Raw genomic sequence first — 124096 nt, 5'->3', positions numbered from 1 at the left:
ATCACTCAGATCTTTGGTTCCTTTACCCTGATAACAGACAAAGAAAAGCAGGGCTGCAATCAACTGTCACATAAGCCAAAATCACCATTAGAGTTTACTGGACAAGGAAAGAAGAATTCAATAGAAGAAGCCTACTGTGGCCATTAGAGGATGGGCTCGGGTAACAAAGAAACCCAAGGTCAGGACCCAATTCTACCACTTTTTAAGTGAAGCCACCTGATGGGGAAGAGCATAAAAGATAATTCATGAACAGATTACAAGGCTGGACTCTATAGATTCAGTGATCTATCCAAAACCAAAGAACCAGTTAGAGAAGGAATCAAATCAACCAGATGTGTTTTCCAAAAGAGTCTTAGGGGCACCTGGGTGGCATCTGATCTCAGCTCAGGTCTTGATCTCAGGATTGTGAGTTCAAGCCCTGTATTGGGCTCCATATAAAACTAATCAATTAAGTAAGTAAGTAAGTAAGTAAGTAAGTAAAATAGACTGAGATCATCATCATTGGTTATTGAATCCTTAGTTATATGCCAGGCACTCTGCAACATGATACAGATGTATTATTTAATTCTCACAACCCTAAGAAATAGATAATATTTTTCCCATTTAACACAATGAAGAAACTGAGACTTAAGGGAGCTATATAAATGACATTGACAGCTAAGGTGTGAAACAGGACTCAAACCCAAGTCTCCCTGCTCCCAAAGTCCATGCCCCAAATCACTACACCCTCCTTTTACCTGTGATCCTTAGGGTAATACAGGCATGAGACCATCCACACCAGTGGCCAGCCAGATCCCACCCAGCCCCAGAGAGGGAATTTAAGGATGCACAAATGCTCTAGATTAAAAAAAAAAAAAAAAAAAAAAAAGACCTCATTTGATTGTAACCAGCCGAATGAGCCTCATACATTCAACATTGCTCACAATAAAAGTATTGGTGAAAATACAAATATTGGATGAGGCTCTGGACTCAGAGAAGCCAGAAAAATGGGGGGAAGGGATGAAAATAGAGGGACTCAGAGAAAAACCTCCCACTGAATACTCAGTGAACTGTGCAATCCTCTTCCTAGCGAACTGGGGTGTTGAATCTCTGGATGAACTGAATGGCCTTAAAAAAGCACTTACAGATATTGATATTTAGGTGTCCCACAACAATACAAACACAAGCGTCCTTCAATAAAGTCATCAGTGCATGAGCCTCAGTCATGTACGCAGCACTCCTAGTTTTTAGTGTGTCACTTTAAATATGAATAGACAACCAAGGATCTGAGACATGTGGGGTAAGTCTTCAATATGGAAAAGATGACAACATCCAAGATGACTTTTTCCACTCACGTTTATCAAATTGATAGGATGCCTAGAAGATCTAAGAGCTGAACGGGCAACCCTATCCCCCCACATGGCCTTTCCACAAGCCATCTTGGGCTTCCTTACAGTATGGCAGTCTCAGAGTAAATGAATTTCTACGTAGTATCTGGCTTTCTCAAAAATGAGCATTCCAACAGGCCCAGGAAGAACCTGTAAAGGTTATGACCTAAACCTGCATGTGATTCAAGATCATTTCTACTGCATTGTGTTGGCTAAAAAGTAAGTTATAAGACTATCCCAGATTCAAGTAGAGGAAACAATACAAGGGTGTGAATTCCAGGAAGTTTGCTGGACGGAAAGGGGAAGCATCTTTGCAGGCTGGTTACCACAATGAGCAAAGCAGGCTGGAGCAGAAGGTCAGAGGGATAAGGTTTGAGGTGGCAGTGGTAAGTGTAACTGGTAGATTGTCTCATGCATTTAGGTATTTTGAAAATAGATTCAATAGGTCTTTGACAGAAGAGGGTTGAATCATTTAGGATGAATTTTGATAAACATTTAGAAAATTAAGAAAAGGAAAACATGAGACACTGATTACAATCAGGAAAGCAAATATATTGTACAAGAAAGAATATGTAATTATAGTACATTTGCTCAATGTGAAAGATAGTTATATGGTCATGATAATGTAAACTCTGGCTACTAGTTTAACACAAAATTATTATATGAATACATTGGGAAGATGGGCAGAGAGGAAGTGGGGGGTGCAAGAAAGCCAAACCCTATTCACCTTTAGAGGAGGTCAATAGATGGTGATCAGAGTGGTCAATCAAACAATACCAGTACAAGCACATTATTTGTACTATAGCAGGGAAAGAAAAAAGAAGAAACAACTCAGAAGAGTTGGGAAGGAATAGGAAAGGCATTGAACTATTTTTTTAGTTATGCCTTTTAGAATAATTTTACTTTTAAAAATGTACCTATTGAGCACACCTAACACCCAGATATTAGTTTCTAAGTACCACTCTCCAGTAGAAGGAACCAGGGCTCTTTGGAGAAATGGCTGATCCTAGGACTAGGGCAGCAAATACTTCAAATAAATCTGGAGCATCTTGTACTAGAAAGTATGAAAGTGCTAGAAGGAAGGAAGGAAGGAAGGAAGGAAGGAAGGAAGGAAGGAAGGAAGGAAGGGAGGGAGGGAGGAAGGAAAGGAAGGAAGGAAGGAAGGAAGGAAGGAAGGAAGGAAGGAAGGGAGGAAGGGAGGAAGGGAGAAAGAAAGATGGAACCCACAATGGTGCAATTGTTAACGGAACCCAGGAAACAACTGAAAAAGCTCCCAATGACCAAAGATGGAACAACCTGAAAAATAAAATAAACTAGTACTGGTTTATAACCCAAAGTATAAAATAAATGTCTATATTGATATAGTGATTGAATCAATAAATAAGTGAAGGAGAAGAGACAAATCTTCTGTCCAAAAGAATTCCAAATAATTTAAGTAGAGACTTCCCCCTTAGAGGGAAGGTGCAGCATAACTCTCACTCCTTACGTGTGGGCTGGACATTGTGACTTTCTTCCAAAACATCCAGGAAAGATAATAAGAACAAAACTACCTTTAGAGTGGAGAGATCTGGCAAACACCACCTCAGGCATGCAACCAAGGTCAGCATCAATAGAGATAAGTCACACTGATGGTTTGCACCTTGATATGATGTGGTGTAAATGGCACTTTAACTCTGTGGTAAAGTCTTCCTCCCAAAAAATATAATCCTAGTATAATCATGAGAAAAACATCAAACAACCAAACTGAGACACATTCCACAGAATATTTGACAAATACTTCTCAAAACTGCCGAGATCATATAAAACAAAGTCTGAAAAAATATGAACAGCCCAGAGGAACCTAAGGGTATGTGACAACCAAACGTAACGTGGTATCTTAGATAGGCTCCTGGAAGGGAAAAAGGCCAGTAGGTGAAAATAAAGGAATTTTGGACTTTGGCTAATAATATTGTATTAATATTGGTTTATTAATTATTACAAATATACTATTACACAGTGTAAGATGTTAACAATAGGAGAAACTGGGTGTAGGGCGTATGGGAACTCTCTGTTCTATCTTCATCATTTTTCTGTAAATCCAAAGCTATTCTAAAACAAAGATTTTCTTAGTGCACATATTCTTTTATTTTAGAAATGCAAATGTTAATAATAATTTAGCATCTGGAAGGGGTCACACACTGGAAAGAAAAACTGAGAATAGGCTTGGTTATCTTCTCTTCCTAGGTTAGGGTCCCTGGACAGTCTTCAGGGAATTCACAAACATCCTAATACTGGATGTTCAATTTGTCTTACTGTATTAAAGCATATTATTCTTGAGAGAGGGCCATAGCAGTTTTTGGTAATTCAGGTCTTTGCCGCCTTCCTCTGCATGTGGAGGTTTGTGTCTGGACAGCCAGTTCTCCCTCATTCTCAGCCAGTACAATTTAGATGGCATTGATTTCATTCATGGCCATGGTGTTTGGATCAAGGATGAACAATTGTTCCAAATAAAGTCAAGGATACACAACCCTGACACATTTTCTGGAACTTTTGAGAGATAGGAACACTCCTTATTTTCCACAGATTTTTCAGCTGTGAGGATATGAGCCTGAATCCAAAGATATCCATTATGTCACCAATGGGTGAAGACTGTCTGATGAGAGAACCAATCAGGCAGAAGGCAAGTGGAGAAATAGAGAATCCTTGGTCCTTGACAAAGTTTGAACCCCTGAAACAAGACACATCAATGTGCCAATAAATTTTCTATTGAGCTTAAGCCAATTTGTGTGGCGTCTTCAGTCATGTGGAATCAAAAGACCCCGTGTTCTTAACCCTAGAAGGACTTCTATATAGTGGTAATTCAGCTGGATGACTAAAGTTTTTCCAATATTAAGAGTTTACACAATTATCTGGTCCAGCTACCTGGTTCACCAAACACCTGCTTCACCCTGACCTTTCAATTATTCAGCAAGTGGCTTGTCAACCTGTTATACTTTAGGTGTATGGGAATTCTGCTAGGCCCTGGGAATAAAGACAAATAAGGCATAGATCCTACTCTTAAAGACCTGACAGCTTCAAATTTTAAGCAAAGGAGGTATTATTTAAATTACTATTTAAAAACAAGGCTGTTGGGGCGCCTGGGTGGCGCAGTCGTTAAGCGTCTGCCTTCGGCTCAGGGCGTGATCCTGGTGTTCTGGGATTGAGCCCCACATCAGGCTCCTCCATTGGGAGCCTGCTTCTTCCTCTCCCACTCCCCCTGCCTGTGTTCCCTCTCTCTGCTGTCTCTGTCAAATAAATAAATAAAATCTTTAAAAAAAAAATAAAAAAATAAAAAAAAAATAAAAACAAGGCTGTTGGAGGCCAGAGAAGATAAAAGACAAGTAACATGAAGGAAATAGAATCCAGGTTTTCTAATAAAGAGTTCTTTATGATTTACCACTTTCTGGTAAATGAGGTTAAATGTAATCCCACTCATTCATTTTTACTCATTAATTTCTTCATCAGTTATAGCAGGGGTCAGCAAACTGGGGCCCATGGACAAGATCCAGCCCACTACCCATCTTTATTGCAACACAGCCATTCCCATAGGTTTACATATTGTCTATGGTTGCTTTCACACTCAATGGCAAAGTTGAGTAAATGCAACAGATACTGCATGGTCCACAAAGCCAAAGATACTTATCATCTGGTCTTAACAGAAAGAGTTCACCGACCTTTGAACTACATATTGAGTTCATGCTGTGTGCCATGCACTGTGCTGAACACTAAGACAGGAACATTAGACCAGTCATTCTTGTCCTCAATAAGCTCACAGGCTAGTGCCTCTTAGTGGAAACAAGCAAGCTAACAGACAACATTGCATGTTGTGATAGAGGAAGGACGGAACACTATGCGAGTGTTGAGAGAAGATTCCTAACCCAGTCTTGAAGATGGAAGAAGAGAATCAGCTACACTTTTTAAATATAGACCTCAAGGACATTGGAGAGGGTTGGGGTACCCTGGAAAGAATTTCAGGCAGAGTGAAAAGAATGTAAAAGCTCAGTGGTGATAACAGTGAGGTATTTTAGACTAACCAAAGAATTTCAGCTTCACAGGTCTTTATTATAGTATTTAAAAGCAGATATAGAACTGGGGCACCTGGGTCACTCAGTCAGTTAAGCATTGGACTCTAGATTTCAACTCAGATCACAATCTCAGGATTGTGAGACTGAGCCCCACAGTGGGCCCTGCACTGGGCATGGAGCCTGCTTAAGATTCTCTCTTTCCCTCCCCCCCCTGACTTTCCCCCTCCCTCTCTCCCTCTTGAAAAAAAAAAAAAAGGAAATCTAGAACTTAAATGTTCACACACACACAAAGAGCAAATGAAAAAAGAAAAACACAGGGCTATTGTAGAAAAACACTGAGACGATGTCGTGTTATGAGGATTATGATTAGTGTGTGTGTGTGTAAATTTCTCTATGACTGGATCTCAAATCAGGAAGGAAGAAATGAAAGTGCCAAGTGAGAAGGCTAGAACACAGGCTAGGGGCAGATCATGAAGGGCCTGAGAAGTCACATGAAGGAGGGCAGTGTCTGAGGCAAAGAGGAATCCATCTTTTATGGACAATTACTGAGCTTGAGAGTAAAACCCATAAAAGAAAGAATTCCACAACCGGGAGCATTTTCATCAAAATGTGTCTAGAACTAACGAATTGTAAGATCTCTAAATCTCCTCCAACTTTGGCAGGTAATGACTATGTATTCTCTTAGGTCAGGAAATGACTTCAACCTAGGAAGGGAGCTATTTTCTGAGTTCTTTTACTGGGGGTAGAGGGGTAGCCTCTCTTGCTTATTGTCAACCATGGGAGTCTATTCAGCAAACTTCCTGTCACTCTATACCCCTGCATCAGCTTCTTTATTTTTTGTGATTTCCTGTGGGATGAAAAATAACACCACCTGGGTTCCATCTTGACCACATACTAACTGTGAGGCTATAAGCAAATTACCCAATGTCTCTGGGCTTAATTACCCTTCTAAAATGGAGATAGTAGTACCTACATCTTGGATTGCTGTGAGCACTAAACGAGATGGTCTATGGAAAGCATTTAGCAGAGTGCCATGCAAATAGTGAATCCCCAACATATATTAGTTATTGTTAAGTAGCTACTATTCAAGGAGAGTTAGAAGAACACAAAAGACAGAATGACCTATTATAGTGGGCATATCTAGTCATTACCTGCTCTGCATCCCTTCCTCTGTGGAAGCAACCCTTTTTCAATCTATACGGATCCAGTCTGGCATATAGTAGGGTAGACATATGCCTTAGGTATAACCATTCATTTTAACCCATTCCCTTGTGGGGATGGATACAAGGCAAGGAAAATAGATGGGTTTACTTGGAGAAGTTGGTTCAGTCAGAGACATGGAGAGCCATGGAATCTTGGAATCTTAGGAGGGGAAATGGCAAGTAAATGATCACTAATTTACCCATCGATCCAAAGCTTGATATATGTGGTCACACTTCTGCTCGCATACTTCCTTCCAAGTAGTCCATTCTACTTCTCTATAGGCTAGTTGTTAGGGAAAATAGAAAGGAATTAATAGTCACGGAATTGTGGTTAGGTGCTAACCACTGTGCTAGGTGTTGTTCACATATAATCCCAGCACATCTTTTTTAAAAAATTATCTTTTGCACTACACATACAAGAAAGAGGGGTTAGAAGATGTTTAAAATGTAACTCAAAATATAGCTGTTATTCTCTAGTATGTTAGTTAGAGCTTATTTGAGGACAAGAACAGAGGTTTGCAAATATTGCCCCAAGGAAGAGCTGACTCATGGCCAGGGCACACACGGTCTGGAATCAGTACCCCATCAGGAATCCCCAAGGCATCACTTGCTCTACTCTTCTCTTGGGTGTCTCTGCCACTCTCCGAATCTCTCCCCATGACCAGCTTCCTCATGATTTCAACTCGTTCATGGTCTATATCATACACTCCATCCCCAAATCCTCTCTGTGACCCTCAACTCAGCTCTCCGAGCTCACTGACTCATTCCCTCCAATCTAAATTCCAGATTTTTGAATGAGAACTCCAGTCCCTCCAGTTCTCTTTTCATGACAGGCCCCAAGCTATAGTTCATTGGCAGATCTGTAGTCGGCTACCCTAGGATCAGCCTTTTCCATGGGGAGAAAGATCCTTTGAAGAACTCAATCATTCCATTTGCGATTTGGGAAATGGGAGCTATGGATGAGGCACAGTCCCTCGGAAGTGGCTGGGGTAGACAGGCAATAAATGAGAACTCTAATACAAATAAGAATAAGAGTGTGTGTATGAGCCGGTCACCAAAATAGTCCTTTGAATCACTTGGGAATCCATTCAACTATGAGTAACAAAATCCAATTCACAGAAGTCTAAGCATTTAAGGGTTTGTTTGTTTGTTTGTTTGTTTTCTCCTCTCATAACAAGAAGTCTGGATGTAGGTAACCCAGGGATTCAAAAATATCATCAAGGACTCAGACCCATGTTGGTTTGTCACAACATGATCACAGGAGGACTGATACACTTCCAAACATCAAATTCATCTTTGGGAAGGGGAAAGGACAGTCATAGTGGCTTTCGCATCATTATTCCTTGACTTTTATTTGGAAAGGGAAGTCCTTCTAAGCAAATTTCCCCTTATAACTTATTATCTAGAATGAAGCCAACAGCCAAATCTCAAATCCATCCTATGACATATTTATGACTGTTTTAAAACAATTAGGGCCATCTGCCGAGCTTGGGGTAGGGACCTGGCATCTCTGAGACCAAGAGATGGAATATGTTGGTTTCCTGAAAAAATTAAAGAAGGATATTAAGAGAAGGAAAGGCTGTTGGTTGAGCAACAGACAGTATCTTCTTTAAGAGAGCACTCTTCCAGAACAAGGGACCATGTATACACACACCCTGCAGCTGGCCCCATGCCAGGCAACCGACAGATAACTAGTTCTTGTTGAGTGAATGAATGAATGAATGAATTAATTAATATTTTGATTTATTAAGGAGATAAACTAATAACAAAGAATAAAGAAGACTAGGGTGGCTGTCAGGAGATGCAAATATTTCAGAAATCTCCATGAGACCTTGTCTCACCTCTCTGAACCTCAATTTCTTCATCTGTAAAATAGGATTGAATAATCTCTTTACCATAAAGTGGATTTGGGGATTAAATGAGACCACTTATGGGCAAGTACTTTGGAATCATAAAGAATTAGGAAGATATGGTTTTTATAAGCTGTGGAAACAACGATAGGAGGAAGCTGGCATGAGTCAATTGGCCTTTGAAGTCATCCTCACAAATAGAAAAGGAGAAATGGTGCCTGGGTGGATACATGTTCTGACTGGTTCAAAAAGTCACTATTACATGGATCTTACCCTCTAAAGATAAAAGAGAGTTTCCATCTGAATAAAATTGAAAGTGCTGAAATCTTGGAAACCCGACTCTTGTTTTTCTGGTTAACCCAAAACTTGGATTAAGAAATTGAAAGTGGAAGAACTAGATGTAAAAAATGAAAAAGGACATCATTCAACTTCCCTGGAGATATCCTAGTTGGCTCAAATATAAAGAAATCACTATTTTCAGGTCATATTATACTGTGGAAACTCAGATAAATATAACTGGCTGCTGTGGGCAGTTGAGTTCAATTTGATTTCATATGGCTTAGTGATGGTGATTGCTATAGATATCCCAGTTATCTTCCAGGATTATGGTGGAGTAGCATGCCCACCCTCGTGATGTTAGATATGGCCATGTGACTTGATTTGGCCAGTGCCTGTGGGCAGAAGTGTCATGGGTCATTTGTAGCTGGGTGTCTATATGAATTTGCATGCAACTCACTATTTTCCCTTCCCCCTGACAGAGCAACTGGCTCTAAATAGTGAAAGCTCCACAACCCTAGATCCCTGAGAGAGAATGACATCAAGCAGAAACCCGTCCCCCAATGACGTCCAGTGAAAGCCAACAAAAACAAAATTTTATTGTTCTAAACCACTAAATTGTTTGTTTAACTGCAACACCATGTAACATAACCTAATATCACCTGGGCCTTATGGAAACAGCAACGAGGAGTGGTTAAGAACATTCAAGTGAGACAGTCCACAGTCAGAGGCTCTGACACTTACTATGTGCATGGCTACCATTTAATCCTCTGTAGCCTTGCTCTTGCTCCTGTATCAGTCTAGATCTGTGGTTCTAGATTTAGTTGCACCTTAAAATCACAAGAGAAACTTTTCTTAAAAAAATATATATATATATATTTATATATTATATTATTATATAAATATATAACAATATATATTATATATTATTATATATTATATAAAATAATATAATTATATATAATATATATATATTATATGACATATATATATATGGTCAAGAGAATGGGTTATTTTTAGGATGGGCAAAAAGCAGGTTTTTTGTTTTGTTTTGTTTTGTTTTTATAATAATTTTTTATTATATTATGTTAGTCACCATACAGTACATCCCTAGATTTTGATATAAAGTTCCATGATTCATTACTTGCGTATAACACCCAGTGCACCATGCAATATGTGACCTCCTTAATACCCATCACCAGCCTATCCCATTCCCCCATGCTCCTCCCCTCTGAAGCCCTTTGTTTGTTTCCCAGAGTCCATAGTCTCTCATGGTTCATTCCCCCTTCTGTTTACCCCTCCTTTCTTCTTCCTTTTCTTCTCCTACTGATCTTCCTACTTCTTATGTTCCATAAGTGAGTAAAACCATATGATAATTGTCTTTCTCTGCTTGACTTATTTCACTTAGCATTATCTCCTTCAGTCCCGTCCATGTTGCTGCAAATGTTGTGAAATCATTCTTTTTGATGGCTGAGTAATATTCCATTGTATATATGGATCATGGGAGAAGATATTTGCAAATGACACTACAGATAAAAGACTAGTCTCCAAGATCTACAAAGAACTTCTCAAACTCAATACACAGGAAACAAATAATCAAATCAAAAAATGGGCAGAAGATATGAACAGACACTTTTCCAATGAAGACATACAAATGGCTAACAGACACATGAAAAAATGTTCAAAATCATTAGCCATCAGGGAAATTCAAATCAAAACCACATTGAGATACCACCTTATGCCAGTTAGAGTGGCAAAAATTGACAAGGCAGGAAACAACAAACGTTGGAGAGGATGTGGAGAAAGGGGATTGCTCTTACACTGTTGGTGGGAATGCAAGTTGGTACAGCCACTTTGGAAAACAGTGTGGAGATCCCTTTAAAAGTTAAAAATTGAGCTACCCTATGATCCAGCAATTGCACTACTATTTACCCCAAAGATATAGACATAGTGAAGGGAAGGGCCATATGCACCCCAATGTTCATAGCAGCATTGTCCACAATAGCTAAATCGTGGAAGGAACCGAGATGCCCTTCAACAGATGACTGGATTAAGAAGTTGTGGTCCTTATATAAAAAGCAGGTTTTATAGCATTGGGAAAGATATCATTCAAAGGGGGATATGTGTTTCTGCAGACAAGTATAATTTTTGTTAGTCAAAGATTCAGAAGGAGGTGGGGGAAAAAGTACTGGTGTACAAAATGTCAGGAGTGGTTATTTCTATATGCTGAGATCTGGGTGGCATGTTTTCTTTCATTCCCAGCAGGTGCTCAATAAGTATTTGTTCAATGAATAAATTCTCTTTGTGTGAGTGAACGTGTGCATTTCTTCACAGACGCAGAGTGGAGCTCACCATACAGTTTAAGACAAAACATCATCACGGTCTGTTACACCTCCTCCTATTTTCTCTGATATCTGCTTACCTATCCCAACTTTTCTTTAATGTATCGAATAAGTGTCACTGCCTATGTAAGTATCCTTGAAAGATGCATAGTATTGCCTTGTATGTTATTTTTCAATTTACAAAACATTTGGCTATAGCTCTCATTCTGCTTTTTTTTTTTTTTACTTAACCCTATGTTTGAGATCTGTGTTACTATATGTACATTAATCTTTTGGCTTCTAATATGTCCCTTGTAGGGACATATCCCCTATTATACTCATATATTCTCTTAATGATGAGAGCCTCCAACTCTTCACTAACACAAAAAAATATTTCAATGACCAATCTCTTACACATCCTTACATGGACTAGAGAAAGGATTTCTTAGGGGTAGATATCCAGGAAAGGGATTATTAAACCATAGGCTAGTCACACACTTAATTTTCATAAGTACTGCCAAATCCAAACACCAGATCACTTTTTTTTTCCACTCCAAGATTATTATCATATTTGCCTATAGCTTTTCCACTAATTTTATGGTTTGGTCTTGCAATGGGTCTCTAATTGGTCTCCCTCTGGAGCTCACCATTATATATGATAGGAGGTAGAAATCTAACATTTTTTTTTCTATAAATAAGTTAGTTTTCTCATTACTTTCTCCTAAAAATCTATCCTTTCTTCATTGGTTGGTGATGCTATCTCTGTTGTATGCTATGTAGCATATTAGACAGGTAGCTAAATGTATGTGGCCATGTGTGTGCTCTGTGTTATTTATTCTGTTGCATTTGGGCTTTTGTTGGTGTTCTTGTGACCGTATCACATTATTTAATATGATGGCTTGGTAACAGGCTCTAATATTAAGAAGAGTGGTTTTGAACACTCCCACTACCTTTGGTTTTATTTTTATTTATTATTATTATTATTATTATTATTATTATTATTATTATTATTTGCTATTTTATATTTTATACTTCCCTGAAGATTCTAGAATCAGTTGTTGAGTGCTTAAAAAGAACCTGTTAGAGGATGGCTTGGGCACGGTCAAGGTAGTTGGAAGGCACAAACTTCCAGTTATAAGATAAATAAGTTCTGGGATGTAATGTACAGTATGGTCACTGAAGCTAATAATACTATATTGTATATTTGAAAATTGCTGAAAGAGTAGATCTTAAAAGTTCTCATCAAAAGAAAAAAATTGTAACCGCATGAGATAATGGATGTTGACAAAACTTATTATGGTAATCATTTTGCAATATATACACATACCAAGTTATGTTCTAAACCTAAAACTAATACAGTTTTATACGTCAGTTATATCTCAATAAAACTGGGAAAAAAAGACCTTGTTGAATTTTTATTGGAATTAGCTTAAATGACCTGATTTATTAAAAAAGAATTGATATCTTTACAAACGTTAAATCATTCCATTCATTAGCTGGGCACATCCGGTTGTCTTGTGTTCCTTAATAGAGTCTTAATTTTTTTTCATATAGGTCTTGTGCATCTTTGATTCATTACTACATACTATATGCTTTTTCTTGCTAATGGGATTTATACCTTATTTTTATATTTTCCAAACAATTATTGCTGAGATAGAGATTGCTGTTGACAGCTACTTTCTACTTCAATTGACATGGATTGCTTTTCAAAAAAAAAAAAAAAGAATTGGGGGCGCCTGGGTGTCCTAGTCATTAAGCGTCTACCTTTGGCCCAGGGCGTAGTCCCAGGGTCCTGGGATCGAGCCCTGCATCGGGCTCCCTGCTCCACTGGGAGCCTGCTTCTTCCTCTCCCGCTCCTCTGCTTGTCTTTCCTCTCTTGCTGGCTGTGTCTTTCTCTGTCAAATAAATAAATAAAATCTTTAAAAAAAATTATGAAACAAAAAGAGGGAAAAAGAGTAAATGAAAAGTTTGCCTTTGTAGGAAAAAGGCTATTTCTTCCTGTAAAACAGGAAGGAAGGAAACAAGAAAGGTTAAAGATAGAGAAAAATGTAGTGGATTAAGTGAAGGAAGTTCAACAGATCATTTCTTGAATGAAATAGTCCTGAGAGGTCGAAACCACGACCCCGGAAGAAAGAAAATAATTTTCTGTTAGAAAATCCAGTCCAGTCATGGCAATCAAGGAGTTAGTAGGGAAAGAACTCTTTTCAAAAAGAGTTACATAAGCAGAATTGAAGAACTAGACCTTCAGAGGAAAAGAAAACAAGATCGAAATGAAATGTAAACATTATATTCTCCACCGACTTCCCCATCTATAAAATGAGGAGGCTGAACTAAATCATCTAAACTTCCTTCTACCTCAAGTCTTTGAAAATATTCTTTTTAGAAAATGAAGCAGCAGGAGTGGACAAATAATTTAAAGTGTGAATTAATCTCCTCTACTGCCTCTCCTCTTTTACTTTAATCTCTGGCAAAGAGAATTTTGAGAAGAGTTATTCTCCATGGGAACTCAAGGGGAGTAAGTTTAGTTCATGTGACTACACAGAGACAATTTGGGAATGGCCACTCTCAGAGAGGAACTGGATTATTTTTATCCCTGTCATTTTGGCGGGTTACTGAATTGGCTCTTCCCTGCCATCAGCGCTACCCCCACTCTAATATCGAAGTTCTTTTCAACTGGCTCCATGCATTTTAAAAGATTTTCTCACTTGGGCAGGGACGAGGAAGAGGGAGAAGTGAAACTTCTGGAGTTGCATTGTTAAAGGAAACTTGTTCTTCTCAGACTCTTCACTGCCAAATTTTTACTCCAAGTTCCTCTTTTGTGAGGTAGGAGGGATGTTTTTCATATCCAAAAAAAAAAAAAAAAATTGAGACAAAGTACAAAACCTACCACCTGAGTGTCTTATGTAACAGAGCTGTTTCTTCACTCGGACGTGTTCAGTTTCTCATTTCCACAGCGAGCCCAATCCCCTCACCAACACCGCTAAGGTAACTTGGAAAGAAATCAAAGCCATGCTTTTGAAGAATGATGAATCTGAAAATCAATTCATCTCAAAATGCACAAGTACATTTTGCAAATAGGCGGAGATACAAATAAATTGTTAAAAATGAATATAACATTATTACTAATAATAGCACAAAATTGAATATAACCAATTGCCATGTGCCATGAATATAAACGTTCATAATGCATCATCAATATAAACATTCAGCAACCCCTGAAAAGGATATTGTAGGTGTATATTTATTGTTGTGAAAAGATCTTCAGGGCGGGAGTGAGGAAAACGATCTTCACGATTGAATGTGGCAATCAAGACAGAAAAGATTACACACAATCTTAACTGTATTTGTAAGAGAAAACACACCCACACAGACACAAGCCTGCACAATGATACAAAAGTCATGAACAACGGTCCCCTCTGAGCAGAGGAAACAAACAATTTGGGGCTCCTTTTTCTTTATATGTCTATATTTTTCAATTTTGTATAACAATTAATTTACATTCTCACATTAAAACAAAAGATTGGAAGAGAAAGAAAACATAAAAAAATAAAAAGGCAATGGATGCCAGATATGTATGTCTTAGTCTTAGCAAGTCCAAAGTTTAAAGGCAGAAAAGTTTGAGTCAAGCAGCAAACTTTCCTCATGGGTGAGTTTCCTTCTCTGTGAAGTAGGAACAGCTGCCTTCCTCTGGTACAGAGGTTTTGTGACGAGTAAAGTATCTTCCCGCAAACAATCAGCGCCAAGTTAAACGTACACTTGCCAAAGACACAGTAATTTCACTCTGAGATATTCACCCAAGAGAAATAACAATATGTCCACCCAAGTACATAAATGCCTGTAATATTCCCAGTCATCAAGAACTGGAACATTCACACAACAAAATGCTAGGCGGCAATAAAAAAAGAGGAAACTACCGATACATACAACATCTCAAAAACATGAGGTCAGGTGAAAAATCTAGACACAAAAGACTATATACTACACTATGTCATCTCCATGAGGTCCTAAAACAAGGCAAAACTGTAGAGATAAGGAAACACATCAGGAGTTGCTCAGGGCCAGAGAGGAAGGGAGGGGGTCGCCTGCGAAGAGGTCCATGGGAACTCCCTGGCGTGATGGAAAGGTCTGTATCTTGAATGTGGTGGTGGTTACATAAACGTACATATTTGCCAATATGATATATGCTTAAAATGAGTGAATTTTATTGTATGTAAATTATACCTTAAAATAGCTGGTTTTAGCAGCAGAACTTAAGGGGGAAAATACGCTAGCCAGCAAAGTATATAAAAATACATTGTAAATAAAGCCCTATGGAAATGTAAGGAATTTTTCTTAAGTGCATTTCTTTTAAAACTAAACAAAGTACAAAGAAACAACCTTGGAATATATTCAGCTAATGACAATTTCCCTTTGATAAATGGGGGAGTGGGTGTAAGCAAAGAGAAAAAAGAATAATTGTTATCTGTTCCTCTGTCTTTTTAGCTGTGTTAAATTTTACATAAGAGTTCAGGGGAAAAAAATATATATATATATTTCCTTTCAATTATTTTAAGTCTTTTCTCTGCTAAATACTTAGTTGGAAAGTAGAGAGGAGAAAACAGAAGAGAAAAAACTTCCTCAGTTTCAACTCCAAAACCTGCCATTGGAAACCTGGCAAAACTGCCATTGGATGACAAATATTTGGAAAACCTTCAAGCTCACATTCTGTGTTTCCAATGACACTTTAGAGAAACCAACTCAGAGTTGTGAATTACTTGCTTGAAGCCTCATGCTAGCAAGTGGGAGAGCCAGACGCTTCCACGTGCCCAAAGCCTGGACACCCGGTCACCACCCTATTCCGCCTCAAAGAAAAGCTTTCTGCAGAATACATATACAGTAAGAACCAATGTGGGTCTGGGGAGAGGGCCTGGGAGGAGGAAGATGTCTGGAAATAAGAAGTGGGAAAGGTGGGGGGGGGGGGGGGCGCATACAAGGAGAAGGAGCCCAGAGAGGAAATGGTGAGGCCTCCAAAGTCAGGTCCTCCTTTCACAGCTGTGGCCTGGCTGGCCTCTGGTGCCCCTTACAGTGGGCATGGGGGGGGGGGAGGGGTACCCACATGACACAGCCTGGACTGTGCCTAAGGGTGACTGCCCAGTGTGTCTGCCATGGGGTGGGGCATTCATGTGCTGAGGGTTCCCTGAATCTCTGGGTTGAAAAGGAACAGCTAAAAACCCTCCTTGTTAAACTGGGGGACGCTTACATTTTGTTTCTAATTTGTCTTGTCTGCCTCCTTTCCCGGGTTCTGGGCTCTTGATGCAAGAGGAGCCCGAAACCAGGCATGTGTTGTCTGGCTTCACTCCGTATTCCCTCTTTATTTATTTATTTATTTATTATTTTTTTATTTTTTTAAAGATTTTATTTATTTATTCGACAGAGAGACAGCCAGTGACGCCCTGAGCCGAAGGCAGATGCTTAACCGCCGTGCCACCCAGGCGCCCCCGTATTCCCTCTTTAAAGAAGGGAGTTTGAAGTCATTGGGGGACCTGCAGGAAGCCACAGAGATTTACACCCTCTTTACAGCATTGTATTTCTGGGGTGTAAATTTAAATTATTTATTTAAGTTTTTAATTTTTAAAGTTTTATTATTTTTTAAAGTATTCATAAGATCGCTTCCATTGGTTTTATATTAGTATGATCACAAAGTAATGAATGATCATTATGTATCTCTCTTTATTTCCTACAAAGGAAAAACAGGCTAAATAGCTTATTGATCCCACCACTAATCAGTAGTGTTGTGATGTAGACCCTGCCATTCATAATCACTCAGGGCATATCTTAGCTTGGGTGATGAACTTTTTTCATTTCTTGCAATATGAACATGCTCTGTATTCTCACATTTTTATTTAAATGCTCTTTTTATTGCACATTTTTTAATGTCTTCAGTATTGATTGTCCACTATGGGCATGTCATAATTTATTTAAATAAGTCCTCTTTACTAAATAGTTAAGTTTTTCCCCTCAATGTTTTACTGTTAGAAACAGTACTTTAATAACACCTCCTATGAAGTATTTTTCACAAAAATATTGAAATTGGATCTAATCAGGCACTTAACTGTAACTTCTCATTTACAGGAAATGAAACAATTTGAGAAGTCCACAATGTGGGACATTTCAAAGAACAACTCATCTAGTTTTTCAACAAGTCAATGGCATGGACAAAAGGGAGGAGTCACTATTCGAGAGGAGAAGAAACTAAAAGACAAAAGAACAAAATGCTGTCTGCAGGTCTTGTTGGGTTACTAATTTGGATGAATCAATTATAAACAGACACTCAGGGGGAAATCAGGCAATTCAAATATGAACTGGTATTAAATAATGATCACCGGTTTTATAGGTACAATTATGGTGATGACATAAAAATTTTATTTCATATTTTAGAGAGGTATACTGAAGTATTTAAATAAATAGCCATTACTTTAAGACGTAGTTTGTTCCTAAAAATGTTGAGGACTGTGAACAAAGAAACAAAAGTTACAAAGATGAAGCAAATGGCAATCGTGGAACTGAAAAATACAATAAATAAAATAACTGAAATGAGAACTTGACAGATGGGCTCAATACTAGAGTGGAGATAATTGAGGAGAAAAGCAGAGAACTTGAGGACAGACTAATAGAATTACCCGATCTGAGTGACAGAAAGAAAAAAGACAAAAACAACAATGACAACAACAAAAAACAAACCCAGAGTCTTAGCAACCAGAACTACTAAAACAAAAGAGTTAGCACTCACATCACTGGAGTTCCAGAAGGAGAGGAAAGAGTAATGGGAACCAGTAATAATGGCTAGAAACTTTTCAACTAGGCAAGAAAGAAACATATATTCAAGGAGCTGAGAAAACCTCAAACGAGAGAAATCAAAAAAATCATTCCACACCAAGAAAAATCATAGTCACATTTCTGAAAGTTAAAGACAAAGAAAAAAATCTTAAAAGCAGAAGAGAGAAATGACTCATTGTTTGGGGGGGAAAACACTAATTTGAGTGACAGTGGATTTCTCATCTGACACCATAGAGGTCAAAGGAAGTGACACATTTTCAAGTCATAAAGAAAAGAACTGTCAAACATGAATTCTATATCTGGTAAAAATACCTTCCGGAACAAAGGGGAAATAAAGACATTCTCAGATGAAGGAAATTCTTAATTAATGTAGAGGAACTATTTAACACAATTATATTATGAGTGGGAGGAGGGGAAGGGAGATTAAGTTTCCATACTTCATCCAAACTGGTAAAATATTGACACTAGTAGACTGAGACAAGTTAGGCATGTATTACGCAATACACAGAGAAACCACTAAAAATCTATACAAGGAGACACACTCAAAAACATGACAGATCAATCAAAATGAAACTCTAAAAAACGTTCCAGTAACCCACAAGAAGTCAAGAAAAAGAAAATAGAAAGAAAAACAGAATAAATTTAAAAATGAAATATAAAATGGGAGACTTAGGTCTTAATGTATCAATAATTTCATTAAATGGAAATGGTCTGAAAACCTCAGTTAAAAAGGAGAGCTTGGGAGAGTGGATTAAAAAGCATTATCAGTTTGCATGCATGATCAGCTATCTACACTTCAAATATACACAGAGAAGCAGGTTGAGAATAAAAGGATAGAAATATACTATTACAGGCTGAACTGTATCGCCCCCAAATTCATGTTCATGTTTTAACTTTCAGTATCACAAAAGGTAACGGTATTTAGCATTAGGGCCTTTAAAGAGCTAATTTTAAAGGGTCATGGGGTTGATCCTAATCCAATATGACTCATGTCCCTATAAGAAGAGGGAATAGGACACAAAAAGAGGATGACAAAGTGAAGACACAGTAAGACTTAGCAGCCATCTGCAAGCCAGAGACCTCAGAAGAAACCAAACCTGCTGACACCTTGATCTTAGACTTCTATCTTCCAGAATTGTGAGAAAATATACAGGTATATATTTTTAAAGATTTTATTTATTTATTTATTTATTTATTTATTTGAGATGGAGAGAAAGAGCAAGAGCAGGGGGAGGGGCAGAGGAAGAGGGAGAAGCAGACTCCCCACTGAGTAGGGAACCCAATGCAGGGCTCAATCCCAGGACCCCGGAATCATGACCTGAGCCATGAAAGCAGATGCTTAACCAACTGAACCACCCGGGTGCCCCAAAAATATATTACTTATTTATTTATTTATTTATTTATTTATTTATTTATTTATTTATTTTTATTTTTTTAAAGATTTTATTTATTTGACAGAGAGACAGCCAGCGAGAGAGGGAACACAAGCAGGGGGAGTGGGAGAGGAAGAAGCAGGCTCATAGCGGAGGAGCCTGATGTGGGGCTCGATCCCATAACGCCGGGATCACGCCCCGAGCCGAAGGCAGACACTTAACCGCTGTGCCACCCAGGCGCCCCCCAAAAATATATTTTTTAAACCACCCAGTCTATGGTATTTTGTTATGGCAGTTCTAGCAAACTAATATGCCAGGAATGGCCAGCAATCCCTGTACCAAAGGAAAAAAGATGACTCCAGACTTTGCTGTGAAAGAGAGGAGAAGGCAAAGGAGTCAAGGCTCAGAGGCGAGGACCCTTCGCTCTTCTTTGCTCCCGCTCTTATTGGTACTTCAGGATCAGCACAAATCCTTATCCCTGTTTCTCCAGACAAGGGGACTTACTGAAACAGGAGGATCTGTTTACAGGAAAGATACAATAGGCTAAGCTGTGTTTTCTATGAGTTCTGCTAAACACAGCCTGAGGGACAATGCCTGCATCTCCTAGATCACAGGGTGGCTGTTTGGGCTAGGAAAGTTTCCGGAAGGCAACTCCCTGCGCAATGGCGGAGTGGTAACGCGGGCCTGGGCATTCCAAAGGCCTATGCCTTTCTCCAAAATCTTCCCTGCCCTGAGTGGCCTCCGTGTTACATTTTAGCAAGCCAGGTATTATGGCTGATTTCATGCTCTACATTCACCCCAACACTAATACAGATACAACCATGCAAACACTAATGTAAACATTAATCTCAGAAAGCATGAGTGGTTATAGTATCACCATATAGATTCTACTTCGGACCAAAAGATACTACCAGAGGCAGGAAAGGGCAATGACCCATCTACATATGTAGCAATCCTAAATGTATATGCAGGAAACAGAGCTGCAAAATATGTGAAGTAGGGGTGCCTGGGTGGCACAGCGGTTAAGCGTCTGCCTTCAGCTCAGGGCGTGATCCTGGCATTATGGGATCGAGCCCCACATCAGGCTCCTCCGCTATGAGCCTGCTTCTTCCTCTCCCACTCCCCCTGCTTGTGTTCCCTCTCTCGCTGGCTGTCTCTATCTCTGTCGAATAAATAAATAAATCTTAAAAAAAAATATGTGAAGTAAAAGCTGACAGAACTAAAAGAAGTAGAAAAATTCACAATTATAGTTGGAGACCTCAAGACTCCTCTCTCAATAACTGAAAGAATAACTGGACATACAATCAGGATATAGAAGGATATAGAAGGATATAGAAGAACTCCACAACACTACAGCTAGCAGGAGCTAACCAACCTTTATAAATGCCCATCAATAGCAGAATACACATTTTCTCCAAGTTATCACAGAACGTATACCGAAATAGACAATATCTTGGGTCATCAAACAAACTTTAACAAATGTTTAAAAATTGAAATCATCTAGAGTATGTTCTCTGCCTACAGTGAAATCAAACTAGAAATCAATAACAGAAAGCTACCAGGAAAATCTCCAAACACTTGGGAACTAAACAACATACTTCTAAATAGCCCAAGAATCAAAGAGGATCTCTCGAAGAAGTAGAAAGTACGCTGAGCTGAATAAAAATCATGCTGGATCGTGTGGGACACAGCTAAAGCAATGTGGAGAGGAAAATTTATAACACTAAAGCATACATTAGAAAAGGAGAAAAATTGCGATCAGTAATCTGAGCTCCTACCCCAGAAACCTGCAAAAAGATGAGAAAAGGAAACCTAAGCCAAAAGAAAGAAAAAAATAAGAAGAAAGGAGCAAAAATCTATGAAATTTACAACAGAAAAACAATAATGGAAACGAGCTTATTCTTTGAAAGAACAATAAAATTGACAAACCTCTAGCAAACTGACAAAAAAAAAAAAAGGAAAGAAAAGAAAAACAGAGGGGACACAGACTACCAGTATCACAAATGAAATGAGATACCACTGAATAAAATGGACCAATTCCTCAGGAAACATAAATTTCACAAGTCACCCAATATGAAATAGATAATTTGAATAGCTAAGTATTAAAGTAAACTGAATTCATAACTTAAAACTTTCCCCAAAAGAAATCTCAGGGCACCTGTGTGGCTCAGTCAGTTAAGTGTCTGACTCTTGGTTTCAGCTCAGGTCTTGATCTCAGGGTCCTGGGATTGAGCCCCGCATCGGGCTTCAAACTCAATGGGGAATCTGCTGGGGATTCTCTTTCCCTCTCACTCTGCCCCTTCCTCCTCTCTTTCTTTCTCTCTCAACCACTCTCTCTCTGTCTCTCTCAAATAGATAGGTAAATCTTTAAAAAAAAAAATCTAAAAAGAAAAAAGGAATCTCCAGGCCTGATGGTTTCATTGGAGAATTTCAAAAACATTTAAAGAAGAATTAATACCAATTCTACACAATATTCTCAAGAAAATGGAAGAGGAGAAAACTCCCAATTCATTTCATGAATCCAGTATGACTCTGATATCAAAATAAGCCAAAGACATACAAAAAATAAATAAATAAAAAATAAATAAAAACTATGTACCAATATCCCTCAAGAATATAGACACACGAATCTTTAACAAAATATTAGAAAACAGTATTTAGCAACATATAAATGGAATTACACACTATGACCAAATGGGGGTCTATTTCAAGGGTACAGGGCTGATTCAACAAAAAAAATTAACCAGTGTAATCCACTGAAAAATCATATGACCACATCAATTGATGGTGTGGGTCATAATACTGTTTTGCATACTTGAAAACTGCTAAAAGAACCTTGAAAATTTTATAACTATGTATGATGACAGATGTTAGCTAGATTTATTGCGATGATTATTTTGCAATATACGCATCTATCAAACCATTATGTTGTGTACCTGAAATTAAAATGTCATTATAATATAATATAATGCCAATTATACCTCAATACAAAAAGGAGAACCCAGAAATAAACCCACACAAATATGACCAAAAGATTTTTTGACAAAGGTACAAATGCAATTCAACGGGGAAAAGATACACTTTTCAACAAATGGTACTAGAACAACTGAGCATCCATAGGCAAAACAAAACAAAACAAAACAAAACAAAAAACCCAAAAAAACAAAAACAAAAACAACCTCGACCTAACTTTAAACCTTATACAAAAATTAATCACTAAAATGGATCATGAATTTAAATGTAAAACATACAACTATTAAGTATTTAGGAAAAATTATAGGAGAAAAATCTTCTGGATCTAGGACTTGGCAAAGTGTTTTCAGACTAGACACTAATATCATGCTTCTCATAAGGAAAAATTGATCAATTGGACTATATGAAAATTGTAAACATTTTCTCTGTGAAAGATCCTGTGAAGAGGAAATTAGATAAGTTACAGACTAGGAGAATATATTTGCAAACCATATATCCAACAAAAGACCAGTATCTAGAAAATACGAAAAATTCTCAAAACTCAACAGTAAACAAAACAAAAAATTCCAATCACAAGATAAACAAAAGACACAAATGGAAATTTCACTTAAGAGGATATACAGATGGCAAATAAGCACATGATAAGATGTTCAACATCATTCGTCAATAGTGGAATACAAATTAAAACCATAATGAGGTACCGCCATAACCTATCAGATTGGCTAAAATTTAGCAGTGACAACTCCAAATGCTGACAAGTATCCAGAGATACTGGATAACTCATTAACTGCTGGTGAGATTGTAAATGGCACGTCTGCTCTGGAAAATAATTTGGCAGTTTTGAAATATCTGATGTGGAAGTTGGTCTAAGATCAATTTTTAAGTAACAAAGCAAGTTACAGAACAATATGTATAATTTGATCCTGTTTTTAAAAACACACAGCACAGGGCGTGCCTGGATAGCGCAGTCGTTAAGCGTCTGCCTTCGGCTCAGGGCGTGATCCCGGCGTTCTGGGCTCGAGTCCCATATGGGGCTCCTCTGCAGGAGGAGTTCTCCTCCCAGCAGGCTGGGAGCCTGCTTCTTCCTCTCCCACTCCCCCTGCTGTGTTCCCTCTCTTGCTGGCTGTCTCTCTGTCACATAAATAAATAAAATCTTAAAAAAAAAAAAAAACAAAACCTCAGCACAGAACAAATGTGTATTATATGGGTATTTATATGTGCATTTGTTTAGAGAAAGTTGTGGAAGGCTACACAAGCAACTGTGAATAAGGATCACCTCTTCATTGCGGAATGAGAAGGAAGACGGAGGAAAGTACTTTTTCCAGATGTGATTAGAGGAAGTCTAGAGCAGCAATATTCAATAGAACATTCAGTGATGATGGAAATGTTTTATACTGTGCTTTCCAGTAGGGAAGCCACTAGCCACATGTGGCAATTGAGCAACTGAAATGCGGCTAGTGTGACTAAGAAACTGATTTTTTTTTTTTTTTAAGCAGGCTCTACGCCCAATGTGGGGCATGAACTCACAAGCCCAAGATCAAAAGTCACATACGCTTCTGACTGAGCCAGCCGGGCACTCTAAGAAACTGAATTTTTAATTTAATTTTAATTAATTTAAATTTTAAACTCCCATATATGGCTAGCAGCTAACTTATTGGACAGCACAATTCTAGAATCAAAGTGGATGGAATCACATCCTGTTTCTAGAACTTTCTAAGTGTCAGTCTCTGAATTTAATTTCTTCATCTGTGGTAAGGGATTTTTCTACAGTAAATTGTGTCGAATCTGCTCAACACTACACTTCGGAAAACACTGATAATGTAATTATCACAACTGGGTCTGAGCTAAAGAGCGATCTGACTGTAATAGAGATTTGGGGCTCTCCAGCAAATGGGGAATAGATGTCAATAAAGAACAAGTGGTAGATTGAGTCTTGGGGCACATTAACACTTAGGGCCATAGAAAAAGAGGATCCAGCCACAGATACTAAGAACAAACACAGAACAATAGGAAGAAAATCAGGATAAGTGGTATCACTCCCTGAGAGCGAAAGGAAGAGAAAGTCTTAAGAAGTATGGTTTAGTTAGTGGGGTCAAATGCTACAAAAAGGTCAAGTGTGATAAAGATTAAGAAATAACCACTGCACTTACATTGAACTTTTGCTTAATGGCTTCATTGGAGGAGCGGAGCGAGAAGCCAGATTGCATTAGTTTAAGGAGGAAATGGGAGGCAGGGAAATGGATATTTGGAACAGAAGAGTTTGGCTCAAAAGTAAAGGAAGGAGAAAGGAGAGTAGCCAGAAGTTGTTAAAGGGTCAAGGGAAAGTTGTTAGGGGCTTTTGTTTGTTATGCTCACAGGCAGAGGGGACGGTTCCAATAGAAAGCAAAAGACCAGAGATACAGATAAGAACGGAATGTACATATATCAAGACCTCTTTTAGAGTTCTCATAGTCATGGTCCTCGTTCAAAGCTCAAACTAGACACCCTTCCACTAAGATCAGGATCAAAGCAACGTATGCCCCCTCCTCTTCACCATCATACTGCAGTCTTAACCAATGCAAAGACAGGAAAAAGAAATAAAAGGTATATAGATGGGGAAGGAAGAAATAAATCTCTTTTGTTCACGTGTGACATAATTGTTTACATAGGAAATCCCACAGAAATGACCCTCCCCCCAAAACAATTCCTGGAATAAGCCATTACAGCAAGGTTGCAGGATACAAGGTTAATATCAAAAGTCTATTGCTTTCCTATATATCAGCAATGAAAAATTGGAACTTGAAATTAGAAACATAAAACCATCTATATTAGTACCAAAAAATGAAATATTTAGTATAAATCTAACAAAATTTGTATAAGATATATATGAGAAAAGCTACAAAATGATGAAAGAAAACAAAGAATTAAATAAATGGACAGATATTCCATGTTCATGAATCAGAAGACTTTGTATTGTTAAGAGTCAGTTCCTCCCAACTTGATCTATAGACTCAAAGTAATCCCATCAAAACCCCAGAAAGTCATTTTGTGGGTATTGACAAACTGATTCTAAAGTGTGTGGAGAGAGGCAAAAGACCCAGAATAGTCAACATAATACTGGAGAACAAAGTCAGAGGATTGACGCTACCCAATTTCAAGCTTTACTTTAAAGCTACACCAATCCAGACAGTGTTCTATTAACCAGACGATAGAAAAATAAATACATGGACAAAATAGAGAGCCAGGAAAGAGAAGCACGCAGATACAGTCATCTGCTCTTTGACAAAGGAGCGAAGGCAATCCAATGGAGAAAGGATTGTTTTTTCAACAAATGGTGCTGGAACAACTGGATATCCATGGGCAAAAAAAACAAACCTAGATGCAGACCTTACGCCCTTAGAAATATTAACTCAAAATGGATCATAGCCTGAAATATAAAGTGTCAAACTATAAAACTCCTAGAAGATAATGTAGGAAAAAATCCGGATGACCTTAGGTATGGCAATGACTTTTTAGATACAAGACCAAAGACATGATCCATGTAAGGAAAACAATGATAAACTGGACTACATTAAAATTAAAAAGTTCAGCTCTGCAAAGTCACTGTCAAGAGAATGGGAAAACAAGCCACGTATCGGGAGGAAATTTTTTGCCAAAGATATCTCATATGACCAAATGCAAAATGCAAAATATGCAAATTACACTTAAAACTCAACAGTAAGAAAATCAACAACCTGATTGAAAAATGGCCAAAATATCTGAATAGACACTTCACCAAAGAAGATACATAGATGGCAAATAAACAATAAGAACACGTTCAACCTCCCGTGTTATTAGAGAATGCTAACTAAAACAACGATGTTACTACATACTGACTAGAATCGTATGGCCCACCAGCTGCAGGCCTGGACGTGCAGCAGCAGGAACTCTCATTCACTGCTGATGGGGCTGCAAACTGGCCACTTTGGAAGCCAGTTTAATAGTTTCCTACAATACTAAACCTACTCTTACCATGCAAGCCATCAAATATGTTCCTTAACCTGCAAGCGAATGTTTATAGCAGCTTTATTCAGAGCTGCCCAAACTTGGAAGCAACCAAGATGTCCTTCAATAGGTCCATGAATAAACAAACTATGGTACATCAAAACAATGAACTATTATTCCACGATTAAAGGAAATTAGCTATGAAGCCACAAAAATAAATAGAGGGACCTTAAATGCATACTACTTAGTGAAAGAAGTGAATCTGAAAAGACCGTATACTATACAATTCCAACCTTATAACGTACTGGAAGAGGTGAGACCAAAAAAAAAAAAAAAAAGGTTAGTGGTTGTTCTGGGTTTGGGGGGAGTGAGGGTTGAAGAGGTGGCACAAAAGGGCTTTTTCGGGCAGCACAACTATTCTCTCTGATACTATGATGGTGGATACACGTCCTTTTGCCTTTTCCCAAACCCACAGAATGCACAATGCAAAGCATGAACCCTCAGGTAAACTATGGACTTCGGTTGATAATGATGTGTCAATGTTGGTCTACCAGTTACACCAAATGTCCCACACTGGGGAGAGCTGCTGATGGTGGAGGTGAATGTGTGTTCAGGAGAGAGGAGGGTGCTTAGACGGGAACTTTCTGTACTTTCCACTCAATTTTGCTGTGAGTCTAAAACTGCTCTTAAAAAAAAAAAAAAAGACTCTATTGAGAAATGTGTGAATCGGCCATCATCCAAGGTGCCGGAACTGCCAGATAGAACGAACCCCATCTCAGCAATCCACAGTACAAAACAAAGAAGGTTACCTTAGAGCATTTCCTCATAGGCCGAAGGGGATTTTCTTCTTTGCTTATTTTTACAACTTGTGGAAGAAAACATTCAGTTCTTAGGAGGCCCGGGGACAGTCAGCTAGACAGCCAAGGGCCAACTTCCTGAGAAGCTTTACAAAAGCGTGGCAGCGTCCAGACTTCTCCTTCCCAGGGCTGCCAATACAATGTCGTTGCCATGGAAGCCAGGTAGGACAGGTCTGCTGTTGAGCTGGAGACATGCCCATTCCTACATGGCTGTTCACCGCCCCAGCCCGTTGTTGATGTTTTCTCGTTTTAGTCTGTACTGTGTTATGTTTTCCAGAGCACTCGTCACGCACAACCAGAAAACTTGCTGTCATTTTCCCTCCCCCTCTCTCTAGGTCAGTGGTTTGCAAACCTTGGCTGTACATTGAAATCACCTGGGGAGATTGAAGAACTATAAACATCTGGGCCCCCTCCTCCTGAAATTCTGATTCAATTGGTCTGGGCACAGGTAGGTTGGCCAAGCTTCCCCGGTGATTGTAATTTCCAGCCAATGTTGCAAATTATTGGTCTCAGAGAGTCCTTGAGATTCACACAGACTCCTACACTCCAGCCACTCATATGAAAAGAGTTGTGCCTATCTCATAAAATGAATTTTAAAGACACTCTTCCCTTCCCCACTCCATCCCAGCACATACAGGAAGGTTCTAGGAAATGAACTTTCAGACAATCTATTCACTCCTGTTCACAGATATGTATTAAGCACCTACATGTGAGTGCTAGGCACTGAGAAGCTAGATACTTCCCTCAAAGAGTTCAGTATAAAAATCATTATCAACCAAACACCTTTATTACAAAGGACTGAGTTAGAGGGTCACTAGTTATGGTTGTAGTTTTGTACAGACTCTGTTTGACAGGTCTCTGCCCTGGCTCAGAGCTGCGCCAGCCAGGAGGAGGAGGGAGCCTGTTTCTAATTCACTCAAAGATGCCACACGTGCTAGGGAGGGTCCTGGCCTCACGTAGCGTAACCCGAGCTAGGCGTCAGTGGTGTGGTTGGCATAGGGGAGGTACTCCACTGTACTCCACTCTACTCCCCGAGGGAGCAAAAAGGGCTGGACGGAAGTATTCATAAAGCGCATTTAATGCTATCTAGGAGGAGGAGGTCCAAAAGGCTGAAGAGTTAACACTTGAGCTGAGCCATGAGGAATGACACAGCCAGTGGAGAGGGAGAAGGCAAGCATATCTGGAAGGGGAGTTGACCTGTGGAGGAGAGAGTGGGTATCCGAGGCATTTCTCTCCACCGGAGCACAGCAGAGAGGGGCTGCACGAGGCAGACAAGGAAGCTGTGAAGGGCTGATGACAAAGTGGAACCTTCACCCACTGGGGAACAGTGGGAGCTGTTCAGCTAACATGGTGCACGATCAGATCTCGGTGTTTTAGGTTATACTGATGGCCCTGGGGGGGGAAGGACTGGAGGGAGTGGGGAAAGACACTAATAGCAACCGAAGACTCTAAGTCAGAGCTGGACGGGCCCTCGAGAGACCCAAGGGAACTTTACAGTTAGATTCCTGGGAGTCTTAGCGATGAGACTCTCCCACAGCCCTGCGCACACCGGGCTCACACGCCACATCAAAGTGAGTCGTCGTCTGTCCGGCCTCTGCAGGGGGAGGAGTGCCGTCCTGTTGTACCTCCTCAGATAATCTGATGTCATCAGAACCCAAGTCTTGGGAGGATGTGTATCTAAGGGGGCCCGCAATCAACTGACAAGAGACCTTGATCAGAGGAAGAACAAAGAACAAATTGTTACTTCTTTCCTTCCAGAGAGCGCTGTGAACCCTGAAGAAACATATCTGCACAAACGAGGCTATGAAATGCGGTGTCTATGCCTCCCCTACATTTCTTAGGTTTTCCTGTATGTGGGGGACTCTGAGGGATTTTGTTTATCCTCCAAACTGGCATCAAAATACCCATCCACTCTAAATATAAAGTGGCTGCATTCATTTCCCGAGATTCACTTCTGAAATAAGTAGAAACGAAGGACAATTACATGCTCTTATGTCTACATACTCTTTCATGAAATCTGAGTATTTTGGTTGAAATGTAAAATAACTTGTCGTAGCTTGTCTTCTGTAATTTAAACAAACAATAAATAAATACTTAGGCGCATCTGGATGGCTGGAGGCTAAGCCTCCGACTCTTGATTTGGGCTCAGGTCATGATCTCAGGGTCCTGTGATCGAGCCCCACATCAGGCTCCCTGCTTGGTGGGGAGTCTGCTTGAGATTCTCCCTCCCTCTCCCTCTGCCCCTCCCCACCTTCTCTCAAATAAATCAATCTTTTAAAAATACATGCATACATACGTACATACTTAGGTCCCACCCGTCTTATGAATCAGAATCTCTAGGAGTCGGGCCCAGGACTCTGTATTTTAATAACCTCCCAGAAGCTCTAACCTGTTGCTTCCCTGACTTCATGCATCTACAGGACCTTTGCTATCCTCACATTGCCCTTTGGGTATTTCACTCGAGTTGTTTTAGATTAATTAACTTTAAAATTGTAGTCATCCTAAACAATATCCATTACATCACGGTTTTAATGCCTTGTTTTGCAAAAGTACACATCAACACCTAACTATGTTAAAAATCTATTTCGGGCCAGTGGAAGGCACCCCGGCACCACCCTACCACTGCGAGTGGCGAGTTTGGGAGACTGGATCCAGCTGTGCCGGGCACAGGGTGATAGGAGCCAAACTGGCATCCCGTCCCTTTCTTCCAGGACGCCTCTTGCTAGGCCTGGGTGCCCTCACGCAGCTCGGTGGGAAGCCTCTCACTGCCAGAATGCATCCCCCTTCCCCTCTCCTTCCCCTTCTTCTGTTACCCCGACCACACTAACTCCTAAGGTCTGATCTGAGAACAGTGTCCCTGAAGCACATTAAGGCACGTTACAATATAATTTGGTGACGGATAGCAGGTTTAATCCCAAATATGCAAACGTGCTTTGTTTTCCAAGAGTGGGACTCTTCTCCAACAGATGTGTTCTTAGAGCCCTTTCTACCCAGCACTTGCCAGTTACCAGCGCCATTTCTTGCCAGTCTTTGGGGGGGGGGGTGGTGTCACTGCTGCAGCCATACTGGTTTTCAGTGCTCAGAACACACCTTATTTTCTCTCGGTACGCAAGCTTCCTCCTGACATAGGGCCTTTGCATTTGGTGGACCCCCTGAAGAGGCTACTGCCTACACATCCATTTGGTTTCAACTTAAATGTCACCTCTTACTCAGAGGCAGCTCCTGACCAACCCAGCTGAAGTGACACCACTCCCCACAACACCCACATCCTCCAGGTATCTCTCTCACGGCGACTTTCAACCAGAGGTGATAATACGTCTCAGGAGACATCTGTAGTTGTCACAACTGGAGGGGCCCAACTGTCTCCTCCAGTGGGTAGAGCACAGGGGAGCTGCCAGATATCCTACGAGGCACAGGAGGGCCTCCATAACCAAGGGCTATCTGGCCCCAAATGCCACAGCTGAGAAGCCCAGGTACCACTCTATTCTTTTTCCCCTCCATATTAATTAGTACCAGAATTGATAGTTTGGGGGTTTCTTCCCTACTAAATTGGAGCTCCTGGGGGAACTGGAGTTAAATCTTCCCTACTTGCCCTTGTCCTGGGAGTCCACACCAAGTTAAAGATGCCAGGCTCCAACTAACAGATGAACCTGAGAAAGCAACAAGTCAATCTTCAAAATGAAAACAAAAATCTTTAATGAGCTTACCTACAAATGAAACTAGTCACAAAGAGTCCCTCATATTTTCATGTACTCACAAAATGATCTTAGTGATTAGTGATTAGCCATTAGTGAAAGATTGGTTCTGCTACTTCTTAAAGACGTGCAAAATTTCCCAAGTTTGAATATCTTAGTTATGCCAGTGTCCTCATATCCCAAGATAAATTATAGAAAATGGAACTTCAATTGTCTCGAAGGATTGAAAACAAAACTCAATACGTTCTACAACATGGATATAGTCACAGAAAGAATTAAGTATTAACTAATACCTTCCCTACCTCCCTTCTCACCTGTTCATCCACTATGGTACACATTTTTCTACAGTATGAAATTAGCCAAATTACCCAGTATCAGCTTTTCCAAAAAAGATACATTATTCCCGCCCCCCAGAAAGTACTGTATGGCAAAAGACATATGAATGCAACACCACTGAAATTATTTACTAAGCACTAAGGCTAAATCTGCTATTACTGCAAACTCAACCAAAAAAACAAAAAACTAAAACCAAAACCAAAAAGCTCTTTGCATTTCTGTAGTGTTTTCCACTTTCCAAAGACTTGAAGTAACATGTCATTGGAATTACTGCTACACACCGATATAATTATGGAAATAATTATGCCTGATCGATGAGAAAACGTAGGCAACAAGAAAGATTCATCTTAATGTCATCCAGTGTTTCTGTTAAGAGTTAAGACTAGAACTCAGGTCCTAGTCCTAATTCTGCGTACCACCTCCTTTCCCGTGTCTTTACATGTTGTTTCACAGAACGCTACTGGCTAGGCCAGTAGTCTCTGTGTTCATGGGTTTCAAGCAAGTTTTGGAAATGCTGGATTAACAAAGTTAACAATACTCCCAGAACTTTCAATGTGCCATCATAAATCTCCAGGAAGGGTATGAAAAATAGAGCTGTCATAAATCCAAAGTCCCAGTCACAAAGCAGGGAACAAATGTGTGTGCGCTGGAAAGGTGAGGACTAGGGGCAGGGGGCAGGGGATGTAGCACCATTTAAGGGGGCCCTGACTATGTAGGTATGCTGTCCAATGTTGCCAGGTCTTTCCAGAGAAGCTCCAAATCCAGGCTTTACTCTGAAATCTCCATGTTTATGCATGTTGTCTTGAATTTAAAAGAAAAACACTACAGTTTAAGCAAAATTTCCTGGGCCCGATCAGGTCTTGGCCCCATTTGGAAAACCCAGCATAGCATATTTAACAATCTTATTTGCCCATATAACCTTTATGCAGAGGTCCTGTCCATTTCCTAGAACGCCACAGAACACAATGTCAAAGATGCTGTCTTCAGAAATAAACAAGCATCCTGCCCTCCTAGTCCACTATGGTGTAACTCTGAACCCTAAGCAGGAGTTATTTCAGGGTCTACTCAGGTTGAAATTAATACCCAGCCTCCTTAACCTTTCATGTAGCAATGTTTCTGGTGACTAAAAATATCCTCACCATTAGCCTTTTCTTAACTCTGGAAAAACCAAAAATTTAATTGCACTGTAAAAAAAGGAATAGCATTGGAATTGCTTTGCTATTAAAAAACAAAACAAGACAACAACAACAACAAAAAAAACCTTCATCCTTCCAAAACAATTTTAAAAATTGCAGTGGTCTGAGGACAATTTAGAATTTTGATTGAAACTAGTAACACTCTCAAACAACACTATTATATTTGCAAAGTAACTTTTCTAAAGCAGGAAGCCTTTTAGCCTTCTCCCTTTTCTTTTCCTTCTATTTATTTCTTCCCTGCCTCATTCTAAAAATTAGTTCAAAGAGTGTGACAATTGTCTATACAAGTGCTTGGAACTGGAACAGGTGTAGCAGAAATACCATGCAATAAGTCATATGGCAACTGATTTTCTTTCCCTGGTATCTGCTTGGTCCACTTACTACCCTAGTTTCTTCTAACTGCTAAACCCTGGGTCCAGGGAAAGCCTTAATACCGTGTATTTCCAGAGCCATGCGAAATCAGATTGACCTATAATGGTGAAATCAGACTCACTTCTATTTCCCCATGGGGGAAATAAAAACCTGTGTATCCCCGTGATTTGAAAGCCCTGGGGAACCTACAAAATGTAACATTTGGAGTTACAAGGTAAAAAAACAAGAGATTATCATGAAATGCTTCCAAGTGAAGTCCTTTAAGTCCCAAATCAGATTTGCAGATTTTAACTCCTAGTCTGCTCTTCTTGACAGCTTTGGTAACCAAGGTGGTCGTTCTTCTCCTGTCTCACCAGTGAGAATTCTTGATGGATATAAGGTTCATATGATCCAAAGAGAATATGTAATTCTAAGTGTTCATGTTTGGGAGAAAGATTGAACGAGTTTTAGCATAAAAAATTAGGACCCTATGACCAATGAGGTTGACTGTACACAGAGGAACCAAAGTCTCTACCCAACCTAACTGGCATGTTGGAATATCATTTGAAATGGACAGAAAAATCATTCTAGAGCTTAAAGGAACTCTGACATGGTGATATCTTGTCACTGTCGTCTGCAGTCAAGGGCACAAATCCTTAGAGGGCCACTGGGTCTTAATCCATGACATAAAGATTGTCCTCGATAATGTAGATATTGTCTTCTGCTCGGACACCCACTTCAGCTGCACTTTGCAAAGCTCCAGTCCGAGGGTCGTTCAACGAAACCATGCTACAGAAAGAATAACATGAGTCTTTAAGGAAAAGCAGACCACTTCTAAAGCACGACGAGCACATTTATGTACCTGCAGGCAAGGCTGGGTATTTGCAACTCCCAGAGCCCTACGAAGTGAATAGGAGATCCATATTGAGTTGCAGGAGAGTCTGTTTAATAAGCAGGTAGAAAACCTAAGTATTCTCCTTGAGAAAACTTGTGTAATAGAATAAAAAAATCGAAAATCTAAGAAGACTGGTGTCAGACGTCGAATTGAAGTCCTAAACCAAGATGCGTGTTCTCAAGGGTAGCTAAGAAATGGTTTGGCTGCTGTTTTTCTAACCGTGGATTGTACTCTTCCGCAGAGGGTTATTAAATCTATTTAGCGGTCTACAACTTGCATTTAGGATAAACACAGATACAAACTGTATCAGAACATATTGGCTAGGGGCACCTGGGTGGCACAGCGGTTAAACGTCTGCCTTCAGCTCAGGGCGTGATCCCAGCGTTATGGGATCGAGCCCCACATCAGGCTCCTCCGCTATGAGCCTGCTTCTTCCTCTCCCGCTCCCCCTGCTTGTGTTCCCTCTCTCGCTGGCTGTCTCTATCCTGTCAAATAAATAAATAAAATCTTTAAAAAAAAAAAAAAGAACATATTGGCTACAGTAAAACAGTGTTGCTTCACATAAGTGTATACTGAATCATGGTGTCAGATATCTTACTGCGCCCACGATCTGAATTTGAAAGCCATGGGTTAGACAACTTGCATAACAACGTACACTCCTACGGTCCGTGTACAGAAAGGTCATGTGTGCAGTTTTGGTACAGCTGCTCTTTTATCATTGGTAGAAAGTGCCTATTTTTATTACTTAAGCCTGCCCACAAATGGTAATGGAACATACTGAGGCTTCACTCAGCTCTGATCTTTAAGTGACACTCATACATGTGTGAGAACAGGTTAGATGTCAGTGGCTTAAAATGAGTCAGTGTGATATAACTGCAAAGAAAGAAAGAAAGAAAAAAAAGTCATGAAGAAATACTCAAGGTTTTTTGTTCTTGTCTCTTTATATTTTATAAGATTTTCTACAATAAATACTTTCTTTTATGATTGGGTGATAAAAAGTCAGCCTTTAGAAAAAGTTAGCCGTGAAAGAACAGAGATTGGCTAAAAGGATGCTATGTTCCCTGCTTTTCTGCCTGTTAGGAGTAATTTCTTTCTTCCATTCTTGGAAGCAGTCAAAAACTCCATCTTAGGTCTTTTAGAGTCCCACACCCATAACTGAGTTTTTTACCGGCAGTGTGGTGTGACTTTGGATGTCACTTAACACTTCCAAACCTGTTCTCCAGTCTGTATGCTGAGAATAAGAGCACCTATGTCAGGCGTGCATTGCCGCAATACTAGAAAGCCAGCGTTCATGGAGCACTTACAGTGCGCTGGGCATTGTTCGAGGTGCACTCAGCGGACTGGCTCATGTAATTAACTCAGATCTAGGAAAGACTGTGTGCAAACATCCAATGAAAGAGAACTAGAGATAATGTGTGGCAATCTAAGAGGGATGGATTTTGAATCAAAGACCTTGCTGTAATGCCCAAGCTGTACCAATGAAGCAAGCTACTTGGATTTGGAAGTAAGCAGTGGCTTCCTACTGTTACAACTATTCTAGCAGATGACCACCGGCCATATGCAAGTAAAGGGGATTTAAGTTTTCATTGGGCAGTAGGATGGATTTACAAAAATTGTAAATTCCAATACCTAAGAGGCCAGATCGCCAATACAAATGAGCAGAGCAGGCTGGGAATGGAACAGCGGGGAACTGTGGAGAGCTGGAGGCACTTGCCCTACCATGGTGCCTTTGCACTTCTTCAGCCTGGAGGTGTCTTCTTCCAGATCTTTGCAGAGCTGCCTTCTGTTCCTTCGGGACTCCCTCAAATAGCCCATTACATTGCTCTGTTTTCCCCCATGGTATTTCTCTAGAAGCATTAAAAGGACTCTGTTCATTTGCTTATGTGTTTTCTGTCTGTTTTGTTCATCTCTTTGAAATATAGTAGACATTCAATAAACACTCAATAAACAAAGCACTGAATGAAATTAAAGAACAAACCAAACAACTCATTCAAATGTTCCATCAAACAAAATTTGTGATCTCTTGCTCTAAGAGGTTAAGACTGAGGTGCTCCTTCTGTAGTAATTAGGGCACAATTCCAGAGAAATACAGAAAACTAAAAGTATCACTAGAAGTTGTGGATAACAATAGAGGTGCTCATCGAGCTAGATTTTCAGGATCTAGGGTAAAAAATGAAGAGTTTAGGAGAAAAAGAGGAGAAAGACAGAGAAAAAAATTTTCCTTATTTTTAGTAGAGTAGAAATATCAAAAGGTATTGACACAAACCCTTTCAAACTTACTTTAGTTGTTCCGGCTTGTTTCTTATGCATAAATATTCTAAATTGGGGAAGAGTTGAAGAGAAAATTAAACACGTCAGCCAAAGAGTTTATGAGATCTTTTTTCAAACAAGTATATTATTTCTACTACTTTCCTATGAACAAAATCTATACAGAGCTAGAGCCTGAAAAAATAAATTTAGAAGAAAGCATGTTTAAAAAGGGGGGGGGGCAGACTGGACAATTTCTGAGTTACTCAGGTAACTCCTTTTGAGTCAGTAAGACCCAAAGAAATATCTTGGTATAAAGTATTTCATTTTCATTAATGGTTTAGTGTATTCACCCGCATGCCCAGGCTTACTTTAATGCAATTATTAATAATTAAATTTCATTTTAAAAAATGAATGATTGTGGCTCTTTCATAGGAGACGGACTACACACACACACACACCACACACACACACCATGCACACACCACGTGCACACACACACACATACACAAACACAACTGCTGGAGGGCCACCTTTTGAAGCCCTTCTTCTAGCCCTAGCCCTGAAATCAGTTTCCCTCCCAATGTTCCATTTGCCTCTCCTGTTAAATGGGTCTTATAAAACTCAACAATATCATCCCGCATGGGGACAAAAACTGGTTCCTGAGGGGAGTGGAAAAGGAGTGAACAAATCGTATATATTATAATGGTTTGTTGCCTTCCAAATCCCGAGTCTATCGAAAATATTCTCATTTCTTAATATTTAATTCCACCTCTGGAGAATTTATATTGCATCTTTCTCTTCATAGGCCAATAATTAAAAAAAAAAGAATAGTTTAAGAAACAGAAATGTATGTGAATTCTCAATCACAGGGCATGTGGAGCCACTTGAACTCAGACAGTTTGCCTCTAGAGCCCTTGCTCCGTTCCCTGCGGTAAATCCTGAAATGACTTACTTTTGGTAACCATGACAACCAACACGGTGAGCAACACCGCAGCAGTAACGCAGAGGCCGATGTAGAGTCCCTTACTGGTGGTCATCCACGGGTTCTGTGCCAGCGACGCGTGCTAAGGAAACATCGGTGGATCAGAAAAGCATCTTGTTAGAATTATGGATAGAAGACATTCCCTAAGGGGCGCCTGGGTGGCTCAGTCAGTTAAGCGTCTGACTCTTGATTTTGGCTCAGGTCATGATCTCGGGGTTGTGAGACTGAGCCCCACAGCGGGCTCTTTGCTGGGCATGGAGCCTGCTTAAGATTCTCTCTCGCACTCCCTCTCCCTCTGCCCCTTCACTTCCCCCCACCCCCACCCCATGCTCTCTCTCTCCCTCTCTAAAAACAGACATTGCCTAAAATAATGTACTTTGACCCATTTATCTTTATTGGCCTTTGGCTATTTTTGACTTAAGAGGGGTAAGACCAAGTGATCCGAGGCTGTAACCATATGGTGAAATTCGAACACCATTTAAAATTCAAAATGTATTTGGGGATGGTAGAAATGTTTTATATCTTGAGTGGGTGGTATTTACATAGGTGTATGCATTTGTCAAAACTCAGACTGTATGCTTCAAATGGGTGTACTTTATTATATGTAAATTATACATATTTTTAACAATCAATAAGCTATTTCCATAAGTATATCCTGATATTAAAAAAGAAAACATAATTTTTGTTCATTCAAGTTGACCTAGTGATGTTACCTGAATATACTTAGTTACTGAATTTGATCCTTGATTATAGTCCTTTTTTTTTTTAAGTTATAATTCAAGATTCTTTGTCTGCATAAATGGACTCGAAAGTAGGTGTTCACAGATGTGGCCCTCGTTAACAACCAACCTGAAATGCTGTCAGGTGGGTGGAGATGCAGAAATTTGTTTAAACAGCCTAGTGCAGTTTGTAAAGGATCACCACCTTCTGGAATAAGCCTGAAATATGCCAGGCATCATGCTCAGTGATTTTACATAGCTTAGCTCTAATCCTAAAGAGATCCCAGAGGGTAAGTATTTAGCAGAAAAGAAGATCAGAGAGAAGGCTCAAGTCTCTTCTTGTATAAAAGTTTAAGCTCTAGAGTCAGGATCCCATCTCTTCAATTTAGCTGCTGTGTGACCCTGGACAAGTTATTTAGCCTCTCTGAACCTCCGTGCTTGTGTCTATCAACTACAGATTAAACAGCGTTCTTGGGGAAGGCACTTTTAGGTACTCCCTGATAAATACTATGAGTAAGATGGGGGACAAGGGAAAGTACTTAGTGTTTGGGCTTAAAGGGGAAGTGGCCAGTGTCTGGGTAGTGTTGTCACTACCTTACCAATGGGGGGTAACGTGGTTTGATGTAACGTGGGGCTGCAGGAGGCAGGCTTTGCTTTCATTTTTAGAAATATTACATAAAAACTGCACATTCATTTTAGAATGTGCAGCTAAGCATGAAAAAAGGAAAACTAAAACCGACCATAATCCTAACATCCAGAACAAACACTATTACCATTTTTCATTATATACTCTTCTAGAATTTTATCCTCCTAGCGTTTCTCTTAACAGAAACAATTCCTATATTCAATAGATGCCCCCCCACACACACACACATTTTAACGGTTGCTCTTTCCCCTAAACGATCAGTAGTAACCGTCTTCCCAGGTCAGTAAATGGCATTGCAGTGACTACATGCTTAATGGCAGTGTGCGGGCACGCTTAGCTGACTAAGTAATTAATCCCTTACTATTGAACATTCAAGTTGTTTTTAACATTTTCATGATTACAAACAGCAACAATGAACATCTTTTCTCATACATCTTCATGTACTCGTTCCATTCTCTCCTTAAAATAGAGTCCAGAAAGCTGGCCTATTGGGTCAAAATGTATGCTGCATGATTTCAAGATACGTGGGAAACCTCGCAACATCCTGAGTCAAGATAAAAAAAGGCCCATGACTTCACTGCTGCCTGTTGCAAACTTGCTTCTAAATCGCTTCTACTTTCTGCTAAACATATCTGTCTATAGGTAACTAAGGTCCAGAACAATCTCACCACTCAGAATGTGGGTTTTTTTTTAAATCCAGCATAGGTCTAGCCGTATAGCAATAAAAGAATCATTCACATAGTGGCAGTTCCCACATTTCGTAAGTATATACAAATTCAACCCACATCCATCAGATCAATCAGTGCCCATGCCACATACGCTGTTCAAAATTTGTATATCACTCCTATGTAGTGTTCTTATTGTCACTGACGTACACAACATAAACCCATTTGACCCCATGTTAAATAATCCCACCGTGCCTGAGCTTGAATTTCTCTTATCATGGCTGTGTTGACATTTCTCACTACTTGAGACCAGAAAGACTATTCTCATACCTCAAACTCTTTTTGTTTGCTGTTTCTGAGAGTTATTTGCACATACTAAAAGGAAACTTACTTCTCCCAGAGGAACAGTCCTATTGATAAATTTGTCTAACTTATTCGCAAAGATGAGGCTTTGATGAGCGTCATGAGACTAGGGCCCTGTAGTTTCTCAAGCTCGCTGTGGAAAAAGTATAAGAACATCTTTCAAAGTCACAAAGTTTATGGGGCACTTGAGTGGCTCAGTCGTTAAGTGTCTGCCTTTGGCTCAGGTTATGGCCCCAGGGTCCTGAGATCGAGTCCTATCTAGGGCTCCCTGCTCAGTGGGGAGTCTGCTTCTCCCTCTGCCCCTCCCCCTTGCTCATGCTCTCTCTCTCTCTCATTCTCTCTCTCGAATAAATAAATAAAACCTTTTTAAAAAAAAATAAGTCACAAATTTATTTAAGATGTTAATACCTTAATACGTCATCATCTGGGGAGGTTTATGTATAAAAAAACTCAACAGTGGCCTCAAAGTTTCTATAAAGAATGGCAGTGGGGTTAGAAAAGAATATGACGGAGGCTCTGTTGAAGCAAACACACGTTTGCTGACATAGTATTTTTGTTCTGGGCGGCTTCTACTCCACTGATTCAAAGTGTGTTATTTTCCTGGGCGAGTTAAGATGGCGGAGGAGTAGGGGACCCCTTTTTCAGCCGGTCCCCTGAGTCGAGCTGGATAGGTACCAGACCAGCCTAAATAACCACGGAATCAGCCTGAGACGCAGGATGATGCATCTGGATCTCTACAAATGAACATCTCCAGCGCTGAGTATTGAGGTACCAAGAGGGGAGCTGTAAACCGTGCACGGATATCGGAAGATAAACGGAAGGGGGAGGGAGCCGCCGTGTTTGGGCGCCGGGAAGCGGCAGCCACCTGCACGGGGGAGCGGGAAGACACACAGAGGGTACCTGCGAGAGAGCGGACTGAGACCGGTGAGCCGTGAACGCGCGCGCCACCAGGCATCTCCCGGAACACCGGAATCCCGGTGTGCTCACGGGATCCAGACTGAGACCGGGAACTCCCGGAGCGCGCGCGGGGCGGCTGGCGGCTGGCGGGCCACCTGCACGGGGGAGCGGGCGGACTCGCGGTCGGCACCCGCGAAACAGCAGACTGAGACCCTGAACCGGGTGCGCGCGCCACCAGGCTTCTCACGAAACTCCGGAATCGAGGTGTGCTCACCGGGCATAGACTGAGACCGGGAGACCCGGGAGCGCGCGGGGCGGCCGGTGGCTGGCGGCATTAGAAACACAAAGGACAGAGACGGGGCGGCCGGTGGCTGGCGGCATTAGAAACACAAAGGACAGAGACGCGCCGGCCCTGGAAGTGAGGGCAGGGTCGCCGAGTTGGTGCGCACATCCCGGGACGCTGCAGGGTTGAGCAGCACCAACAGTAACAGAGTTAAAGTGGCCAGAACATCAGTGGAGAACGGGCCGCAATCCCTCTGTTCTGCGACAATGCAGCCTCTGCTGCTCTGACCCTCAGAAGAGGCATAGCCGGCCGCCAGGGAAAGCCGCCAGAGAACAAAAGCCTGGAAATACCGGCTCAGAGAGTGCCCATCCCCATCCTCCCTCGCAGGGGCACGGAGACTCTACCCAAACAGGGTTGCCTGAGTATCGGCGCGGCAGGCCCCTCCCCCAGAACACAGAAGGCAGGCTGAAAAATCAAGAAGCCCACAACCCAGGCGCCTGGGTGGCGCAGTCATTGAGCGCCTGCCTTCAGCTTAGGGCGTGATCCCAGCGTTCCGGAAAGGAGTCCCTCATCGGGCTCCTCCGCTGGGAGCCTGCTTCTTCCTCTCTCACTCCCCTGCTTCTGTTTCGTTCTTGCTGTCTGTCTCCCTCTCTCAGATAAGTAAATAAATAAAATCTTTAAAGAAGAAGCCCACATCTCTAAGATCCCTATAAAACAAGGGGCACGGCCTGGGACCCAGTCAATAATTTTGGGCTCTGGAAACCCCGCAACCTCTCTTCATCAGAATGACAAGAAGGAGAAGCCCCCCCCAGCAAAGAAAGGACAGTGAGTCAGGGGCCTCTGCCACAGAAGTAACGGATATGGATGTAACCAAATTATCAGAAATGGAATTCAGAGTAACAATGGTCAAGATAATGAGTAGACTTGAAAAAAGTATTCAGGAAAATATTACTGAGAATATACAATCCCTAAGGGCGGAAATGAGAGCGAATTTGACAGAAATTAAAAATTCTATGAGCCAAATGCAGGCAAAACTAGAGGCTCTGACGGCCAGGGTCACGGAAGCGGAGGAAAGGGTTAGTGAATTGGAGGATGGGTTAATAGAGGAAAAATTAAAAATAGAAGATGGTCTTAAAAAAATCCACGCCCACGAATGTTGGCTACGGGAGATTACTGACTCAACGAAACGATCCAATGTTAGAATCATCGGCATCCCCGAGGGGGTGGAGAAAAACAGAGGTCTAGAAGAGATATTTGAACAAATTGTAGCTGAAAACTTCCCTAATCTAGCAAGGGAAACAAAAATTCGTGTCCAAGAGGCAGAGAGGACCCCTCCCAAGCTCAACCATGACAGACCTACACCACGTCACGTCATAGTGCAACTCGCAAATATGAGATCCAAGGATACAGTATTGAAAGCGGCCAGGGCAAAGAAATTTCTCACGTACCAAGGCAAAGGCATCAGAATTACATCAGACCTGTCTACACAGACCTGGAATGAGAGAAAGGGTTGGGGGAGCATTTTTAAAGCTCTTTCAGAGAAAAACATGCAGCCAAGGATCCTTTATCCAGCAAGGCTGTCATTCAGAATTGATGGAGAAATAAAGACATTTCAGAATCGACAGTCACTAGCCAATTTCGTAACCACGAAACCAGCCCTACAGGAGGTATTACGGGGGGTTCTATAAAAGTAAAAAGGCCCCAAGAGTGATACAAAACAGAAAGTCACAGCCAATACAAACAAAGACTTTACTGACAACATGGCAGAATTAAAAGCATATCTCTCAGTACTCAGCCTGAACATTAATGGTTTAAATTCTGGTTTCAAACGCCACAGGGTTGCAGATTGGATAAAAAGAAATGACCCATCCATTTGCTGTCTACAAGAGACTCATTTCGAACCCAAAGATGCATTCAGACTGAGAGTAAGGGGATGGAGTACCATCTTTCACGCAAATGGACCTCAAAAGAAAGCTGGGGTAGCAATTCTCATATCAGATAAATTGGATTTTAAACTACAGACTATAGTTAGAGATGCAGAAGGGCACTATATTATTCTTAAAGGAAGTATTCAACAAGTGGATATGACAATTATAAATATATATGCCCCCAACAGGGGAGCAGCAAGATACACAAGGCAACTCTTAACCAGAATAAAGAGACATATAGATAAAAATACATTAATAGTAGGGGACCTCAACACTCCACTCTCAGAAATAGACAGAACACCCTGGCAAAAACTAAGCAAAGAATCAAAGGCTTTGAATGCCATACTCGACGAGTTGGACCTCTTAGATATATATAGAACACTACACCCCAGAACCAAAGAATACTCATTCTATTCTAATGCCCATGGAACATTTTCAAGAATAGACCATGTTCTGGGACACAAAACAGGTCTCAGCCGATACCAAAAGATTGAAATTATCCCCTGCATATTCTCAGACCACAACGCTCTGAAATTGGAACTCAACCACAAGGAAAAATTTGGAAGAAACTCAAACACTTGGAGACTAAGAACCATCCTGCTCAGGAATGACTCGATAAACCAGGAAATCAAAAATCAAATTAAACAATTTATGGAGACCAATGAGAATGAAAATACAACAGTCCAAAACCTATGGGATACTGCAAAGGCAGTCCTAAGGGGGAAATACATAGCCATCCAAGCCTCACTCAAAAGAATAGAAAAATCTAAAATGCAGTTTTTATATTCTCACCTCAAGAAGCTGGAACAGCAACAGAGGGACAGGCCTAATCCACGCACAAGGAAGCAGTTGACCAAAATTAAAGCTGAAATCAATCAAGCAGAAACCAGAAGTACAGTAGAGCAGATCAACAGGACTAGAAGCTGGTTCTTGGAGAGAATCAATAAAATTGACAGACCACTGGCAAGACTTATCCAAAAGAAAAGAGAAAGGACCCAGATTATTAAAATTATGAATGAAAAAGGAGAGGTCACGACGAACACCATTGAAATTGGAAGGATTATTAGAAATTTTTATCAACAGCTATATGCCAATAAACTAAGCAATCTGGAAGAGATGGAATCCTTCCTGGAAACCTATAAACTACCAAGATTGAAACCGGAAGAAATTGATTTCTTAAACAGGCCAATTAATTATGAAGAAATTGAGTCAGTGATAAACAACCTTCCAAATAACAAAACTCCAGGCCCGGACGGTTTTCCTGGGGAATTCTACCAAACATTCAAAGAAGAAATAATACCTATTCTCCTAAAGCTTTTTCAAAAAATAGAAACAGAAGGAAAGCTACCAAACTCATTCTATGAGGCCAATATTACATTGATCCCCAAACCAGGCAAAGACCCCCTCAAAAAGGAGAATTACAGACCGATTTCCCTAATGAATATGGACGCCAAAATCCTCAACAAGATACTTGCTAATAGAATCCAACAGTTCATTAAAAGGATTATCCACCACGATCAAGTGGGATTCATACCTGGGATGCAAGCGTGGTTCAATATTCGCAAATCAATCAGCGTGATACATCATATCAACAAGAAAAGACTCAAGAACCATATGATCCTCTCAATCGATGCCGAAAAAGCATTTGACAAAATACAGCATCCTTTCCTGATTAAAACCCTTCAGAGTGTAGGAATAGAAGGTACATTTCTCAATCTCATAAAAGCCATCTATGAAAAGCCTACTGCAAATATTATTCTCAATGGGGAAAAGCTGGAAGCCTTTCCCTTAAGATCAGGAACACGACAAGGATGCCCACTCTCGCCACTATTATTCAACATAGTACTAGAAGTCCTTGCAACAGCAATCAGACAACAAAAAGGGATCAAAGGTATTCAAATCGGCAAAGAAGAAGTCAAAATGTCTCTCTTCGCAGACGACATGATACTCTATATGGAAAACCCAAAAGAAGCCACTCCCAAACTATTAGAAGTTATAGAGCAATTCAGTAACGTGGCGGGATACAAAATAAATGCTCAGAAATCAGTTGCATTTCTGTACACGAATAACGAGAACGAAGAAAGAGAAATCAGGGAATCCATCCCATTTACAATAGCACCAAAAACCATACGTTACCTTGGAATTAACTTAACCAGAGATGTAAAGGACCTTTATTCTAGAAACTATAAATCACTCTTAAAAGACATTGAGGAAGACATAAAAAGATGGAAAGATATTCCATGCTCATGGATCGGAAGAATTAACATAGTTAAAATGTCCATGCTACCCAGAGCAATCTACACTTTCAATGCTATCCCGATCAAAATACCGAGAACGTTTTTCAAAGAACTGGAACAAATAGTCCTTAAATTTGTATGGAACCAGAAAAGACCCCGAATCTCCAAGGAACTGTTGAAAAGGAAAAACAAAGCTGGGGGCATCACAATGCCGGATTTCGAGCTGTACTACAAAGCTGTGATCACAAAGACAGCATGGTACTGGCACAAAAACAGACACATAGACCAATGGAACAGAATAGAGAGCCCAGAAATGGACCCTCAGCTCTTTGGGCAACTAATATTTGATAAAGCAGGAAAAAACATCCGGTGGGAAAAAGACAGTCTCTTCAATAAATGGTGCTGGGAAAATTGGACAGCTACGTGCAAAAGAATGAAACTTGACCACTATCTCACACCATACACAAAAATAAACTCCAAATGGATGAAAGACCTCGATGTGAGACAGGAATCCATCAAAATTCTAGAGGAGAACATAGGCAGCAACCTCTACGACATCAGCCTAAGCAACCTTTTTCATGACACATCCCCAAAGGCAAAAGAAACAAAAGATAAAATGAATTTATGGGACTTCATCAAGATTAAAAGTTTCTGCACATCCAAGGAAACAGTCAGAAAAACTAAGAGGCAGCCCACGGAATGGGAGAATATATTTGCAAATGACACTACAGATAAAGGACTGGTATCCAAGATCTACAAAGAACTTCTCAAACTCAATACACGAGAAACAAATAAACAAATCAAAAAATGGGCAGAAGATATGAACAGACACTTTTCCAATGAAGACATACAAATGGCTAACAGACACATGAAAAAATGTTCAAAATCATTAGCCATCAAGGAAATTCAAATCAAAACCACACTGAGATACCACCTTACGCCAGTTAGAATGGCAAAAATAGACAAGGCAAGAAACAACAATTGTTGGAGAGGATGTGGAGAAAGGGGATCCCTCCTACATTGTTGGTGGGAATGCAAGTTGGTACAGCCACTCTGGAAAACCGTGTGGAGGTCCCTTAAAAAGTTAAAAATTGAGCTACCCTATGATCCAGCCATTGCACTACTGGGTGTTTACCCCAAAGATACAGACGTAGTGAAGAGAAGGGCCATATGCACCCCAATGTTCATAGCAGCAATGTCCACAATAGCTAAATCGTGGAAGGAGCCGAGATGCCCTTCAACAGATGACTGGATTAAGAAGTTGTGGTCCATATATACAATGGAATATTACTCAGCAATCAGAAAGAATGAGTTCTCAACATTTGCTACAACATGGACGGCACTGGAGGAGATAATGCTTAGTGAAATAAGTCAAGCAGAGAAAGACAACTATCATATGATTTCTCTCATCTATGGAACATAAGAACTAGAATGATCAGTAGGGGAAGAAAGGGATAAAGAAAGGGGGGGTAATCAGAAGGGGGAATGAAACATGAGAGACTATGGACTATGAGAAACAAACTGAGGGCTACAGAGGGGAGGGGGGTGGGGGAATGGGATAGACCGGTGATGGGTAGTAAGGAGGGCACATATTGCATGGTGCACTGGGTGTTATACACAACTAATGAATCATCGAGCCTTACATCGAAAACCGGGGATGTACTGTATGGTGACTAACATAATATAATAAAAAATCATTATTAATAATAAAAAAAAAAAAAAAAAAAAGTGTGTTATTTTCCTAACGATAACTAAAGTCTTCCTTGGTCTATCATGTTAACTCATTCTCCTTGAATTAGCTCATTCTTTCTTCCTAATTTTCAGCCAGGAGAAAGTCTGTAGTATGTGTTTGTGTGTATATGTGTGTGTACACAGAATACAATATCATTTCTCAGGCAAACTCTAACAACACAGTCTACCTGTATGAACTTTTCAAATTAATTAAATTAATTAATTAAAGTATCCCTACTTGAGTCAAATTTCTTCTTTTTGAATTTTAACTGGAAAGAATCAATCTGTGGGCTAGCCTTACAGAAATATTCTCTAAATGTAACTCGCTTGCAGGGAGACATACAAGTGAATCTGAATAATAAAGTAGGAAGAAAAATGCTTACAGTTTGATTGCTATGCCAAAGGCCATCTGAAGACTGTGTCACAGTGCCATTCCCATCTGCTCGACAAGAAAGAAAATTAATTATAATTACAAAAAATATTGAATTTTCACTGTAGACACTAAATATATTCACATTGCCTTCTGGTGGTGAATAAAAAGTTGAGGAATGATATGGCCAAATGCTGCAGACATTGCAAAAGTCATACCAAGTTACTAAGCTGTATTAATTTATCCTGTAAGTTTAGGTTTCTTGACCATTTTGTCTTGGTCCCTTCAAAAATGGACAGTTTGTCTTCTTTATGGAAAAAAAATGCATGTATATACAGTTTTACCTACAGTGTTAGGGGAATCACAGAGGCCCATTCTTGGAACTGGGTTAAGGATGCCACTTAGTGGTAGGTAATCAATACTTTCACGCCAGCTAAGAACCTGTCCATGAGTGCCCAAAGGCCACATGCACATCCAAAGGTCAGTACCGCTCTATTCCGACTGGACATTACATTGGTTTTATTCAGAACGTGAGTAAAATGTACTAAGAGATCTAAAACAAGTGTCATATAATTCCTATGTTAGATGCCAATGTGCCCAGACTTTGATCCAGAAGTATTTTATAAAATATCTGTTATATCAGCTGTGAAACTAGTATATCTTATACTGCCAAAAATCCTAATATAAAAGGATATTCTGCCTTAAAGCTTTGATTGTTCAAGTTTTAACAATTTTGAAACATCGGATTTTGTAAATATAGCTAGAACTACAAGGGGCTCCTGGGTGGCTCAGGCATTGGGCGTCTGCTTTCGGCTCAGGTCGTGATCCCAGGGTCCTGGGATCGAGCCCCGCATTGGGCTCCCTGCTCTGCTGGGAGCCTGCTTCTTCCTCTCCCACTCCCCCTGCTTGTGTTCCCTCTCTCGCTGGCTGTCTCTCTCTCTGTCAAATAAATAAATAAAATCTTAAAAAAACAAACTATAAGCTATTAACAGTACCCCTCATAAAGTTGTTGAATTAGATGATGCACATAAAGGACTGAACACCATATTAAATAAATATTATTTAATAAATAATAAATAATAAATTTTATTTATTTATTATTAAAAATAATAAATAAACAAATATTAAATAAATAAATAAATAAAGCTGTTATTAATTATTACGTTACACTGGAAGGAGCAGCGGGGAGAGAGACACTGTGCAATGCCCCTCCCAACCTCATGTCCTTCTAGCATCATTAACATGGGGGGACGAATGCCACAGCTTGCCCGTGGGCATACAGCTAGTAGCTGGCAGCTGAACTGGGGGCTGCCCGTGTCTAAAGCAGAACTGTAGGGCCTCCCTAATCTAGAAATGGCAGTCAGTGAGACCTGCCTTCAAAGAATTAAGTGAGATAACGTGTGACAGTTTCCTGGCACATACATCTCTCCAATGTGGGTGGTGGGCCGTGTGAGCACCAAAGTCCCTTCCAGACAGAACTAACATTCTTTGCTCCTGTGAGCCTTCGGTTTGCTGGAGGCTGGCTCCGGCATGGTGAGGATTTGGCTCGAGACCCTCAGGTACACTGCCAAGGTGGCGACGATCGCGTAAGTCATAGGGGACACAGCTGCTCCCATGTCTGTTCCACTCTGGGAAGCTATACCTTGACCAGGTTTTAGTCCTATGACTCCCAACTCCGATGTTCTTCCCACTCAAACCCTAGAAGCGTGCGGTACGGCTGCTTCCTACTGCGGCTACCTTGTGTTTCTATTTATTGTCACTTTGTTTTTGTGCCCAGAAACAGTTCACACTAAGGATTCCACTTTCGAAACCAAATGTCACCATTATCTAATCCCAGCTGAACAGGCCCCCCTGTGAACCTCACTGCAGGTTCATTTTAAATTTACCAGCTTCCGGGGATGACTGGCAGAAGGTAAGCCATGCAGGGGCCCCTGCGGATTGGCAACTCCTGAGCACAGTGAGTCATAGACACTAAGGAGGAGTCTTGCAAGGCTGGACCTGTTTGGATTCAGCACAGACACAAGCACACATAAACCAGCTCCACGTTACAAAGGGGTTCAGCCTGTGGCACTCCCCAAAATAACCACTACGGATAACAGAATTATCTGGGGCAAATGAGAGGATTCAGCAGCACCTTTCTCTACCACAGGAAAGACAGGTGAATCTGGTTTCAGAAAAGCAAAGATTATACAAGACCTGCCCAGAACGGGGACAGTGGGGAAAAACTGGAGAAGGTGGTAGACAGGCTCAGGGGACATGCCTCTTAGTGCTGGTGCTGATGTCCTCAGCCCATCTCAAGGTGTCCATGTGCAAGCCTCACAGGGCAGCAGGGGAGCTTCCTAGAAGGACTTAGGGTCTGGGTCTTCCATGAAGCATGAGTATGGTTGACCCGTTTGGTCTGGATAACGGAGGGCTGCATTTAATGGTTTTATGGCTCTGGCCCAAGAGAGCAAGCCCACTAGTAAGTCTGGAGTCAAAAGCAGTTTGTTTGATTAAGAAAAATAGTGTTATGCATGTGGGTGTTCCCAAATTACACAAGCTCCCTGGGCCAGTCAGGCAGATGGATTCTAGACTTTCGAAGTTAAAGAGTCAGAGTTGCTATTGTATCTATTACTTAGCACCTTGTAACTTTTGTCTTAGGTTTTTCACGTTATTTAATCCTCAAAAGCATTCTACGGAGATCCTTGTTATTCCATCCATTTCACAAATGATAAACACAGATTCTAAATGAGTAAGACATTTGTTCAAGTCACATGGCTGATTGGAGTGGCCAGTATCAGCATTCATGTCAGACTTGCCCTAGTCAGAATGTGGTCTTTTAACAATGCGTCAACGATTATCAAAATGTGAGTACTCCCAGATGTCCAGGCAAGAAAATGAAGTTACCTGTCGGGCAAGAGTACAAGGGTGAATCGGTGGGCTGCCTCGTGCTGGTTTCCTGCAGCACAGTAGGCTGGGTTCCTGCAGTCTGCATTGCAGAAGTTGTAGCTACTGGAATAAAAAGAATAACTGTGCTCTCTTTGTAGAGGAAAATGCCCACCCCCAGCAAAAATAAAAAACAAAACTAAAACCAGGAATCACCGTCAACTTCCCGGAGTGCCCACACCCAGCCATCCCCTGAAGGCATGCCTCGCCCCCACCCACTTCCATTCCTTCCAACTTCCTCTTAGAAAAGTCTTCAAAGAGGGCCCTGAGGCACCACTCCGCCATCTGGGCATGCCATTATCATGAAGAAATCTGATCTAGAAAACAATCTGGAGAGTTTATCAGGATCTAGGTTCTACTCCTAGGATCCGTCCAAAGCCTACAACAGCACACCTTACCTAGGACATCCAATTAAACTTTTAACCGTATAAGTGACGTTTCACTTCCAAGGAATAGGGCCTGGGAAATTGTGCTAATTTGCCCATCCCCCTTCACAACAGCCCAATCTAGATTTCCTGGCTTTATTCAAGTTCCCCATTATCCATCCAAACATTACAGCACAGAACACAGACTCACCATATTTAATGCCTTGAGGGCTCTTCAAGGTGACAACATTGTCCAAAGTCTGAACCTTGGTGATAATTAACAACTCTCAAAGCCACGTTCTTGGTGGACCATGACCTGGCTCCTTCTGCACTGGCATTCTGTTCACTCCTTTTCTAAGACTGATTTCCTGTGTTATCTGACTCATCTTCGGTTTTGCACCTAAAAGCCTCACTAAGACTTTTCCAGTACAAGGCTAGATTTCCCTTTCCTTTCTAAAATCACTCCTTTATTTTTTGTCAAGTATCTCACCTTACGTGCAGCGCTGGTCACTTGCCTCTTTGTGTATTTTATTAACATTTTAAATATTTCACTTTTATGTATTTTCCTCTTAGAGCACCACAAATTTTAGAGCAAGTTAGTGGTGCTGGCTGGACAAGAATTCCCAAACCTGGGCTTTTCTTACCTTTCATTGGTCTTTCTGTTCTCCCTTCCCCACAGTGGCCTTCACATTTCAACATCGCCCTTTCTTGTGTTCTGAACTATTTTCCTGCTTCTCTCTAATGCTCAAATCTATATCAGGATGTAGCTCTGTTTAAGAACTAAGAACAGGACAATGCAATGAAGTCAGGTGATCAGAAACTTTGTTCAACTTGGATCTGTGCAAAAGACCTCTTGAGCTTAATTTTTTTTTTCCAAGTTTGGGTCTTAGCAGGCATCTTTCTTTTCTCCCTGTTTCTAAAACCTTACATCCAAACATTCCACAAATATTTTAGGCAACTAGCGTACACAAGAGGCATGGAGCACAGGAAGAGCGTGGGTGTAAAGATAAAATGTCCCCACATTGGATCTGCTCCAGCGGGCACCTCCTTCCTGTTCAACTCAACTCAAACTCATGAGAAAACCATCAAGACAAGGATAAGGCTCAATGAATACTATCCCTGAGGAGGTCACATGGACATATAAGCCGACACTTGTCTTCTGAATCTTTGCTTTAAATATGCATGCTCACCAAACCCAGCCCACTAATCCACCCCCATTTGCAGGCACAAACTAAGTATTACAAAGCTAAATCAATATTGAGAAAGTCAACAGATTCTCTAGTGTCTCCAGCTGCCTCGAACGAACAGACCTGTTTTTCTTACAAACTCTTAGAGCTCTAAAATCCCAGTTTTAACCTAAAGCCCTGTCTTCCAAACTCAGCTCAAGGCCCAATCCTTCAGATTCCTCCTGATTAAATATACATATGGTTCAATAGGAGTCAGGGAAAGTCAATGTTTCATCAGATTTTTCTGGCTAAGAGGTTGTGACGTCTCTGTTACTCCTCAGAATCCAGCACTACCCCAATGGGTCAAAGAGTTTTGGAGGCTTTAAGAATCTCCACTAAAAGTTATCTTTTTAATCCTAGAGATAGAAGGTTTGAACCTTAACTTGTCCTCAGAATGGCAAGCTATTTCTCTACCTTTAAGTCAAATTATTCTCCATTTGTATTAAATCTAAGCTCTTATTTATCAGAAGTTTGAAGTATGAACCATGTGGACTGAATGGAAAAAAAAAGACATGTAAGTTCTAAATCCCTGAAGCCTCCAAATCTGATGTTTACTTTTTCATCAGTATAAATAGCATCTTTTGCTATTTCCATGCTCCATAAATAAATTAAAGGATGCTGGAAGCAAAACTGTGTAAGTAGATTGACTGCCCAGAGAAGACAGGGTAATCATATAAGGATTGTTCAGTGAGGATGTCAGATCAAGACAAATTCATCCAAAAGTAAGCTCAGTGCTCATGGTAGAAGGTACAATCCAGTCGTTAAAAGCACATGCCCCAAAATTCAAATTAATGGAGAATGAATCCTGATTCGAGTAGTTTCTATCCATGTAACTTTCCACAATGAACTCAGACCCTGTGCCTTAGTTCTCACAACTATAAAATGAGATTGAATCACACCGATAGTGCACAGGGGTTGTCATAAGAATTAAGCAATATAATATCTGTAAAGCACTTAGCATGGCTCCTGTCACATAGCAAACAGAGTAAATGTTAACTTCACTGAAATCTCATCTCAAGTGGGGGTCTTCCTTCAGAACGGACTAGCTGATCTCTGCTCAGAGCTCCTTGCAAGGACAGAATTTCATTAACCTGACCCTTACTCTCTGGCATTCCCTACTTTTTCCTCAAACACCTGTGCTCAACTGGGCCAAATCCACGGCACCTTCATCAGATGTCGAAGATCAGTGGTCTGGTTTTTCGGGGATATTGCCAGCAATGAATGCCTTGGAGAATCTGACCAAAAGCTATGTGTCCCCTTCCTCTAAAAATGATTATATGTAAAAAGGTACATATAATTTAGGCCAGGTGTTCATGGACCCTGTGAAGCCCATGTTTGGAACCCAGGTAAGGACCCTTAGCTTACATTGTACTTCTGCCTTAACACAATGCCTTTGGATGGTCCACGTCCTCTCATTAGAAGACCCCTGGGCTCAAGAAACACATTTGTTTACCTGGCTTGACGTTCTGCGTGGGTGCTGGCGTTGAAGAAGTAGAGGTAAAGACCCTAGGTGACGTTGGAACATGGGTGACCTCAGCTGGAGTTGGAAACCAACATGAAAGCAAGGATTAATCAAGCAGCAAGAAACAAGAGCCTTGTGCTAGGCCTGTGTACTAATGCGACCAATGAGAGACTGTCCCCAGGCAGAATTAGGCACTAACCTTCCCTGAACTCGGAGTTCTTGGCCTTGGTCAACTAGAATCTGTGACAGAGGAGGGCTTGGAAGACAAATTTGCAAAAAGGAAGCAGCTGCATTAAAAGGTATATATTTGGGGAGATTCAGAGGTGAAAAATGTCACCTGGTATTTGCACTGAAGCACTTTGAGAAGACCAGTCATGCATATCAGATTTCTGTATCTTCATAAACATCTGTGAGGTAAGGAAAATGTCTAGAGCCTGGGGCTACCTTTATGCTCTCCAGGGTGAATGACTAAGACTTCACCAGTAGTTCCCAGACCTAGAAGTCTTACCAAATGAATAGCATTCAGTCCAGTCAGGCCTGCGGGTAGCATACTGACAGAGGAACCTGCGTCCTAAATGAGGACTAACTCACGCCCATTAGCATACGCTAGATAAATCACATAGCTGATTTATACTTTTGGTTAGAAGGTAAACTAGACCTTTTAACACGGTTCCTTCCCACCTAAGAGGTAACAACAGCTGATAACGCTGACTTTCCAGATTCGCCGTGGTATATATAGGATTCCAAATCACTTAGTCAGGGTGTCAGCCAGACGGAGCTAAAACCAGAAGTTAGCCCGAACACAGGGCCTGGCACAAAAACAAACCAGTGAAAGACTGAATCAAGAATGTATACTTTTGAACTCACTAGGCACCTTTTTCTCGGCCAGAAGTTTCCTTAAATTTCGACTTGACTAACTACAAAAGAAAATCTGTGTCACTTAAATAGGGTACAGTTGGTTTGAAAATTTTTCTTTCCAAAAGATCTGATTTAAGTTAGAATCTGAAGAGGAAAAATCTTTTTTCAACAAATATTTGTGAGTGTCTATTATATGCAGCATTAGTCCAAATGAGCAGAGATGAGCAACGTTTCTGGAAAGGGCCAGACAGGAAATACTTTAGGCTTAGGAAACTTGCTCCACTCCACCTCTGGGGAAGCCACCATAGACAATCTATGTATCAAACGGGTATGGCTGCTCAAATAAAAATTTATATAGCAGCAGGCCTGTTTTGTAATCTGATCTAGCCCTGGGGCTACAGTTTGCTGACCTGATCTAAGGTGTAGTTGGCGACTTTCGAAAAGAGTACAATCCAATCCCCTCCTTCCAGTTTAAAATCTGATGGGGGGGAGCACACATGCAAAAAATCTGATCAAAGGACAGTAAGGGAAACAAAGAGGAGGTAACCTAATCAAATTGTCTAATGAACTTGGTTTCTTCAGTGGCAAATATTTTCCCTAGGCGTAAGCGAGGAAACTATAACTGTAGATGTTGGTGGAAAAAAGCCCAAAGAGAAGTTTTAAAGAGTAAGCTTAGGTGGTGAAAACTGCAAGCAAACTTAAGCCAAGAATTGGTTATTGGAGGCAGAGTCTCCTTGGCTCAGTTACAGACCCTCTTCCCATGTGACAGAGCACTGCCCTTGTAAGTGCCCACATGTTAAAGAATTTTGAAGCACTTTACAAGTGTCCTACTAATTTCTTGGCTATGTCAGTCCCTAACATTCAGCCAAACCAATAATAAACTTCACAAATCCAAAAAAATTGTAATCATAATCTCTTCTCCACATGCTGCTTCCTCGCATCTGTCTAGAGCACAGGATTATCACCGGCCTCTTTTGGCTTCCCTAAATTGCTTCCCACAGATGGTTTTCCCCACGGTCAGCTATTTTCTCCATCAAAACTGACCTTATGTCACTAGTTTTCACAAAAGAAACAAACCAAGTCCAAAAGTTGGGAGATTGCAAAACCAAGTTCCTCTTAATTTAAAAAGGAAAAAAAAAAGGAAAGAAAGAGAGAAAGAGAAAGAAGAAAGAAAGAAAGAAAGAGAAATAAAGAAAGAAGAAGAAGAGAAAGAAAGAAAGAAAGAAAGAAAGAAAGAAAAAGAAAGAAAGAAAGAAAGAAAAAGAAAGGAAGAAAGACAGACACATAGTTTATTAAGGCCACAGGTTTTGGATTCTATTGTCGATATCAGAGCTTAGCGGAAAGAAATTCATTAGGAGGGAACACCAGAAACCAGGAAATCCTGAAGAATCCACTCCATTCATCCAATGGTAAAGAAAATGAGGATGTTCACACCAAGACAGAGTTTTGGATTTCATCAAATTCTTAAAAGCAAGTGGTGAATAGTTATTGGGATGTAAATGTTTTCGTATTGCAATCAGGTCACTTTAATTTTTAAACAAGCAATTTTGTGATATGATATGAGATATGCTTCAAACAATCCCAGGCAGGGCAGAGGAAGGATAACTACATATCCCTTTACGACGTATATACAGCTAGACTGAGTTGACAATTGTTCTAGCTGGGGGTTATACCTACTTGGCAAGACCTGCTTTATATGTTTGAAATTCTCAAAATAGTTTTAAAATGTTAAGGACATTTAAAAATTCTTCTAAAACATCATCTCAGAGAAAAAAAAAGGGCAGTTCTTTAACTTGACCAAATTTAGCTTGATAAAAATGTTCACTCTGTTTCACAATGAAACACTGGATGCTTTTTCACGAACCGACTAGCGTTTTTGAAGCCCTGCTTTAGGAGATAGTTTGCTGGCTGGGAAGGTCCTTTTGCCTCCGGTCTTGCTCACGATGGGTCTGAACACTTCATTTTATACAAATAGAAGTTATTCTATTTCCCAGCAGTTAACTGAAAAACAAGATTGGAGGAACCTCCCCTTTTCCTATTAAAAAAAGAGAACGTTACTACCAAACTGGAAACATCTCAGCTCACCCACGTGAAGTGATCAGAGGCAGACGGAAGACAAGCTCACCTGGCTTTATCTCCAGTGATAGGGTGAGTTTCATATCATTGAACCACCCCTTGTGCTCAACACGGCAACAGTACAGACCCCTGTCAGTCTGGGCCACATTCTCGATGGTCAAAGACACGTTCCCTCTTGAAAGGTTTCCCTTTAGCTTATAACGCGGGTGCTTCCGAACGGTGACATGCGATCCGTTAGTCCAGACCACTTCATCTGAGCAATGGGAGAGGGGACATGCCCCTCGGCCCCAGCACATGGTTGTGACCCCATTAGCTGTCGAATAGGTGCAGGGTAGTGTGATGGAACGACCCACCACTCCAATCACTTGAGTGTAAGAAACTGCAGCATCTGTAAGGAAAGACAAAACAGAGCATGAGGACTCAATCTTTTAATTTTACATTTATTTTCACTTTTTTCTTTTTTTGTTTAAAGATTTTATTTATTTATTCGACAGAGATAGAGACAGCCAGCAAGAGAGGGAACACAAGCAGGGGGAGTGGGAGAGGAAGAAGCAGACTCCCAGCGGAGGAGCCTGATGTGGGGCTCGATCCCATAACGCCGGGATCACGCCCTGAGCCGAAGGCAGACGCTTAACCGCTGTGCCACCCAGGCGCCCCTTCACTTTTTTCTTTTTATATAGTTTATTTCACTTGTAATCATAGGACTTTGTGTCTTCAATTTAAAAAATGTACTATAAGCGTTTTTACATTAACATTATTTAAAAGCATTATTTATTTGATATCGGTAGATAAAAATATAAACTTTTTTTTCCTGTATTTAGGATTGTTTTCTAATGGCACAGATGTCTAAGAGAAAAATTACCAAGACAAAGGGCAGTGATATTTTCGGTCTCTTGATGAACATGGCCAAACTTCTTTCTACAACGTTTGAACCAAATGACACCCCAATAATATATGAGTGTGTATCTCACTCAATGTCGGACAGGTAGACGCGCTTATTAAAGAGGTAATGCATACATGTGGCTTTCCCCCTCCCCCAGATTCGATTGCTGTCTCAATAGAAATATGGTTGAAAAATTCTATTGCATTTAAAGTTTTAATTTTTATGGCAACTTTGTAAACTGCTATTGCAAGGGAAGTCACCTCACAACACCTCTCATAAGAAAAGCAGAGCTAGTGTTTTGTTTACAATATTACTGGCTTTCATTTGCAACAACATGGATGGAGCTAGAGAGTATATATAATGCTAAGCAAAATAAGTCAGTCAGAGGAAGACACATATCGTATGATTTTACTCATATATGGAATGTATGAAACAAAATAAATGAACAAAGGAAAAAAAGAGAGAGCAAGAGAGATCAACCAAGAAACAGACTCTTAACTACAGAGAACAAGCTGATGGTTACCAGAGGGGAGGTGAGAGAGGGATGGATGAAACAGGCGATGGGGATTAAGAGCACACTTATCGCGATGAATGCTGCGTAATATATGGAGTTGAATCACTATATTGTACACCTGAAACTAATAGTATGTTAACTATACCGGAATTAAAATAAAAAACTTAATTTTAAAAAGTATTATTGGTTTAAAGGCAGAAGTCTAGTAAACTCTCCAGAAATCAACTTTTAGAAAATGCATTTCTAGGGGCACCTGGGTGGTTCAGTAGGCGAAGTGTCCGACTCTTGGTTTTGGCTCTGGTCATCGTCTCAGGGTCATGAGATCAGGCCCTGCGTTAGGCTCTGCACTCGGTGCAGAGTTGGCTTGTAATTCTCTCTCTCCCTCACCCCCCCCACCATCACACTCTCTATCCCTCTCTAAAATATATAAATAAAATCTTTTTTAAAAAAAAGAAAAGAAAATGGGTTTCTAATACTTCTAGGAGGAGTTGAGGTTTACCATGGGCTTTAGAATCAGTCTAAAAAAATCCAGTATGGACCCCTTCTCGTAAGTTGGTAAGAGCCCCACAACTGAGCGAGGCCCACTTCCCCTGTGAAAACAGAGAATTGGAAAATAATCATGTACTAAATTATGCCACTTAAAAAACAAAAACAAGAAGTCTCTCCTGGAACAGTGGCATAAAAACCCTATCGTGCCAAATGCAGTCAAGGTAGCCCTTAAAAGAAATCGGAAATTCACCAACCACTCATCTTTAGAATTGGACTATGACTTTGGGAAATGCTTTGGGAATAAAAATGCTCATTGTTACATAAAATAAGAAAATGACTTTTTCACTGAATTCTTATATCATTTTGCCTAATATCATTTTTGGATTATAAATATAATATATGCTAATCATAAAAATCAAGTTATACAAGTTATAATAAGAAATGAACTTTCCCCATAATCTGACTTCTGGAAATTACTGTTTTTAAAATTTCAGATTATGTCTATTCCTAACTTTCCCCTCTATCTCATGGAATGCTTGAAATAAAATATTTTTAAAAGAAATAGTTGCACATCATTTAAAAAAAAAACCAAAGGACACAAGATAGTTCGATGAAGGACTAGTCTCTTTTCCATCTTAGCCCAGTCTTTTCTCCCCATCGCCTCCCACCCATGCTAACACTGTTAATGTATTTAACATACACTTGAGTAGTCAGTCCATGCTTACACGACTATCTACCCGCTCCTTTTTGTTTGTTTGTTCAAACACAAATGGCAAGATATGACACAATCTTCGGCGTTGTGCCCGGTTCACTTACCCATGCATTTTGCAATTCGCAGCATTTAAGCAATTTCTTTTGAGTAAGATTTAGCCTGGTTCTTTGGCCACTAGTTGACCCACTAGTTTCCACCAAAGCCCAAGCATATCCATCTTCCTACACCACACTCACACATCTCCTACACTCCCATCCTCAGGGCTTCCAGACCAGTCCACCTAGTCGCTTACCTGTCAGAAGTAGTATGAGGCTGGAGATGGCTACCCAAGGTTGCATGATGGTAACGGCCTGAAAGAAAGAGAAAGCAGACTGGTAGGTGTGCCCCTCACCAGATGGTCTTGAAACAAGTCTTAACTCCCAGTTTGCAACTTCTCCTTTCACCCTGACTGGCTGAATCACATGAGCCTGCCCCATTAGCAATGAGAGACCAAGCACAACAGCTTCGGGCCTCGGTTGGCTCAGGGGTGGCTGACGGTCCTGCACCTTCCAGCAGACAGCAGCCCCTTGAGTTCGGCTCCTTCCCCACAGAGTCCACACTGACTCCTGATGCCGACACAGGGGATGAAGGAGCAAACGGGAAGGAAACCAGAGGCAGGTTCGAAGAGGGGAACATCACAGCAAAGCCTAGTCTTCACTTACCCTTGGCCTCTGAGATGAGCATCAGCTGGCCCGTTGGTGAGTGCAGGGTACTCTGGGCTCTATGGCTCCAAAGATCAGTTCCCAGTCTTCGTCATACTGTCAGGTTTGCCAGTAGCAAGAATTAAGCAAGAACATGAATCACTGTGCCCAACCATTCGTGTTACAGGAAGCCATGACTCAGACCACATCTTACTGAGTGATGACAGGAGAATGCTTCAGGAAGCAGATTCGGGCCATAATCGGGTTCAGATCCCAGCTCTGCCACCTGTGAAGCTGGGGATCCCTGGGGTTACTGAGCGCCTCCAAGACTTGATTTCCTCATTTGTAAAAATAGCATGAAACATACTTGCTCTGTCTCCCTCAAAGGATTGTTATAATGAGCAAAACGGATGTAGGAGAACTTTGAAAATGAAACCTAAATACGCATTAATGCTAAGCAAGGTTTTTGGAGACCTGCATAGCGGGCTCTGTGCACTTAATCCTTGCAGATCCCCTCGGGCAGGTGTTGCTACTAACCACATTCATGGAGGAGGAAACTGAGGCTTGGGGAGGTTAAGTGAGCTGAGGATCCAGCCCAGGTCTTCTGACTTTTGCTCTTAATTATTAAGCCATACCAGTATGTGTAAGCCTGCCAAGTACTTCGTTAACTGCCCTTCTGCTCTGAAGATTCAGTAACTTCCTCCCAAGGACGCACTGACGCTCCATTTCTAGGCGCGGTCCATCACAGGCTCCGGAGCCGTGGAGGACGGGCTGGACATACTGCGGCACTGGGTCCTGGGCTGCCAGGAATGCGAACCCCGGGCTCCGGCAGTCTCCACGCTTGGAGAAAGACCTCAAGCCTGATGCTACAAACTGGTGACCCGAAGACTATATTTGGCCCACAGAGGTACTTTGTACCATGGTGTTTAAAAATTCATTTCTTAATTAATGGCCAAGGATTTAGAAATCGAGAGAGCCCGTGGGAGAATTCAGCTTTTCAGCTTTGTTATGGGATCCAGTGAGATGGCCATCCACGGCCTGTACCAGCCAGCGCCCTCAGAGCGTGCCCTCTCAAGCCTGCCGCTGCACTGCTCCAGCCCTGTCTGCAGAAGGCCTTGGCTAGAGGAGCCCCTTGCTTTAGACTCTGCCCCACCTGCATGAACACAGCTCCTTCCTGTCACTGGGCCTCCGCACGTGCTGTCCCCTGGCCTATTTCCCGAAATTCACCTTTTCCATAAAACGGTTGTACCATATGATCTGTAATAGCCCTCCTAGCTTTTCCATACCGTGCACTGGAGTTCAATTAGGCAACAAGAGGAGTTCTCTGAAGGGAAACGCTCATTTCTAGACACCCACTTTGCTCTTATTCTCCGGCTTTATATACTTAGAGGGAAAAATATTGAGCCCCACCTTGACCACTGCCAAAAGTGAGGGACAAATTCTGAAATGCCTCACAAAGAAGTAGGTCATACCTTATATTTATTTGGGAGGCAAAATACGTCATGACTAGTTTTGTTATACTCTGAGACTCAGCCAAAGCCCAGCAGGTCAGTGGTAAGGATTTTTCTGATTTAATTCAATCCTACCACAGTTTTTATCCACTTACAGAGGCTAACGGGACATGACTCAATAATCTAAGAATGAAAACACCCAGGATTGTGCAATCAGGTGGAGAGACAGGTACGTAAGCAACTAGTAAAACTGGGCAGAAGGATGTAAATGGTAAATATATAATCAGACTGTGTCACTCTTCCCCTTACAACACTCCCATGGCTGTCTCAGAAAAAACAAAACAAAAGCACTCATTTCCTACCTAGATTTACAAAGTCCCGCACGGTGATCCGGCCCCTGCCCACCTCTCAGATTTCTGCTGTGTCTCTCGCTCCTCCCACAGGGCTCCAGCTATTTGGGGTTCTTTCAAATGTGTCCCCACATTAGGCTTTCGCCCCTAGTGGTGCCCTCTGCCTTGATTTCCATTCCTTCACCCCATCTGTTTCAGATTTCTCCTTTTCTTCTCAACCCCTGCTTAAATGTCACCTTCTCAGACATCCCTCCGGTCCCTCTGTCTAAAGAAGCCAACGAGTCACTCCACTACACTATTCAGTTCTCTATGCAGCATTTATTCCCTTGTTTTCCTTGACTCTGTGTGTGTGTGTGTGTGTGTGTGTGTGTGTCTGTTGTCCATCCCCCCTTTCTCTTGTACTGCTAGAACTTTCCATGAAGATGGGGTTATTCCAGCTCAGGGATGTTGTACAACATAGTAGCTGCTAGCCACATCTGACTACTGAGCATTGGAAATGTAACTAGTACAACTGAGAAGGTAAAAAAAATTTTAACTTAATTTAATTTTAATTGGTTTAAATAGCCATGCATGGCTACGGTTTGGAAAGTACTCAGTTCTGGACCATAATCTCCTCTAAGACAGTATTCCTGAAACATTGTAAGGGATCCAATTAGTATTGATTAAATAAACGAATGGAAGCACAAAGGCATGGGGGGAGAGCATTCATTGACTCGGGTAGGAGGAGGGGGGACAGGAGGGAGTGGCAGAAAAATCCCTTAAAAAAGTGACATGTGAGGTTCATTGTCAGAAAATGGGGGAAAGGCAGAGGGTGTTTCAGTGGAAGAAATAATGAGCAAGAGCCACGATAGGGACACAGAACCAAGGCACAGAGATGTCCACGGACTGTACAATTTTGTAGGACTGAATTTTCTGGCAAGTCCATCTCCATGACAACCTCTATTGTGTTCTAAAGGCTCCCCAACAGCATAGTGTTGTTCTGTTTTGTGTTTAATTTGAACTAAACAACCTCCATGAATCACTAGTCTTTAGTGCCAACTTTGTGACCCCTGAAGGCTGCACCCTGAGTTGAGGGGTAAGGCTCAATGGGTGACAATGCTCAGGCACCAAACACGAACTTCCAGCTGCTTACTTTCCCTGAGAAGGAGCGCCACCGCAGGGGCACCAAAGGGACGGCATCCGGCTTACCTTCGAGAAGGGCTCTGCAGCTGCTAAGTTGAGAAGCATGAAGACCTGTCAGGAGACTTTTGTAGCATGTCAGGAGAGAGGAAGGGATGAGAGCAGATAGTTCAGGCTCTGGATGTTTACAAAGCAGAGCAAACAGGATTTCCTACAGGATATGAGGTGTAGAAACTTAAACATGACTCCAAGGGATTTTGGCCTGAACAACTGGACGAACTGGAAGGGCCACCAACAGACACAGGGGAAGCTGCATGTGATGCGGGTTTGGGAAGGAACAGTCTGGATTTTGAAAGTGTTGAGTTTCAGGGGGAGGCTGTTGGAGTTCAGGAGGCAGGTCTAGGACAAAGATACATATTTGGGAATCATTGGTACAGAAATGGTACTTTAAAGCCAGGAACCTGGACGAGAGACTCAAGGGAATGCTTGCGGCTAAGGACTAGGTCCGGGGGCCTTCCCCAGAAGGCTGGAGTGGAAGAGGCACCAGCACTGACAGAGAAGCAGGGCTGGGAGGTAGGAGGAAAAGCAAAAGGTAAATGGGATCCTGGAAGTCAAGTGAAACAAATGCACGCAGCGAAGAGGCAATGATCACGCAGCCAATGTTGCAAAGTCAAGGGGTGAGATTTGGCCACCTGGGAATCACTGGTGACCTTGACAAAAGCGGCTGTGGGGAAGGGTGGCTGAGTGACCGTTTACTTTCCCGATGTATGTTACACCTCAGAGAAAGACGTTCGCAAGGAAAGGGAAAATCAAGAGAGAGTTGGAGGCAGCGAACTCTTTCAGGGAGTTTTACAGGGAAAAGAAATGGAAGAGGGAGTTGGGGAGCATGGTCAAGAGAATGATTTTGAAAATGACAAAAATGGCAGCAGGGTTTGTATGATATGGAGATGATCCAGAGGAGGAAGAAAAATGGACTTGGGAGAAGAAAAATGTGTGGAGTAATGGAGGGATGAGATCCAGTGCCCAAGCTGGGGATTTCACTTCCACATGACCGGGGCGACACATCCGTAAGAACAAATGGACGAGGGACTCATGTAGGACCATCCGGCAGCAGGAAAGTTTCCCCGGAGGTGGGGGCATAAAAATGAGACCAGCCCAGGAGGCTGGCGGTGGTCTCCAGCTACCTGCAGGCACAGGCCAAGGGGGGAGGGGTGGAGACTCCACAGTGGAGTATTTTTTTATTTTAATCTTCTCCAGTCTCTCTCCCACTCTCTCTCAATAATCTCTCCCCCACCTTAAAAGCATTTAATGGCTTCCCAATGCCAAAGTCCAAATTCTGAAAACTGCCTACCTTCCCAAGCTGACCACACCCTTCCACCCCAAGCCTCACAAAACTCCAACCAAACTAAACTGTTTGTATCTGCTAAATATTGTAAGCCCAATAGTTTGACTCAGAAGAGACTATGATGAAACCTGCAAGTCAGAAGCCAATATGAGGCTCCTCCTCGACCGATCATGACACTTTATACAACTAGTTATCTTTTACAATTTACAAATGTTTTTACTTTACAAATCACAAAAGTCAATAAGCCAAACTGCTAATGTAGCTATGCTCTAGACACATTCCCATTTCCATATTATATAACACCCATTTCACAGACAAGGGAAGGCTCAGCAAAGGTGCGTGTTGACTCTAAGGTCACACAGCCTTCAAGTAAGCCTGAATGAATATGGCTTCCTCCAACGTTACACCTTTTCTCTCAGTGATGTTGCCCAGGAAAAGCATAAACAACTCAGACTGTATAAATCCATCATTCTATTTGAATGAGCACCTACCTCCCAAGAAATGCAAACATTTATTTAATTTTATGTGAATTTCCCCTAGTTCATCTTGGCTTAATCATCACTGTCCTAATATCCCATATCAGACTGAAAAAGGTCAAGCAGCAAAGCTTTTGGTTTCCAGAGGACTTACGGACAGGCAAGCTCGGGGCGGTTCTCCAGCTTCTCTGGTGGTCTGTCACTGACCCTCCCTCAAAGGATTTTACGGAGAAAGACAACTTTCTCCCAGCATCCCGTTCTTTATCTCTTTGCCACACCTGTGTCTTTGAAAGTTAAGTTTCTCCAGTCTCCCAATCTTTTCTGGGGAATTGATCTATTTACTAAGTCACACAGATCACGAGGAGATGTTAGTGTGCTGGAACAGTACGTGTTCTCTGCTAGGACCTTTTTAAAAGATTCAGCACACATCTTGATGTTAGGTCAGGCTCCAGGCCTGGAAAGCCCTGCAGACTTTGAGACTGCTTACACATGAAGGGACCTTAAATGGGGGCCAAACCCCTCCATCTACAGATGAATAAAACGAAGAATAAAAAGAGGAAGAGTGTGCACTGGGTGTTATACACAACTAATGAATCATCGAGCCTTACATCGGAAACCGGGGATGTATTGTATGGTGACTAACATAATATAATAAAAAATCACTAAAATAAAAAAAAAAAGAGGAAGAGTGTGGGACCCACAGAGGTCACTCAGGGTAGATGCAGTAGCGAAAGCTGTGTTTGTCTGCTCTACTGTTGTTGTCACTCAACAAACATCGTTTCACCAAGTATTGATTGAGCAATGGAACACCCTAAGCACAGAAAGTGAATCTCCAGTCTCTACCCTCGGAAGTTTAGGAAAACACGCTGCCCCCTTTCCTAAGAAAGAGGGAGAGCTGTACTATGGTCCAACAGAATTTATATATTCATCTTTCCAATGTTAATAACATGCCGATTGAGACTCAGAGCTTTGAAGTCATGCATGTAGGGCAAGAATGTCAGAAAGCCGGATGGGAGCCAAACTCCAGCTCACACAGCTAGGGGGCACAATTTGTAGAAAGCAGAATGTTTCCCCAAGACATTATGAGATTACAGGCCTTTTTTTCCTGCCTGAAGCTAAAACAATGTTATCTACTTAAAAACAATGACAGCATAGATTTGCTTTGGATTAAAACTTTCAGTTTTCACCTGTGTCTTGCTGCATAATCCCATGATCCTAAGACGTTTCACCCACATCCATTTGCGGGCAGATGGGGGATCAAAGACAGGTAACAGCCTTGGGCTTTTGTCAGATAGGGTTAGGGTAGTTTTCAAAAGGACTCCCCAAACCAAGACCATTGCAGGACTCCGGCACCAAATTAGCCTGCCTGTGCTAGTAGCAATTAGGCAAAACATACACCAAGTTCTGTCGAAACCCCTGGCAAGGCACTGTGTTGGCGGTGGGCATGGAGACTTTCAATAATGTCCACAACACCCTCTTCTCATTCATGATTTACTTTGATAGAGTGTCAACATTTTATTGGAACACTCACAAAGAACTGTTTCCAAGAAATATTAAGTGGAAAAAAACCTCACACAACAATCTATTTCATAGAAACCCATTTTTGTAAAAACACCGCGGCCAAATGACAACATACGTGTATGTGTGCGTATCTACACGGCAGAGTCGTGGCAAAGGAGATGGGGATCCCCACCCAACATGTTCAGAGCGTCCTCTCTGGTAGGGAGGCAAGCAGAGGCAAGGGGGACTTTCAGTTGAAGGCTATGTATGTATCATTGCAGTTTTTAATTTTTATTTATTTATTTATTTATTTGAGGGAGAGAGAACAAGCAGGAGCCAGGAGGGAGAGGTGGTAGCAGAGGGAGAAGCAGATGCCCTGCTGAGCAGGGAGCCTGAAAGGGGCTCCATCCCAGGACCCCAAGGTCATGACCTGAGCCAAAGGTAGATGCTTAACCAACTGAGCCATCCAGGCGCTCTCATTTCAGTATTTTAAAACAAGAATGTACCAATGTACTGCTTATAGAATGTCTGTAAAATGTTTTAACTAAAGAAAAATAAAAAAAAAATCAAGCGAGTCCCCAAACTGTATGTTCTTACAAAAGTGGAAGTCTTTTGCATTCGTGTAACATACTTTTCACAACCTAATTACAACCATCCTTTTCTCTATCCCAGATGGAAAAGAAAGCAACTTACGTTGTCTAAAGCCGCATTCAGACATCACCAAGCACCTAGAAAGCTGGCAGATTATGAAATAATGCTTTAATCAACATACAAGCGTTTATACTGTAGAGCACATGTTTTTCTACAAAACAGAAAATACATCAGGTCACTCTGTTTACTCGGGGGTCTGCCGTTAGAATCTATGACACTTGTGTCACCATGCATTCACGAACTGATATTGATGGAGCACCTGCCGTGTGCCAGGCCATCTTTACTCTCTGAGAGTCACTTGGAATTTTACAGAGTTAAATTAAGGAAGTGGTAGAGACAAGGACTAGACTAGGAAGGAAAGAGGGGAAACAAAATGAAGACATCACCAAAAAATGCTTCTCGGTATTATTCAGCATCTGGTCGGCCGGTCTGCTATATGCTTATGGTTTTTCATTGTCATCGGTTCCTTGGCTATGGGGCTGCCCTGATAAACTCTGACTTCCTCGAAGGAAAAACGTACAGATCTTTGTCTCTGGGGCGCCTGTGCCGTGGCCTGAGTTTGCAACAGAACAGGCAGAGATTCGTTCTGTCAGTCAGTCTACAAACGCTTATCTGGTGCCGCCTAGGAGCCAAGCACTGTACTAGGCATCCGGGCTAGGAGATGAAGGATAGACTATTTTATGGTTGAGCATTGGGGAAGACAAATCACACACAACCAATGTAAGCAAATAAGGGAATCTCCACCTCAAATAAACTATGTAGGAAGTGAACTAGACTGAAGCTAGGCAGGTGGGGACTTTAGATCGGGTGGTCAGGGAAGCCGTCACAGGACATTTAACCAGGAAAGATGAGGAAGGCAGGTCTGCAAATGGTCTGAGAGAAGGATTCCAAACAGAGGGAACAAGTCCACTGAAAAGGCGCTGGAACCAGAAAGAACTTGCTTTGTTCTGGAAGCAGCAAGGTGACCAGCGTGGCTGAAATAGAGTGAATAAGAAGAGGTTGGTGAGGTCAGAAAACATCCAGTCCCATGAGAAGCTGTTGAAAGGTTTTAAATAACAGAGCAACTGAACCTGTTTGATGACTTTAAAAAAGAAAAACAAAATACTTGGGCTGCTATGTAAGGAGAATGGATTCCTAGGAGAGCAAAAGTGGAATGAGGGATACCAACAGGAAGCTCTTCCTGGGATGGATGAGTGGGTGCATGGATGGGATGAAGGAAGAAAAGGAGGAAGAGAGGGAGGGAGGAAGGGAGGGACAGAGGAGGGAGGGAAGGAAGGAAGAAGAGACAGAAGGAAGGAAATGAATGAATGAATGACTGTGATTACAAAGGAACAGGCCTATGAGAGTCTCTTGGCCTGTGTACTTTTAGCTTAAACTGGTTCTTAAGTCAAATTTCAAAAAACAAAAATTATTTTGAGATAAAGGAACATTGCTGGAGTAAATAGTTTTCTAAAATGACTGCCTTGAGAAAGATAATATCCAATTAGCAATACAATGATTGGCATATCTATTTAAAAATATATTGTTCTATAGTCATAATACTTGAAACACAATCATAACTTTTGATACTACAATTCCATATCTAGAACTTCATGCCTTGGAAGTACACAAGTACACATAGGTTTTCGTACAAAGGATGCTCCTTGCAGCCTTATTTGAAATGGAAAAGAAACTAAATATCTATGGATGGGGAAATGATTTAATAGATTATTCACATTTGTTCTACTTAATACTACACAGTTATCTCAATGAGTGCTTTTGTCCCATATAATCTGACATGGACCAATGGCCTTCTACAAACAGTGGAGAAAGTAAGTTGCAATGTGTGTCTTTATGTGTGCATGAGAGAGAATAGGGAATGGTCTAGAACTTTACTAATACTGTAGCCACTAGCCACGTGTGGCTATAGAGAACTTAAAATGTGACTAGTCAGAAATGAGATGTGCTCTAAATAAAAAATACTCACAGGATTTTGAGGCATAAAATGGGGGGTAAGGAACTCGTCAATGATGTTTCTATTTATTCTACATAAAAATAATACTCTAGATGGTTGAGTGTAAAAAAAACCTATTAAAAATTAATTTCACCTGTGTCTTCTTACGTTTTTTAACACAGCTAGTAGAAATTTTTTTTTTAAGATTTTTATTTATTTATATATTTATCTGACATAGACAGCCAGCAAGAGAGGGAACACAAGCAGGGGGAGTGGGAGAGGAAGAAGCAGGCTCCCAGCGGAGGAGCCTGATGTGGGGCTCGATCCCATAACGCTGGGATCACGCCCTGAGCCGAAGGCAGACGCTTAACCACTGTGCCACCCAGGCGCCCCTGTTAGTAGAAATTTTTAAATTATCTATGTGGCTGTCATCGTACTTCTACTATATGGTGCTGGCAGAAAAGAACGAAGCAATAACACTGATTATTCCTGGGGAGTGGGATTGGGGAGAAATTTTGTTAAGGAGGACAGGGAATAGGGACATTGACCTTTAACCTAAACTCTATTATATTTATCAAAAAGCCTTTAATTTAAAATTTTAAAAATCAATAACAGAATTCCAAAGTCTGTAGTTAATGGTATTATAGCAATGCTAATGTCTTAGTTTGGCAAATGTACCATGGTTACATTAGCTGTTAACATTAGAGGAAACTGGTGGAAACTGAGGAACAGGAACTCTCCATACTATCATTGCGATTTTTCTGTAAACCCTAAAGTATTTCAAAATAAAAAGTTAAAAAGCAAGAATAAGGGAAACAAGCAATCTAACAAGATCTGTGTCTTCCACTTCATAGAAATTCTTACTTAGTTTCAATGTACTGTAAGGCTCCAAATCGGCTGTCCCACTCGGAGTGCCCCTTGTATACACATTCACTCAAAAACAGTTACCTAAGATAGCATCATATTTCTTAGTTTTTACCTGAGATTCCATTAGTTTGGATAACTCTTTTCTCCCATGGTGATCAGAAGCTATTTAGCTGCTGTTTATATAATAGGAATTTTTGTTGAAATTGGAGGGTTGCTGGACAGAATGATGGAAGGCACTGCTCTCCCCAAGAACCTTCCAGAGACCCAGGTAGCTGGAAACTTTTAAGCTCCTTCCCCTTGGATCCCTACTTTAACTGTCAGATTCAACCAATACTAAGGTCAAGAGCATTTGCTAAGACACAGTGGTAAACTCTGGGATAAAGAAATGAATCAAAAAAATCTATATCATAATATAGCTATATATATTAGAGTATATAGTCTATTTGTTACAATATAACAAAACTGTGGAAAACAACCTTCCCCTACATTTATACAGTTGTTACTTTTTACCGAAGTGTTTTCTGAACAAGAACTAAATTCAGCACACAATTGATCAGTAATGGCAAATGAAACTACAAGTAAAGTTTAAAACAGAGGAGATATAGATGTATGGATTATAGATATTTCACAGCTGACCAGAAGAAGGCAAAACCTTCACTGGAGTATAAAATATTTCTGTTTTACATGAACTAGGTTTAAAATGAATGTGAAAGTACAAACACAAAATGTAGATATTACAAAGGACAATGTATCCACTTACTACAAAACAGGTCGCCAGTACAGAATATAAAACTATAATGAAATATTTTCCAAAGGCGACCCACCCACAAGACAATTACGTTAAAACAATGTGCACATTTAAACAGATGTCCCACTGCCACCATACATGAATAGCTTAAATAATCATTAAAAAAAAACCAACTCACTGTTTTCTCTGGAAAAGGAGAGTCACACCATAAGCAGAAGGAATTCGAACAAGAATTCACAAAAGATTATCACTGCTAAGAGTAAATGAGTGACTTGGAATGACCTCTATAATTGGGGTCACCATTACTGAAGAAATGACACAGAGGACCTACGAGCCTGAAACATTTCTGAGTCACACTGCTTCTCAGAACAGATTTTCCAGGGAAAATGGACTAAAATCTGAGCCCTCCTCAAGGTTGAGAACCTTTCAGCCAAATGATCCAGCTGCTCCTTTCCTTTTCCCCCACTTCCCAACTGAATTCCAGAAAAGGACGGTGGAAAAAAATCTCAAAAATTCTGCTCTAGGTCATCTATTTACACTTATCTCCAGAAGGATCCAGACTTTCTGAATAGAAACTGGAGACAAGACGGTGTTCAGCTTAATTTTTCAAATTTATATTTAAATGAAAATTAAGTTTAAATGAGAATAGGCATAGGGAGGACCCACAACTCAACTAAGGGGGGACTGAACTGGTTGGAACTTCTGCCTCGGGAATTCCAAATCTAGAAGTGATATGCAGATAAAACATGGTCTTACCATGGTTTTCAGTCTCAAAAGATCAAGGAGACCCTCTTGTGCTGTGAGTGCCCTATGGAAGAAAAATCCTAAGATACTTCTAAGAGCAAGCCACACATTCAATCTTATTCCACTGTTTTTAATTGAGTGACTGCTTATCTCCTGGGCTTTTTGTAACAGTCTTGTAGGATACTTCTGTTTGTTCCCATTTCTGCCAACTTCGCCCTTCCAAATAACTGACATAGAATAGATCCTACTCTGAAAACCAGGATTCCAGTCCTGGCTTACTGCCAGCCTTGACCTTGAATCTAACTTATCCTAATCTTCATTTCTTCCTATGATCAGGAAGGAAGACAGGAAAACATTGCTATAATGTTTAAATCTAATTTTCTATTACAAAAGAAAATAAGTCAAACAATTATAAAAGCACATAAAAGGAAAACGTCTGTCTCGACCATTTGCCTCTGTGGGGTAGCCATTTTAATTTTGGTATATTCTTCCCGATTTTTTTAAGGCAAAAGAAAAAATTAGCATCAACTTCATACATTGTTCCAGAACTTTTTTTCCTCTTTTTTTTAGCAATATAGCGCTCTCCTCTGACAAGTAACGTAAGCTCCATGAGAGTAGGGACTTTGTCTATTTCCCTCACTGCTATATTTCTAGGGACAAGAACAGTGCCCGGCACAAAGCAGGTGCCAATAAATGCTCACTGACTGAATGAATGGAATGAATCCTCCTTAGATCAAATACACGTTCTGTGTGATCAGGGACATAGGTCTGTCTGTTTGGTCTCTCCCTCTGGTCTCAGCACCAGAGTCCCTGGCATATAGTAGACATTTAAATATTCATTGAATTAGGAAAACAGCTCAATGAGGAAACCACTTAATTCTTTCTAACTGCACCAGCATGTTGACATCACAATAACTGACTATTCCCCAGGTGATGAAAAAATCTCTTACGAGCACCATTGTAATGATCAACCTGTATACATTCCCTTGTTTAAAGACTTTTGTAGAATAAGAATCTCGTTCTGTGGGGGAAACCATTGAGCTGGTCTCAGTACGTTCTGAAGTCCCTTCCCTCCAGAATTCCATAATTTTAAAATACTTATGATTAATCTTTTGTCTTCTATGAGAGCTGCTGCCTATAATTTTGCAAAATGATCTCCCTTATATATCTCCCTGTAGAAACTCAGTACTTCCCAAAACTGTCTAAATGCAGCCCGAACATTATAACTCACACAAGACTGCCAGAAAGACTTCTAGAAACAAACAGGCTGCCTACATCCCTGATGACCAATATTTTCTGCATAGAGCATGGGAGTCATTTAATCACTACCTGGGGAGGGGCAGTTTTTAGGCAACAACAGGTCTCTGTTGGTGATTCTTTGTGTGCTAAGGAGGCTCAGCAGAAAGGGGGACACAGGGGTGCCTGGGTGGCTCAGTCAGTTAAGTGTCTGACTCTTGATTTCAGCACAGGTCGTGATCTCGGGGTTGTGAGATCAAGCCCCATATTGGGCTTTGTGCCAGGCATGGAGCCTGCTTAAGATTCTCTATCTCTCAGGGCGCCTGGGTGGCGCAGTCCTTAAACATCTGCCTTCGGCTCAGGGCGTGATCCCAGCGTTCTGGGATCGAGCCCCACATCAGGCTCCTCTGCTGGGAGCCTGCTTCTTCCTCTCCCACTCCCCCTGCTTGTGTTCCCTCTCTCGCTGGCTATCTCTCTATGTCAAATAAATAAATAAATAAATAAATAAATAAATAAATAAATAAATCTTAAAAAAAAAAAAAGATTCTCTATCTCTTCCTCTGCCCATCTCCAAAAAAAAAAAAAAAAAAAGAGAGAAAGAGAAAGAGAGAGAAGAGAAAGGAAAAGAAATGAAGAGAAAAGAAGAAAGGAAAGAAAAGGAAAGGAAAAAAAAGAAAAGAAAAGAAAAGAAAAGAAAAGAAAAGAAAAGAAAAGAAAAGAAAAGAGGACACAGACAAGAGAGTAACAGACTTCCAAAGACCTGAGCTAGGAGACGATGCTAAGAAACCAACACCACTTTGAACTAGGTAAGAGCAGATATGGGAGCTTAGGAGTATCTGTGAGTTCTCTGACAAGTGCTCTATCTAAGATCTGCAAAGGAAATGACTCTCCAGAAGTCTACCTTTCTAATGTTTTTTCACCCCAAAGATATTTAGTAAATTCCTGTGATGTGTGAGAGCTCTGTCAGGCACTGGGCAGGCAACACATTAGCAAGACAAACCAAGTCACCACCACCTGGAAATTGAAGCTTAGGGACCACAGTCTTTCCGTCAAAGGACTTGATGCTGATAAATATAGATTGCTGGAGCCCTTTGCCTTCTTTCCAGCAGAATTTGTGTCCCACTCACTGCTTCTTCTTCTTCTATGAAAAACAGAGCTCTACTTCTCTCCATGAATGGAGAAGTTGCTGGGAGATCTTTCCCATTGAGTGTGCCCCAGGCAAAACTTGACAACACACGCAGTGCACACTTCCTTTTTCTCTGGGAGCTCCCGCCACACCACAGGACCTGCCACGCAGTCTGCCTAACTGGCAAAGGAGAGCTCTGCAGTGGCACTTACTGTTAAAGAATCAATACTCAGAGAAGCATAAGTCTTCTAGAAGAGTCGAGACCATCTCCTCCTCCTCCTCCAGTAGCTTCTTACCTTTTTATAGGTCACAGATCTTTTTGAAAATCAGTGGTCTCTTTCGACTTCCTGTCCCAAAAAGACATGCACGTACCTCAGCACATAATTTTCCCTTTATTTTCAGGAGCTTTGTGGGTCCATCATATGACCGAATTTCCTGGCATTTCAGGGACCGCATATTAAGAATTCCTACTCTCTATAAAAGCCCATTTGAGCTCTAATGCCCTGACTAGCAGTCTCTGAGTTGGGTACACCTGGTGGCTGAAACACAGAGGTAATGTTGAGCCTCACTACAGTACAGGTCACAGTTCCCTCCCTATGGGAGCTAATTATCTTCAGAAAATGTAAAAACTCTGCTTGGTGGTGTGGACAGAGCCTCTAAAGCCAGTTAGCTTACGCATTTCATAGTTTTCAAAGATGATACCACGCTCAAAAATGACGTAGTGGGATCTGGTGGCATTTAAAGGGTTAAACCTCTAGGCTGTCAGGATTGCTGCCCATTGTTGACATAGCAGTAGTATTTGTAAGGATCTTCCATTTCATATATGTTCTCCTCGATGATATAGATGTTTTCCTGTGAGCGCGTTCCTTCTGCTCCTGTGTTTGCTAACCCCGAGGGAGGGGGGTTGGCCAAGCTGACGAGGCTGTGGAAAGAAATGTTGCAGTTGAGTTCAGCATCTCCTGGGCAGCACAGAATACAGTTAAGAGAACAGGCTTGGCTGAAGAGACAACAACCAAATGTAGTACATGGTCCTTGATCAGGTCCTGACTAGGAGGAAAAGGCCATAAAAAAGCAATAAAGTAATGTGTGGAACAATCGAGGACATTTGAATTCATCTCCATTTCCTTAAGTACAAAAACGGCATTGTATCATAAGGAGGGACAGACTGACGTGTTGAGGTGAAGTGTGAAGATGCCTGACATGTCCTTACAAATGGTTCCAGAAAAAAACTATATATTAACAGAGAAACAGAGCAAGCAAGTATGTCAGAATGTTAAATCATGAGTTTCCTTGAAAGGTTCTATTGTTCCTTCCACTGTAACTTCAGTTCTTCTGTGGGCTTGAACAATTTCAAAAAGAAAAAAATACGAATATGTTATGGATCCAATAAGACTTGAGTTTGAATTCTGCCTCTGTCCCTTACCAGCCATATGACCTTGGGCAAGTTGGGTGGTTGGTTGTTTCTTTTTTCATTCACTCAATCAAGAAATATTTAGTGTGTTACACACTGTTGTAGGAAGCAAGAAATACTGCAGTGAATAATACACAAAAATCCCATGGAGCCTGCGTGTTAGTAAACTTTGTGTCTCAGTGATGTCATCTGTAAAATGGGAATAATAACCATTCTATTTCACAGGGCTGCTATAAGGAGCATTGACTCACTCAACCACCAGCTATGTCGGTGCCTACTAAACATCACGTGTGTATCTAGGTACACAGACGCTAATGCAGCAACAACGCCCTAATTTTCCATGGAGCTTCCGTGTATAGAGAGAGATGAACATCTACCAAATAATTTCACCAAATAATTTCAACCAAATAATGAATTAATGCACGTAAATATTACCTATGGATAGTATCACATTTCAAGTTTCAGCTCTAATAACAAATCCTGGCAAAGATGATCGAAAGCCAGTGATAACTAAATATTTTATTTGGCCTATTTGACTTTTTGACTGTAGAGTATTTTGTCTTCATAAATATACTATCTATACTTGGTCTTTAGATAGTATTCAATAGGCAGAGTCATTTTTTTTTTTTTTACTGCATTCTACTCATGTACCAAATATCACCAAATTCTACTAGAAGTTATTTAAGCTTTGGGTATTTGGAATGGAGGTGTGTGCATGTGTTTATATGTATACGTATGTGTGTAGTCAAAAATGGATACCAAGACTGAAATATAATAGACCAGTAGATCTCAACCCTGTTCCCACATTAGAATCACCTGGAAAATTTTTAGAAAAACATCTATGCTTAGGCCCCATCCCCAAAGATTCTGATTTATTTGCTCTGGTGTTGGCAAAATTATGTTCAAGTGCCCTAGGTAATTCTAATAGGCACGGAAGTTAAGAATGCCTGGGCTAGGGGCGCCTGGGTGGCACAGCGGTTAAACGTCTGCCTTCGGCTCAGGGCGTGATCCCGGCGTTACGGGATCGAGCCCCATGTCAGGCTCCTCCACTATGAGCCTGCTTCTTCCTCTCCCACTCCCCCTGCTTGTGTTCCCTCTCTCACTGGCTATCTCTTCTCTGTCAAATAAATAAACAAAATCTTAAAAAAAAAAAAAAAAAAAAGAATGCCTGGGCTGATGTATAAAAGCCCTAAGAGAAGATTCTGGGTATCTTGCTCACTTTTGTAATCCAGTGCCCAGCCCAGAGTTTGAACGTAGCTCAATCACTGGAAGGGTCAATTCATTGAAAAAAACCATTAATATACAAAAAAAGCATTTCCTATCAATAGTGAGATAAGCTCTATACCTTAACTTCAGGCAATGGAGCTAGAGAAATCAGAAAGGAGAACAGAGCAGTATGTTTAATTGGTATTGCATTAATCCATGCCTAAGGTAAGAAGGAAGTATAAGTTTAAATCCTAGGGCAGGACTCCTAAGAGCAAAGCCATCTTAGAGTAGGGGCCTCCAAGATTCCCATCTTCCCCTACCCCACCTGTTATTCTTACCTTGAATTCTGTAACTTCTCTTTGCTATAAGAATACCCTAGGCAAAAGGTGGAAGAAAAGTCAATTAAAAAATGCTTTCATAAAACAAATGAGATAAGAAATAAAATGAACTTACTGGAGTCAAGGATTGTTTAGGGAAATCTGGTCTCCCTTGGACTGAAATAAATCAAAGTATCAGTGTGTGTCTTGATTTATTACATGGACTATGCTAGTAAGTAATAAAGATGCATGTCTTACATTCAGCAAATATATGGAGCATCTCCTATGTGCCTGGCAGTATGCTAGGTACTGGGGATGCAAAAGTGAATTGTGAGCCCTGACTTCTTAAGACTTGTGTTCTAGTGAAGGAGGCATTTAAAACAATAATCTCTAATTGTGGAACTAATAATGCACAAGAACAGATGATGGAGATGGTGGTCAGGAAAAAACTCTCAGAAGAGGCGACCTTTACGCTCAGTTCTGAACGAAGAGAATGTGTCAGCCAAGTGAAGAGCCGGGGGAGAATTCAGGCAGCGAGAACACCTGATATAGATGATAGTGGGTTCCTGAAACTGAAATAAGAGAGTGGCCCAAGGCAAGGTCTGGAGAGGTAGGCAGGGGCTAGCTCCAGAGGACCTTTTAAGCCGTAATCAAAATTTTGGATTTATTCTAAGACTTATAAGAAATAATTGAAGAGCAGAAATATGAGAGCTGGTTGTGTTTTAAGATCATCCTAGCAACTGTGTGAGGAATAGATTAAAAGGAGGTATAAAAAAAAATGAAGAAGTAAGCAGAGATCATGATGCCTCAGATCAGAGTAAGGTGGTGACCGAGAGAGATGCAGAATAATGAATGGATTCTACATGTATTTTGGAGAAAGCCTACAGGAATTAAAATCAGATTTTGTGTTAGGAGGAAACAGGATTCAAGGATAGTCTCTGGCTTTCTGGCTTAAGCAGCCAGATGGATGGTAGTGAAACACTATAATGGGGAACACCAGAGAGGCAGAAGTTGTATTCTGGGAAGGCGGAATATGGACTATAGACCTCCATTTTGGACATGGTAAATGTGGGAGACATCTAAGTGAAGGTATCAACTGTACGAACACTCTGAGTTGGAGAAGGACATTAAGGATGACATTTAAGCCTCTGGAAATATAGGTCATCACCTAAGGAATATCAATATCTAGAAGTCAAGCAGAAAAAGAAATAACACAAGTGACTGAAAAGGAATGGCTAATGAAGTAGGAGAGTGGTATTCTAAAAGCCCAGAGAAGGAAGACTTTCTAGAATGAGTGAGAGTCGATTTGGTTAAATATTGCTGAAAGATTGACTACAATGAAGACACAGGTGTCTGCTGGAGTTAGAAAATGGCGGTTGTCGGTGGGCTTGACTAAAACTATTTCCTTGGTGCTACAGGTGTAGATGCTAAAGGATGGGTTGAAGAGTTCTGGGGGTACAAAGCTGGAAAAATTCATCTGAGAAATTTGCCCATAAAGAACAGAGAAATGGGAGCAGCCAAGGAGGAATATGTGAGTTAGAACATATTTTTATGCTAATGAAAGTGGAATAAATAAAAAGGGAGAGGTAGATGATTCTGGAGAAAGGGATAAAAGGAGGAATGAAGTCTTGGCTAAGGCAAAGGAGATGGAACAGGTCTTTGATACTTCACCAGTTGAGTGAGAAATGAGGGAGGTTTGAGTAGTACCAAGGTATGGATTCTCATTGCAGAGAGTGCACTAGAAAGATATAGGAATGCTGGTTATATTGCTGCCAATTAAAGGCTTTGATGTCCTGACTTAAACACCTGTCACCTTGGTTTTAAGATTTTCTCCAGCAACTTCTAGGGAAAAGATCACAAATCAAACAGGACTTTCCCATCTGTTCTTCTAAGTAGCCATGTTTTCGGAGTAATACAGACCTGGGTACAAAGTGTCAGACTTCTCCCCTTGAGAAGAAACCTCACTTCAAGCCTCTTTACACAAACTAGAATGGCCCCTAATACCAGGCCATCGCAGGACTCAAAAAGGTAATGAGGTCTATTGTTGTTCTTGATCAACCTGTAGGCATTACATTCATATGATCAATTCACAAACTCCCCGACTACCTCTCAGTAAACCCAGGTAAATGTGGATGGGGTAGCTTCTTTCTTTGAACAATCCGTTTACCAATAATAGCAGAACAGCATAATGGGGAGGAATAGGAGAATCTTGTCTTCTATATCTATCAATTAACCATATGACTTTGGACAGCATATCAGTTCTCCATTTGGTAAATTAATATAATATTAGTGTCTTTCTCAGTAGGGTAGTTATGAGGATTTAATGAACATAAAGCCCTCAGCAGCTTTAAGCCACACAACTAGGGTGACCAATTCATCCTGATTTTCCCGGCACTGTCCCAGTTTTAGCACTGGAATCCCACATCCTAGGAACCCCATCAGTCCTGGGCAAATCTGGGACAACTGGTCACCCGATATGTGGTCCATGTTTATGTATTAGTAGGAAAGGCTGCTAGAATGTACTAAGCCCTAGGATATAAGGCCTTGGCCTCTGCCCTTGAAGAGAAGAGAATATATCACAATTACAACAGTGTGTGAGACTTCTGGGGTGATGGCAATGTTTGGGTCTTGATTGTAGTGATAGGTTTCCAAGTGTGATCATCTATTGAAATTCATCAACTTGAACATACTTTAAATATGCAGTTCAAGTATATAAGCCATACCTTAAGAAGATTTTTCAAATAAAACTAACTTAGAAAGCAATGTGTGTGTGAGTGCCATGAAGGAGCAAAACACGAATGCTGCAATCCTGGCCCCCGACACTTTGATTAAAGGACTTGCCACCTCTCTCTAAAGACCTGCACAAGTAAGTTAGGAAACAGGTAAGATAGGAACAAGTGAGGTAGGAAAATGCACAGAGAGAAATTATGTTTGTTTTACTTCCGAATAAACCTAATTCATGACTTAAAGAGGTTTGTGTTCTTAGCCAAACGTAAGAGACCAGCTTTGCGTCTTAGGGATCCTGAAACCTTGGCAAAGCGGCATACTCTCTTGTAGCTCTGCTTCCTGCATTATAAAAAGGTGATAAATACTCCCTACTGCGTAGGATGGTGACGATAAAATATAGGAAAAACATTAAGCACAATGTTTGTGTATTACCTGGTAAGTGTTGAATAAAAACATAGCTAGTATCATTGGTAGGTTTGGGAGGACTACAGAGTATTCAGTTTTATCACCTTCAGGTATAAATATAAACTCATATTTTTGTGTTAGTTCCTTTTTTAACAGTTCCTCATCAGAGGGAGAAAGAAGCAGCACCAACCAACTTACACATGAGAATTAAAGCACCAACCAACCTACACGTGAGAATTAAAGCACCAACCAACTTACACGTGAGAATTAAAGCACCGATGATAAGAAGGAGAGCCAGTCCAGCAGAGACCCCTGCTCCGATGTAGACGCCTATTCTGGTGGTCGCACCAGCGTCTTGTAACTCATTAGCCAATGTGGGTATTTGCTACGGAAACACAAACAGAACTACAGCAGATGGCCAGAAATCAGTTGTGTGCTCAGCCAGTCTCATGACTTGTGCATCAGACCGTCCCTTTCACGGCACCACGGGAGTGCCGGGACCTTGAGACTACTCATGATCTGTCTCCTTCCAGATAGGCCTCCAACCACCAAAGAAAGGGACGTGCATACTGTTCGGAGTTAGTAAGGGAATAAAATGTGTCACTTCTATGCTGTTGGGGGCACAAGGAGCCCTTAGTAAATGGACTCCCCTCTCCCACCAAATAAAAATGGGCTTTAGAGTAGAATCCTGTTCATTCAAGGTCCCCTGGTGTTCCAGGGAGTTTCAGAGTGGTCAAAACTTGGTGTCTTGTAGAGAAACACCCATATTCACAGAAAGACGGTGATTTAAGAGCCAGGCCTTTGCAGCCAGCCAGTTCTGAGTTCAAGTCCTAGGTCTGCCACCATCGTGTAGCGTTCTGGGGAAAATTAGGGGATGAGAAATATAAAATGCTTGGCACAGGGCCTTGTATACAATAAATGCTTAAGCAGTGATAACTATTATGTTATTGCTCTAATCAATTGGATTTTTTGACTGAGAGTCAGAAAATTCTTCTGCTTCCCAAATTTTAGTCCCTTTAAAAACAATAATAGTAAACACTTTTAAAACAAAGTCAAAGGAATTAAATCTTCCATTTTTTCAATAAACGTTTGCTGCAGGAGTGTTATGGGCAAGATACTGCACGTCAAACACTATGGATGTACAGAGGTACTTAGACTCAGTCCTTGGTCACAGAGAGGGGGAGGGGCAAAGACAAAGTGCTGAGCCCCAGTTGTGAATACACAAATCGGGGACTTAGACAAATGAAGGCAGACTCCTGGCTGTGTCCCCAAAGAATGTCTAAGTCGCTACTATAAGCTTGCTATCTAGGGGATTCCCTTTTACTCTGAGAAGGTGGGAGACACCAAATTTGTGGTTAATTAAAATATTGATTTATTTGTAGTTAGATATAGAAATTCTTGGCTTAAAATATTCCTGACTAGTATCTTGCCATATATAAATAAATGTAAATAACCTTTTTCATTGGGGTTGCCATGGAAATGAGAAGAAATATACTCTAGGGAGATGGAGATTGAACCCTCCACAGTGGTATACATTTTGAAATAGGATAAGAGGGACAAGCGGGTAGTGCTTCTTCGTTTTGGTTTTCTAGCACTTCCTATGTGCCAGGCACTTGACCTACATCCCCTCATTCCACCCTTATGATAGGCCCATGCAGTTAGAAATGGCATCACCAACATGTGACAGCCAAGGGCTCTGAGGCTAAGGGAGATTAAGCATTTTTTTTCCCCAAGCAGAGAGCAAACAAGAGGAAGACTAAGGTTGAACTTTCTTTTCTCTGCGTTGGGCATAAGGTTAGCGTGCGCGCACACACACACACACACTCACACACAAAGTCACTTACAGTTTGTTGTTTATCATGGAAAGCCTCCAGTGTCTGTGTCTCTGCCATAAAGAGAGAAAAAAAAAAATAGCCAACAGAACAGTCAAGAATGTTTTCTTTTATCTTTTAAAAAAAATCCTAAAGATGCCTATAATCCTATTTGAAATTAAATCTACTCTATACTCTTATACAATAATTAATCGTGAGACCAACAAAATTTTCTAAACACTTGGAAATCAATTTTAGGATGACCATATTTTTTTTAACCAGATAATGAACCCAACTACTTAGGTTCCATGAAAAGGAGACCTCTGTTAGGAAGACTTCGGTTGAATACGTCATTTGTTGTGTCCACAAGGCCCCAAAGAGGGCTGCAAAATTCCAACAACATTGATATCACTCACGCAGGCATTATACTGTAATTAGATTTTGAAAGATAACAAAAGTTAATTTTCTTGAAAAAGTTCTACATGTATTCATTAAAAGAGAGACAGGGTATTTAATTGTCTGAAAATGAAAATAATAATAACCATGGCTATAATTTACCATGAGTGGACATTGTGCTAAATTCTTTGAGCAAAGTATTTCATTTAGCATTCAAAACAATTCTCCTAAAGTAGGGACTATTAGCCCCATTACACAGATGAAGAAGCTGAGACTTCAGAAGGGAAGGGACTTACCCAGGGTCATGCAGCTTAGTGAATAACAGACATGGCCTTCCGGTTTAGGTCTGCATGGCTTCAAACCTTTACTCCGAACTATGCTGCCTTCAACAACCTTCACCTTGGCATGGTCACTACCAAGTGGTCACATTGCCTGGTTGCCAGCTCACCTTCTTTCCTTTTTACCTATTTATTTATTTATTCATCTATCTATCCATTTGATGAACATGTCTACACCCCTACTCTGTGCCAGGCACAGCGGCAGAGCCACGAACAGGATGGGCACAGGCCCTGACCTCACAGACGCAGCCTTCTAAAGATCAATAGATTGTCCAGCTTTGGGAAAACTATGCTTGCTGCTCATGTCTCTGGCTGAGTCAGAGGCTCTGAAACTTCTTAAATGTCATGGCCACTTTCTGGAAGCCTAAAGGTCTAAGTCCTTTCAGGTAGAACCCCTGGTTTAACAAGCCATGATTTTAATAGTCAAATTTTAATATTCTTAGCCCAAAAATATTTTTTTTAAAAAAAGGAAATAAAAGAGATTCTCTTCCACTTACCTTTGCTCTTATTACTACCCAAAAGGAATTTAAAGTACAAAAACCACATTGGTGGAACTGCTAAGTAAACATGAATCTCAACCACACGCAAGATTTTCTAAGGTAAATCCAGTTTCTGCTTCCCTGTAACTATTTTTCTTGGTCTAAATGGCAAGACGGACTTCTCTTTTCTTTGTTTTTGTTTCAATTTACAGTGAAAATAACCCAACAGCGCTCTATTTTATTATCACTGCTTAATTTCACATAGATAGCCATCAACCAAGGTGAGTGGGACAGTTAGAAAAATCTGTGTTGGTGTTTCTAGGGAACCCAAGATTTGGCTGGAGTGGAGCGGGGAGCGGGGGTGGGATGTGATGGTTTTAAAAGTATATAAATTTATAGTTACCATCTAGCACATATCACCTGCCAGACATGGTGCTTAGCACTTTATTTGCATAATATCTTTTAATCTGCACCACAATATATAAGTATTATTATTTTTCCATTTTTCAGATGAAGTGACCAAGTCTCAGAGAGGTGCTTTGCGTAAGATCACACAACCAGTAATTGGCAAACCTGAGATTCAAACCAAGTCTACCTCCAGAGCTGAGAACTCACCATGACCTAGTTCTGCCTCCTTCATCTGGAAGGGACATGACATTGTTTTATGTTCAAGATATGTTTAGGAGCTTCCAAGAGCCCTGGAACTTTTACTTGTTAAGGTTCCACTCCACTGAATAGCAAACATATTCAATGTACCCACATCCCACATTAAAAGAAAAGGTACGTACACCTACCCAAAGTTGACTTTGAAGAGGAGACCCCATCTTTGTTGCCCTAGAGGGAAGGAACTAACAGGTAACAACCAAAGGGAAAAGGACTTGTTTATGATATGGACAACCCTGAGGAAATGCCCTTCCTCTTCAGAAAGGTGTGTGGGCATATAGTGAATGCCCACTTGTGGTGACGTAAAGAACGCTGGAGCCCAGGATGGGAACATGGGCATACAATAAATATGGGGTTTTTTGATTAGGGTTAACTACAGGGAAGCAGAAACTGGATTTACTTTAGAAAATCTTGCGTGTGTTTAAGATTCATGTTTACTTAGCAGTTCCACCAATGTGGTTTTTACACTTTAAATTCCTTTTGGAATGAGGATTGTCATCTGGTCCTACCATATTTAATTTTCTCACTAATCACAGAAGAGATGTTGGCTACCAATCACTAAAGAACCACCAAAGACTAAACTGGTGGAGAACTGAAAACTTATAATAATAACTAATATTTGAGTGCTGTCTGTGAGCCAGGTACCATGCTGAGCACTTTGCCTACATTGTCACACTCAATTTTTACAACAGTCTTATGCAATAGGCACTGGGATTACCCCCAATGTAGAGGTAAGGAAACTGAGCCTCACAGAGTTTGAGCAATTTTACTTTGAGCTCACAAAGCTGGTATGAAGAACTGATAATGGAACCCTGTCACTGACATACTTAACCACAATCTCATTCTGCCTCCAGATCTTACTGGTAACATTAAAGCCAATAACCAACATGTACTGAGTACATGCTATGATCAAATACTGGGCTAAGCACTTGAGATACCCTTTCTTATTTAAATCCCTTTAGGTGGGACTCAGGAGATTTATGAAATTAAGATATGGGGTGTACCTGTTATTACCCTCATCTTACTGAAGGGAAGACTGAGCCCCAGAGAGTATACAAAGGACCAGGAATCTGACAGGAGACATTTAAGATGAATTTCCCTGCTCAGTATGACCTGCAGTCTGCTCTTTTGACCCTATCTTCTCTACCAGAACGGCATGGAGAAGTCCTTGCTGAATTACTCAGAGGATTTAGCTGCTCTTCCTGAGGCTGGAATTGAAAGAACATGATGGGCTTCATTCTAGTTAGAAAAGATCCTCCAAATCACCTCATCCAACCCCAAACATGGACTGGAGCCAATTCATGACAAAACACCCCAGTCTGGGAGTCAATTGGAAAATAATGGCAATGTAATACGTTTTTCATTAGACTAAATTTATTTAATTTAAAAACATGTCTTTTTTAACGCAATAATGGCCTTAGTAGAATTTTTTTTTTCTTATTTGGCAAAATATGTAGACCACCAGGATTTTGTTTTTGGAGGGAGTGGGAATTTCACTAGGTTACAAAATCCAAAGTCTCTAAACCCTCTCCTTGGACAGAACAAGACGCAGAGATCCAGGGAAGTGAAAGGTTTTGGCCCAGGTCACAGGGCTTCTTGTGACTAGTTCCGAATCCTAGCTCAGGGCTCCTTTTTCGCAGCCCAGGTCTATCCCCACCCCAGCCCTCCCCACATACAACATCTCAGGTGCCCAGGGACCTTCACGCCTCCACTCAAACCCTTTTCTCGTCTCTTTCCCATACTCCAAATCCTCTGAACTCTGACAACACCCGAAGGCTTCCTGCTACACCTTCCGCGTCATTACCTGCGCCATGTCCCTTGGCGGTGAGGATCCACGGAAAGGCTGCAGTGGAGTCTGTCCATGGCGTCCGAGCAGAGGTGACCTTGGCTAATACCAGAAACCAACATAAGCATGCGGCTCGTCTGAGAGCAGAGAGCTTGTGGCAGAGAGTCAAAGGGGCAGCAGAAAAAAATATGAAACGCAGCAAATGAAGAGAAGCACATGCCCAACTGCCAAACCTACCTGGCCCCCTTCATGGAGTGCAGGGCACCCGTCAAATGTTGGGCAGAGGCGTGTTACAGTCAGCATCGCCACGGTCGGTCTAATGGTTAGTAATGGAACTAACAGCCACCCAAAAGGCCACACTGAACGCTTTTCATAAAACACCTCGTAAAGTCCTTCCAAGGGCCTGTGTGGTAGGAATTACCGTATTTCATAGAGGAGGAGTTCACCGAGTTTAAATAACTTGCCCAAGAGTACACAGGTAGTTAGGAGGCGAAGTTGGATTTGAACTCAGCTCCATCAGCCACACACTCTATGCTCTGTAAATCTTCAAACAAACGCATGAGCACATGCACGCCACACGTGCACTGTCCGGTGGTTCTCAATCCTCATGTAAGGTAGACTTGGTAAAATCCTAGGGCTCGGGTTCGACCTCCAGAGACACCGATTTCTCTGGTTCATGGGTGCGTGCGGACCAAGGAGCTATAGGTGTTAAAAAAAGATTTTCAGGTGATTCTAATGAGCAGTCAGGTTCCCGAACCACCAGCCTTTTTTTTTTTTTTTTTTAAGATTTTATTTATTTGACAGAGACAGCCAGCGAGAGAGGGAACACAAGCAGGGGGAGTGGGAGAGGAAGAAGCAGGCTCCTAGCGGAGGAGCCTGATGTGGGGCTCCATCCCAGAACGCCGGGATCACACCCTAAGCCGAAGGCAGACGCTTAATGACTGCGCCACCCAGGCGCCCCTCAAACCACCAGTCTTGACCTTTCCTCCCATTCTATAGATCCTGTCCATGAGTTTTAAAATAGATGAAGGGAATTAAAAGTGGCTGGGCATCGCTGGGGGAGCCTGTTAAACTTTAGGTCTTAAGGACTCCCCCCCATGGCTGTAATTGGGGAGATCAGAAGGGAGACCAATCAGTGTATTTAATATTACCTGCAGGTGATCTTATTCAAGAAGGCATACAAAGGTCCACTCACCTGATTTGATGACCAACTCCAGGTTTAATTTTTTATCATTCATTATGCCTGGAAATTGGATCCGGCAACAATAGGTCCCACTGTCGGCTAGAGTCACGTTCTCTATAGTCAAGGACACATCTCCCTTGTGGATATTCCTCTTTAGCTGGTATCTGTTGGAGGTCTGATATTTCACGTTCCTTCCGTCTGTGCTGAGCACCATACTATGACATTCGAACACAGGACAGGATCCCCTGCCCCAGCAGACGGGCACAAGAGCTTCAGAAGTGGTTGCAGAGTAGACACAGGGCAGATCAGCATTCTGACCCACTTCAGCTATGTATACCCCTTCCGAAGACCCTGAATAAAGAGGGAAAGAGAGCAAGACCCAGACAATGAGTGAGGTTGGTTGGTTTCAAGAAAAATGCAAGTAGTGCCTTATAGAATTAAAAGGAAACCAGTGCTGCTGTCCTGTTTGGAAGATGATTCATGATGACGATGATTCTCAGACTTGAGGGGCATCAGAATCACTGGGAAGACATTAAAACACAGACGGCTGGGCCCAACTGCTAGAGTTTCTGATTCAATAGGTCTGGGGTGGTTATAAGAATTTGAATTTCTAGCAAGTTCCCAGGAGCTGTTAAGATGGCTGTTCTCAGAAACTCACTTTGAGAACCAATACCCTAAGAGAGAATTGTGGTCCAACCCTGTGAACACCAGAGGGCAAGGCTGATGGAAATGGGTAATCAGAAAATGTGTCATTGTCTGCCAGTAAAACAGCTCACTGGTCTGGGACAGTTGACTGCTCATCGATGAAAGGCAGTTAACCTGACATAAATCTCACTCTATTTTTTTTTAATTTTTTAATTCTTTTTAAAGATTTTGTTTATTTATTTGACAGAGAGCACAAGCAGGGGGAGTGGAAGGCAGAGCGAGAGGGAGAAGCAGGCTCCCTGCTGAGCAGAGACCCTGATACAGGGCTTGATCCCCGAACTCGGGGATCATGACCTGATCGATGGCAGATACTTAACCGTCTGAGCCACCTAGGCACCCCTCTCTCTCTTTTTTTAAGCACTTGGCACATAATGAATGAAAAACATTGGCTGAATAAGAAGCTTGTGTATTTGAAACCACTCACAGGCTATTTTAAGGTTTAAAATTAATTGCCTTTACATACACATATTAATAAATATATATATAGTAAAACATTAAACAGTATAAAAGGTACATGAGAAGTATACTCCCTCTCCCTGCTCCTTCCCATTTTCCAGTTCCCCTTTCCAGAACGCACACATTAAGAAGCATTTGTGTATTCCCACTCCCTGCAACACACATACCCAAATAAAAGTCTGATAGAGACGTCCTTCCGCACCTTCTTTTATCAATTGACGTTTGGACTCAGGGTCATATCACTACGTGCAGTCGGCCTCCGTGTTTGCACCGTATATCACAGCTTATTTACCTACTCCCCGACTGGTGGACATTTAGGTTGCTTCCATACTTGCTATTACAAACGTTACAATGACCATCCTTGTATCTTTATCTTGTAGTTTCCAGCTGTGGAAGCCCGTGCCCAGACTTACCTGTGAGTAGTAGCAGCCCCAGCAGGACACAGTCAAAGGGAAGAGGTGAAACCATGGATTCTGAAGAAGACAAGTCAAATAATGGTTCTGTTTAGTTTTAATTCTCCAGTGGAACTGGAGATTGCTCTTGCAATCGAATCTCCTTCCCAGTCACAGGAGCGGCGGCCACGGTCCCCAACTGCTGGCCCAGCACACCAGGGCACCTGACTACCAATCTTGGCTCTGTTATTGCTGCCAAGTCTACAGTTACATCAAAGGAAACCCCAGTTCTCTGTCATGCTACACCACACACATCCTGTCAGTCTCTGATATTTATCCCTTAGTCTCAACGAAGAGGAAGCGACACTCGGAGGAAGCAACGTGTCTCTCAGTCAAGAAAACTCCCAGCAAGTAGAGAGAGGCCTGGAGCATCTCCAATGACGTAATCGTCTGTGTGAAATGGATGATGTGTGGGTCCCGCTGGTTACCAGGGAACACAGGGTAGGAACACAGCATCCGTGCGTTCAGTCAGTCAGATCAGGAAGTTGGTTGGTCATGTGACCAGTGTTAATGAAGCACCTACTGTGCGTCAGGAACTGGACTGGGAGCTGGAGAATACCACAGTGAATGGCATCTTCCTTATCCTCACATTTATGGGCCCTTTCACGCCATTCCTGAGCTTCCTTCTTAGCCTTGTTCTAACACAAATTGGGCTGTGTCATATAACCTTGCTGTATCTTGGTTCCTTCATTTATAAAATGTAGAAAATGAGGAAATTGTGCTCGGTGACATAGGCACAGCGCCCTGCTCTAATATTCTGACTTGGACCTGAACTTTCAAGCCCTTCCACTTAGGAAAGACACATTCCTTTCTGGAATGTTTCTTTTTCCCCACCGCGGGAGGAAGTTGAGGGACCCCAGTATTGTATTTCATCTCATGTACACAAGATGTCTCCTTGCCTCCCACCCCAGGCACTTCGGGCATGAATTGTCAGAAAGTGTGGACTTCCAGCCACACTCTCCATCACGGAGGTAACACCTCAGACCCCAACAGTCTCAGCCCTGGGAGAGTGACATTTGTCTGGGAACCTTAAAAGCCAATGGTTCTTTACAAAAGTGAGCTCACAGACTGAATTGTTTCTGAGAGCCCTGTGGCCCTCCTCTGTCTTTTCTTGCTGAACTTCCTTGTCGCTCATCCTTATGGCACTAAATCCATTTAATATAAATACGGAGCTCTCGTCCTATGCATGCACTTCCCTAGCATCAGAGAGGTAGCAGCTACTCGAGAGACAGCAGTCAATTTCTTCAGCCTATGGATAGGGAAACTGAGACCTGACAAGGCTGATTTGCCCAAAGGCACATGATTGGTAATTTCAAATGAGAGCTGAGTCCCCCAAGCTCCAGATTTTTCCACTATAAGCTGTTCTATGAATTTCATATTTGCCCTTAATATGTCTGCCTATGTAACTAATAACAACCAGCAAATGTCCATATTCAAGGGGAAGGCAGAATGGATTAAACATGGGGGCAGAGGTCATGTTTACTGCACGACCCCAGTCAACACTCTTAAAAGTTTCAGCCCTCAGATTCTGTGTTCTGTTTTTTCTTTTTTTTTCTGTTTTAATTTTTTATTGTTTTTATTGTTTTCTGTCCATCTCTACAGTTACTACTGGAACCAGCTTTATAAAATATTAACAATTTATTAATTCATTGTAGTCTAGACATAAAGAAGCCTAGAAATCTACTCTAAACCCCTTCTCTCTCTTTTTTTTCTCTGTGTATAGGGAGCTGTTTTTGAGCATTTTCATGTTTATTTAACCTTTATTTGTTTCTTAAAAAAAATTTAGATAATTCATCCAAATGGCTAAAATTCAAAGCAATATCAAAGCTTTATGAAGAAGCCTTGTTCCCACCCCCCCAAGTCTACCAATTTTCCCCACCCACCCTGTAGGTTTCTGTTTTCCTAAGTCTCTTGTGTATACCCCAACACAAACACGAAAAAATAAAATATATATTCTTATTCCCTCCTCTCTTAGACAAATTGTATACCTGGGTTGCACCTTACATTTTCTATTTATTGTTTTATACAAAAACTTTTTTGACATTCACAAAAGCAGAGAGAAAAGTATGAGTTCCCAAAGTACAGATTCAAAATTATCAACTTCTATTTTAAAATGAATCCCAGACATCATGTTATTTCACCTTACAGACTTCAATGTGCATTTTGGTTTTTGAAAGTGGACATTCTGGGGGTTCCTGGGCTCTTCAGTCAGTTAAGCATCTGCCTTCAGCTCAGGTCATAATCCCAGGGTCCTGGGATCGAGCCCTATGTCAGGCTCCCTGTGCTCTCTCGTTCTCGTGCTCTGTCAAATAAATAAATAAAATCTTTAAAAAAGAAAAAAGTGGACATTCTGCTGCATAACCACAATACCGTTATCACACATGACCAAATTCATAACGATGTCTTAGCACCTAATTCTTCAGTCCATAATCAGATTACCCCTGATTATCTCAAAAATACCCCAGCATATGTTTGTTTATATTCAGGCCCAAACAAGGTCCCTACATTGCATTCGGTTGTTAGGTCTCTTAAGTATCTTCATCCAGGACAATTTTCCCTCCATCCCCCCTGCCACTGACAGGTTGTACAAACCAGTTGTTCTGGAGAATGTTCCACATTCTGGGTTTGCCCACTTCCTTGTGGTGTCATTCAAATTATTCCTCTTTTCTGTGTGTTTCCTATAAATGAAACTTAGCTCTAGAGCTTTGGTTGGATTCAGTCTGACTTTTCGGCAAGAGTGCTTCACAGCTGGTCCTGTGCGCCTCGGATTCCGCCACAATTGTCCACTCGCTCTACGTGTAGGGGACTAACCTCGATCAGCTTGCATCTTTCTTTCTAACCTCAACTCTCTGTTCCAAAGATCTCTCCATTCCAGCTCGTATAGAACTTCCTCATTCTTTATTACAGCCCTGTGGCTGCCACTGGATGAAAACATGGTGTGAACGCAACCATGTTATCGTGCCCTTGAAATGGACACCTCATGTCTCAGTTTATTGGTCAAGTTGATCATAAAAGATCCACAGAGGCCTATGAGTCTTTACTTACATGCCATGGAAGTTTGCTTTTTAAAAGGAGCCCTTGAATGTGCTTTCAGCAAAGAAGCCTTTCGTATGGGAATTAATTCATTTCCAAGTTGTGTTTAGAAAGTTGTGTGTGTATTGCATTCTCTCTCATAAGGTGTGCTTGTTGACTGTTGGCTGTGATCCCGTAGAGGGGTGCTGCATACAATACCCCGGTAGAGTTAAGTTTGTGTTTTTGCTTTTCTCCTTCAGCAGCAGGAAAAGTGGCAGAAAAATCTCAGGCTCCTTAAGATAGCCTCCAAGCACCAAATGAAAATGTTAGGATTATGTGTAATTAGAATTCACAATGATAGATAACTAAAGGGCCACTAGACAAAATTCATGAAATGGAAGTTAGAGAATTTGACCCAGGTCATGAGACAAGAGAACAGGGGTGAGACAGATGGGATTATCTGGAAAAACTCAGTCCAATTACAATCTACTTTGTGCAATGGGGGAGCTGCAGAAGAATGGGTTTTGGAGAGATGATTACCTAAGGAATCCTATGTATAATTGATTTGAATCAAAAGCCCTCTCTTACTTAAACTACAACATTTTAGCTTCCGTGTAGTGTTAGTCCCAAAATTTTGCAAAGGGAGGCACTAACTTCGGATGTTAAGGGTAAGAAGTTAAGGTAAGCAAATTTGAGCTAGATCTTCTGACTTCCAGATTGCATCTAGCCATGTGACTTCCCTTTAAAAGTGCTTGTACGGAATAAGTCAGTCAGAGAAAGACAACTACCATACGATTTCACTCACATAGAAGCAGAGAAACAAATGAGCATAGGGGAAACAGCAAGAGAGAGACAAACCAAGAAACAGACTCTTAACTATAGAGAACAAACTCATGGTTACCAGAGGGGAGGTGGGCGGGGAGATGGGTGAAATAGGTGATGGGAGCGAAGGAGGGCACTTGTCGTGATGAGCACTGGGTGACGCATGGAGGTGCTGAGTCACTATATTGCACACCTGAAACTAATTTTACACTGTATATTAACAACTGAAATTTAAACAAAAACTTTAAAAATAAATAAAGTGCTTGTAAACTGGTGTCTGTACAGTACTTGAAAACTTTCCTTTATTATATAAGTCATACTCCATATAAGTCATACTCGTTGTAGAAAATTCTTTAAAAAAAATAGGAATATAAATAAATAAATACCATGATCTCAGCAGCACAAAATACCTACTGTCAACATAATGGATCTCCTTGCAGCTATTTTTCCGTGCTCATCTCTAAATATACAAACAGGTTCATGCCAGTACCTCTTGTGGGTGTATCACGGGAAAGAATGTCTCACCCGTGGACAATTAGGAACATCAAGAACACAAGGGGATCTGGGAGAAGGTACAAAACATATCTGTATACTCCCCATTAAACCACCTGTCAGTTCAAAGACTCCACCTCAAATGAAAGTCCTTTTATTTTTATTTGACGTTGATTTTTGTGGTCTCAGTGCGCTCCTTTGCGTCAGGTTGCTTTCGGCATTGCCTTCCCCACCAGGCCCGGCACTGAGAGGGCGACTTCAGGCCAGAGATCCGGGGCGTACCCGAAGGGAACTTCAAGGTCTTCAGAATGATGATACATTTACAAGGCAACTAAATTTCTCCCTTGCTATGGACCACCTCTCATAGCTAGATCTCCGTGTTGTTCTTATGACAATAAACCTTTCCTCAGAGTCTTTAGGTTGCAGTTAAGAGAAAACCCAACTCGAACTAGTTTAAACTGTAAAGTGAATTTATTGACTGACATTATTGAAAAGGTCAGCTGCAGGCAGACTTGACTCAATGGCGCCAGTGAGGTCACTGGGGACCTGGTTTCTGGCTGGCTCCGGTTTTGGCTCCCTCCTCAGATTCCGCTATACCCACCAAGCACCCCGCCACCTACCAAGAACATCTTTCGGCTGCTCTCCCACAGGTCCAGTGATTCACATTCCCTCAAAGGCCCACACTGGGTCACAGACTCATTCCTGAACTATCTGCGTCCACAGGCTCAAGAAGGACTAATTGGGTTGAGCCTGAGTCATAGTCCCAAACCTTGTGTTCGTTCTACAGTGAAAGAAGGTGATTCCCCCAAAGAAAAAGTGTGGTGCATTTCAAGAGGAAAAACGGATTCTGGGTAGCAAGAGCAATTGGCCACTACGGATGCCCTCCCAGAAAGGGATGGGATGGAGAGATGGGAAAAGAAAACCTGCCCTTCCAAATACGCATGGTTCTTTTTCTTCTGGAAAAAAAAAAAAAAGGCATTTTACTAATAAAGTGCTTTTTAACTTACAAAGACATGCTCTTCACAACACCGGGGAGATGATAAAGAGCTTTCGTGTTTATGGACGGTTTTTATTTTTAGTAACTCTACATGAATGCCCGTGAGATGAAGCTTAAGGTCATTCTCAAACCAGTGCAAGAGCCAGTTAGAGCCCTCTCCAGGGCTCTTCGTACAGCATAGAAAACAGTAGCCCAGCACGGACAAGTCAGCATTCTGAGAAATCCCAGTATTTGCCCAGCAAGTAACTCCTAAGGGAAGTTAATGCTGCCCCTGCCCACATAACCAGCCCTCTTCAGAGGAGAGAAGTGGGGAGGGCTGTAAAATGATTCACCCTCGGTAGCTCAGCGAGCCTCCCAGGGACGAAACTGAAAAATGAAAAGGGGTCTACCATCAAGACAATTCTGTTGAGCATGAGTCACCGCAGGAACTCCTACCCGCAGTGCCATCTTGAGCATGCAGGGCTACTTCCTGCCCAGACCGTGCAGGGGTGGGGAGCTGTGTGAGTGGTCACTCATCCTGGGGCACCTCTTCTTTCTTTTGTTGGCTTATTAGTCGTACACTCTTGGTTCGGGTAGTGACGCGATCATACTCCTCGGTTCAAAGCACACAGTCCTCATCAATCTAGGAAGCTCTCTTTCTCTTTTCTTTTCTTTTCCTATTCCCCGCTTCATCTCTGACCTACAGTCGCATTTTTCTCTTTTCATAGGCATCCACGTTACAAGAATGTGGTTGAGCAGTTTTCCAAAGCACTCATGCCAGTTGACATTCTCACTGCCAGTGAGAACACAGGCTCCATGACTTTGCCAGTCACAGTCCCGTCAGACTTTTTAATTTTTTCCAAGACGATGGAAGCATGATGATGTCACAATATGGCTTTAAGGTGAAACTGTTGTCTGCTGGGAAACATAAGAGACGTACAAAGCATTGCACATATAAATTCATAGTGCACGGATATTTATAAAGCAAGCACTCGGGTAACCAGGACCCAAAACAAAAAGTAAAACATTGCCAGTTCTCCTCAAGTCCTGCTGACACCCACTCCAAACCCGCTGTCCCTTCCTGATCACAAAACCTTGCTCCTCCCGTACAGATAATCACTATTCTAAATTTTGCAGTAATCATTCATCTTCTTATGCTTTTACCGCCTGTGTATGCATTCCAAAATTATAGGTATAGTTTTGCTTGGTTTTGAACATCATATGAATGACATCCTGTCATCTGTAAGCTTTTGTGTTCTATTTCTTTTACTCAGCAGGTCTATCTGTGAGGTTCATTCATGCTGTTGTGTATTCCTGTAGATTGTTTGTTTTCACTATTGAATACTTTTCCAGGAATGGATATGCCTCAAGTTATTTGTTCACTACATTTTAGGTAAACACTTCGCCTTCTGTTTCAATTATCATGAACAATGCCACCCTGGACATTCCCGTACACGAATCCTGGTGCACACATACAGAACCTTCTCTGGAGTATACTTCTGAGAGCGAAATTACTGGGTCAGAGAAACTTATTAGAGAATGCCTGTTTCCCGAGCATCTACCAGCAGTGTATAAGAATTTCTCCTATTCCACATCCTCATCCACACTTAGTATTACCAGATTTGGTTTTTTTTCCAAACTGGTAAAGGATATGATGGCATCTCACTGTGTCTTTAATTTGCATTTTCCTCTTTACTAACAAGGTTAATAAGCAGTTTTTCTTTTGTTTATGAACCATTTGGATTTGGGGAGTGTTAAGGGGACAAATGCTTTTTTATCATAAATTGATCATTATTTATATAAATTATAAGTAATTTACATATTTCGGATACTAGTCCTCTGCTGATTTAATCTGCTATAAATACAGTATTTTTCTCCCACTTTGTGGAGTAAATTTGACCTCTTTACAATATTGAATGTTCCAGTCCATAAATGTGTTTTAATCTCTTACATCTCGATTTTCTTTAATATCCCTTAATAAAATGTTTAAATTTTCACCATAGAGATATTTAACTAATACCTTGACTTTTTCCTGGGTACTTCATATTATTGATGCTATTTTACATGTATCTTATTTTTAAGTTTTTATATTGTTTGTTTTGGGTATTCTGAAATGCACTTCATTTTTGAACTGTGATTTCCCCCCTCCAACCAGTAAACTCTCTTATTAATAAATTATCTGTAGATTATATTGAATTTTCTATATAGACGGTCATATTTCCTGCAAATAATGACAGTTTTGTTTCTTCGTTTTCAATCCTACTTCCCCCCCCCCCACCACCCCCTTACCATGCTGGAGAGAAAATCTAGTTTCTATTTCACAGAAGTTTTGGTAGCAGGCATCCTGTTTCATTCCAGCTCTTAAAGAAAAGGTTTCAGCTTCCACCTTGGGTATGTGTTATGCTGTATGTTTTATGGAGTTACTGTTTATTACATTAAGAAAGTTCTCTTCTGTTCCTAAATATCTAAGCCACTTTTTTTCTTCTTTTCATGAATGGATACTAAATTTTATAAATGCCTTTTGTGTATCTGTTGAGATGATTAGGTGACTTTTCTTTTAATCTACTATTGTGACAGACTACACTAATTTTCTACTCTGCATTCCTAAAATAAACAGATTGCCCATAAAACATTACCTTTTATTTTTACATATGCCTCGGTTGAATGTGCTAGTATTTTATTTATGCTAGTCCATAAAAAGAGAATGTTCCCTCTTTATCTATTCTCTGAAAGAGTCTATATAAAATAAACTTGTTTTGTTTTTCTTTTTTCTGGCAATGTTTGGTAGAACTTGCCAGCAAAGCTATTTGAACTTGAAGTTTTCTTTGTGAGAAGAGTTTGACTACTGGTAAATTTTTTAAAAAATCATTAGAAACCTATTCAGGTTTTCTATTCTTAAACCAATATTGATAATTCTGTAAGGATTTTCCATTTTGTTTAATTTTTCACATTTGTTGGTATAAAGTTTTCCATAATGTTTTTATATTATTTCATCATTTCATATTTTCATATTATTTCATACTGTCCTAAAATCTATAGGAATGCCCCTTTTTCATTTCTGCTATTATTTGTGCCTTTTTTTTTTTTTTTTTTTTTGAATCATTCTCTCCTCAAGCAGCCCAGGCTCATGCACCATGTATGCCTCCCGGGGAACCCCTTAGCCCTTCCAGATCAGACACTTCTTCAGAGATGATTAGCAAGCCCAAGACCTAACTGTGTATGTTGCTTGGGGACAAATGAGTTTCAGAAAAAATTAGAAGGGGTCTTCTCTTTCATTCTCAACATTAACAGTACCTACCCTATGAGATGGGCATAAGAATTACCATAGTTAAGGAAATTGAGTTTCAATTGGCTACCCAGCCAATAAATAGTGGAGCCCCAATTCTCTTTGCTCTTTCTCTCAATGCTTTCTTCTTTCTTTTCTTTTAAACCTGAATTTTAATTCTGCCATTTTCTAGCTGAAGTGTCCTTGGTGTATAGCAAGTTACATTCTTGAGTCTCACTTTCTTCATCCATGAAATCATTTTTATTTTTCCAATTTGAATATACATAGACACGAATATGAACTCAGACTACACACAGGCTATAAACTTGCTTTTATCATATCTGGAATATCTTTCTGTGTCAGTATTTTCACCTTGAATGGCTCTTAACAGTTGATTGGTGTTCATAGCAGATCTTCATGTTTGTTGAATAAATCAATGAATGAATGAATGAGAAAATCAGTAAAGACCCAAAAGACAACTTTCCTTGTAGTTGATACAATGCATTCCTGGTCAGCCCAGCCTCACCTCCCCATCGGACTCCCATCCTTTGACTATCTTCCCTTACTCCAAATCCGAGTGGGGGGGCAGGGAACCAGCAGCTTCCCAGACCTTCGTCATGTATGTTAAGCAAATGTGAGAAGCATCTGTCACCATTATTCACTCAGTACTAACCAATAGTGCCGAGGTCTTCCCCAGGTCTTGTCCAAGAAAGAAAGACTCTGATCAAAAGACTTGTATTCACACCATAATACTAAGTATTTTGAAAAATTCACACCCTGTTCTCTCCATGAGAAAAGATCTTGCAGGCCAGAGGCACAGGCAACTAGTCTCACTTGTTGAATAAAAACAAGCTCAGTATCAAAAGCAGCACCTGAGTTTCTCCAGCCCACTCAACGCCTGCAGCTTCTGAACTTGAGATAAGAGTGCCACTTACTGTTAGATTCTTCACATTGCAATTTGAAAACAGGTCTTCAATCTCGGAGTCCAATGCCCAATGAAGACAAAGGACTTACTGGGAAAGATACTAATTGACCTTTGATAGCTTACTAAATACCAGAAATTGTGCTAAGTGCTTTGTAGCCATAACCTCATTTAGGCCTTACAACAATCCTATAATTTTTATTTCTCTGGTTATTACTGGTTTTGTGAGCACCCTCCAGGGTTTTGAATCCAACCACCTAGATCACAGCCTGTGGGCCAAATCCAGTCAGCTGCCTGTTTTTGTACAGTCCACAAGCTAAGGATTATTTACGTGCTTGGGAAAAATCAAAAGAATATTTCACAATGTGAAAATTATTGAAATCAAGTTTCAGTGTCTATGAAGTTGTATTGGAACACAGCTACACTCATTGGCCTGATACCGTCTGGCCGTTTTTGTACTATAGTATAGTTCAGTAGTTGAGACGGAGACCTCATGGTCCTCAATGCCTAAAATATTTACTAACCTGCTCCTTACAGAAAAAGTTTACCAACTTCTGACCTAGATTCTAATTTGGATACACCACCTGGGCAAGGCACAAAACTGAATCTCAAGTTTCATAAAGTGGAACAACACCTACCAAGAGCAGTTTTTGAGGAAGATTAGCTATAAACACAGTATCTCAAGATACCTAAGACATAAATGCCTTAACATGTTCAAAGGAAGCTTATCATTTCCATCTACAAATCTCCTCCCTTAGCCCAGTGTCGTGTAGCGTCTTGAGTATGGACTTTAGGATCAAAATACAGGATTCCACTCTAGGCTCCACTATGACTTATTAGTTAAACGATGCAGTAGAAAGGTGCTCAAATATGGAGGTTGAGCGCTTAGGCTTTGAAACTAGATTTCAATCCCGTCTCTGCCTCTCACTAGCTTGGTGACCTTGCGTAAATTACATAACCTCTCTGAACCTCTGCTTCCTCATTGTAATATAGATGTAAACAGTCATACTGATTTCATCAGGATGCTGTAAGGATAGAATGAATTTACGTATGTAAAGTGATTATAACAGCGCTAGCAAAGCTCTCTGTTCGCCACTGATTTCCCATTTACTTAGGATAAAGCAAACTTCTTCCCTTGACCATCTAATGCCTGCAATCTGCCCTCCATCTGCTTCTCTAGCTCCAACCTCTTTCCTATGCTGCAGCCATTAATAGCCTTTCTCACCCAAATCATGCTTTTTATTTCCTCACGAGACACTTGTATCAGTTTTCAGCGACCTCAGAACCAAGCACAGGCCTTTTCTTTGAAATACAGCACAAAACAAATGAAGCTCCCTTCCAAAACCCATAACAAATGTGAACATGTAAACATAACTTGAAAAGATAATGTGGACAAGGAATTCTGAGCAGGTAATAGGAATAAAATTAGAAGCAAGATTCTTCTGACTGTTGCAATGGCTGGATAGTTAAGACACAAACTCAGACCTTCAAAAACTAATTCATTTGTTTTCTTGTTTATCTTTCTTCCATTTTCCTCCCCACTCTCCATTTCCATGGTAACTAGATAGTGTCAGGCAGAGGACCACACTCTTCACTAAATGAATACTTTAATAAATGAACAGTGATGGTGGGGAGTTTGGGAATATAAATAAGCACAACCTGTTTATTTTTATCTAAAATTTACATGTGCTCAATTTTACAATATGATCAACTCAGCACCTCCTTTCCTGAGAGGTAGACTACCTTCTCAAATACATGGACATTTGGGGGACTGCCAAATTCTTACAGGATTCAGGACCCAACTGATTGGCCCAGCTGGAATCAGAAATACCACCCCCAATTCCACCTCTGGGCTGGTTAATTAGTCTTCCTTTTTTTCCAACAATGGGGCACAAAGACTTAACACCTGGGAACTGCTAGCAGCCATGTTCTCCATCCATGCACAAAAAAGCAGGTTTGTAAAGAGAATGGAACAAACAGAAAGAAACCAGACAAGAGAAACAGAAGGGATCTGAATGGAGTTTGAGTCCCAGTTGCCCTGGAAATCCTACTACTCCTCTTCATAGTTTGGATGTTCAATTTATCCATCAATCCTGCAACAGGATAGTTTTCTTTTCAAATTTTTTTGAAAATTTTTGCTTCAACTAGGTTGAGCAGAGTGTACTAATACAATCTACCCACTAACAGTCAAGCCATCTAGAGATTTCTTAAAACCAGCGCCAAAGCGCCACTCCAGAACAATGAAGTCAGAATCTCTGTGGTCTGGGAATCAGTAATTTCAGGAGGTACCAGACTGTTCCAGAGATTCCACTAGGCAGAGATGTATTTTGACCTTCACAAGATTAAAAGACTGTAACTTTTAAACTTGTAACAACTATCAGACCACTAGTGTTCCCAATCTCATTCTAATTACAGTTCACATTAGAACTGTATTTAGTTTTGGTCAAGTGCCACCCAGACCTCCAAGATCAGATCCTCCCGAAGTCAGAATTTAAGATTACTCGTGGAATTTTAACTCCTAATACTCCCTACACACACACACACACACACACACACACACACTCACTCATACAAATGATGTTGTGACTCTTATGTGACTTATTTAGCTTTTTCCAGAATTCAAAGCAGCCCAAAACTGGTTTAGTACCTCCTTGCCCAACATCCTCCAAGTTATAAAATGGTTGAAGCCAAAGACAAGATTTCTTTGGAGATTTGCTTAAGTGTTATGTAACATCCAGCTGCTCCTCCGCAAGCAGATGTGGGGCTCCTCTCCCCCTCCAATTTAATCTTGAGGGCCTGGACTGTGGTCCCTGTGTCAGAAAATCTGTATCAAACACATACAGAAAAAAAAAATTGGCCAACTAGCTGCCTAATAGAGAGGTATCTACTTGGCAACAGTCTACACTCCTGAGATTTTAAAAGAAAAGGATGCATGAATGTTTCACATACAGAATAAGCCTGTGGCCACATTAAACTGGACTTTGCCAGCTTTAGGACTAGAAACCTCAACAGAGCAAATCCTGAAGGGTGGTATACTGGGAACAAAGAACTGGGGGAAGATTTAAAAATAGATATCTGGAAAAAGTACTACTTTTATCAGTGATTTTTTTTTTTAAAGATTTTATTTATTTGAGAGAGGGAACGCGAACAAGAGAGCACAAGCAGGGAGAGCAGCAGAGGGAGAGGGAGCAGACTCCCCACTGAGCAGGGAACCTGATGCAGGACCCTGAGATCATGAGTTGAGCCAAAGGCAAATGCTTAACCGACTACGTCAACCAGGGCCCCCTTATAAGTGATTTTTTTTTAAAAGATTTTATTTGAGAGAGAGAGACAGAGTATAGGAGAGCACAAGTGGTGGAGAGGGAGAAGCAAGCTGCCCATCGAGCAGGGAGCCAGATTCAGGGCTTGATCCTGGGACCCAGGGATCATGACCTGAGCTGAAGGCAGCTGCTTAACCTACTGAGCCACCCAGGAGCCCCTTATCAGTGATTCTTAATCTTGAACTTGCATCAGAACCTGAGAGCTTTTTAAACCACAGCTTGTTGGGCCCCACCCGCAGAGTTTGATTTAGTAGGTCTAGGGCGAGGTCTGGGAATCTGCATTTCGAACAAGTCCCCGGGCAATGCTAATGCTGCTGGACAACACTCTGAGAACCACTGGCCTATACAAAGGGAAAGACCAGCAGAGAACTTCAAACAGAAAGTACATTCTCCACCAAGACCCTGGTGGAAGAGAGGATAGATGGCAGGAAAGAAGGTGTAGAAATAAACTGTCAGTGCTCAAAAACAAGCTGACTTCCTGCCCACATAGTCAAATCAGCAAGGGTGGATGGGTGGCTAATAAATGGAGGGCCTAGTCCTCATTCAAAGACCCCACTGACTGAACCTTTACCATCTTCAAGTGGCTTCCAAGGTTATCCCAGGTGTGGCCATCCAACCAGCAGCTGAGAAGAAAATGGAGGAAAACGTCAAGAAATTGTTATGGAAGAGGCCTGAATTTTTGCACCCATATTCCACTGCTAAGAACTTAGTTCCATGGCTGAATGTAGACCCAAGAAGAGTGAAAAAATGTAGACCCTGGCATGGCAGCTCTCTCTCAGGGGAACAAGCATCTCCAGTACACAAACCAACGGTCTCTGTTGCCAATCCATTACATCCCATTGCAGACTTCCAGCCTTAGCAAGTCTGAGTATAGCATTAAACGAAACGTACAGCTAATTACATAGACATTTTACTAAAATGAATGTAACAAAAAGTGATCAAAGGATTTATTATCTGAGAGACTGGAAAAAAGTTAATAGACCTATCCAGGGTAGGAACAAGAAGCTGAGACAGTGTGTTTACAGAAGCAGTGAAGAGGAAAAATAAAACTGCTGTTTTATAACTCTATGGGGTTCCTCTCTTTTAACACGTTATACTACATTTTTAGAGATCAAGTGAATTTTTAACTAAAATAAATCTAAAGATTTTATAATTTCACATTTATACAGCTTGATATCCTTTATTTATCTATCATTCTTAAAGCAAATGACAAATCTACTTTTCAAAGATGAAAGCTCGCTATTACTGAGGGTATCTTCAACGTTTTCTGCAACTCCAAATCCAAGAATGTTTCACACTGCAGCACTTTCCTTTTAAGGTGATTACTCTTAATGTGTATACACATATACTCATTTGCCTCTGCTTGCCATACAGTGCCTGTGACATTTCGTAATTGAAGTCAAGCCATTCACATGACTTCTAGTTTTCTCTCGACTTTCCAAGAGCAAATTAACAAATATATGCCATTTACTGGAAAGGAAAAGAGAAAAGCAAAAAGAAAAAGGAACTTCCTTCATGGTCTTTCATTCATTTCATCAATTAGGACACACAAGGCTGCATCTTTCTCTATAATCTGGTCTCTCCTATGACCTGAATTTTCTCTTTGCTGTTCATTCTGTCCAGTACAATTGTTGCTATCAGCATCCATTGGTTCAGTTTTTACTCTCATCCCTGCCTCTGAATGGGGCAAATCATCAGGCAAAGAAGCCAAGCAATTCTGAATCATCTCAATGACTCGTTCCAGATGCTTCTGAAACCGCTCAGCTGTTTCAAGGCGTTGACGTTTCTGCACCTCCATCATGACTCTCAACGTCTCTCTTGCTTGGTGGGGTCGGTACTCATTTATGAGATGATGCACATGTACAAAAAGCAGTTTAAGATCTTCTAGTTTCTCTTCTCGTTTTATACTCCCAGGGCTCCTTATCAAGATATCTAAGAGGTCTAAGAAATTAATAAGAATAGACATATTGAGTTTTCTCAGTTCCTTCTTGTGATCAAACTGCATAGGATGAAGCCGTTCGATGCCCTGACTTTCTAAAGGGCGGATGATAAGATCATCACATTGGAACTGATTGCCAAACATCATATAACTGTCTTTTATTGGAGGTGGAGGCTTGGGAGCCAGGCCTTCCTGAATATTTTCGTCTGTATATTCCTTGATGTACTGCATTGGAGGTGGTGGAAGAGCACTCACTTGTTGTGGTTCACCCATAGCGGAAGATCAAGAACCTATGGAAATAAAAAAAAGATTTATAGTAGAGCTACAAAACAAACCTGTCACACTGGGTACTACAGACAATATTTTCCTTTTTTCCTTGGCAGTTTGGGGCCCAGGACAAAATGATCTCCTCAGTTTCTAAAACAACATGGAAAGGCTGTCATCTTTTTCTAATTAGCATATCTTCAATCATCCAACTATTTCTCCTTCTCTGCTTAAGACTTTCATTGGCGAGAGAGAGAGTTAAGATGGCGGAGGAGTAGGGGACCCCTTTTTCAGCCGGTCCCCTGAGTCGAGCTGGATAGGTACCAGACCAGCCTATATAACCACGGAATCAGCCTGAGACGCAGGATGATGCATCTGGATCTCTACAAATGAACATCTCCAGCGCTGAGTATTGAGGTACGAAGAGGGGAGCTGTAAACCGTGCACGGATATCGGAAGATAAACGGAAGGGGGAGGGAGCCGCCGCGTTTGGGCGCCGGGAAGCGGCAGCCACCTGCACGGGGGAGCGGGCGGACTCACAGAGGGCACCCGCGAGAGAGCGGACTGAGACCGGTGAGCCGTGAACGCGCGCCACCAGGCATCTCCCGGAACACCGGAATCCCGGTGTGCTCACGGGATCCAGACTGAGACCGGGAACTCCCGGAGCGCGCGCGGGGAGGCTGGCGGCTGGCGGGCCACCTGCACGGGGGAGCGGGCAGACTCGCGGTCGGCACCCACGAAACAGCAGACTGAGACCCTGAACCGGGTGCGCGCGCCACCAGGCTTCTCCCGAAACTCCGGAATCGAGGTGTGCTCACCGGGCATAGACTGAGACCGGGAGATCCGGGAGCGCGCGGGGCGGCCGGTGGCTGGCGGCATTAGAAACACAAAGGACAGAGACGCGCCGGCCCTGGAAGTGAGGGCAGGGTCGCTGAGTTGGTGCACACATCCCGGGACGCTGCAGGGTTGAGCAGCACCAACAGTAATAGAGTTAAAGTGGCCAGAGCATCAGTGGAGAACGGGCCGCAATCCCTCTGTTCTGTGACAATGCAGCCTCTGCTGCTCTCTCAGAAGAGGCATAGCCGGCCGCCAGGGAAAGCCGCCAGAGAACAAAAGCCTGGAAATACCGGCTCAGAGAGTGCCCATCCCCATCCTCCCTCGCAGGGGACACGGAGACTCTACCCAAACAGGGTTGCCTGAGTATCGGCGCGGCAGGCCCCTCCCCCAGAAGGCAGGCTGAAAAATCAAGAAGCCCACAACCCGGGCGCCTGGGTGGCGCAGTCATTGAGCGCCTGTCTCCGGCTTAGGGCGTGATCCCAGCGTTCCGGAAAGGAGTCCCTCATCGGGCTCCTCCGCTGGGAGCCTGCTTCTTCCTCTCTCACTCCCCTGCTTCTGTTCCGTTCTTGCTGACTGTCTGTCTCCCTCTCTCAGATAAGTAAATAAATAAAATCTTTAAAGAAGAAGCCCACATCTCTAAGATCCCTATAAAACAAGGGGCACGGCCTGGGACCCAGTCAATAATTTTGGGCTCTGGACAACCCCGCAACCTCCCCTCATTAAAATGACAAGAAGGAGAAGCCCCCCCAGCAAAGAAAAGACAGTGAGTCAGTGGCCTCTGCCACAGAAGTAACGGATATGGATGTAACCAAATTATCAGAAATGGAATTCAGAGTAACAATGGTCAAGATAATGAGTAGACTTGAAAAAAGTATTCAGGAAAATATTACTGAGAATATAGAATCCCTAAGGGCGGAAATGAGAGCGTATTTGACAGAAATTAAAAATTCTATGAGCCAAATGCAGGCAAAACTAGAGGCTCTGACGGCCAGGGTCACGGAAGCAGAGGAAAGGGTTAGTGAATTGGAGGATGGGTTAATAGAGGAAAAAATAAAAATAGAAGATGGTCTTAAAAAAATCCACGCCCACGAATGTTGGCTACGGGAGATTACTGACTCAACGAAACGATCCAATGTTAGAATCATCGGCATCCCCAAGGGGGTGGAGAAAAACAGAGGTCTAGAAGAGATATTTGAACAAATTGTAGCTGAAAACTTCCCTAATCTAGCAAGGGAAACAAAAATTCGTGTCCAAGAGGCAGAGAGGACCCCTCCCAAGCTCAACCATGACAGACCTACACCACGTCACGTCATAGTGCAACTCGCAAATATGAGATCCAAGGATACAGTATTGAAAGCGGCCAGGGCAAAGAAATTTCTCACGTACCAAGGCAAAGGCATCAGAATTACGTCAGACCTGTCTACACAGACCTGGAATGAGAGAAAGGGTTGGGGGAGCATTTTTAAAGCTCTTTCAGAGAAAAACATGCAGCCAAGGATCCTTTATCCAGCAAGGCTGTCATTCAGAATTGATGGAGAAATAAAGACATTTCAGAATCGACAGTCACTAGCCAATTTCGTAACCACGAAACCAGCCCTACAGGAGGTATTACGGGGGGTTCTATAAAAGTAAAAAGGCCCCAAGAGTGATACAAAACAGAAAGTCACAGCCAATACAAACAAAGACTTTACTGACAACATGGCAGAATTAAAAGCATATCTCTCAGTACTCAGCCTGAACATTAATGGTTTAAATTCTTGCTTTAACACCACAGGGTTGCAGACTGGATAAAAAGAAATGACCCATCCATTTGCTGTCTACAAGAGACTCATTTCGAACCCAAAGATGCATTCAGACTGAGAGTAAGGGGATGGAGTACCATCTTTCACGCAAATGGACCTCAAAAGAAAGCTGGGGTAGCAATTCTCATATCAGATAAATTGGATTTTAAACTACAGACTATAGTTAGAGATGCAGAAGGGCACTATATTATTCTTAAAGGAAGTATTCAACAAGTGGATATGACAATTATAAATATATATGCCCCCAACAGGGGAGCAGCAAGATACACAAGCCAACTCTTAACCAGAATAAAGAGACATATAGATAAAAATACATTAATAGTAGGGGACCTCAACACTCCACTCTCAGAAATAGAACACCCTGGCAAAAACTAAGCAAAGAATCAAAGGCTTTGAATGCCATACTCGACGAGTTGGACCTCTTAGATATATATAGAACACTACACCCCAGAACCAAAGAATACTCATTCTATTCTAATGCCCATGGAACATTTTCAAGAATAGACCATGTTCTGGGACACAAAACAGGTCTCAGCCGATACCAAAAGATTGAAATTATCCCCTGCATATTCTCAGACCACAACGCTCTGAAATTGGAACTCAACCACAAGGAAAAATTTGGAAGAAACTCAAACACTTGGAGACTAAGAACCATCCTGCTCAGGAATGACTCGATAAACCAGGAAATCAAAAATCAAATTAAACAATTTATGGAGACCAATGAGAATGAAAATACAACAGTCCAAAATCTATGGGATACTGCAAAGGCAGTCCTAAGGGGGAAATACATAGCCATCCAAGCCTCACTCAAAAGAATAGAAAAATCTAAAATGCAGTTTTTATATTCTCACCTCAAGAAGCTGGAACAGCAACAGAGGGACAGGCCTAATCCACGCACAAGGAAGCAGTTGACCAAAATTAAAGCTGAAATCAATCAAGCAGAAACCAGAAGTACAGTAGAGCAGATCAACAGGACTAGAAGCTGGTTCTTGGAGAGAATCAATAAAATTGACAGACCACCGGCAAGACTTATCCAAAAGAAAAGAGAAAGGACCCAGATTATTAAAATTATGAATGAAAAAGGAGAGGTCACGACGAACACCATTGAAATTGGAAGGATTATTAGAAATTTTTATCAACAGCTATATGCCAATAAACTAAGCAATCTGGAAGAGATGGAATCCTTCCTGGAAACCTATAAACTACCAAGATTGAAAAAGGAAGAAATTGATTTCTTAAACAGGCCAATTAATTATGAAGAAATTGAGTCAGTGATAAACAACCTTCCAAATAACAAAACTCCAGGCCCGGACGGTTTTCCTGGGGAATTCTACCAAACATTCAAAGAAGAAATAATACCTATTCTCCTAAAGCTATTTCAAAAAATAGAAACAGAAGGAAAGCTACCAAACTCATTCTATGAGGCCAATATTACCTTGATCCCCAAACCAGGCAAAGACCCCCTCAAAAAGGAGAATTACAGACCGATTTCCCTAATGAATATGGACGCCAAAATCCTCAACAAGATACTTGCTAATAGAATCCAACAGTTCATTAAAAGGATTATCCACCACGATCAAGTGGGATTCATACCTGGGATGCAAGCATGGTTCAATATTCGCAAATCAATCAGCGTGATACATCATATCAACAAGAAAAGACTCAAGAACCATATGATCCTCTCAATCGATGCCGAAAAAGCATTTGACAAAATACAGCATCCTTTCCTGATTAAAACCCTTCAGAGTGTAGGAATAGAAGGTACATTTCTCAATCTCATAAAAGCCATCTATGAAAAGCCTACTGCAAATATTATTCTCAATGGGGAAAAGCTGGAAGCCTTTCCCTTAAGATCAGGAACACGACAAGGATGCCCACTCTCGCCACTATTATTCAACATAGTACTAGAAGTCCTTGCAACAGCAATCAGACAACAAAAAGGGATCAAAGGTATTCAAATCGGCAAAGAAGAAGTCAAAATGTCTCTCTTCGCAGATGACATGATACTCTATATGGAAAACCCAAAAGAAACCACTCCCAAACTATTAGAAGTTATAGAGCAATTCAGTAACGTGGCGGGATACAAAATCAATGCTCAAAAATCAGTTGCATTTCTGTACACGAATAACGAGAACGAAGAAAGAGAAATCAGGGAATCCATCCCATTTATAATAGCACCAAAAACCATACGTTACCTTGGAATTAACTTAACCAGAGACGTAAAGGAACTTTATTCTAGAAACTATAAATCACTCTTAAAAGACATTGAGGAAGACATAAAAAGATGGAAAGATATTCCATGCTCATGGATCGGAAGAATTAACATAGTTAAAATGTCCATGCTACCCAGAGCAATCTACACTTTCAATGCTATCCCGATCAAAATACCGAGAACGTTTTTCAAAGAACTGGAACAAATAGTCCTTAAATTTGTATGGAACCAGAAAAGACCCCGAATCTCCAAGGAACTGTTGAAAAGGAAAAACAAAGCTGGGGGCATCACAATGCCGGATTTCGAGCTGTACTACAAAGCTGTGATCACAAAGACAGCATGGTACTGGCACAAAAACAGACACATAGACCAATGGAACAGAATAGAGAGCCCAGAAATGGACCCTCAGCTCTTTGGGCAACTAATATTTGATAAAGCAGGAAAAAACATCCGGTGGGAAAAAGACAGTCTCTTCAATAAATGGTGCTGGGAAAATTGGACAGCTACATGCAAAAGAATGAAACTTGACCACTATCTCACACCATACACAAAAATAAACTCCAAATGGATGAAAGACCTCGATGTGAGACAGGAATCCATCAAAATTCTAGAGGAGAACATAGGCAGCAACCTCTACGACATCGGCCAAAGCAACCTTTTTCATGATACATCCCCAAAGGCAAGAGAAACAAAAGACAAAATGAATTTATGGGACTTCATCAAGATTAAAAGTTTCTGCACAGCCAAGGAAACAGTCAGAAAAACTAAGAGGCAGCCCACGGAATGGGAGAAGATATTTGCAAATGACACTACAGATAAAGGACTGGTATCCAAGATCTACAAAGAACTTCTCAAACTCAATACACGAGAAACAAATAAACAAATCAAAAAATGGGCAGAAGATATGAACAGACACTTTTCCAATGAAGACATACAAATGGCTAACAGACACATGAAAAAATGTTCAAAATCATTAGCCATCAAGGAAATTCAAATCAAAACCACACTGAGATACCACCTTACGCCAGTTAGAATGGCAAAAATAGACAAGGCAAGAAACAACAATTGTTGGAGAGGATGTGGAGAAAGGGGATCCCTCCTACATTGTTGGTGGGAATGCAAGTTGGTACAGCCACTCTGGAAAACCGTGTGGAGGTCCCTTAAAAAGTTAAAAATTGAGCTACCCTATGATCCAGCCATTGCACTACTGGGTGTTTACCCCAAAGATACAGACGTAGTGAAGAGAAGGGCTATATGCACCCCAATGTTCATAGCAGCAATGTCCACAATAGCTAAATCGTGGAAGGAGCCGAGATGCCCTGCAACAGATGACTGGATTAAGAAGTTGTGGTCCATATATACAATGGAATATTACTCAGCAATCAGAAAGAATGAGTTCTCAACATTTGCTACAACATGGACGGCACTGGAGGAGATAATGCTTAGTGAAATAAGTCAAGCAGAGAAAGACAACTATCATATGATTTCTCTCATCTATGGAACATAAGAACTAGAATGATCAGTAGGGGAAGAAAGGGATAAAGAAAGGGGGGGTAATCAGAAGGGGGAATGAAACATGAGAGACTATGGACTATGAGAAACAAACTGAGGGCTACAGAGGGGAGGGGGGTGGGGGAATGGGATAGACCGGTGATGGGTAGTAAGGAGGGCACATATTGCATGGTGCACTGGGTGTTATTCACAACTAATGAATCATCGAGCCTTACATCGAAAACCGGGGATGTACTGTATGGTGACTAACATAATATAATAAAAAATCATTAAAAAAAAAAAAAAGACTTTCATTGGCACACACAAAAAATATGTATGTCATATACTTTCATCTATAAATAAAATCTGGATCCCACACCCCTCACCAGTTACGTCATTTCTCTACCCCTCTCTACAGCATCACACATGCTATCTCACCATCTCATATCACAATCACTTGTTTTATATCATAGGTTGATTTCCAAAAGCAAACACTTACTTATAACATTAACACTGCTGTATTTCAGATAGCTGGTATCACCTGAACTTCTTTGATGAAATGATGGCCTAATTCCATACCTTTTTCCTTGCAATGTACACTACATTTTATGGACACGTTAACTTTTTTATATCGACTGCAGAATTTCAAACCCAAATGTATCCCTATGGCCACATAAGCTCTAAACAGAGGTTCCATTTTAAGCTTAGGTAGATGATAAAATGAGAAGATCCTGAGTGCCATTTAAACTGCTCTTCCCAGATTTTCAAGGTATGACACCATCATTCAACACCAAAGATGACAAATAGTACACCGGAGGCAGTTTTACACTTGGATTTGTGAGGTACTAAGGGGAACAAGAGCAGCCCTGAGGTTCTGCCAAGCCACAATGGTGAACAGGGTGCTGCTGAGAACCCATGAGGCAGTAGTCAAAAGGCATCATGATCTACTATAACTTTACCAACTCGTAAGTCACTGCTTCTGTATATTCATTTTTGTCATTATCCAATTTGGCCTCAACCTCTTAACTCCACAAAACTGCTCATCAAGGTCATCAACAATCACCACACCAGCAAATCCAATGGGTATTTTTCTAAGGTGATTTTATTCAATCTTTTAGCAGTATTTTCTTCTTTTTCAACACACGTCCCTTCTCCCTCAGCTTCTGTGAGCCTCCGTTTAGGTTTTCCTCCTACCTCACTGGCCACTCCCTCTCCATATCCTCTACTGCCACTCTTCTACCCAAATTTTAATACTTACCTGTCTCAGAGGGTTGTTCTGCGGTCCTCTTCTCACTCTAAACTGGGAATCACAAACTCAAGTGCCAAAGGGGAAAGGCAGGCAACATAAACAGTCAAATACTCTGGGGCAGGGATTCATATGAATTACGACTCAAAACCTCCAGCCATTAGCATTCATGTGGGAAAGAACACTCATTATTCCTCAGTTTCTTGATTTCTTAAAAGAGGGCAAAAATCCAGATTTCATGCAGAATCTCTCAACTTTTAAATACAGGTAATTAATTCCAGAAATCGTCAAGTTCTGTGGGGTCAAGAAGAACTTATCTACAACAGTCTTTGTGGTCTATGGGCCAACAGTTTTAGACCTCTGCTTTTTATTTTCCCTTGGGTGGTATCAGTCAATTCCATGGCTTTTATAAAACACCATTTCTACCAGTGTTCTCAACCAAGGGCAATTTTGTCCACTAGGAGACATATGGCAAGGTCCGGAGATATTTTTACTTGTCACAGCTGGGGGCTGGGGTGCTACTGGCATTTGATGGGTAAAGGCTAGGGATGCTGCTAAACACAATGCAAGTGACAGTCCCCAAAAAAGAATTATTCAGCCCCAAGTGTCAACAAAATTTGCCAAAGTGGAGAAACCCTGTTCTATGTTTATGACTCTGTACTTTCTACCTCCAATCCAGACTGTCTTAACTCCTTCTGGATAGCTCATATAGCATTCAGACCCCCGCCCCCCCAAGAACTACCTCCTCTCCTCCCTATCATCACAAATTTATCAAGTCCTGTTGACTCCACACCTTCACCATCTCAAGTACATCAATTCTGACCAAGCCACCATTTCTTCTTGCCAGGAATATAATGGTTTCCCCAGGAAACCATTTTGCTTTTTGCTTTCACTACAGTTCTTCCAAATAATAGCCAGCATAATTATTTTCATCCCACATTCCTTGTTTCATTATATCCTAGCAAAACTGTCTTTAATCTAGTATCTCCACACTATTAACTATACCCACTTCTTCTGCCTTTGGGTCTTTCCATGTTTTTTTCCTGCTTCAGGCAGTAGCTTAAAATGTCACCTCTAAAGAAGTAACTTAGTTGATCTGGCATCAAAAACAGATCCTACCTTCCTTCTTTTAGTCTCTGAACCAGTATCTGATTTCTCTTCCTGACCAGATCATAAGCTCCATGAGGGGAAGAACTCTGTATCATAGTTCTAGGTCCACAACCTTGCACATGGAGGCTTCATATTTGTTGAGCAGCTTCATCCATTTCAAGAGGGAATTTGGAAATCAATGGAATTTGGAAATAGGTATAAACACCCTTCATGTGTATTCACTCTTCTGATTGTTTATTGTTTAATATAGGACAATGAGCATCCAGGGATGATGATTTTGACAACAGATAATATCTGAGTACATACTATGTGCTAGACATTTTACTTTTCTCAGGGCTGTGAGAAAATCTGCTCTTTCCATTTTGGAGATGAAACAACTGTGGCTCAGAAAGGTTGAACCACTTGCATAAAGTCACAGATTAAGTAGTAAAGGATCCAGAGCCTAAAGATCTCAAACACTACACTATACTATCTTTCAAGGATAAACAAAAAACACCCCCTCCATCCTAGTGTTACTTACAACCTATCAAGGGAAACAGCCAAAAAGTAACTAATACCAAGTTTTAAGAATACTACAAAAGACCAACAAATCTAACTACCAAAAATAAATCTAAAAATTCCAGTAGGAAAATGTATCATAAGCAAAATTAAAAGACAGTCCCATTCTTCTGGGAGAAAAATGCTTGCAAGCTAACCAAGAGCAAATACTAGAAATTCTACTTTGACTTTTAAAAAACATTTTCTGACTCCACCCCCACCAGAAGGAAAGCACTAGGACTTCAGGAACTGCCTGTCTTGTACACAACTCCACCTGCAGCATCTCAACACCTAGAAGATCCTCAATAAAGGCCCCCTGGATGAGGTGTGTTTTTTTTAACCTCTATTTTTTAAAACCTGTCCAAAAAAAAGAGGACAAGGAAAATGCATACGCTGAATGAAGGCAGGAAAATATTCAGATTGATACACTTATAAAAGCAAATTTCTAAAAAGTATGCTTTTCATCTAACAGACTATCAAGATTTCAAATATTCCATTATTCAACAAATATTAAAACACCTTCTATGTAACAGGCACTGGATTCCAGCAGAGGTCACACTATCCCTTTGACGTAGTTCTTTTGGAATGTTCTTGGTGAGGTTTGGTGGCCGAAGGCCAAGAAGGAATTCTTGAGACGTCTTCGGTGCAAAACGGTGGTTTTATTAAAGCACAGGGACAGACGAGTGGGCAGAAAGAGGGGCACTAGGGTCCTGAGGAGTGACCCATTAAATACTTTCAAGTTGAGAGGCAGTTAGCGACAGTCTAAGCCTCCCAGGGAACAAGGTTTCCAAGATCCTGAGAGGTCCAGCTATTGTTAGGAAAGGTCATTACTGGTTAGTAAAGACTCAGTCATGAGACCCTTCAGATGTATATAAGTGGGTCATATACTTGGGGGATGATTGCTAACATGTATTTGGGGCACAGGGACAAAGGAAGTTTCCAACAGAATTTTTATGTTAAAGTAGACTCACAAGATCCTGAGGGTTGAGCTACTCCCTTAGAGAAGTACTAACATCAAGGCCACTGAGTTCCTAGAGGAATGTCACTCTGCCTGTTTCAAGGACTTTTTTACGGGCTGTAGGTAGTAAGGAAATTTAATAATTTTTCTTCTGCCTTTGTTTCCCACATCGCTTGTACCAATATTTTTACAGGATAAATTTCTAGAAGTAGAATTGTTGGTTCAAAGAATATCAGCATTTAGAATTTTGATACTGCAAATTAAATTCCAAATATATATTTGTTTCCTTTCCTGTCAGCTGTGTGTGAGAATTCTCCCATATTCTCTTGGGTGGTACTGGCCCACTATCCAAGAGTGTTGTAGGGGTGGTTGTGATGATGGCTTCTGTGAGAACTGAGGTAAGTGGGTCCTTTCCACCCCAACCGGTTTCCCTACAGGACCAGAATAGCTAAAAGCCTGATTCTAAAACTGGGATGGCATTCTGAACAAAAAAATGAAAGAAAGTGATGTGGGAAACAAAGGCAGAAGGAATGTAGATAAAATTAAATCTCCTTACAACCTGCAGCCCATTCGCAAATACTTGAGATAGGCAGATTTTAACATTCCTCCAGGATCCTGCGAGACTTTAACATATTAAAGTCCTTTTGCAACTCCCCTTATCTTTACTTCTCCCAACCCCAAGGTAGAAAATCACTTGCTCCACATAATCCTGGGGTGGCAGGCAGCAGCAGCCACAGCTTCAAATTGTAACATCTTTCCTACATCACAAGTACATAAAAATCTGTACGTACATAAAAATCTGTATTAAGGGTGTTTAATGCAGCAATGTTTGAAAAGAATAGGAAAAGTCGGAAATAATCCATGACATCAGGATGAGTGGATAGAATATGTATATATAATATAATGCAACCCTTAAGGAAAAAGGGGTAAAACTTCATGGGGCCGGGGTTATAAACACCGTGTCCTGTTTCACTAATTTATAACACAGGATAGCTGCAAATAGTGATAATCAACTTTTTAACATAAATTCAGATTTATAGAAAGTTGAATGAAAAGTACAAAGAACATTCCATATTCTTCATCCAGATTCTCCAAATGTTAACGTTTTCCCTCACTTGTTTTATTGGTCTCCCCCAAAATAAGAATGTTCCCTTATAACCACATTACTACCAAAATCCGAGAATTAGCACTGATCTGGTACTTCAAAAGCGATTTTAGACACCCCAAGTTTCAACTCACTCAAGCATTTTTAGTTGGGCATCCTGTTTTGGGCTTCCCAACACTTATGGGCATTCCTCTATTCGAGCTGCCGTTTTCCAAAGGCCAACTCCAAAGGCCAACTCCGTGACAGGTACGTTTTAAATCCTCTCAGTCTTCCTATAAGTTCTATGAGTTAAATACTACTGTCAATTTCATTTTAGAGAGGAAGCTCCCGAGTCTCAAAAAGGTGAAGCGTTTTGCACCCGATCAAATGGCTAGTAAAAAGCACAGCAAGAATTCTTATCCTGGGTCTTTTTCGTTACACAGTACAAGCTCTCTTGTATCAGTAATCTATGAATCTTAACTGTACAAAAGGAACTTGTCATATTACACAACTTACGTTTATTTCTCTATCACTTCTCTAGCATGAAATTTTCCAAAATCTTAAGTCTTCAGTACCAGAGCCAAGCGCTACAAACGGTTATCTGACTCAAGATCCACCTTCTATACTGTTTGTTCCAAGCTAGGGACTTAACCAAAAAGAAGGTATTCCAGGGTCCCGCCCCCAGACACCTGATTCGTTTCGTCTACGGTGAATGGGGCCGGTAGAAGGCAGCTTTTAACTTTACAGATGAATATGACCATTAGGCTTGGGATCAGCCGGCTTCCTGCACCCCCACTAACTCAGCCGATTTCAGGATCGCTCCCCGGGGAGGGATGGCAGGGATGGTCATTCTCAGTTGACAAAGGCCGGAGGCTAAAGGACTCGCCAAGACCACACAGCTTAGGAAACCAGCGGCGCGGGACTAGAACTCAGGTCTCCCAACCTGCGATCGACTCGGCCCCCCAAGACGGAGGAAGCCCCGAGCCCGCCGCGCCGAGAGCACCTTCCACCCGGCGCCCCACGAGCAGTAGCGAGGCCGCAACCTCCAAGGGTTGCGCGACAGGAAGGTGAGAGAGCATACCCCATGCCAGGGCTCCCCCATTCCTAGCCCGCCCTGAGGAAGCCGCGGGGTCCGGAAGGAGAAATGCACGCGGAACGAAGCCCCAAGCCGTCGCCGCCCACTCACCTCAGCTCAGGGTTTACACTGGAGCCGCCTTCGCCTCCGCAATCGAAATCCTACTTCCGGCCGCCTCCTCCAGGAAGAAGCCCCTGAAGCTGTCCTTTGATTGGCTGAAAGAGCTGTCTTTTAGCCGAGGCTCTAGTCCCGCCTCCAACCAATAGCTCGCTATTGCGCCTGCGCATATCTCCTTCTTTAGGCAGTTGTTTGCGAGATTGGAAGTGGGGACGTGTATTAGTACTTCTATCAGTAAAAGTAGCGGCTGATAGCGTCACTCCTTTTTTTTTCTTGTTTTTTAACGCCTAAAATTAAACAAGGCATCCATATGCTTTACATGAAAGTTAGAAAACACATATAAGCAGAGTTTTTAAACTACATCTACTCTAATCCCACTGTCAAAAATAACATTAAGGGGCGCCTGGGTGGCACAGCGGTTGAGCCTCTGCCTTCGGCTCAGGGCGTGATCCTGGCGTTATGGGATCGAGCCCCACATCAGGCTCCTCCGCTATGAGCCTGCTTCTTCCTCTCCCACTGCCCCTGCTTGTGTTCCCTCTCTCGCTGGCTGTCTCTATCTCTGTCAAATAAATAAATAAAATCTTTAAAAAAAAAAAACATTAAATTTCTTTTTAAACTGGAAATATTTGTAAACATGATTGGGAATCAATAACATTCTCAATTTCCATTTCTTAACTATACATTCATATTTATTTTCATTTAGAAATTGAAACATGTCTAATTATACTAACAGTTAACAGATGAACAAATTAAAAAATATATCAGTCAAGGATTTCTTTTGGAGGTAATTTTCATAAGTCACAAACTTATAAATTCGTGGGAATCTTACAAGAGCATATTGGACATAAAAAATAAGGTTGTTATTCTAATAAAAGTTTTCAATTGTACCTCTCTAAAACAAGATTATTTGAATTTCATTGTTTACAAAATTATGGGGTTCCAAGTATATAAAAAAGTAGAAAGAAATGTACTCATCCACCTTCAATGAGTATCTACCCATTAGAACTAGACATTATTTCAACCTGCATCTCTAAAACAGAACTCTTATTTTTCCCCATAACCACAGAACCATTATTTAATTTAAAAATAAATTAGCAATTATTTAAAATCATGAAAATCAGGGGCACCTGGGTGGCTCAGTTGGTTAAGCGTCCAGCTCTTGATTTTGGCTCAGGTCATGATCTCAGCGTCATGAGATCAAGCCCCAAGTCAGACTCTGTGTTTAGCGTGGAGTCTGCTTGAGATTGGCTCTCTCTCCTTCTGCCCCTCCCCCACCTCTCTCTATCCCTACGGAAAAAAAGATAATCAAAATCAAGTCAGTATTTGGATACCAGTTGTTTCAGGATCTAATAAATCTTTGTGACTGGCTGATGTGTCTTTCAATTACCTTTTAATCTAAAGGTTCCTTGAAGTAATAAAACTTTAACCCAGTAAATTTGAAAGATCTAATTGGCTTTATTAATCTATTCATGAATTGGGCAGAATCCAATCTAGTAAGTAAAGGGGAACTCTAAGGATTTGTACAAAATGGGAGGTTTTATAGAAAGGAGGGTGGAGCAAAGAAGTTATTAGCAAAAGAAAGTTTTGTTTCACAAAACTTCCTTAAGGGGAAGAGTAGGGGCCTTATTGTGAAGATTACTTCATCTTCTTTTGGGAGTGAGGGGCAGTGGCCCATGCCACAGATTACCTCATTTGGTGCTGACCAGAAAATTCCAGATTGATTGGCTTAAAATTCCACTCCTTGACAAACTATGAGAGACTCTTGGACTCCGGCAAACAAACTGAGGGTTACAGAAGGGAGGAGCAGGGGTGGGGAATGGGGTAACCGGGTGATGGGTATTAAGGAGGGCACATGTTGTGATGAGCACTGAGTGTTATGTGCAAATAATGAATCGTTGAACACTACATCAAAAACTAATGATGTAATATGTATTGGCTAACTGAACATAATAAAATAAATAAATAAATAAACAAACAAATAAAATTCCACTCCTTGGGGACCCTGGGTGGCTCAGTCAGTTAAGCGTCTGCCTTTGGCTCAGGTCATGATCTCAGGGTCATGGGATGGAGCCCCGCATTGGGCTCCCTTCTCAGCCGGGAGCCTGCCTCTCCCTCTCCCTCTCCCTCTGCCACTCCCCCCACTTGTGCTCTCTCGCTGTCTGTCAAATAAACGAATAAAAATCTTTTTTAAAAATTCAGATCACAAACTCAAAAAAGAAAAAAAACTTTCAATAAAAATTTTTAAAAATACCAATAACATAATTCTGTTCCTGGGAAGTTTGAAATTGCAGTGAAGTCTTAGTTTGCTATCCTGGGGGCAAGTGACTCCACCTTGGACCTGAATGGTTTTCTTTTCTTTTCTTTTTTCTTTTCGTCTCTTTTTCTTTCTTTTCTTTTCTTTTTCTTTTTTTCTTTTCTTTCCTTTTCTTTCTTTCTTTCTTTCTTTCTTTCTTTCTTTCTTTCTTTCTTTCTTTTTCTTTCTTTCTTTTTTAAGATTTATCTATTCATTTTAGAGAAAGAGAGCACATGGCATTCACGTGAAGGGAAAGAGGGGCAGAGGGAGAGGGAGAGAAGCAGCCTACCGGCAGAGCATGGAGCCCACTGAGCTCGATCCTACAACCCTGAGATCATGACCTGAGCCAAAACCAAGACTCAGACTCTTAACCGACTGATCACAGGCACCCCTTTATGGATTTCTTTTTAATAGCCTTCTCCATCTCTATTTTCCCCCCATATCAATGTATTTGTTGAAGAAATCCATTCACTTTTGAGCATACTCCAATCAGACTTTCTCCACAACTAAGAACAATGTTGTTACAGGGTTGCAGGATTCTTGTCTCACAGTCAAAGAATGAATCTCACGCACACAAAAGGGTGAAGTGAAGTGAAAGTTTATTAAGTGAAGGAGAGAACAGAAAGGACAGAAAAAAGCACTCTAGAGTGAGAGGGGTTGCCACTGTGGGCTTTTACTGGCAGTCTTTTACTGAGAACTGACCGGGAAGTTTGTGGCTTTGAAAGTCTTCTGCTTTCTTGGTTTGAGCAAGGACTGTTGATAACATCCTTAATGGCTTACTTCTTTGAGGTCTGGTCAGTTTCTGTGATTACAATGTGGCTGCCAGAAAAAATAAAAATAAAAACTCCCTAACATTCAGGGCCAGGCGATCTGGTTTGTTCCCTTTATCTCTGGTTTTGTATGCCTCAGCATTTCTCCACATCTGGGATTTCTGTGAGCCTGGTCACGTAAGCCTAGTCAGGGGAGTCAGGGGCCTCCTATCTCTCCTGCCTAGATCTTAACCCTTTCCTTATTCAGTGTGACCTACACCAGGACCTCCCATGGTCATTCTTAGTCCTCATTTTACTCCACACTCAGCAACATTTGGCACACTTGATCCTTTGAATTGCCCCAGGACTCAGTTCTCATTTCTTAGTGGGATTTCATCCAAGTAATAAAATCCAGGTGATATCCAGACCCTGGCAACACACTCTCCTTTGTCCTCAGACCCCTTATCCAACACTGTCACACATCTTTACTCAATTGCACTTGACTCGATTGCAAAGACTCAAATCTAAAGATTTACCTTTTAGTTGTCTTTCTGCTGTACACCACTGAGACTACCACACTTGCCTTTTGTATTACTTGTATTTAGAATAAGTAAAACTCCCAAATATATCCAATTTTCACCATTCCTACTGCTATGGTCCTAATCCATGCCACAGGACTAGAAACCGGACTTCCAAAATAGCTTTCTAAATGGTTTCCTTGTTCCTACTTTTGCCCTCCCCCAGCCTCTTTATCACAGTCTTAAAATATAAGAATTATCATTATTCAGAATTCTCCAAGGTTTTCTATCATATTTACAATAAAAATCTAATGTCCTCACAATGGCCTATATAAGGCCCTACAAAACCCAGTCCTTGGCTGCTTCCCCAATATAATTTCCTACAATTTTTTTCCATGCTCACTCTTCCCCAGGCCTTATTTCTTCCCCTCAAAATTGCCACCATAACTCTTGCCTCAGGGGCATTGTATTTGCCTGGAACTCTCTTCCACAGATATTGACATGCCTCACTTTCTCCCTTCATTCAGGTCTCTGGTTCAATGTGACCTTCTCAGAGAGGTCTTTCCTGGTCACTGTATAAAAGAGCAGGTTCCCTAATCATTCTCTTGGGGGTTGCCCCAATCCCTTTACAATGCATTATCCTTTCTTCATAGAACTTATCATCATGTGATATCATATTATGCAGTATATTTATTTTTATTGTCTTTCTTCCCCATCAAAATACAAGGTTCATGAGTGTAGGGCCTTTGTTTCATTCACTGCTACATTCTCAGCCCTCAGAATGGTGGCTGAAATTGGCAAGTACTCAATGGACATTAATTGTATAAATAACAAAATGAATTCAATCATCATTTTCAAATGAATTCACTGTGTGACATTGAAGGATAAATCAGTCTACTTAGCCAAGGCCCCATTGTGTGAAATTATCTTCCTCTAAATTTTTGCTATTATTAATACACTGGATGAACATCCTGGTGCATATCTCTTTGTACATAGGTCCAATTTTTTCCTTGAGATAAACTCCCGAAAATTGAATTGCTGGACCCAGAGGTGCAGTGTCTCTCGGGCAGTAGCAGGATCGAGGCTAGAATCTAGAACTCTTAACTCTCGGGCTAGTGTTCTTTACAATAAACGACAAATAAATAATGATACGAAATTCATACTGTGAAAGGAAAGAGGCTAGTGAAAATTTAGCATGTAATAAATATTTATTTATGTGGCTATATTTTCAGACTCTAAACGGAAAGTTTACTCCTGAAAGATGTCTTCTATAGCCTGACAAGGAATATGGCCATTTGACAAATCTTTACTGCATATCTACTGTGCCAGGGGCTGTTCCAGAAGGTAAAAAAGACAAAGCCTTGCCTTCTAATGGAGAGACACAGACAGCAACATGCAAACAAGTAAGAATTTCAGATAGCGATAGGGTTATGGAGGAAAAAAACAATATAAAATGATGTGATAATTGTGTGGTTTTGGGGGCAGCTACTTTATTGAGAGTGGTCAGGGAAGCCTCTCCCAGAGGTGACTTTGGAGATAGGACATGAATGATGACAGGGGACAACAATGCAAAGACTTGGAAGATAGCAAGTACAAGGAGCCCAAAGCTGCCATGATCTTCCCGAGTTACAGAGACAGAGGGGGCCTGCATGCTCTCAACCTAGTGAGCAAGAAAGAGTGGTAGATAAGGGGCAGAAACAGGCAGGGGTCCATGGTCACTGGCATCTTACCTTTAGGAACTTGGCACATCATAAAAGACATCACTATCATTTGAGCCTAAATGGCAGCAGAAATATTTTCTCTACCCTATTGATTTTTTTAAGATTAGTTTGATGAGGAATAATTTACATATAATAAAATTAACTTCAGGTTAATTTCAGTTCGATGAGTTTTGATGAATACATACTGTCCTAGAACAACCACCATCAGAATTAAGATATAGAATACTTCTATCACCCCAAGCGGTTCTCCTTGTGCACCCTTTGTATTCAACCCCCTCCCTTCACCCCCAGCCCCTAGTAACCGCTGATCTGATTCTGTTCATATGGCTTTGCCTTTTCCAGAATGTCATATAAATGAAATCATACAGTATGTGGACATTTCACGTAGCATAAAAACCTTTGAGTTTCATCAGTGTTGTCGAATGCCTCAATAGCTTGTTCCGTTTTACAGACAAGGAGTATTCTATTGTGTGGATGCACCAAAAGTCATTTATTCATTCACCAGTTGATGGACATTTGGGTTATTTTCCTATAAACATTCATATACACATATGTTTTCATTTCTTTTGAAAAACTACATAGGAATGGGATTGCTAGGCCTTATAATAGTTATATGTTTAGCTATGTAAGTGTCAAGCAGTTTTCTAAAGAGGCTGTATCATTTTCATTTCTACCAGCAAACTATGAGACTTGCAGTTACTCTGCATTTTCAACTGCACTTGGTATTTTCCTTTTACTTCTTAATAGCTACCTAGTGCTTTTGTTTGCATTTCCCTAGTGTTGTGTATCTTTTGTGTACTTATTTGCCATATGCACCTTCTTTGGAGAGCTATCTGTCCAAATTTTAATTGGCTTTTTTGTTTTCTTACTATTCTGTTGTAAGATTGCAGGTGCACATACACACCCAGGATGTAAATCCTTTATCAGATATGGGTTTTGTAAATATTTCCTCCCAGTCTGTAGCTAATCTTTTCATTTTCTTAACAGTGCCTTTCAAAGAGCAGAAGTTTTTAGTTTTGATGAAGTCCTATTTATCTATTGTTTTCTTTTTATGGTTTATACTTTTTGTATTCTATACCAGAAATCTTTGCCTAACCCAAAGTCACAAAGATTCTTCCCATATTTCCCTTTTTCCTCCCTTTTCTTTCTTTCTCTTTCTTTCTTTCTTTCTTTCTTTCTTTCTTTCTTTCTTTCTTTTTCTTTCAACATACTTATTTATTTGCCAGAGAGAGCGAGCGAGCACAAGCAGGGGGAGGGGCACAGGGAGAGGGAGAAGCAGGCTTCCTGATGAGCAGGGAGCCCACCCGATGTGGGGCTCCACCCCAGGAACCTGGGATTATCACCCTGCCGGAGCCTAAGGCAGACACTCAACCAACTGAGCCACCCAGGCATCCCTCTTTCCTTCTTTTTCTTCTTCTTTTCTTCTTCCTTTTTTTTCTTCTTTCTTTCTTTTTTTCTTTTTCTTTTTTTTTTTGCATGTGGGAGTCCAATTGTTCTGGCACTATTTACTCTGATTTTGATTTTGTTGGTCTAACTACCTCTATCACTGATCGACAAGTTCATAAATAAAAATCTGTGAGCTCATACTAGTCAGTTACACTGTGTCTCTGCTTGTTAATCAGCCCAGATAGAAAAATGGAGGCTGGAAAATTAAATTTTTCATCTCCAGTCCCTGTTTCTTCCTGTCATATGATTTTTATCAGCTCATATATATTGTTTAAACAATGCACTTTGGGTGAGAGTCGTGGCTAATGTATTGTTCCCCCACAATCTGCTGTATAGTTTCAATGTGTAACCACCATTTTCATGTTATTGTCTCATGGGTACTACAGACCTTCTCACTAATAACAATCTCAACAACCCAGACCTGCCTCTGGCAAATGGGAGGAGAGGATGACGGCAGTTTGCTTTGCTTGCTACACCTTTCTATGGCAGGAGGGGGCAGCAGTAACCCTGGCATTTGGGAAAGATCCCCAGTTCACACTTTCTTTTGTGACAGCAAGATTTGTTTCCCCGCATACGAGGTCCCACTAAGGGACAATTTCAGTTAGCTCTCACAAGCGGAAGAACCTAAAAAAGGATTTAGAATCCTACGAAAAGGCAGGGAAGCCCTTTCGGATTATTTGTTGTAGCTGTTACTGTAGTTAGAGTCCACATTTACATTATGATGTGGAATTTCACCAAAGAAAAAGTAGCCCAGCCATTATCGTAACTGTTTTGGAATCATCACAAGATCTACCCATTTCATAGGTTGCTTGATTTATTTCCTACACATTCCCTGAAGACTCTAGGCTACAGTCCACCCATTTAAGGTCCTCTTTAAGGTCCATCTCAAATGTGACCTTCTCCAAAGGATTTCTCCAAGATCACCCAAATACAAATTACCTCTAAAACCTCTTATAGCCTCTCTTCTGTACTTACAGCACCTCTCTTCCTTAAGTTGTAATTATCCACTTGCTTTATTTATGTGGCGAGAGTTCAGTTCCTGATTTACCTGGCATCAGCTCTAACATTCCCAACATTACTTCCCACATAGCCAGGGCTAAATATATTTTTGGTAAAAAAATTGATATTGAACAAAAGCAAAAGAAAGAAGAAAAACTCCATGTCTTCTGAATGGCAAGTGTGTACAGTTAGGGGCTGCCTGCTTTTGATATCACTTCATATTGGGACTGGACTAGGGTCAGGTGAGGCACTTGCCTCAGATGCAAAATTAAGGAGGGGGAGCAAAACTCAGTAATCAAGATAAATATTATTTATTTATTTTTTTAAAGATTTTGTTTATTTATTTGACAGAGATAGAGCCAGTGAGAGACGGAACACAAGCAAGGGGAGTAGGAGAGGAAGAAGCAGGCTCTCAGCAGGGGAGCCTGATGTGGGGCTTGATCCCGGAATGCCGGGATCACACCCTGAGCCGAAGGCAGACGCTTAATGACTGAGCCACCCAGGTGCCCCAAGATAAATATTATTTAACTGAAATATTTTAAAGATAAAAATTAAGGCAAAAAAATTCCATCCATGATGGATAAAATATTACAATTTTAAATAAAGACAGGATCAGTAGTTCATGTGCTACCATTTAAAGAGGAGAGGTCCTTCTGAGGGACTCTTATCATTCAAAGATTGGAATTATTTTCCTGAAAGCATGGGTGGCAATATCCTCTTAGACAGATTTCTAGAGTTTAATGACGTATTTGTGTTCTAATAAATTTGTTCATTCACCAATATATATTGCTCATCTACTGAATGTCAGCTGCTATCCTAGGGGCTGTGGCTAGAGTGGCCCAACCCACTGCAAGCCCGGGAGCTGTTTCTCTGCGGTTATCTGAGAAGGTCTTTATCCACTTGGTTCTACCTATTTCAGGTCCAAAATGAACTTCTCTTAGAACCTTGGGCCTCCAAAGGGTGGAGACAGATTTTATGAATTCAGACTCCCATTTTTTCCTTTACCCTATGTATACAGACTCCAGTCTTTGTGACTTATGCAGGATTTGGCTATCTTCCTTCTGAATCTACTTTGTCCCCTTATCATCTTCCTCTGGCTCTGACACCTGAGTCCCAATTTGTTCTCCAGCACATGTTAACCTGGGCTGAGGAACCCTCCAATTTAATCAGAGTTGAGCAGAGTGGAGAAAGCTCTGGTCTGGGAGTCAAAAGATCAGAGTTCCACCAGTCTGGTAGATAATCTTAGGCAAGCCGTATCTCCTCTCAGCAAAATGAGAATCTTAGGCAGAATCAGTAGCTTCTAAGTCATGGAAATGCTTTCCAGGTATCTACAGAGGCAAAGGGCAGCCTAACTGGTAGGTCTTTAGCCTGATCACTCTATCCCCACCTTCAGCCAGAGCACCTACACCTTCATGACTCTTTGTTTAATAGATTCTATTTAAGATTTCATATAAAAAAATGTTTAAAGGTCAAACTGTACCAAAAGTTTGGAAGTCACTAAATCACATGGCTTCTAAGTTTTAAAAAAGATTTGACATTGATTAGTTCTATTGTTATCACCCTAGGTATGTATCATTGAGTATATACACCTTAGAGATAGCAATCTCACGCATTTCAAAGTGCATGTGAAAAGTCATGCCCAAAGGGATAAAAAGCTTTTCTTCCCAGGGTTCAGGAGAAAGCTCCGTAATTCCATAACTGAAAAGCTCTGTAAGTACAATTTTTAAATAGACTCTACTTTTTAGAGCTTTCGGGTTCAAAGTTTTAGAGTTTTAGGCTCATAGCAAAATTGAGTGGAAAGTGTAGAGTTCCCGTATAACCCCTTCCCCCAACTACTCATAGCCTTTCCCACCATCAACATTCCCCACCAGACTGGTACATCTGTTACAATTGATGAACCAACATTGACACATCATTGTTACACAATGTCCATAACTTACATTGGGGTTCATTCTTGGTGCTAAATATATAATGATATTTATCCACAATTAGACTGTCATATAAAAGTTTTACTGCCCTAAAAATTCCCTGGAGTTAACCTATGTATCTCTCCCTTCTTCTAAACCCCTGGCAACTACTAATCTTCTTACTGTCTCCATAGTTTTGCCTTTTCCAGGGTGTCATAGAGTTGGAATCATACAGTATGTAGCCTTTTAAGATTGGCTTCTTTCACTTAGTAATATGCATTTAAGTTTCCTTCATGTCTTTTCACAGTTTGATAGCTCATTTCCTT

At 41.1% G+C, this 124096-nt stretch overlaps 3 protein-coding genes and 1 long non-coding RNA gene across 10 annotated transcripts; 1 reads left to right on the top strand and 3 right to left on the bottom strand.

Annotated features, from left to right (window-relative positions):
• Positions 1-29865: 29865 nt before the first annotated feature.
• On the bottom strand, positions 29866-59502 carry HAVCR1 (hepatitis A virus cellular receptor 1). 6 transcript variants are annotated; one of them, XM_045791986.2, is made up of 9 exons: positions 58797-59502; positions 58388-58445; positions 55547-55885; positions 52555-52638; positions 49472-49576; positions 46599-46654; positions 36717-36828; positions 35795-35831; positions 29866-33408 (listed from the first exon to the last, which is right to left on the bottom strand). In XM_045791986.2, the coding sequence occupies exons 2-9, from the start codon at positions 58431-58433 to the stop codon at positions 33294-33296; spliced, it is 894 nt and encodes a 297-aa protein (XP_045647942.2). In that variant the 5' UTR covers positions 58434-58445; positions 58797-59502; the 3' UTR covers positions 29866-33293. The 6 variants fall into 6 exon arrangements, with proteins under 6 accessions (XP_045647942.2, XP_045647941.2, XP_045647943.2 ...); XM_045791985.2 differs by lacking the exon at positions 58797-59502 and having other exon boundaries at positions 58388-58785; XM_045791987.2 differs by lacking the exon at positions 58797-59502 and having other exon boundaries at positions 49472-49573; positions 58388-58785.
• Positions 59493-78647, top strand: LOC123788536 (uncharacterized). Its single transcript, XR_006778535.2, has 3 exons — positions 59493-59682; positions 60384-60455; positions 78529-78647. It is a non-coding gene; the product is annotated as an uncharacterized LOC123788536 (long non-coding RNA).
• Positions 71833-87051, bottom strand: HAVCR2 (hepatitis A virus cellular receptor 2). Its single transcript, XM_045791989.2, has 7 exons — positions 86618-87051; positions 85056-85394; positions 83879-83962; positions 80232-80272; positions 78646-78772; positions 75277-75313; positions 71833-73243 (listed from the first exon to the last, which is right to left on the bottom strand). The coding sequence occupies exons 1-7, from the start codon at positions 86670-86672 to the stop codon at positions 73084-73086; spliced, it is 843 nt and encodes a 280-aa protein (XP_045647945.2). The 5' UTR covers positions 86673-87051; the 3' UTR covers positions 71833-73083.
• Positions 87052-98988: 11937 nt separating this feature from the next.
• Positions 98989-114209, bottom strand: MED7 (mediator complex subunit 7). Of its 2 annotated transcripts, none has more exons than XM_045791990.2 (2): positions 114132-114209; positions 98989-101694 (listed from the first exon to the last, which is right to left on the bottom strand). In XM_045791990.2, exon 2 carries the CDS (start codon positions 101675-101677, stop codon positions 100979-100981), a length of 699 nt encoding a protein of 232 aa, XP_045647946.1. In that variant the 5' UTR covers positions 101678-101694; positions 114132-114209; the 3' UTR covers positions 98989-100978. The 2 variants fall into 2 exon arrangements, with proteins under 2 accessions (XP_045647946.1, XP_087723954.1); XM_087867828.1 differs by lacking the exon at positions 114132-114209 and adding an exon at positions 114027-114103.
• Positions 114210-124096: the final 9887 nt, after the last annotated feature.

The sequence above is a fragment of the Ursus americanus genome, chromosome 15, assembly GCF_024610735.1.
Source record: "Ursus americanus isolate L20-20 chromosome 15, mUrsAme1.1.p, whole genome shotgun sequence".
NCBI classification, from domain to species: Eukaryota; Metazoa; Chordata; class Mammalia; order Carnivora; family Ursidae; genus Ursus; species Ursus americanus.
This window is presented reverse-complemented; position numbering and strand designations above follow the sequence as displayed.

Bases quoted from the DNA above. Each gene is read 5' to 3' on its own strand.
- HAVCR1 (XM_045791985.2), bottom strand. From the start codon at position 58,571: ATGGGGCAGGCTCATGTGATTCAGCCAGTCAGGGTGAAAGGAGAAGTT. The intron at 46,655-49,471 runs GTAACTTCATTT...CTTGTCGAGCAG, and splicing joins CTTGTACTCTTGCCCGACAG to ATGGGAATGGCACTGTGACA. The intron at 33,409-35,794 runs GTAAGTTTGAAA...TTCTTTCTGTAG, and splicing joins AACAAGCCGGAACAACTAAA to CATGGTTTCGTTGAACGACC.
- HAVCR2 (XM_045791989.2), bottom strand. From the start codon at position 86,672: ATGGTTTCACCTCTTCCCTTTGACTGTGTCCTGCTGGGGCTGCTACTA. The intron at 75,314-78,645 runs GTAAGTTGGTTG...CCTTTTGCCTAG, and splicing joins CGGTGCTTTAATTCTCACGT to GGTATTCTTATAGCAAAGAG. The intron at 73,244-75,276 runs GTAAGAATAACA...TTCTTTCCACAG, and splicing joins GAGAAGTTACAGAATTCAAG to CCTCGTCAGCTTGGCCAACC.
- MED7 (XM_045791990.2), bottom strand. From the start codon at position 101,677: ATGGGTGAACCACAACAAGTGAGTGCTCTTCCACCACCTCCAATGCAG.